This window comes from Macrosteles quadrilineatus, unplaced genomic scaffold (genome assembly GCF_028750875.1).
Source record: "Macrosteles quadrilineatus isolate MER2022 unplaced genomic scaffold, UCM_ALF_1.0 Scaffold_13__1_contigs__length_4303367, whole genome shotgun sequence".
NCBI classification, from domain to species: Eukaryota; Metazoa; Arthropoda; class Insecta; order Hemiptera; family Cicadellidae; genus Macrosteles; species Macrosteles quadrilineatus.
The window spans coordinates 2,561,379-2,705,557 of NW_026542606.1; the positions used below are offsets into that span (position 1 = coordinate 2,561,379).

Below are 144,179 nucleotides of genomic sequence, written 5' to 3' on the forward strand. Positions count from 1 at the left end.
ATCACTGAAAATAGCAAAGGGCCAAGGACTGATCCCTGAGGCACTCCATGGGGTAAAAGGCCTACGCATGACGAGGTCCCCTCCAGTGACACTACTTGTTTCCTATCTTTGAGAAAACTCTTTATTGACTCTAGCACACAACCTCCAACTCCATAATGCCTTAGCTTAGCCACCAGGATGTCGTGGGAAACAACATCAAACGCCTTGCTGAGATCGCAAAGGCTTAGATGTACGGACTCACCATTTTCAAAGGCGTCAGTAATAACATTAGCAAGGTTGGTGAGAGCTGTTGTGGTGGACCGCCCACTCCTGAATCCGTGCTGTGCATTATTTAGTAGCCTATTCATTTCAAGCCACTTGACTAGTTGCCTTTTCATTATCGTCTCAAACACTTTAGAGAATATAGGCAAAATGGAAATCGGTCGGTAGTTAGCGGGGTCAACGGGATCTCCTTTCTTGTACACCGGTATTGTGCGCGCTAACTTTAAGCAATCAGGAAAAACCCCTTTGCTGAGACAGGCATTTACTAATTTAGTTAAAGGGTCATTATCGTGACAATGATTCCCTTTAGTACTGTACATGAAATTCCATGAACGTCCTGGCTACTAGACTCCTTAAACCCATTTACAATTTTAAGGATGTATGAGGTATTCACTCTCTCCCAAACATTGAAGGTGTGTTCCGTTGATATGCCACACAACGCTTCGCAAGGATCTGTGTGACTAGTAGGCAAGTCAGCAACTATCTTGTCCGCTACCTGTACAAAGTAAGTGTTAATCTCATCAGGTGTCGATGATGGTTTCGGCTTTGCTTTAGACCCCTTCCTATGGGCATTAACTAGATCCCAAGCTGCTTTGCAGGTATTCGCTGCCTGACTAATATGCTCTATATTACTAGTCTTTTTTGCTTCTCCGACTTGAATGCTGTAATCTTTTTTAGTTTTGGTATACAGAGCAAAATAATTAGCTTTTTTAATAGGGTCATGTTCGGCCTTGTAGAAGTCATGAAGTAGGATAGACCAAGCGCGCATCCTGGCCAGTTCAGGTGTATACCACTGTTTGCTCCTAGTTATATCCTGTTTGTTTTTAGTTACTAACCCAGGCTTTTTTTTGACAGCTCTAGCAGGGAAGACAGAGTCAAAAATATTTTTAAACTTATCAAAAAAATGAGTAAAAGCTAGCTCAGGATCTGTAACAGATTTTGGCAAAGACCAAGTACTTTTTTCTAATTCTCTACATAGACTAGGCAAATTTTCTCTTCTAACTACACGCTTAAAGCTAGTGTAAGAATCAAGACAAGACTGGTGGTTACTTACTTGCTCAGTTTTCACATTCAAAACCACAGCTCCGTCATGATCGGCAACCAGTGCACTAACCACTTCCGATCTGCAATCCCAGCTGTCGATGTTTGTAGCGATGGTGTCCAGACAGGCTACACCACGGGTCGGCAGTCTTGAAGTGACACGCTATCCACTACACCACAAAGGCTCATGACTTAGTTCCGTATCGTTGCAGTAATGGTTGACGTCACGCCATCGGCACTGAGCGGTGGTGGGGGGTTTTTCGATCTGATCCACGATCCTACCGATCCTAGGAGTTGCACTGGCAGTCTAGATGCTTATGCTTGCTTGGCTGCTAGTGCTAGCTAGCTAGGCTCAGGCTCGGGTCTGACTTAGGGGAGGTACGAATGAGGCATTAGTTCAAAATTCCTCCGTGAACAGCGCTGTAGTAGAGAGCACTTTGGCAATGAAGGTTTAAGTTACTAATCGCAAAAATAGTTCTGTTCATAAAATAAAATTATAAATGCCTCAAATTCAATTTTATTATTTTTTAATTATAAAATTAAACTATCATAACCTAACCGAACTAACCAAACTTGCTGATAATGAAATAATATAACAAAAGTTTATTAATAGAAAAAATAATTCAGTTTATTAAATAAAACTAGAAATTGCTCTACTAAAATTTTATAATGACTTAATAATAAAATTAAACTGTCATAACCGGACCAAACCAACCAAACTTGCTGATAATAAAAAAATCTTTGACAAAAAGTTAATGCTACGAGCGGGATTTGAACCCGGGCATCACTCCGGCACACTAACCATTAGACCACCGAGGCCGATGACCACTATTCGTTTTGTTACGGTAATGGCGTTCCCTCAGCTAATAAGAAGCCCACAGCTGTCATCGTAGCCTCTTCTATATCTCCCCTGAGTAAATACCCTCAGGCTCAGGGCTCCCGGCTCAGGCTCCCATACACGCACTCAAACACACACACAACAGTCGACAATCATCACAACACAACTCACAACACAACACACGAGACCTTACCGACAGACCGCCACCGCCCACCACCGCGACCGCGCCTTGCAGAACCGTGGGGTCCCAGTTTATCGACATCCCAAAAGATCGACACTGAAATAGTCCCATAATGTCGACAACTCAAAATGTCGACAGTGTCGGTAATATGGGATGTCTGTAAAGTGGGATGTCGGTTATGTGGGATGTCTGTTATGTGGGACGGTTGTGTAAATTTTCCCACTTTATCGACACGCAAAATGTCGACAAGCAAAACAGATCGACAAAGAGCGGGAGATTCAAATTGAAGGTGAACAGCTCTTGCTGAACAGCTCGGTTGAGTCCAGAATAAGAGTCGTTCTTTTTTAAACTCCGAACGACTTCTATCCACGGCGCCTCCGCCTGCAGCTGCAGTCTCCTTCAAATTTGTCAATGCTATCTCAACTATTTTGTGTATATCAATTGTGTTCTACCGTTTGAAGGCTTTACAATAATTTTTCATTTTTCACACTTGTATTGTGATTTATTATACTACTGTTTTTTTTCGTGCAAGAAAGTAGTTAAAACTTGCTATCTAGGCCAAACTTTGCTTGAGGATAGTTAGTTATGGTATCCATCCAACGTTTTTTCAATCAGAAATTAATTTGAAATTTATAATGATATACATAGTTTTCATTTAACTTGCTAGCTTAGTGTTACAAACAGATTAACCCAAATAACGATTTTACGTTGTTCATTGTTACACTTTGAAATATTGAATGAGTTGTAGTACATTTGTATCAGCAACTTACACCGGAAATGAGGAATAATGTAAAAACTGCGTTAATTTACCTAAACAAACTGCAGATGCATTGATTCTTTTGTTAACCTTTCCATTGCCAATATGGCGATCCATAAAAAGTAATGACAACATAACATTTTGCAAATTTCTTTCCAAACTATTTTGTAGAGTTAAAAAACAAAATTATTTAGTATTTTGAAACATTATTATGCGCTTACTGGTTACGGATAAAACTCGAACAGTTTAAAATCCCTATGTTTACTCTTATGGAGAATAAGTAAACTGTTGTAGTTAGCTTGTTTATAAACATATTTTGATCAAATTTTGAAAATGCATTTATTTCATACTAAACTACATGTAATAACATTTTTTTAAACCCCTTTTAAACCCTACCTTTTGCAACAGACCTAAGTACTTGTTAAACTAATGCTATATTTAAATTAGGGAATAATTTTGTGATATTTTTAAGGAGATGATGTAAATCCAATCAAGCAAATGGAAATTCGTTTAGTCTGCAGGTTTGCTGCGGAGGGAGGGGGTATTTAAAATAAATCATAGAGTTGTAACAGTATTTTCAAACACACAAACCACTACTTGTAAACTGTAATGGCTGCTTAGGAAACGTAAACACCTTGTCTAAATGCAGTTGGTATAAAGAAATAGTATATATGCCTACTTACTGTATTTGGTTACTAGAGTATTCTAGCCCGGTAAGGTGTTTCACCGAAGGCGTAGCCAAGTGCGGGATTTTCGTGCGAGTACGGTAGCTATAGTACCGGGTGAGTAACACGATACTTTACATCATACTACACAGAAAAATCAGTACATATTTAACTCATTCATAACACAATTTATTTAGGACAGAACATATATTATATTTCAAAAAATAAAATAGGCCGCTAAAATTAGCTGTTTATTTCAACAGCAACAGCTGACTAAGTACACGGGAAAAGTACATTACGTAACTTTTCCGTGTGTAGGCATGGCAAAGGGTAACTTTCCATCCACAGGATGGAAAAGTACCTGTTTCTGTGTGGAATTTTATTACACACAAAGTTAGGTGTTAAAATTAAGTGTTTATTCTTAGATCCATAACAGGCCTAGATTTGTAAACTATACATCCGATTTAACCACGTTCTCTTCCCGTTGCGAAGCTCGGTTACTATAGCAGCTCGTATTTTCTGAAAAATGTCAGATTATTTCCTCGTTAAATAACGTTAATTTCAATGAGTACCTACTCGGGTTTGCTGCTACGGGGAAGGTAATTTCGGTGCGTTTTTGTATTGAGAAGTTGTTGGCTAAGCAGTATGATATAAACAAAGATTACCAAATTTGATTGAAGTAAAATCCGAGAACAACAAAACTAAAACAGTTTTGTTATTATCCTTAAGAATAACTTGGGAATTTCTTATATATCCTTAACCGGTAGACATGCAACAACGCTTCAATAAACTAAACTATTTCTTTTTTTACTCTAAAGTCATAATTCATTTATTTAACCAGATTTACATAAGTTACTAGCATTCGAGATTCAAAGATTCAAGATTCAAATAGGCTTTATTCAATATATAACATATATTAAACATACGTGTATCTGAATAGAGTCAAAATCTACATATAAACCATTGATGCTGATCAAGGTTTTTTACAATATTTTTTAAATAAACCACATTGAGAACTCAGAGCAGTCATTTTTTGGCAGCGGGTATGGTATGGTAAAATCGAAAACTCTAAATTCATTTACATAGCTAATGTGTTTATTAAAATATATCTATTGATATTTAGTGGTATTTCTCATGGCTAAGTATTTTATTTAATAATAATTTAGTGAATCCGTTTGCTCAGAACAGTCTTCAATTTCTCAAAGCTTGCCTCATTGTATTACAAGTTATGAAGTATACAGCTGGCAAAATTGGAAATAGGAAAGATATGCTACAAGCTAAAATGGTACGATTTTATTAATGCTACAAGTTTCATAACTCCATTAACGCTCTATCATAAACACTCGAATTAAATTAGAGATTTGATTGGTTTAACCCATAATAAGCCTAACAAATATTTGTATGAAATATAAGTTTCATAAAAAAATGTTTTAGAAACATAAGAAGTTACTTTAGATTAGAACGTTAACCAATTACGTTAGCCAGAAACGTTAACCAATTCTTGGACATGAAAGTACATACAGTTCATAAGTACATACAAATTCATCTCTGATGTTAGGCCCCATTTGATATGGATCCATATGTTCATTGCTACAAGTGTTGCTAAGTTGTAATACCGGTTGAGCGCATTTTGCTGCATAGTGTTAGGCTATATTTTGTGTAACAACAAATGTTTTTCTTTTTACCACCTAGACTTCGATACTGCATAGTTTTACCATAGATAAAACATACTCCCTTAGTAGATTTCTCATCCTTATGGAACAGCTGAAGACAATTTTATTGTTAGTTCTGTACGGTTTTCTGCAGATGTCGTGTTTTGTTTACAATTTGTTTCCCGTTATTACAGCCATTTAAAACCTCGTTTAACCAAATAATACGATCTAATCATAAACAATAACTTGTCCCCTAGTTATATAACCAAACAGTAAAGCACAAATCAAGAAATTAACCCTAAAATAATATAAACAAAGTTTAGTCAACACTAGCGCCCATGTGTCACGTACATGAACTAGACACGAAAAACGTGCTTCAAAATTTACAATGGGATGAGAAGTCTACTTGTGTTGGTTAGTCTATGGTTTTACCATGTTTTACAGAAAATGTAACGCCAGTCATTTATATATGTGTCAACGATAAAATTATTTAAAGTTATAAATATATGTTATGCCTATATATTGCCCAAATAAACAACAAAATACTAAAATATATGCATATTTTATTTCGTGCAATATGGGTTCACAACATTTGATATATAGTTGTTAAAACGGCAGATAGTTAATGAAAAATGTGGTTCGGATTCCACTATAAACTGTGGGTCCCATAGTTGCCATTGGCTGTATAGGCTATTAATCAACAGCTGTGTCTAAGGAACTACTGTTGTGAGAACAGTTTATTTCATAGCACCTGTTAATTTCTGTTAATTATAATCATATGTTTTTTTTTTGTTATTCTATGTTTTGAAAAAAGGTAAATAAAGTGAGTTGAGTTTGAGTTATGACATGAAACAGTGCATCCACTTAATTCTTATAGTAAAATATGGAGGTTCATAGATTTTTTTAACTTCTATCCCTACAAGTATAGTTAGTTAATCTTCCCCATAATTTGAGCCGGACTTCCAATCATAATCAAAACAGTAGGCTACAATATTAATTAGCGTTTTGTCATCGCGTTGGAAGCCGGGCTCGAACGGGAAATTTCGTTCCAACACACTGACTACATCACTGCATTTGCCTAGCAGTGTAGCCATGCTACGGGAGGAAAGTTGAAATCAGGGGCGTAGTCTCGCTGAATTGAATTAAAAATCATTATTTAGCAGCCAATCCATTACCAACCCTCTACGACCAAACTATACGTGAAATTTGTTGTTCTTCTACATTTACTGAACTTCTTAAAATTTATCTCTAAGGTAGCATGTGTTAAAAGGAAATTGTATTAGTTAAATAATTATTTGTCCAATCAATTTAACTTAAGGTAATTTTAACGTTCCATTGGTACCATTTTATTAAAACGAAAGGTACGTAATTGTTCACAAGTTGTTATTTGAGTGGAAATTAAATCGTAAAAGAAATGCATAATCATATTTATTCTTAGTTAATTTATAAAGATTTGGATGGTTAAAAATATACTGCAATATGCTAACTGGATAATGGTTTTCATGGTCTTGTATTTCTGTAGCAGTCCGTAACTTCCAGTCAGTTAACTGCATTCTTCGTAAAAAATAAAGCATATAACACTGTTATAAATGAAACGTTAAATTTAATGTACTTTTTTCCATAGGACGTTAAATTACAAAATGTAACAACGTCTATATATGAGTTTTGCACGTGTCATAAAAATTAAAACGATGTTTGCGATGGATAGACATCATGTACATTATTTCTCAGAGGCTTTTTGGTCGATACGCCATACTTCCTTAATAATATTCATCAATTTCGAAAATTAAGGCGCCACTTTAAAGTTTTTATTAACTGCTAGGCTGGAAAAATATTAAAAATACTTACATTTAGAACAAAAATGTTATATTATCTAATTCCGCCTTTTTTACTGTTTCCCCTATACAGTACATACAAAGTATGTGGAGTAAGTACTGATGTATTTGTTATTGATGAAGTATGTGAATCTATGGTATGTTTGCCAAAGTTGTCGAGTTTGTGGATTGAATAAAAATATCAATTTTCGGTCTCCCTAACCCAATCTATAATTGCGTAATTCATAGTCATACGCAAGCATGTTTCTTTAAAACTTTGTTTTCAGCTCGTGTGCATCATCGCAGGGAAATTTTAATTTTACGCATACTGTTGAAAATATATTTTCCTGTAGATGTGTAGAATCTTTTTATAAATTAAAATATGCTCAAAATTAAGAACAAAATGGATTTAAAAATTAAACAAATTTGCATATGGGTCATCATGCTGGTGACGAAATATAAACAGAAAATCAAAACAAATGGAAGAAATTCCAATCACATGTTTTATTTACAGTGCGGGGTGGAAATAGAGAACTAGAGAACCTTGTAGATTATTTTGGTCGAGTTTATGGTGACTGGACGACCTCTCTCGTATATGGCATACGTATATGGTAGGGTAGTTGTAAAGTTGAACTAACGTAACACCATCGACTATTTAACACTTTAGTTTCACTCAAATTATATTCATATATTACACGTTTTTCACAAAGGCCATTCAACTATTCAACTTACAGTTCTTGGACCAGAAGAAAAATTAGAAAGAAGCTCTTTTGTGACTTATTCAAAATTCCCTGAAGGCCCACTCAACCAAAAGTACTAGTGATCATTATGAGCAAAATTTTCGGGTAGCCATAGTATGAACTAATATACTAATTTTAATATTAGTTCATCTATGGCTATAGTTCGCTAACGCAGAATTTCCAGACTTGGTATGGACTTGGCTTGGTATGTATTCGGCGAGAAACAATTTAGGTTCTATGTATTTTTCGTGCAATGTATAATCAACCTGGTTTGTTATTTAACAAACAAACAATATTTACCGCGTTAGATCGTTTTAATACCGTACTGAAAAGTTAAAAGTATGCAAACATTAGTATTAACGGGTACCCCAAAAAAGGGCTGTCGGTGCAATCGTAGGGTGGAACTAATCCCTGACCATAGGTGCAATCGGGCAATTACTGTTGAAATTTAGTAATATCTCTAATCATGTTTATAACAGTCTGTGCTTAATATTAATTTATTATTTATTAACAGATGATTTGTTAGTGTTAAAGTTGAATTTGAATAAACAACATCATTGAGGTTTTTGTTAAAATAACTTTTTTATAGTTTTCTGGTTAGTGACTATTTGGTAGATTCTCGGAATATTCAACAATTACAAGAGGAATAGTACACTTACTGTATATTGTTAAACGTTAACTGCATGTTTTATTGATTTGGCGAATAAAACCATCCTGACCATTTTACTGACACAATTCTTTATATGGAGCTTTAATTATATGTTGTATTGCTGTATTTTAAATGTACAATCATTAAGAGGTTTCGAAATTATAGTACTCTTCTTAAATGAAAGCAATATACTGATTACGTTAACTGCATGTTTTATTGATTTGGCGAATAAAACCATCCTGACCATTTTACTGACACAATTCTTTATATGGAGCTTTAATTATATGTTGTATTGCTGTATTTTAAATGTACAATCATTAAGAGGTTTCGAAATTATAGTACTCTTCTTTTCAGTTGGACAAAATATTTCATATTGTAGTGTAATATTAAATTTCCTAAGGTCGTTTAGGCCTAAATTAATATTTCGGTTGGAAAACAATAATTAATTACGTGTTATTAATATGTCTCTGTTTGAAGTAAAGTAAAATATTAAATAATTTTTTATTTGTTATTTATATTTGGTATTATTATTACAGTACAGTATTATTTTAATAACGTGCGAAAGTCCCGCATTGACAATTTGACCTAGACAATTTGAATCATAGGTGTTGACCGCAACTGTGTGTGTAGCCGTTGGGAGCCTCACATCGTTGGACGAGCCTTTTATGATATCAATGGCATTTCCGGCATTTCCGCTCGGGCATTGTATACCGGCTGGAGAGATCAACAATGGAGAACAGTTGAGATAAGACTTGTTTGAGTTGTTTTTGCTTCTTTAATGTAGCTATAAAATGTAAAAATAATCAAAAATATATAAATCTGAGCAATGTACAGACAAAACTCAATAATTGAGATTTGCCTGTATATTCCAACCAGCATGGTAGGTGTGTGTAACTTGTTCAGTTATAGATTTAGGTTAGTTTGACTAGCCTGACAACCGGGCTAACACTAACAATGGCAGGTTTTTGGTTTTTACTTTCCTGACCCTATTTTCACAAGGTCAGTTTGTGTGGTGTATTTTCCAGGGTGGCTCTTTCAGTGACATCCATATATCCATGTTAATCAGACACACGAACAAACACTGAAAGTCTTCAAAAATATTGTTCAAAATGGTTCTTCATGCTGGAAATATGTAAACACCTTACCGTACCTACCTTATCTAAAATGGTATAACTCATTGAGCGGAGCGAGCGAAGCTCTTATACGTCGACTCACGCAATCTTCCTCCTAGACGGCTGAAGTAATCATTTTCAAATTTTGCATGGTGATAAAGACCATATCGGTGAGTGCTAACAACTATATGGCGTTAAAAAAAACTCTCTAAGGAATCCGCCCCACTGGCTCTAAAAATTTCAATGTTATCTTTATGGACGCAGTATTTGACACAAAAACAAAGACATAAGATCAGCTGTTTACTTATTAAGTAAGACTTAACTGAAACGGTTACTTTAAAAACCGTAGGTAAAAGAATTATTGTAACTGTTATCACCGATATTAGAACAGAAACGGCATGGATCATAAACATAAAGTACCCCCGCCGCAGCAAACCTACAGACTAAGCGAATTTCAACTTGTATGATTAAATGTTTAGCAAAATATTTCCATAAATATGACATATTGAGGTGATTCAAAAAAGATTTTTAAGATTTATGTATTTTAAAACATTTGGTCACTATACATTCAACATTTCATACCACCAGCTCTTGATCATGTTTGATATGACTAGTCCCAGTGACAGAAGGAAGTTGGCCACCTTATCTTATCTATCTCCATAAACTGGTGAACAGTGTTCTGGACCATAGTGACTTGCTGGGACAAATCAATTTTCACGTTCCACAACACAATTCACGCATCACGTGGCATCACTCTTGTATTTACCCCTCGTTACTCTCGTACCAATCTTGGATTCAATTCTCCACTAAATATAATGCTCGCACTTGTAATGCCTATCAGTTTGATATATTTTACTTATCACTAAAGATGTTAAATGTCTGTTTGTCAAATGAATTCAAAATTTCTTATCAACGTTAAGTAATAATTTGTCTAAATATTACCTATTTATTTATTATATTATTTTAATTGCATATTTATTATATTATTTTTATTGCATATTTATTATATTTTATTCATGACCATCAGTATTTTATTTAGTAGTACCCGGGGACCGAGCTTTGCTCGGAAAAAATCATTAGTTCACTCTGAAAGCAGTCTTAGTATTGGAGATACATAAATCCATTCCCAAACTCCACACGGCTCGCCTTTACTACGTACTACAACATTTCCTACGTCATCGACCTGTTTCCCTCCATTCCCATAACACTTTAGGATTGTAGATACCTTAATCTAATCGTTATTAACAGTTCCCACACCCCGGACAGCTCGCATTGACTACTTCCTTCACTACTTCCAACTTAGCGGACCTGTTTTCCTCCCTTCCCATAGCATTTTAAGATTGCAGATACCTTAATAGAATCCTCATAGACAGTTCCCACACTCCGGACGACTTGCCTTGACTACTTCCTTCACCACTTCCTACGTCGAAAACCTGTTTCCCTCCTTTCCCATTGCATTAAAGATTGCAGATACCTTAATCCAATCGTCATAAACAGATCCCAGACTTCGCACTGCTACCCTTGACTACAATGTATCGAGCAATCTTCAGTATAATCTTTGCTAGATATTAACAAGTGATGTTTTTACTTTTGTACTGTATTTGTAATTTGCTAGTATACTGTGGGTAGTTGGCTTATTATGAACACATGCTACAACTTCAACTCTGTTGTTTACTTTTTCCTTGTTATTTAATTCAGCCAACATGGTTACCTAGCAACCCATAAGACTAATGTTAAAAAAATGTGATTTTCAGATTCATTTTTCTACGTAATTAGATTTTTGTTGGCAGTTCTAACTGCAGTAAACTCGTTTTTAGGCCAGAAATAAACTATTTACAACATTTGAAGAAAATCGTCGGAGCCGTTTTCGAGATCTTGGTGCAAGCATATATACATACGTACAAGCAAACTTTGCTCGTATTAGAGTATAGGATTTAAATTCTCTTGTTACTGTAGGCCTATATTTAAATTTTATGTTTTCATTCTTATTTATATTTTATATTATTATTTGAGTGAAAGTGTTATATGACTGCCACCATGGAAGACGGACTTTTTCCCTTGCTGTATCTACTGTATACCTCAGAGTAATAAAACTCTGAGTCTATCTATCTATCTATATATTAATAGGCAAGCATGTTTCTTTAAAACCTTTTTTCTCAGCTCGTGTGCATCGTAGGGAAAATCTACGCATACCGTTAGAAAGCTATTTTCCTGTAGGTGTGCAGAATCCCTTTAGAAATTTAAATAGGCTCAAAGATAAGCACAAAAAATGAGTTTAAAGATTTGAAAGAATTAACATGGATCTTATGCGTTGCCATGCTGGTGACGAAATAACAACGAAATATAAACAGGAAATCAAAACAAATGGAAGAAACTCCAATCACATGTTTTATTTACAGTGTGGGGTGAAAATAGAGAAGTGAGTACATTACATTACTTTGGTCGAGTTTCGACCACTGGACATGACTAGTCGTACTTATTTAATACGCAAGCAGGATTTTTGTGACAATTACTCCTCCGAAACTACTGAACCGATTGACAAGGTTTTGGTGTCATTGGAAAGAGCGTAACGTGAAGTTGTGCAGGAAACTTTCTTTTTAGGTAAATAATAAGAGAGTGAGGCCCTGGGGCTCTTTAAAGTTTCGTATATCTCCATAAGATTAACATGGGAAACAAACATTGTTTTGAAACTCCAGCTGTTGTCAGAAATTAAATATTAATAGTTAGTTGGTCTCATGGAAGCAGGAGAAAATTAACAATGTTTACATTTGCTAAACACTTCCAAGGCTTCTGATAATTAAACCCGTGCATCTAAAGACTAGTGTAAATTGTGAGCTCTTATTATAGAAGTAAAAATGTAATCAAACAGTTTAGGTTTGTTAGAAATAGGTAGCATAAGGCAAAACAAATATTGAAAAACTAATTTACCCTAAATTTACATATCATCACTTTTTAATTGCTTGTTTAACATGCATAGAGTGATATTCCCGATTGTTTGATTTGTTTTAGTGTATCAAAACATAAAACAAACCTTAGTACTAGTACTACGTTTCAAGTTCCTAGGTTTAATATGTTTTGATAAGTAGTATTAAACTGTTAAAAATGACGAGCTGCTGTACCAGTGTACCATAGGTACACTACATTTTTCAATGGAAAGTATCGGGGAATATCACTGCTCTAAGTAATAATTTCATATAGTAAGTAGTTCAAATCATTCGGTATACCTGAAAAAAATACTTTATACAAGTTTTAAAATCATTAGCTGTTCATATGAATTTCTCTAACATCTATTATATAATATTAAAAACGAAACTGTGTTTTTTTATTTCACGATTCTGAATCAACCACTCGACGGATTTTCATGATTTTTGTGTTGAAAGAAAGATAATTTTGAGAACTAGGGAATGTCGAAGCCATAATTTTAGTTTAGGATCCCAGTTTTTTAGAAATTAAGTTTTAATTTTTAAAAAGTCTAGCAGCCGACGCTAAGATTCTAAACTAGCTTTTGGCATAAAATAATTTGCTTAACATAACAGCTGTAGACATTCAGCTTTTGTGTCCAAATTCAGCATTTGGATAAAAATGTAAAGACATTAGGGTTGACTTATTTATACTATGTGTAATGCTAATCATTGATACGTTCAATTCTTTTGTAAGATGATGACAGATTAATCAAATATACATAGTAAAATACTAGAATGTTCAAATTATTTTTTAAAGCAATCTTTGTAATCTTCGATTTGTTTTAGAGCAATATAATTTGTTTTTCCTACAGTTACCTAACAATGTACATGTTCTCTCACTGATTTGAGAAAGCAAAGTGGCCAATTCGCTCATCAGTGAGACAATGTTAACATTGTCTCACTCTAATTACTTTGTCTCACTCCAGATTTGCAACGTGAAGGCACGAAATAGTGAGCGCAACATGCAGGCAACGTCGTATGCGCACGAAATACGTTGGCAGCACTGGCTGTAAATCAGCTGCTCAGCTGTTGTACTGTTGTATTTGTCACTTCACATTAAATGTTATATTAAAAGTTCACTTCTGTGTAAAAATAGGTTATGTTTCTTCACCAATTTATTTGTTTTATTGTAACTGTAGGAAAAGTATAATGTGCAACTCGAGTTCAAAGTACAATTGCCTCACTCGAGAAACCATTCCTCACTCGCCTACGGCTCGTGAGTAAGGATTTCTCTCGAGTGAGTCAATTGCTCACTTTTCTCACTAGTTGCACAAATAACTATTAACTAACAGCTGGTTAAATATAAACTATGGAAATATGAGGTTATTTTATTAACTCTTATTATGTCATTGATTATAGAAAATAAGTAAGATTAGTAGAGATAACTAGACCACAGTTTAAAATAGTTTAGACCAAAATTAATTAAACCACAGTACAAATCGAGGCTCTGTACACGAGTCTTAATAAAAAAGGATAAATGCAAATTATTTTACTGCTCCACTTTTCAAGGAAAGATTAGAAAAATTACAATGTTTACATGTTTTAATTGTTCATGGTAGCTTTTTTTACAATTAATGTTTGTCTGCTTTAACTTTGTTTGGATTAGGCCCGGAAATATTGATGTCATAAAAAAAAGATCAAGAATAATCAGGAATCACGATTTTAAATTACCACCACAACCTCAGCCGGGTTTTATACAAAGATAAACAGATGGATGACATAGATTGAACACAACGTCAACATTGACCTAGGATACTGCAATTAGACAAACCATCATTTTATGAAATCGTGTTCAGTTGTGGTTACGTTTGGGGGTGCCTATACCAGCGCCCCCAAACGTGAAAATATCACTTTTATTTCAACTATGAATATATTGTAGTTTAAATTAACTAATATGGGAAATTACGATGTACATTTATTCAATGAGAGTGGGTAATTATAAAGGATAGAACTGATAACGATATGGATAATAAACATTTGTCAATTATGTCATTAGCTTTACTAGCGTGTTTACTTTTTATATTCCTGCTACATGTGACCAGTTATTTTTTTCAAATGAATGTTATTTGAACCAAACAGCTGTTTCAAAACAAACTGTTATTGTTTTTACTTTTCTTTGTTTACACTTATTTATTTAGCAATTATTGATATAAAGGATAGGATAGGTGTGACGATTTCTTTTGATGTTACGACACCAAAGTTAAATTATGTGTACTGTGAATTTTATTGGATATTATCGTTTTATTTGAGGTCGTTTCTATTCAGACCTACTGGAAATTGTGTATAGTAGTTGTATTGTGGTGATAATAATTATGGAAGAGGCAGGTATGCTATGGAAGGTGGTATCGTTGACTAGGTCTATACACTTCTCAATTGACTATTACTCTCTCTACTGTAGGCTACTTATAATCAGTGTGCGTCTGTGCGAATCGGCTGCAAATCTCACTTCAACGCTTTTCACATCGTAAAAATTGCAGGATTGCGGTTTTATTGTAAAATTATCGGATTTAAAATGCATATTGCATATTGTATAGGCCTATGATGGAATAAAAACATATTTGGTCACACAACATTTGTTTACAAGATGATTTTTCACATTAAAACTGCAAGAAACTTTGTCTTTATATGTGTAAACTAGCTGATCTGAATTGTACACGGTTTTAACTGACTACTGAATTCCCGTACGTAGGACGGGCTAACACCTCGTTTAAATTAATTGAGATTTAATCGCAGCTGGTCTTTCATATGTTTTGATTTTAATCCCATGTTATTTAAATGGGCCAAAATCGTACTTTGAGGACTTGCCAAGGGTTTACTGAAAGACGCTCGTAAATAAAGGCATTTTTATTTATTTATTTATGGGTCAACGCACCGACTTGTGACCCTCAAAAGGTACATCTACACGTTAAGGGCTTTCAAACAATATAAAAAACATCAAAATTGAGCCAGTGGTTTTGGCTGTAGGTCCGTCAACATTCAAGGAGAAGGAGGAGAAAGAAAAGGAGAACACGGAAAATTTGTGAATTTTCAAACTAGTTTTTCTTGGCTCAAACACTACCGTTTTTAAAATTCTTTTTTAAATTTTGTTGAGAATGAGTGCCACTATCCAGTAGATGAACAGTTATTTTAATAGCTTTTGTTTCTTCAGAGCTATAGACGAGTAAAAAAGCCACTTTGTCACGTCAGCAGTATATACACTATATATACACTGCAGCAGCTGTGTACCGCTGGGGGACTTGGCGGCCGGAACGCTGCCACGTTCCTTAATAACTAAAGGGTACTAAATGTTTAATTATTTATTTCAATTACTAATATATATAAATATATATTATTCTTGAGGAGAACTTGATAGAGTTTATGATAAATGAAACATTGCAAATTTTCGTTTAGTACAAATGTTTTCAAGCAAATTGAAATTAATGAAAAATGTAAAAATGAACTAAACAAATAAATATGAACTATTTTTTCATAAATATATATACCTATACATGAATTTTAACGGATGGTGTTTTTGGCCTCTAGGGACCTCAAAACAAAAAATTAAATCGGTCCCGGGTCCACGTCTTACCATGAGTAAATGGGAAATTCGCTAACAACATTTCATTTCATATAATTTTATTCATTTCAGTACATCAATACAGGAATAGCGATCTATACTATATAAAGTTGTAAATGATTAATTTACTAAGTATCAAAATATAAGAAGGTTTCAACTGACTTATATGATCCCCGCCCATAGAACAGGCACCCTGCTAGTTAAATATCAAGATGTCTCTTTTTACCCAATACAAGATCAGTTAGTGAAAGTAATCATTTTAACAAACTTAATAAACAGTATTTTTTAACAGGCAGAAGTACAAACAAATATTAAAAATTTAAGAAAACATTTTCATAAAAACAATAAAATTATCTGAATTTAATAATCTAAATGAGAAAAAAATGTAAATAAAAGTAGGCCTATACTGATGTACAAAATAAATATTAAACTAATCAACATAATGAATCTAAACTGATTTGTCTCCACTTCTTCAACCTCCTCTCCCCCAACCTCCATGCCTCCATCGCCATCCACCCTGTCATCAGGCCTGGAATATAACAGAACAAAAATTAATATTAAAAACTGTATTCTGACCAAGTCTAGTCTTTTTATGCATACTTCTATTATTATTTAATGTGATCAGTGGCGTACTGAAGGGGGGGGGGGGGGTTCGCACCAGGCCCCACACCAACATAGGCCTCCAAATATCAGGGCCGTATTGCCCTAATGGCGGACACTGTGATTTCCGAGGGCTTCGGCCTGGGAAGGGGACTCACTTGGGGCCTTAGAAGAATGTTTTTTTCTCATATTAAATTTTCTCACAATTTGTTAGAAATAGGGGGTACAATAATCCAAGTTTAACTTGTATTCTCATGATAGCCAAAAGTGTCTGCAAAGATTGCCTGATCGAAATTTACGACTACCAGCGATCGCGGGATGACGATAATCAGGCCTCGCAACCGCGAAAGATGTTCACGATTGCCCCGAGGATGCCCACGATTTTAACCACTGCCGACCGTGGGAGACAAAGATGATGACCCTGCAAACACGGAAGACGGTGCCTGTCGGAGGGTGGTGGGGACAGGGCCGGATTTAGCATTTTTGCGCCCCTAGGCCCAAATAATTTTCCGCCCCCTAGTCTGGTCATTGTTTAGCCTTAACAAAATGCCGTCTTAAACACTGTTAGCAACTTTATGCTTTTAATAAATGCTCACGTTTGTGGCCGTGGGACTGAAACAAAACAACTCAAACCACCGAGAACTCCTGAAAAAAAAAACATGGCCATTGATTCCAATTCCAAGCCCAAAAACCTGAACTCCATACAGTACGTGATACCAAAGATTAAACATAGGCTACTCCTTTAGTAGATTTGTCATAATTTTGGATTAGCTGAAAACAATACTTCTTGTTATTTAAGGAGTATGTTTTATCTATGTTTAAACCTAGTTTATCCAAAATAAAACAATCTAATCATCAGCAATAGGTCGTCTCCTGTTTATATTATAAGAAATTAAAACACACATCATAGAACTAACCCTAAAAAAAAAAAAAATAGAAACATAATAACGTCAAAACTAACGTCCAGTATCACCAACATGAACTAGACATGAAAAAATTTGGAATTAACAATGTCATAAGAAGTCGACTTGAGTTATATTTAATCTATGGTCGTACTGCATCTAGGTTATATTTCCAAAGCAAAACAGAGCAATACTCCTGCCAACCATACCGATCCTTAGGTCTGAGGAGAAAATGACAGCATTAATGGTGCTTTGGAGGGTATTGAATGTTTTTAAAATCTAATGCAAACTGAGATTAATATTCTTCGTTAAATTTAAACGTAAATTAATCGTTGTTTTAATATTCAACACAACGTATTATATATTTATCTTGATCCTGCAGATTGTTGTAAACTAATCAAAAGATTAGTTAATAACTTTTGTTTTGTGAAGTGAGGGTGGTAACAATGTCTAGCACGCTTGCGCCCCTAATCACTATGATCAGTAGTGCCGAGCCCGAGCCTGAGCCAGCATAGTGGCCCAGTGCGGTGGCAATACGATGCGTACCCCTTGGGCGCTCGTCAACGTCAACATAGGGATGCCTCACAACTATAACAGCCTACTCCCGTATAACCAATGTTCGTTAACAATTTCGTAACGAAATTGATGCGTAATTCTGAAAATTATTTTATATTTCATAACAATAATTTCTTCTTATAAACTTCAGAAGTTTTTTTATCAACTATGACTATTTATTTTATTTTTAGATAGCCTATAAAAAAAATTCCTCTTGGCCGTGCGCCCTCTGGGACCTTGCGCCCATAGGCCCGGGCCTATTGGGAAATCCGGCCCTGGGTGGGGATAGGGGCACTTCAAGGCCTACGTGCGGACATTTTTAGTTGCCATGGAGCTGTGGACAGCTGAGCACCATGAAATTGTAGTGAAAGTGTTTTTTAAGGTGGCAATTCCGGTGTAGTCCCGTAGACGTTTCAACATTGGTCCAAGGGGAAAAGTCTTAACTTGAAACAACATTTTGCTGTGGGTCTGCACGTAGATAAGCTGTAGCTCTGCACATGTCTGGCCACTCAGTAGAAGAATTTTATGATATGACCTGCACTTTTTATTCATACAAAACAGCAATCGTGCAACAGTTGAAACCCAGTGGCTAAGCAAAGTGCATCTCATTTTCAGAACAAGTGATTGATTTGATTAAACGTGACAAAATTGTGTTATGAGCGACGAATCACACTTTCAACCAAAACACATAGTCTTCCTCCCTCACTCTCTTGAAGTTCTCTGGCGTCCGGGCTGACCTGTTGATTTTAGTTTCAATGCTGAACTAGTAGCTCTAAAGTTGCTACCCAAAATGATGTTGCGAGTTGGGACTTTTCTTCTTTGATTCACATTGAAACGTCTACTGAACAGCTACACAGGTATAGCAACTTTTAACACATTCGCTGCGGCCCAACAAACGGCAGGCGTAGCCCCAGAGCGGCGCAGCCCGCAGCGTCGAACAAACCCGATTGCCGGGTGATTGGCTTTCATATTTCGGTATGACGAATATCAAATAACATGTGGTGATGTCCTGTTTTATGACAAGAGTTGACGTAGTTTGCTAAACACCCAAAGATAGCAGCACTGCTTGGAATATAGCCGGTCCCATTGTATTGCCAATAGGAGGGAGAAGGACGGGACACCAAGTTGATTTTTAAGTTTGCCTGACGGGGATTTTATGGGGAAATTTTACCACCAACCTACAACACAACCAAAAGCAAGTCACCCACTACACGCTAACAAAGTACAGGTCTGCCTTCGACCGACGCTAGAGGAAAAACGAAGATATACGAAAGTTATTGCCGAGCGTATCTGATCTGTTACGGCAGCAGCTGAACACAGCTCGGCCCATATCCGATCGGCTACGCCCGCAGTGAACGTGTTAAAAACACTTCCACTTCAAAAATACATGGTGCTTAGCTGTCCACAGCTCCATGGCTACTAAAATTTGTTCGCACATTGGCTTTGTAACACCCCTATTCCCACCACCCTCCGCCACACACTGGATTGACAGGGCGGCAAAGAAAACTGTCAAATAATTTTGTTTGTCAACTGCCCTGAATGACCTTTTTTATTTCTTAAGATAACAAATTGGCTTGTTGGGCAACGTTTTATGTCAAATGATGAGGTCATCACTGAAACAGAAGAGTATTTTGTAGTCTTTTCAAGTTTGTAGGGTAACTTACTATTTATTTGAACAGCATTTGAAGGAGGTTGGAGAAACTTTAAGATAAGTGTATAGAGCTAAATAAAATGAGATTATAACAAAATAAATCAAATTTATCCCAAAACTGTTATTCTATGTTTTTCTAAGGACTTATTGAACCACGCTCGTACTAAATACCTTATTGATCTATCAGAATTGTTCTACTTGTTTCAACTGCTTCTGTTGGCAACGCTTTTCCATTTCTCTTAAAATAATTTTTGTTTCGGTACTTACCAAATGTAAACACTATGACATATTCAGAATTAATTATAATTATGTTGTCAAAAAATATAGCCTACAAAAAAAACATTCCTAAAAAACAAAAGCAAATTTTGGGCACCTCTCCAGTTAAAATGCTCGTTATACTAGGAATTCAGGAGGGTTATGCGACATAGGTTTCAGGACACGGCCCTGGATTTATAAGTATTAAATTTAAGGAAATGGCAAAACTTACCATAAGTTAGTTCTCTTCAATCTTCGTCTTTACTTCGCCCCATCCTCCATCTCCTCTTCCTCTGGCAACTCTCCCCTGTATCCTCCAATGTCGGAGGATATTAATTACAACGCCCCCATTCTACTGGTAGGCTACAGCTCTGTACAGAAATATTGCAAAAAATAAAAAATAGTGTTATACAAATAATTTTAGTCTAACAAAGAGTGTAGACTCCTTTCTAGATTTGCGATATTCAAATAGGTACAGCTAGTAGAAGAAAATTTGTTAGCAATCTGGGTCAAGTTAATATAAATATTAGAATTTTTATCAATAATTTGGTTTGGACAAAATAAATTGCTTCAAACATTAATTCATTGTTATTTCCCAATTTGCAAAAATGCAAGCTATAGCCTAATTAAAACAACATGTTACGAGATGTACGGTATGGTAATCCAAATAAATTTTAAGTAGGGGCCTGGTTTTAAATTGTTATAAAAAACTATAAATTTGCATACAGATTATATATTATCCTCATGTTCCACCAAAAACTATTGTAACTAGTGGGCGAAGTGGCACTTTGCTACACATGAGAGAAATGTTTAAACGCACGAGCCGTAGGCGAGTGTGGAAAGTATCTCGAGTGCAGCAAAGGCAGTTTGCACTTGTGTTACAAACTATATTTTTCTTACAGTTATTATAAAACATATAAATAATTACCTAGTACGTATGTATTATGTGTCTAATAAAACCTTGCTGTTTTGTGTTGTTTGGTTGGAATACTGGAGTGTGGCAAAAAAAAAAGAGTGTGGTAAAAGTAAGTAAATTGCAGCAATTAGCAACTTTCTGTGCTATAATAAGTGCAAGGAAGGCCACTTTGTCAGGTGACAGTTGGAAAAATAATTCACATGCGCTTCATTTTGAAAACTGTGAATGACTGACTTAAACAACCTTTTTATTATTACTGTTATCATGTTAAAATGTGTAATTTTACGCACAGGCTGCCTAGTTATTAGTTTATAACTAATGTGATAACTGTATACACACATTGTTTTTGTCCTATGACGCTACAGGCACTAGTCCGGAATTTTAATTCACATTTCACACTTCAGCCTAGGTCTAGGGCTGTGGTATTCACACAAAAGAAAATAATAAAAATAAATAATAAAATCCATTGGTCATCCGCCAGGATTTGAGCCCGGTACTGAAGTTCTGCTCGCTCCCCTAGGGTAAAGAATTTAGTCAGTTGTAGGCATTAGGCAAGCCTATAAAATATGTAGAGGAAGCTATGACTTAAAGCATTGGAACGCCGATAAATATGATCAGTCATTAATATTAATCGGGGCCAATCCTATGAGCGAAGACAGAATCATATTTAGTAAATAAAGTTGTCACTTCCAATTGCTTGTTGTTGAAAACAATCAGCTGTAGGCTAAAGTTACTTCACCCACCACGGACGTCGCCGCCATAGGGGACATGGGGGACGCGCCCCCCCAATATTTGAAAAGTCAGTTTGGTCCCCCATCCCAAATTTTAAAAGGAATTTAAAAAATCATACAGAATGCGTGTTCACCCGATCGATCGCTTCCAGCAAGCAGGGTGCTCGCTTCGCTGTGTGATTCGGAAGCGTACGACATGATGCGGTGGTGGAGGGGTGTTCTGATTCACGATCCTCGAGTTGCACTATGGATGCCTAGACGCTTGTCTTGAATGTCTTCTCACGTTTCAGTCAGACTTTCAGTCCGTTCCGTCACCGTCAGTCGGCAGTGGTTGATACTACATACATTTATATGTAGGCCTGCGTTAACCCTTTTCTCCTCGTGTGCTGTATCTGTCGGTAGTATCGGTTATAGTTCTTTTAGGTTAGTTGATACTTTTTGGAAGAGTTGATACTTGAACCTTGAACTGTTTATTGTCAAATGAAGCGAGCAGAAGGCCAAAAACAAATTGTTTATAAAAAAAACCTGCTTGTAAAAATGTAAGATTGTGGGTTTAAATATTAGTGTTCAAACGTCATTGAATTCGATACTATACATATTGTGACAGATCTAAGAAATGGAGAAAAAAGTAAGGTTAAAAAAACATATCTACTTGCTTGCATGGCATATAACATGTGAAATGGAAGGTTTTAGGACAATTGGGCACAGTTCACAGTTCTATCCATTAGAAATGGCTTAATAAAGTCACCAATCACCATACGGCTTTTGGGAGATATGGCTTCGTACTCTACAGTAGGCCTATGTTTTGAAATTCATGAATGCAAGTTCGTCATAGTTTGATTTATAAAATGTCTACTTGCTCATGACAAAGACAAATAACAGGTGAAACGGGAGGTTTTTGGACAGTTGGACACAGATATAGACATTAATAATGGCTTTGGAAAGTCAGTAAACAGCTTTTGTGAGGATACGGCCGTAGCCTACAATATTTTTTGAGATTTATGAATGAATGCGATCGTCATAGTTAGTTTTAACAATGTCTAATTATTCATGACAAATAAAGGGGGGAAAGGGAGGTTATGCACACAGTTCTAGACGTTAAAACTGGCTGTATAAAGTCACCAAACGGCTTTTAGGAGGATATGGCCTTAGTCTACAGCGTGTTTTTAAATTCATTAATGCAATCGTCTTTAGTTTAATTTTTAAATTGTCTATTTGCTCATGACAAACAACAGGTGAAATGGGAGTTTATTGGGCACAGTTTTTGGTGTTAAAAATGGCTTTAAAAAGTCACCAAACTGCTTTGAAAATTACCAATTTTTGGAACCCCCTGGCCTTGTTGGGGGGTAAGGAGCACCCCTCAAGCCCCCCCCTTCCTACATTTGCCCCCCTCAATCTTTTGATGCTGACAACGCCAATGTCACCCACAGTTCATTCTACTTGTTAATGTCATCCACCCTACCTTGACTATTCAAACATTTTAAGCGGCGATTTATTCCGTTTCAGTAATATTCATCTGCGGTGAAAAATAGTCGTCTATTTGGATTCAGAACGGTACGTAAAATACTACGCAGAGGATACGGGTCCGGTAACCGGACGTGGATTAGGCATCCGGCAGTTACTGTCATAACCTAACCTAACCAACCAAACTTGCTGATAATGAAAAAAATCGAATGAAGGTTAAATTCTGTCCATAAAATAAATTTATAAACGCAAACAATTCAAACAAAAGATATTGTACAGTTAAGAATAAACCCACGCAAATATGGACATTAGGCCTAGGACATAAAAATGTTCTTTCCATTTATGATAACCCAACCTAACATAACCGCCGCAAAGCGCTGTATATCTGTAGCCTCCGGATAATACTTACCAAAGTACCGATTTGAACTTTGAATAACTTAGTTATCACGGCAGTATGGTAATAGCCTCCAGGGTACACAACTCTGGTCTCTCTATATCTCTCATCTTCAGTGATGTCGATGGCAATGTCGTCCAGAAAGGTTAGTCCTCTTAACTTATTGGTACAAGACAAAACGGTATTTAAACTAGAGACCAATTTGGGCTCAGGTCAAATTACAGCCTTTGCTCCAGGATCGTCTATAAAATTAACATTGAAGTCATCAGCAATGAATGATATAATCCAAGACTAGTCTTACACCAAATACAAACCTCTCTAGAATGTTTTACAGCAATTAAGTTTACGTCCTACACTCATTCCAATTAATATATTTCTTTAATACTTTCTTTCTTATTACTTGGCGACCATACAAAGTAGGTATTTTAAGCCAAGTATGAATGGAGATAAGTGTAGGATGAGTGGCGCGATCTTGTAGTCTTGTTAGTGACTAAAAGACCGACATTCCTTAGACACAGCTGTTAATTAATAAATAGCCCATACAGCTAATGGCAACTAAGGGACCTACAGTTTATAGTGGAATCCGAACCACATTATTGCCTTGGTATAGGCCTAACTTATACCAATTGGTCTAATTATCAGGATAGTACTGCGGAGTCGTAGTAAGTACTCACTCGTGCGGACGTTAATCCACACCAGGGAGTATCGAATCCACAGTGCATGCCTATAAATATCCACAATTCGTGACCTCCTAACTTAGTAGCTGGATTACAGGACGACGCCACACGTCCCAGTCATATTGATTATTTCATTCGATAAACTTAGGCCTAAGCCTATATCAAGTTTGGTTAGTTAGGGTAAAACCTAACCTAACTAAAGGAATGCAATATCCAAAATACTAAAAAATAGCCTATGTATTTGATATCTTTCATTTGAATAAATGTAGGACATAGCCTATACTAAAGTGCAGCCAAATATTTTTACATAAACAAATTCTCAGTTGACACTGGGTCAATGGGGATAAGAGACAATCCTAAAAGCCTAGGGATTTGCCTATTCAAACATTTGCAATAATATTGCTCTATGATCCAGAATTAGCCTACGAACAAGCTGTATGTTCATGTTGGTTGTTGGTATCTTACCTCTTACCTTCTTGTTGGTGAAGTTAGTGTCTAGTAATGTTTTTAAGTTTTTTATCCTATAAAAATTATTTCACATTATTCATTAAAAACTATTGTTTGTAACACTCGAGTCGTCTATTTTCTTTTAAACAAGGAAAGAAATCAAAAAGATAAATATTTACAATATAAAAGTTTTTAGTCAATAAATGGCCAGCTTGAAGATGTCCGTCGGAATTCGGAATCAAATATTGCGACTCGTGAGTTGAGGAACTGAACGATGAATTAGAACAACTCCTTTTCAAGAGTAGCTCCGAAGAACGGGTGCTTGTCGATATACTGGGACTATTTCAGTGTCGACAAAATGAAACTATTTCATTGTCGACAATATGGGATGTCGACAATTTGTGGTGTCGATCATTTGCGACGTCGGTTATTTGGGATGTCGGTTAAGTGGGAATGTTCAAGTGTCGACAAACTGGGAATAATTCAGTTTCGATCAATTTCTACGGTTGTCGATATTATGGAACCCACCCTGCAGAACGCATCATTCCGTGGGGTCGCTGTTTGCTAGGGTATGAAAAGATTACACATACAAATGTTTTCCGAATAAATATTTAAAATATATTAAATTCTTGATTACGATTTAAAATACAGTTTGGAGACTTTTCAAATTTATATTAATTTTATCATTGGATGAAGTTTTTATAGTAGTTTGACTAAGGACTTAACACAATTTATGTACAGGTGAACTAACTGATGACTATGGCTGTTTCGTTTGTAGTTTAAAGGTCTGTGACTTTTAGCGGTTGTTTCCGGTGCTTACTTTTTGCAACCATCTTTAAAAGTGCTCAGCCGAATGCTGCTTTGCTGTTTTAGTTTTAAGGCTAGGTAGGAGTTGGAGTTGGGGAAGCAGTTAATGTAACGAAAAAGTTAGGAAATACCCTTACGGGATTTTTATATAGTTTTACTCTAAATATCGCTTTACTGAGGAATATCGAAGAGATGACTATGGTAGAAGCCTTTAATGTAACTAGATCCGAGAAATCGCTGGGTTTGCTAACAGTTAAATTTGTGTCTCTATTGCAAGCAACGCCTGATGGGGTGTTAGATCTTAAACAGGTGAGTAAATTTTGTTTTTAAGGAGCCTACCTAGCTAAAGATTCATGGAGATAGAATATAACTTATATTTCTTCTTAAGTTATTTAAATTTAAGGCCACAGGGTTTAAGGTTATGTTAACTTAGGGGTAGACTTCCGTATCTGTATTTTCATTCGGTTGTTTGTACCAACATATAAAACGGAAGTTTTATTTAAAGTAGGCCTACTATTATATTTTAAGCAATCCACAGCCAAAACTGGACTGAGAATTGCATGCCTTGTAAAGTTGTTCTGGCAGCAGTCACACTTGGAATTAGCCAGTGCCTTGCATATTTAACTTTCACCCATTTCCTTGCCTGCTTCAGCTGTGCAAAATGCTTGAATTTTCAAACAATAGGCTATGCCTACAGAGGAATTTGTTGTGCGTGAACGTATGTACATGCTAGGGCAGTATACTTGTGATGATTAAGGAATAAGGCCCCGTCTTAGGTGGACGAAGAAAAATCGGTCGGTCGTCCGTGCGAGCGAAACTGTCGCACCAAAATATTTCAAACAAGTGGATAAGTGTGAGAGCGTCCTAGCTGGGCGATCGACGATGCGACCGACGGCGTCGGACGACCGACGGCGTCGGACGACCGACGCGACCAACGAAAGACAAACATGTTTGTCTTTGGTCGTGCGGATCGTCCGACCGACTAGTGCATTGTAGGCCTTGAAGAGTGAACATGTCTGAGTTGAGTGAGTTGTTGATTAGTGAAGTGCAAAAACACCCTAGTTTATGGAACCTAAATCATCCCCAGTATCACAACAGATTAATGAGCGATCGTCTATGGTCTTCAGTAGCTGTTTGTTGTTGTCTTCAAAAAACCGCTGAAAGTTTGTTGTCTTCGGTCCTTCTTCAATTCGGTGACGATGTGGTCAAATGTACATATCCACTAACATTCTAGTGTAGTTTTTGAAAAGTTCAGGGTACAATCTCAACTTCTCATACAAATGATGAAACTCACCAAATTCATACCTATCCTTAAAAATCTCATTTGTAGCACTTCTGTTGTCCGATTTCTTCTTAATTGAATAGATTATAGAAGAACTGTCCAGCAGCACGAGCTTACGTCTTTTCTCAACCGATTACATGGTGGCACTGGTCGAATGAGAGGGAACTGACGTCAGTCGCTGCGACGACTTCACGCCCCACTGTGCGAATCTTGATTCGCTCGCACGGACGACCGACCGATTTTACGACGTCCACCTAGGACGGGGCCTAACATGCTATAACATGCATGGAATAACATGCCGTTAAGGCGAGGGGGGTTTAAGCGACAGTGTTGGACTTAGGTTACTTAGTCGTGACTGCCCTAGGTTATCATCAAGGTACTTTGTACCTAGTGATGTAAGTTAATTGGGTCTATTGTGTTAAGTTTAAATACTTTATAGTCTTTTTGTTCTTTCAGTCTCAACTTAAAGAAGAACCCGGATCCATGGGAATAGGGGGGGGGGGGGCACTTTTAGATCCTGCCAGCTCTTTTCTTTTTATTGTAGGTGTTTGAAAATGCCTTCTGGTGTTTGGTAATGATTCACTGGTTTTTATTTTAACCAGACAAGCATAGATGCAATGGTTGCAGACAGATGAAATTCCTAGTCTTTATTAGATTGGTTGCGCAGTGTTTTCTCTTGGGCTCCTTGTGATGGTGTAGCTTGCAGCTTTATGATGTTTGAGTACTTTAGCCACTTCTGTCATATCACGCCATAGGATATACTTGTACGGTATGTAAAGTCTCGAGCAAGCGGTATGCTAACATGAACAGCGAACAGCATAACTCCACTCTTACTTAGTCAGCTCTTCAGGTGAAAACCTACTAATTTTACTAACAGATGTTCCATGTTTTCGGTGGACTCTTGAGAGGGTGTCACGTAGGGGTCTCAATCCCGGGCCTTCAATCCAATCCCGGGATTTGTCTCAGCCGATCCTGGGATCCCGGGAGTATATAATATTATGATTTTAACTTTTTAGCCATTTTAAATGAGCGAGAAGTCCCCTCGTTGAGTACTTTAATGTTTTAAACTGGCCTTACCAGTGTTACACTGCGGAATTTTGCCGGATCTTTCATCACCCGTCCTTCTTATTTACCTATAAATGTGGATATGTCACTCTAGAATATAATTAATACATAAAAAAAAATCATGGATGGAAGATTTTTTTCTGGGTTGAAGATTGCGACTAGTGGTTTGTGGTCGGTTACGAGGGTGAATTTGCGACCGTAACAATAAGTAAAGAACTTTTTAAGGCCCCAAATAATGCCAGTTGCTTCCTTGTCTATCTGACTATATTTTTGTTCAGGCTTCGTCAACGTTAGAGAGGCAAAAGCAATTGGTTTCTCAGTCCCATCAGGAAAACGGTGTGATATAACAGCGCCTAACCCAACAGGAGATGCGTCTTTTGCCAATACTAGCGGTAGTTCTGGACTGTAGTGGCAAAGAACAGTATCACTGGAGATAACTTTCTTGATATGTTCAAAACTCTGTTCACATTGTTCATTCCAAACGTATTTGTTCCCTTTCTGTAAAAGTTTATGTAATGGTTTCAGTAGAGTAGCTCTAGGTCTTTTATGAATCGGTTGTAATAGTTTACCAAACCTAAAAATGTCCGGAGTTCGCTTACATTCTCAGGTTTTCTTGCCTTTGCTATGGCAGCCACTTTGTCCATACATTTATGAATAATACCCTTTTCATCAATGATGTGGCCCAAATAATGTATTCTTTTCTGGAGAAACTTGCATTTGTCACGATTGAGTCTTAAACCTTTTTCTCTTAGTTTTCCTAAGACATTTTCCAAACGCAGAAGTAGTTCGTCTTCTGAATTTCCCTGAATGACTATATCTTCAAAGAAGCACTGTATTCCCTCTAGGCCTGCCAATGTCTTGTCAATTGTTTTCTGCCAAATGCCAGGAGCAACTTTAATACCAAACATTGATCTATGTACCCTGTACTGTCCCTTATGCGTGCTTAAGGTTTGAATATTTGCACTATCACTGTCCATTTCCAAATGAAGGTAGCCTAAGCGTTTCTTAAATCTAGTGTACAAAATAATTTTCCACCATTCATGTTGACAAATATGTCTTCAATTTTGGGAATAGGGTGGTGTTCATCTTGGATCTGCTTGTTTACTGTCACTTTGTAATCCACGCATATTCTCACATCTCCGTTAGGCTTGGCTACTGGAACGATTGGTGTTCCCCACTCAGATTCTTGAGTTTTCGAAATTATTCCTGCTTCTTCCAAGCGGTCAAGTTCTTGTTCAACTTTCAGTTTTAATGCGTATGGCACAGGCCTAGCCTTCATAAATACTGGACGAGCCCCATCGACAAGTTGTAAGTGTCCAAGTTGTTCTGGAATCTTACCGATACCTGGTTCAAACACATCCTTGAACTTCTCTAAAAGGTTGTCGAGACCACACTTTTGGGTATTGTTGTACTGCCTTTAGTTCAGCCCAGTCTAACTGAACTTCTCGCAACCAATCGTGACCAAATATTGCGTCAAGGTTGTCATCCACGATGTAAAGTTTGCCTGTAAATTCCTGATCTTTGTATGTACAATGCACAAAAACAACTCCTTTTGGTTTGAAAACTTCTCGAGTGTATGTTCATAGCTGCACTTGTGTATACAACATTTTCCTATTAATCTCATGTTTCTTGAATGTAGAGTAAGGCAGAGTACTTATAGCAGAACCTGAATCCAGTTCCATTTGAACTGGTTTACCTTCAACTGATAAACGATCCACGCACGGGCGCTTAGTCTATGTGGACGGGCAAATGCAAGGTTAAAAGAGGCCGCCAACCTCTTTAAAAAAAAAAAAAAAAAAATCAAGCATAATTTTATCACCATTTCTTCTATCTATTTTGAAAATCTCGTGTTGTTCATCTTGACAGTCTTCTTCTTTGGCTTGGTGAATTTTTGTTCTTGTAGATCCTAAACATACTCTGGCTAAGTGTCCCTGTTTCTTGCATTTGTTACATCTTTGAAGCAAATTCACAGTTATTGGTCCTATGGTTTTGAGGACCACATCTGTAAAGACTGTCAAAAAGAGGTGAAGGCTTTTTCTGGTTTGATGTCATGTGCGATTTAGTTGATACATTTTTGTATTTATCCTCAATCTGATGTACTGTACTAGGCCTACTAGTTTTAGTTGCATAGTGTTCAGATAGATCTCTCTCGTGGTTTGCAATTTCCATCGCTGTCGCTGCTTTGACGACATCTTGAAACGATACAAATGAATCATCCTGAAGCAATTTGGCTCTAATATCTTTATTAACTAACCCCCTTATGAACTGCATTCGCAAAAGTGTATTAGCAATTGATTTCTGGCAAGACTCACCGTTAAACTCACAATTAGATGTAAGTTTTTGCAATTCCACTGAATAAATCTTAACTGTTTCATTGGGCTCCTGTACTCTAGACATGAATTTGTGCTGTAAAGCCCAAGTACTTGGCTGTGGATCAACATAATCTGTCAACATTCTCACCAATTCTGTATATGATTTATCCAGAGGTACTTCTGGAGCACATAAATCATAAACCTTCTGATGTAGGCTAGGGGTTAAAGAATGAAGTAATGTGTATACCTTATCTGTAGGATACATTCCTTGTTGATGTAAGCGGTCGCAATTTCTGAGTATCAACACTGTATGGTCTGATCTGCTGTAGTTCTTCTGGTTCGTTGACTCTTTCCAATTCACTTAATCGGAGTTGTAATACATCAACTATTTTTAAATACATACCCTCCATGTCGGTCCTGTATGTGATTTCAGTGTCAAGTTCTTCTTAATCTGTTTTTACTTCAATGTTGTGCTGGATTTGCTCGAATCGTTCCCAATAAGCATGTATCACTGAGAGTCTTGTTCTGATACTATCAACTTTAATACCAGACAATTCTTCCAGCATTCTCTCAGCTCTAGTCAACTGACCTTTAACAACAGCCCTTGCTTTCTTCAGTTCACTCAATGTTTCATTTCCTTGTAAGGAGGCCATAATCAATTATTTGTACTAGTAAAATGTAATAGGCCTAAGTGTAAAATAGAAACGTAGAAATAATTAATTGTCCTCGTCGCCAATTATTAAATACAATTATTAACAAGAACTGTATGAAACTCAATTTAATCATTTCATAATGTTAGCATTGAACTAAACAAAAACATTGAATTAAACAAACATAATAATAATAAATTCTGAACATCTGTGAATCTTAATAACATATGTAACAGTAGGCCTAATTAATTGTTTTTGTCAAAATTTTGGAGTTTGAAGAGTTTTTGGTGGTAATATCTTTTTAGGTTAGGGCCTACCCCTGAACTCAAACATGTGGATTTTGAAGTACTGGTAGGCCTAATGTGTGTATGTGCGCCCGTGTACGTGTGTACCGGTACCTACAGAGCTTCAGACTACACCTGTCCAGTCCATTTTTGATTAAATTCAGTATGGAGTAATCCATGGTAGGTATTCCCACATTTATTTCAATTTGAATTTAATGGTGATTTTGAAAATTAAACCTATATAAATAACAAGAATATTGGATTTTTACAAAAACGGCTCTAACGATTTCAATTTAAATTTATGTAGTATGTTGTTGTCCTTTTAACTCTAGAAACAAAATGGTACAACCCCCAATGCTGTAAAAAGTTACAGTTCAAAACTTAATGGTACCGGTACCATTTATCTTTTTGTTTGTTTCTAAATCTCAAGTTTGGTAGAAATAATATGGACTCGTATATTTTCTCAATTTTGTAAGCCCCTTAGGCTGTGGAAACGTGTTGAAAATTTCAAAGTGCCAAATCCTGTTACATTTAAATAGCCTTAAATTTTTTTGTAATACTAGGTCGGTGTCACTTTTACAAATAATAGTAATGGAAACCATTTATATCCTAATAAAATATTCATTTTAGGCTGCTGATTTATTAGCAGTGAGTCAAAAGAGGCGGATTTATGACATAACAAATGTGCTGGAAGGGATAGGACTTATAGAAAAGAAGAACAAAAATCTCATCCAGTGGAAGTAAGTAGGCCTTTGCTATACGGTACATTAGAATAGTAGATAGAAAACTTGATTCCTTATAGGTTCATGTTTAGTTTTATGACTTTCCCAGATTCAAGAGGATATAAAAGATTTATTGTCCTACCACTGCATGGAAATGTTCACATTGCTATAAATCTAAATACTAGTTGTCAACTACAGCTGCGGAGCTGCGGATCAGCTCATGTTAGTTATAACATAAAGAAATAACATATCCTTTAAAAAATCAAACATAACCTAAATTACATTTTACATACACATTTAAAAAGTTAACCTGTGTGTTATTATAAGCTAAGTACTGGGGGATCGAGCCCCCAGTAGCCTATTTTTTGTAGGCTATAGTTTATTTTGATCGTAAAATAAATATAAAGAACACTTACGTTTTATTTACAACAAATGTAGGCATTTATTATTTAAGTTATTTTCAGTTGAATTTCAATTTATTATGATGGTAATTTTAACCTGGCAATCCAAAACATTAATTTATGTTAATAATACACATTTCTTATGTCGTTGTTATGACTTCTCTAAGACTGTTCAATATTTCATTTTATATCTATTTTTACCATCATATATTTTTTTATTGTTTTAGTTTTGTAAACATTCATGAATTAGAATTTGTGTTGAGTTAAAACATGCGTGCTTTTATTATTTATTTTATAATTAGAGTAATTTTAGTTAGCAAGGAGTGTAAAAAATCAACTAGCCACTGTAAAATTCAACACATTTACTTTTCAAAATTACATTCAACGAAGTGTTAGCCTGTCCTACATACGGGAATTGAGTAGTCAGTTAAAACTGTGCACAATTCAGAATAGCTGGTTTACACGTATAAAGACAAAATATTTTCTTGCAGTTTAAATGGAAACGTGAAAAATCATCTTGTAAACAAATGTTGCGTGACCAAATATGTTTTTATCCCATCATAGGCCTATAGGATATGCATTTTAAGTCTAATAATTTTACAATAAAACAGCAACTGTGACGCTTTTCACACTAACTATTCACACACTAATTATAAGTAGCCTACAGTAGAGAGAGTAATAGTCAATTGAGAAGTGTATAGAACTAGTCAACGACCACCTTCCATCGCATACCTGCCTCTTCCATAATTATTATTACCACCACACAATTACTTATACCAAACACAATTTCCAGTAGGTCTGAAGAGAAACTACCTAAAATAAAACGATAATATCAAATAAAATTCACAGTACAGTATAACTTTGTTGTCCTAACATCATTAAACAAATCGTCCACACCTATCCTTTATATCAATTTCACTACATCAATTGATAAATAAAAAAGTATAAACAAAGACAATTAAAAACAATAACATATAGTTTGTTTTGAAACTGCTGTTTGGTTAATATAATCTTCATTTGAAAAAAAAAATCTGTTCACATTTTGAGGGAATTTAAAAAGTAAACACGGTAGTAAAGCTAGTTTCTTGTAAATATATTATCATTTTTCAAAAGCTTATCTTGTTTTTTAGTGTTTTCTACAAATTTTTCCCACTCATAGCCACATTAGGTTGTCTTTAATAACTACTAGTGGTCGTCCAGTGGTCGAAAACTCAAACAAAAACATGTAATCTTGTATTGACTATTGGATACTGAAGTAGACATCCCATGGACTTTTTTAAAACACATAGTTGTGAGAGCCAGTCACCAAATGTGTGTCTTAAATTCTATTTTCTACCTTATTTTATTCTATTTTTATTATATCTTTATTATATTTATATAAGTTTTACTTGGTAAAAAACATCGTGTATCCGACAGAAATTAGTCATTTAGATTAGTGCAATCTGTTGGTGGCTCACATCAACTACGACGAATTTAATTTTTAAAAAACTGGTGACAACTTTAACATGGGGATGGAATGTAAAGGTACAGGCTTATCTATTTTCACCCCACGCTGTAAATAAAACATGTGATTGTAATTTTTTCCATTTGTTTTGATTTCCTGTTTATATTTTGTTGTAATTTTGTTGCCAACATGGCAACCCATAAAGCCCATGTTAATTTTTTTTTTTTAATTTCAAATCCATTTTTTGTGCTATTATTTGAGCCTATTTTAATTTTTAAAGGGATTCTGCACTTCTACAGGAAACTATCTTTCTAACGGTATGCGTACATTTTTCCTGCGATGCACACTAGCTGGGAAAAAAGGTTTTAAAGAAACGTACTTGCCTATTTATATATAGATAGATTATAAATAAATAAATAAAATACCCCCGCCACAGCAAACCTTGCAGACTTGGATTGGATTTACACTTAAATGTATCCTTAAAAATATCATATTTATTCCCTATTTAAATATAGAATTAGTTTAACAAGTACTTTTTCTGCAAGACGGAGGCAGGCTTTCTCCCTTTCTTCCATTGTAATATTTACGCGAACCCAAATTCAAATACTGTAGTAAATATTTAATTTCAACCAAGTCAGTAAATTTTTGTAGCACACATTTCCTTAGATTGCAACTAAAATATTAGCAGCATTTAAATTATCCAGCGGATCATAATGTAAACAAATATGGTCCTCTTAAGGATAACATGAGAACTTTAAAAGCCACTGAGGCTGAGCCCAAGGGACTTTTTCTAAATTGTAAGGCTAGTTTGCAAATCTACACATCTAGACGAACATTATGGTTTATAATTGTGGGGTTAAATCTTAAAACAAAAAATCCTTATTGTTTTCAAAGTTTCATGTAGCATATTAATAATATGGATTACATTTTTAGATGTAGTTTACTCTGTTTTTTGAATTTTAAGCTTTTTATTATGTTATTTTAGGGGTTCGGAATTCCCACTTCAGGGACCGCTGTGTTCCATTTCAGAAATAAAAAAAGAACTAGCAAAGCTAAGAAAATATGAAGAACTACTAGACACCCATCTGCAGGTTAGAAAAAATAATTTACCATATTGCTTAGTCAGGCTATTGAGCAATTTCTTGTTTACAAAATATAGGCCTACTATTATATCAATCATATTATATTAGATTACCTTTTTGTTATAGCTTTAGTACATGGGTAGGTAGGATGTTTGTGTCACCCTATGCATTTCATCAGCATATGTGGCATCTTAAGGGGTTCTCAACACATTGGCTACATATATCACGGATTCACACCCCGCAAAACTAGCGCCGGACGCGCAACTCGCGGATCTTCCCCTCTACTTTCGACTCCTATTTCATTGCTTCAGTGTGAGCTTAACATTCACTGGTGAGGTTCTTATAACTTGTGCACTTAGAGTCGTTCCCGCCATTTCATTGCGTGGAAAGTATTCCGATCCGTTGACTATTTTAGAATTTGTGATTGTTTCATTGTGTGTATTTGGTATATTTGGAACGAAATTATAACCAGCATTTTCACCAGTCAATGTATTAAGTTATCTTTTTATCATTAACACTATAGTCAATAATGTATATACAAAAAGATTTACATATGGGCGGTCGCTATTATCGCGGTCAGGGGGAGCGAGCTGGTGTAGTAGTTAGAGCACAGGACTTCGGTTCCTGAGGTCCCGGGTTCAAATCCCGCCAAATCACCAATGGATTTTATCCAATTGATAATGCTGCAACCCCTAGGTCTAGCCTGAAGTAATGTGAAAACAATCCCGGGCTCGTGCCTAGCATCCTAGGGGGAAAAAATTGATTGCGGTCGGGTCAATTGGACAACGCGACGACAAACATGAGGGGGAGTCACAGCCACAGAACTACAACAAGTGGAATGCTGACTCAAGCTGTGCTAGGTGCTTGAAAAAGAGCCGGCCCTACTCAGCTCCCCCACCACAATTCAGTGTTGCGGTGCAGAGAGTACTATGTGGCACATGCTTCTAGCCCGTGTTTCATTCAATTAATCACAATTGAAAACTCTTTAATACGATTACATGCCTGTATACTGCGTGGCACACTACTGCAAAAATTATCTTGATATATATATTGCAAACAAAGAAATGATCTGCAAACAAAAGCATGTTTAATTTGAGCAAATGAGCTTCCCAATTCACACACATTTTTTTAAAACAAGGAAGTTAGATTAAAAGCACAAATTTATATAATACGCTAAGCCGATTTTTGTTAACAGAACTCCTCCCTCATTTTTGGACCGATTTTGATGATTAAAGTGTCAAAAAAATTGCCCTGGTCTGTAGTTTTGCAAAGTGTTTTTCGTTTTTTGATATTTTTATTAGTTTGGGCAGGATCTTCCATCAAAGTTGTGTTTCCTCCCATAAGATTAACATGAGTGAATCTAAATATTTAATTGGAAACTTTGTCTCCTCTAATTTGAGAGAACGGCTGGACGTAGAAACTTGGTTGAAGTGTCCAAAGAAAGGTCTTGGTCTGTAGATGAGTTATCAAAAGAAAAACAAAGTAAATTCTCTTAGGGCTCTGCCCCAGAAGCCTTTAAAGATCCCTCCACAGATTTGTTTACATTTTGGTCAGGTGGATAATACTTTTTAATAAAACAGTTGTTAATTTTAAAATTGTATTTTAAACAACACGCATTTATTGGGAGTTACTGAATTGTCCAAAAGAAGTATTTGCAATGTTATTTTCTTATTTTAAAATTGATTTTCTTCCTGTATCATGTCAGGTTTTTGCAATATAAAGTTCTTTAACGAAATCAGTGGAAAATCCTTTTATCACAATAACTCTTACAATTATTTCTTATTGATCATCTTACATCTATTTTACGAGTTGGTGTCTGCCTTTTTAACACCTTATTTTCCCTATATTTTATCATATTATTCTAGACAGATCATCATAGGTTCGTCATACATGCTTTCAATCATTGGAAAAATCTTTGATTGTGTAATACAATACAAAATAATACAAGTGCAGAAGGGAACGGTGCCCATTTGAGCCGTGTCCATATTTTGTTAATTTAATAGTGGTTTAAAGCAACTGGATAAAACATTTTACAATATTTTATGTAGAAATATGTGCATGATTTAGAAAGTCATTAAGCTGAAAAACTGCAATATACTGCAGACTTTTCAGATAGGTTACTTCGATGTATTTATTCAGCTTAGTGAAAAATAATATATATATGTATACAAATTAGAACTTGAACTCTTAGAGAGCCTTTGAATGTTATTAGACTAACGAAAAGGGTTGTGCATGTTTACTAGCGCTCCTCTGCAACAAAAACCATTTAATTGATCTCTAAAATACATAGGCTATTCTTAAAGTACACTGAGCAGCAGCCTAAAAAATCTATGTAACTTACCCATATAATATAGTTACAAAATGCTCAAACTCGCATTGTGTCATTTATAATTCGGCTTATATTTCTCTAACGGAAAATTCATCCTGCAGAATAATTTTATTGTGCTCTTATAACATTGTGTCTAATAACATCCAAGCACAGAAACCTTGCCTAAAATGGTACCTATCTTGACAAACGTATTTACAGTGGCCTATATTACGGACCATGCTATGCTGAGTGCATGGCAACGCTGGTGGCGCTGCCTGCGATTGACAGGCAAAGGTCTCTCAAAACACTTAATGCTTTTTACCATGCGGTTGGCATTCTGGGTTATAGTAGTATGTTTTCTGTGACGTTACCGGTGACAAGAGGAGCTATTGAATGCTTGCAAGTGATTGACAGGGAAATTACTAGTCAATTTAGTTTCGATAGTTTCTACTTGGGTTTTAATGGAAACCAACACTAAACCTTAAAATAATGAGAAAGCTGGTCTATCAATTTTTGCTTCAGCTGTTGATTGTGGTTCATCATCACAAGCTCTTCCTTGGTTGGATTACGAAGGTTTTTCAAAGGTCTACTAAATTAACGAAGAGGAAATTTACCTGATGAGATTTAAGATATGCCTAGATTACATAATTATTGTAACGACAAAGTCTCCATGTGCTGTAACATGAAACTTACATTGAAAAAATAGCATAGTTTGTCAAGGACTATTCCTAGGCTATGCTATTGGATTAATGAATACCAAGTTCAATTAATAGGAATATATCTGTTTAGTCCTTGTAAGAACACACCTACTATAGCCAATTTGTTACTTAGCCAAGTAGGCCTAGGTCTACATGTTATTTTTACTTTACAATTTTCAACATGTTAAATTAAAATGCCGATTTCAGTACCGTATAAGTTGTTGAATACTGTTTTCTGCACCAACGTTTGTTGAAGCACAATTTGCCCTATGCATAATGACAAAATACGGTTTCTTGACATTGAAAAGTGTTATTCATAGAACAAGTATCTTATCACTATGGTTAAAAGTTATAGCAATTTTTTTTAACACTAAAAATTAAGAAAGGTTTATGTAAAATAAACTCCAATTTCAGTAGGCTAAAAAGTATTTTTAAATAATCGTTTACAGTTTTATTGTTTTTAATAGTTCATATAAGGCATTTATAAATGAATGTACATTAAAGAAATAAAATGAAATGAGCTTTTAAAATATAGTTTGGTTGTATGCCCTTTAATGAAATTAACATAAGATGCTTAAAAATAATGCAATATTTAAAAATAAATACTAATATGATGGAACACCCAACTATTTTGGTTGTATTGTCGTAAGGTTGTATGTATTGTAGTCAGGTTTATGATGCCATCTAATTAAATACAATCTAGGAATAAGTTGTTTTCTCGGTAATGTTAGATACAATACCGACATTTTGTTGTTGTAGTGTTTGTTCCATAAAAATGTAGTTGAAATTATTTTTTCATTTACCTAATGTGCATGGAATAAAAGTAACGTCTTGGGAAAGTAGCTAAAATTGTAGCTATAGCTACATTTCATTGTAGCTGTAGTTGTAGCTAGCTACTTTTTTGGAACAGTAGCTATAGCTGTAGCTAAGCTACTTTTTTGGAAATGTAGCAGTAGTTGTAGCTAGCTACATTTTAAAAGTAGCTTCCCCAACACTGGTGCTAGTTTATTGCTGCATTTTAGTGAATTTCCCTACAGGGAAGTAGCTATTACCGTAGGTCTCATGGTAAGACCTAGGCCCGGGCCCGATTTACTTTTTCATTTTGATGTCCCCAGAGGCCAAAAACACCATTCGTTCAAATTTTTAGCGAATTTCCCATATAGGGGATAAGCTATTACCGTAGTACTCATGGTAAGACCTGGACGCGGGACCGATTTTTTTTTCGTTTTGAGGTCCCTAGAGGCCAAAAACACCATCCGTTCAATTTCATATACATATATATGTGTCCGTTAGCGCGATAAATCGAGCAAAAATGATCCGATTTTGATGAAATTTGGTACAAACATGTAAACCTACATTTATTCAATGAGTGATTTAATTTAGCTTGTAAGTCAACAATTTACGCTGATGACACCTCTTTACTTGTTACCCATAGAGATTTAGATTGTATGGGAAATGTTGCCGATTCTGTTTTTAAAGATGCTGAAGAATGGTTTACAGTAAATAAATGGATTGTTTTTAAATTCTCAAAAAATACAGAGACTATTGGTGACCTTGAAAAAGAATCATGAAAACCATCAATTTGTTCATGATTATGAAAATGTTGTAACATTACTTGGTATAAAATTAGACTGTAAGCTGTCATGGTCTGACCATATTAATTTTGTAAATAATAAATTGTCCAGAGTTGTACATTTGTTAATAAATCTAAAAAGACATGTTTCCAGTAAATACTTGAAAATGGCATATTTTGCTTTTTTTGAAAGTGTTATCAGGTATGGTTTGATAATCTGGGGTAACGGAGTTGGAATTGAAAAAATCTTAATCAAACAAAAAAAAGCTGTTAGAGTTTTGACAGACTCAGAAAGGTTAGCCCACTCTAGGTATTGATGTTTGTCAAAATTAATTTAAATATGTTTTCTGTCAGAGAAGAAATACATGATCATGTGACCAGATTTAGGCATAAATTAGATCAACCAAGGTTTAGGTTAAGTAAATCAATGAATTATCATGTTAATTTAGGTGTAACATTTTTCAACAAGTTACCATTGACTTTTCAGAGTTTGCCTCAAAAAGCATTTCATAACAGATTGTATAATTGGTTACAACTGAACCCATTTTATACTCTTGATGAATTTTTAAATATTAAAATAGAGTCTTCAAGCCTAGCCTAATTTTAGATTTTAGGCCTATATGATTTTTCTGTGATGTTAGCTCAATTTAATGTTGCTTGTTTATCAATGTGAATCATATATGACGATGCCTATTGCAAAATTTTGTAATTTTGTCAAATGTCTAATAAATGTCTTATTTGTCTTATTCGAACGAGTTCGCGATCCAGCATAATCGGACCATGGGAACAGGGGTTTATGGGGGGTTTTATGGGGTAAAAATGGGTTTTTCCCATTTTTGACCCTAAAAACATAAAATTTTAGAATTTCTTTCCCAACCATTTTGTAGAGCTTAAAAAAAGAAATAATTTAGTATATTGAAGCATTGTTGTATGCCTAACGGTCACGGAGAAAATTAAAAAAGAATGCAAATTTAAAATTCCAATGTTATTCTTATGGAGAAAATGAAAACTGTTGTAGTTTACTTGTTTATGGATATATGTTGATCAAATTTGGCAAACTTATTTATTTCATCCTATTGTTGTTTGGTCAAAAAACACTGTTTACCTTCCCCGTAGCAGCAAACCTAAGCACTCGTTATATCTAATGTTATTTAAATTGGGAATAAATATGTCTTATTTATGGAAGTATTTTAGTAAATATGTAATCAGACAAGTTGAAATTAGCTTAGTCTGCAGGTTTGCTGCGGCGGGGGTATTATATATCTATATATAGAGATATATATATACAATCGTTTAGATAAAGGGCTACTATTACAGTAGTCGCAGCTAGTCTGGGCGCGCGGCCGGGCTAGGGCGGGGGGTGTAGAGGGGAGTGTTTATTGCTCATTTCCAAAAACATTTGGCCCACATGGCTCTCTGGGGTTGTTCAGCGAGGATGTGGGGGCGAGCGAGCCGTTACTCTCAGCACGGCTAGTACACAAGGGTCCGCGCGCCCAGACTAGCTGCGACTACTGTACTAGGGTGGTCTGCCGTTACACTTTAGACGCATAAATGAGCGAAGCATTATTTAAAGATTGTCAATGGCTAAAGCGATATCTTTTGCGGCCGAGTGAAATCCAATAAGTCTGGTTTTCCATAAGGAAACAGATGAGGAAATTTCATTGGAATATAGCCAACCCTAGTGAATTCGTTTACGGGTGCTGATGTTCTGGTCGGCCACATTAGTCTCTGAACGTGATCCATTTGACGAGACTGCGCAATCATAGGCACCGATGTTTCTTCAACTTGGTCTTCTTCGATTTCATCAGGACTTTCTTGGTTTTCACGTACACACGGTACTCTCATGTGAACAAAATCATTGACTGGTAGTTGGTGTAGCGCTTCATCACTAATGGTTATGTCAAAATAGAATGGGTTATTTGCCTTCAGCCAAATAAGTGCTTGCTGTAGTTTTTCACGTCGAACTTCGAAATCGATATGGCCAAATACGCCTTGACGTTGGACAATGATGACTTTTAAGTTTTCAGGCAGTGTAGGTAAGACAGATGCTATTTCATTAATATCTTGCTCAACATTAATGATGTTACCTTTGTAGTGAAACTGGCCATCCTGATCATTTGCTTGTACTTTGTAAATGCGCATAGCGGGATGTACTCGTGCAATCAACATTTGTTCTACAATCGTCAGGTCAGTTAATTCGTTCGGGACACTTGACACATCCATATATTTAACACCGTGAATTTAGTTGCATTTGAACGACAACGCGAACAAATCGGTGATTGGTTTGAAGCTGTTAGTTGTTGGCGATGACAGTTAGTGCAAGTGTAAAATTTTAGTGCATCTAATTCATGTAGGAATTGATTAGCTAACTGCCTATCATTATCAGCTTCTTCCGCCACTGCTTCATCTGGTTCTTCTTGTTCACGATGCCACTCTTTTACAATATTTGCATTATTGGTGCGACGACCAATATTACAACGTGGCCTTTGAGGCATGCTCAAAACAAATATAGCAAAACTGTTACTTCCATTGATAAACTGTTACATTCCAACTTTAACCTAGGATGAAAGTAAACATTGAAATGTAAACAATACAGTTACAAACAATTAACATATGTTTATCTTATTTAAATGAAACGAGATAAACCCATATGTCATAAACCCAATATAATTTTTCTTTCAACTTACATTAAAATAACAAGCGAAATTGCGTGACCCGTAAAATAAAATCCAGAAGGAAATTTGCAAATATTTTTTACCAAAACATTGTGCTCAGTATTCTTTAGCTATTGGCCAAATTTCATATCAATTGGTCAAGCCATTACATTCTGATGCTCTTACAAAGAAGTTACAAAGTGAGGGAAAGTGAGCTTCGCTCAATAAATATTAAAGAAAGCATACTAACTCAGTACCATGAAATTATTTTTTTATTTATTTCTTATTTTTTAAAACTTTACATGTTTCGACCTTTAGGCCATTTACAAGAGTAACATATTTAACCTCACTTTAAACACAACAAATCTATATAATTAATACGCTACATGAAACTTTGTCGGTTGAACTCCTCCGCCAATTCTTAACCGATTTTATCCATTGACGTCTTATTGGAAAGAGCGTGTCGCGTAGATTTGCAAACTGGCCTTACATTTTTGAAAATGTCCCTTGGGCTCAGCTTCAGTGGCTTTGAAAGTTCCCATGTTATTCTTATGAAGAACATAATTGTTTACATTTTGATCAGCTGTATAATTTAAATACTGTTATTTATTTTTCAATTCAATGAAACGCATTGAGTACATTTATTTACTATTTGAGTTTGTGTAAACATAACCCCTAAGACGGATCGTGTTAGTATGGTTGTATCTTAAATTTGTGCATTTAGCGTTGTTTTGTGTAGCTATAATTTGTTTATTTGTTGTTTTTACTTTTAAATGCCTCCGACGCGACAACGAAACATAGACAGGAGGCGTAATCGTGATAACGACCGCAGCTACAGAACAGTGGCGTGTAATAGGCTTAACTCATCCATCGAAGTATATATATACTTCGATGAACTCTGAGAACTCATCACAGTCAGCACCTGACCCTGGACAATCTCAACTATTAGGTTACAAATGCGCCCTAACACTACCCCAAAACGACTTTTCGTTCTCAATTGGCCCTCTATCAATGACCTGTGTTGCCTGTACAGCGAGGCATTTTGAGAAGGAGAAAACCGGCCGGAATGCTTTAGGTTCATCAATAACGAAGATAAACATGGTCTGTTTAAAATCATTGTAAATATGACTGTTATTCGTTTTGAAATAACTCTTGTAATACTTTGCAATTGCTCGAATTCGAGCAACTTGTACACTAGTTGACTAATAAATAAACATCATGTGATGATCTTGACATATGATTTTTCTTTTTCTTAAAATTTATGGTAGGATAATCTTTGGTCATGAAATTTTGTCATATATATAATTGAATATGGTTTTTTATTTTATCTTTCTCTTGACGTTTATGTTAAATATTCTTTAATTTTAAATTTTTTTCATATATAGGATTTTGTTTCTTTACCTGCATTGTATTGATTATATTCGTTAGATCTTTCTTGTAGCTGCAGTATATATGATATTCTTCTTTTGTATCTAATTTATTTCCTTTTGATCTGTTGTCCAAAACTGTCATATCTGTTTCAATTTTAGTGAATTTATGATTCTCATTAAGCATGTGCTCTGCTACATTACTTTTCATACTAGTTACATTCATTGATTTAAACGCTTGTACATGTTCTTTATATCTGCAGTTAAATGACCTTCCTGTCTGTCCAATGTAGTACTTTTCACAATCTGAACATTTAATTTTGTAGATACCAGAGTTCTCATATTTTGATGTTACATCTTGGTTGTTATCTTTTTTGGCTCTTTTATTAATTATTTCTAATGTGTTGTTTTTGGTTCGGTAACTTACTTTCTTTTGTTTTTCTGTTACAATTTTGTTCTACTTTTTCATTTATTTTTTCTTAATCAGGTTTTCTATCATTCTAGGGTTGTATCCATTTTTAAATGCCAAGTATTTAATTAGATTCTTTTCTTTTATGAAACTAGATTTGTTCATTGGGATATTGATCAACCTATTTGTTAATGCGTGAAATGTAGACATCTTTTGTTCCCACGGGTGGTTTGAGTCTGCTGGTATTATGCAGTCACTTGTAGTTGGTTTTCTATAAATTTCAAAGTTATGAGATCTATTTTCCTTTGAAATCGTCACATCCGATTTTGATAAAATTTGGTTTGAAGGTGTAAGGCGGGATAAACTTGAATGAGTTCGCGAACCAGAATGATCGGACTATAGGAACGGGGGTTTATGGGGGGTTTTATGGGGTAAAAATAGGTTTTTCCCATTTTTGAAAAAACCAATTTTTACCCCGTTAAACACCGTTCCTATGATCTGATCATGCTGGTTCACGAACTCATTCAAGTTTATCCTGCCTTACACCTTTAAACCTAATTTCATCAAAATCGGACCAAAATTACTCAAGTTATTGCGCTCACGGACGAAAAAGCAAATATGTCCTGGGCCTAGGTCTTACCATGCCACTTACGGTAATGACTACTACTAGTGTGCCTGTTGCTTGAAATTGAGCAATTGTCAAGTACCGGTACGATACAGGAGTTATTAAAAAATAACAGTCATCTTATATGAGTGCTCAAAATCGAGCAATTGTCAAGCACCGTTATTATACAGGCGTTATTTAAAACTGCAGTAACAACAGTAATAATTTTTGATGTTGATTAAGTTAAAAAGATATCGAGTTTAAAAGACAAAGCTTATGTAACTATTTAAAATATTCACTCTATTAATAACGGGTTTAAATAATATACTTTTATTGTAAAAATATTTATCATTTTTTAGAAGCCGGCCTTATTGTTATTGTTAGTGTTGTATACAAATGTTTACTGACTTATAGCTGTTACCAGTAAACATTTCTTGCATGTATTCATTTGATCTGACATTAGGTAGGTTTACTTTACCACTGTGACAAGATGATTTGTATATTCTTCATGATTTGTTTACTTGCAAAAGAAGTTGCATAGCAGAACTGGTAAAAATTATTCATCTTTCCATGTGATTGTGTATCTGGATTCCTTACTGTTAGATTAGGCCTCTCTTCTACTCTTCTCATACGAATGAGATTTCCCCTTAACCTCCTCCTGTTTTCAATATTTCATCTTTAAACTCAAGAAATTTTCTGTTCTTCTAACAAAACTGATTTACTGTTTGGATTGGTCTATAACCTTCTGAATAATACATATATATATATTTTTTATATTTATTTATTTATATATATATTTATATTTTATTTATATATATATATATATATATACAGTATATATATATATATGTGTGTCCATTAGCACGATAACTCGAGCAAAACTGATCCGATTTTGATGAAATTTGGTACAAACGTGTAAACCTACGTTTATTCAAACAAGTTCGCGATCCAGCATGATCGGACCATGGGAACAGGGGTTTACGGGGGGTTTTATGGGGTAAAAATAGGTTTTTCCCATTTTTGACCAAAAAACATATAATTTAGCAATTTCTTTCCAAACCATTTTGTAGAGCTTAAAAAACAAATAATTTAGTATATTGAAGCGTTATTATGCGCCTAATGGTTACGGAGAAAATTCCAAAAAATAGTAAATTTAAATTTCCCATGTTATTTTTATGGAGAATAAGTAAACTGTTGTAGTTTGCTTGTTTATGAACATATTTTGATCAAATTTGGAAAATGTTTTTATTTCTTACTAACTATTAACATTTTACAAAAAAAAAAAAAACAGTTTTACCCTCCCTGATGCAGCAAACCTAAGTACTTGTTAAACTAATTCTATTTAAATCGGGAATAAATGTTATATTTTTAAGTAGACATTTCAGTGTAAATCCAATCAGTCAAATGGAAATTCGCTTAGTCTGCAGGTTTGCTGCGGCGGGGGTATTTTGTTTTTAAATGTGTTCAATGTAATTTTTATGGTGAAAACCCGACCTTTGAAATTAAGTGTAGGACCTTTTAAATTCTAAAACGTTAATGCAAAACTATGAATTGGGCCGAATCTTTTGACACCTTAAACGTTGAAATTGATCCACAAATAAGGGAGTAGCAGAGTAAAAAAAAGTCCTCATGTATTGATATAAAAGATATGGAAATTCGCTAAAATGATAATTTTTTTATAAATGATAAATTTTGTAATCACATGTTTAAAGTAAACAAAGCCGACTTTTTTCAATCCCAATGTATAGAAGATATTTTAATTTTTTTATTTTCTGGTAGATTTGGACATAACTAACACATAATAACACATTGTACGTACAACAATTATGTATGGGACGCGTTGCAGAAAGTCAACAGTCCCGGAAGGTCAAATAATTTATACCTGTGCCGCTAGGTCAAAAACTACAATGTTTGCAGTGTCTGTAGATCAAAAATCCCAGTAAGTCAATTGCTTTAACATAGACTACGTTTTTAGCACGGACTGTATTAAGTCAATTGCTTTAACATAGACTACGTTTTTAGCACGGACTGTATTATTTGACTTATTGGGAATTTGACCTAATGCAACAGCAGTTTTAATATAACGAAATAAGATAAAATATAAGTTCAGTTTCGCTGAGTCAACAGTGCCGGAAGGTCAAAAGTATAATCTGTTAAAAACAACGATAGTCCTCTCGACGCATGACTTCAATAATTTCGTGTTTTGGTGCACTTAAAGTTGTGCTAAAATTTTGAAAATTGGCACAGAGCTTCTTGGTTAGTCTTACTCGATGACTATTTTGTTGGAACTTTAAACTATTTACCGATCTAATTAATAAAAATTGATATGTATGGTGAAATAGTTGTAAATCATGATTTCTAACATGAAAAAGTTAGCATGGAGATTTTTTTTTTCTTTTTTTCTTAGAGAGGTTTTGTCTGTAGCAAAGTTGTAGCCAAAAGTGTGATGCGTAAAATATATTTTTTTGAATTTTTTACAATCAGTGGTTCATTAGATAACTTGGGTTGAAGAGGACGGTAATTTTAGCATTTCGCAACGCATGGAAAGAACTACATCGTACGATGCGACTGCTGAGTGGACTTTTAATTTACAGTTCTAAGGACAAGAAAAAGATGAATATACAGATCACCAGTACATTCATATTATTTATAAAACATCTTTCTGTATTACTAGCTTACATTTTTCACTTAAGAATACATCATAAACAGGGTGTTAAAAATAAGCGGGGAGATACTTCACCTAGTAATTCCTTGTGTCAAAATAAACAGAAAATCAAGGATAACATTTTTTCCAAAATCGTTTCGTTAACCAGATATCCACCATTTTGTATTTTTTACATACAAATATTTATATTTGCACTTTTCCAACCGATGTTTATGAAACTTATTATGTATGTTAAGGTAGAAGAGACCCATGTTATAAAAAAATATTCATCTCGATTCACCATAAAATTTCAAAATTTAACACTTAACTATAATTTAATATACTTTACTACACCACAATATTTACGTATCACCATAAATCTTTAACAAAATAAAACGTTAACATTTTTTAAATCCAAAGTAAATCAATATAATCTTTCTTTTTTGAAAAATATATTAAAAAAAGGCGATGGTAAAACAACGACATGCAAGTTTCGATCTGGGGTTTCAGGTTGAATCTAGGAGGATTTAACATTAATTAACATTAATGTTTAATCCTCCTAGGTTTGAACTGATTGAGAGGAATACATGAAACTAAAGGGGGGAGGTAGCAACAAGTGCACTAGTACTTACTAGTGTCCAATTACAATTTGATGGATTTAAACCAAAACCTTTTCTATTTAACTTATTTTCAGCTGTTAAATTTAAAACGATACGTTTTAGCGACATCATTAACGTTATTATCATCATCATCAATTGAGTTTGGGTTTGCGGCAATGTATTTTTATGAATAAAACCTTTAATTTGATACCAAACTTGACCTCTGCTGCTATTAATTGACTGTATGCACTATTAATTAACAGCTGTGTCTAAGGATTATGTCGGCCTTAGTCACAAACAGGACAACAAGATCGCTCCACTCATCCCACACTCATCTCCATTCATACTTGGCTTAAAATGCATGCATTTGTATGGTCGCCATTTCAAAGCAACATGGCTACATTATCGATCATAGATATAATAACCATTATGAATTAGCATTATTCGGTGTAGAGTTTTAGACCATTGTCTTTAAATTTCAAGACAAAAAAATTTTCGTTAATGAATAGTTTAGTTTGTCCACATTTTTCCGTCTACAGCCTAAACGGTACATTTTCGAAAGTTTGAAAATGCCAAAATCGGATTCCTCTCATACTAAAACATACATTTTGACATACGGATCAATGAGGTTTGGGAATGAATTCCTTAATAAAAACAGTATTTTGTAAAAATAGTCACGCTAAACATACTAATTTTTATCGACCTTATGGCTTCATTATCGATCATAGTTGTAATAACTATTATTAATCAGCATTGTTTGGCGGAGGGTTTGAGACCATTGTCTATAAATTTCAACACAAAAAAAGTTTTGTTAATAAATAGTTTAGTTTGTCCGTATTTTTCCGCCTACAGCCTAAACGGTACATTTTCGAAAGTTTCAAAATGCCAAAATCAGATTCCTCACATACTAAAACATACATTTTGACATATGGATCAATGGGGTTTGGGAATCAATTCCTCAATAAAAACAGTATATTCGAAAAATGGTCGCGCACAACATACTTATTTTTATTGACCTTATGGCTACATTTTTGATCATAGTTGTAATAACCATTATGAATCAGCATTATTTGGTGTAGGGTTTGAGACTATTATATTAAAATTTCAACACAAAAAGATTTGTTTAAATAAATTGTTTAGTTTGTCCACATTTCTCTGTCTACAGCCTAAACGGTGCATTATCGGAAGTTTGAAAATGTCAAAATCGGATTCCTCACATACTAATATATACATTTTTATTATGACAATCAGTTCCAAAAATAATCATAATTATTTTTTATTATGACAATCAGTTCCTTAATAAAAAACCTGTATTCTCGGATAATAGTCGCGCTCAACATACTAATTTTTATCGACCTTTTGGCTACATTATTGATCATTGTTGTTATAACCTTTATTAATCAGCATTAATATGGTGCAGGGTTTGAAAATATTATATTTGAATTTTAACAACATTTATTTTGACAAACAAATAGATTTTGACAATCGGTTATTTAGGCTAGTAACAATACTTAATGTAGGCATTAGCTTACGTGATTCTATATTTAAATGTGTTTTTACCGGAAAGCTCGCACTTAGCTCGCACTTAGCCCTCACTGTGCATCCATTGAATTATTAAACCAAATAATTATAAAGAATAAAGAGTTTTGTTAAGATTGTGTTTTTGCATACATAGGGTCTAACAAAGCACAATACTAGTGATTTTTGTATAAAAAATAAAGATAATAAAGCTAGTGAGCCATTGATGAATTTTATTCCTCATAGTTATTGTTTGCTTTAAAGCAAAGATGAATACAACAAAGCTCAAGGCTGTAATAATGACATGATCCAATTATAGTCCGTAAGGTATCTTCATGGATAGGCTTCCATGGTCGTCACTTATACAGGGTGTTTGGTACTCAGTGTGAAAAAAAATTTTTGGTGTAGGTACAAAGTAAATGCAGTATGATGATGCATATAAAATGTCCCAAGTCTAAAAATTAGCTTCCCAAAGAATTATTTTATGTTTTTAAAAAATGACTATGTTTTTAAACTTAATACAGCTATTTCTCAATTACCTGTAAATGGATTTGAGTAGACAATGTCATTTTCGTGTTCTACATTAAATTTTGAATAAGAATAATACAAAATGACAGAGGATCAGTTGTAAAAACTCCATTGTAAATAGATTCAAAGATAAAAATTAAGATGTTTGATAAAAATTAAAAAAACAATGGTCAATTGCATTTGTTCACACCCTGTATACAAGAAAGTGTCGGAATATGTTAAAAACTGCGCCATTTTATAAGCTTTCCAACCATATGCTACACCATTGAGCTTTCTGTCTGCTTATGTACGCTTTCGTGGTTTGAAGACTACAAAGCATGGTGTCTTTAACATTTAAAACATAGAAAGTCGGCATGTATTAAGCAAAAGTTGTATTTTTGTTTCAGCTTGAACAGTAAAAACAGTAAAAAAGTTCCCTGTTTTCTGGCATTCAAACCACTAAAACAAACAAAAAAATATCTAAACTTCAATAGTGTAGCATATGGTTGGAAAGCTTATAAAATGGCGCAGTTTTTAACATATTCCGACACTTTCTTGTATACAGGGTGTGAACAAATGCAATTGACCAATGTTTTTTGCATTTTTATCAAACATCTTAATTTTTATCTTTGAACCTATTTACAATGGAGTTTTTACAACTGATCCTCTGTCATTTTGTATTATTCTTATTCAAAATTTAATGTAGAACACGAAAATGACATTGTCTACTCAAATCCATTTACAGGTAATTGAGAAATAGCTGTATTAAGTTTAAAAACATAGTCATTTTTTAAAATATTTTGGTGCATGGGGTATCAACCAACAATACGAATTTTGAAAGCATGCTCATTGATATTAAAATGAAAAGTTTTGAAACTAGCATTTTAGCCACATATAGACAGCCAATTTGTGATGAAACAGGATTTATTACAGAATTAGATAAAATATTACAGAGTATAAAAGGAAACATAATAGTAATAGGAGATATGAATTTAGATTTAAGAGATTTACATAAGAAAAACGTTCAAGATTACAAAATTATGATGGCAGGGCACGGCTTAGATTCTTACATAAATTGTTATACAAGGGAGCAAGTAAGAGGAGGAAAACTAACACAATTTTAGGTCAGATAAACTCAATTTTAGGTAGGGGCAAAGTGGATAATATTGATGAAAGTATAGTTAAATATCTAGGAAAGCATAAGACAGAACTTGAAATATGTAATGCATTTGCAGATAAATTTACTAGAGGCATATATTCAATAATACATAACTGTCAGCATAAAACACTAGATACCTTAGGACAAAATGAGTGCATAGCATCATTGTATGTTATAATTTCTAATAGACTGCATTTGAATTACCAGCTGATCATATGATCTTTATTCTTTTTGATTACTCTTGTTTATGTTTAGTTTCTATTCTATGTTAATGGAATAATACACTTTTTTATCTGATTTATTTTTTATTATGTTATAAAGAGTTACAACAGTTTTGGCGACGAGGTAAAAGTATAAATTTGTTTATTCATACATTAATGACCAGTTACATTTTTTTTCAATTACCTTTTCTTCAAATAACAATAACTACATCTCAGGCTTAGGAACATTCAAGTTACAACAACAAAATGAACTCAGAACAATTTGACAAATTCATAGAAGGCCAGAAACAACAAATGGATCTTCTATTTCTGTTGTTTGAGAAACTAGAACAAAAAATGAAAGATAACACACCAGATCCAACTGCTCAATTTGAAAGTTACAACTCAGAAAAAGAAAGATTTTCAGCCTATATTGAACGATTTGAAAACTATCTCAGCATGAAGAATGTGTCAAACAAAACTAAAAAAGCTCAAATTCTATGTGCATCAATCGGTTCTATCCATTACAACAACTTAGTTGCATTCAAAGGACCTACAAAGAAAATCAAAGACTTGGAATATGAACAGCTAGTTGAAACCTTTGGCGAAATGCTATCGCCTAAAAAGAATACTGTAGTGTCGCAGCATTACTTTTTCTCCACTTACCAATCAGAAAGTGAAAACATACCTGACTATGTTGCAAGTTTGCAAAAACGACTTGCTGACTGTGAATTTTACATAAAATGTGAATGCAGAGAAAACATTTCAACAGCTCACATTTTCTTAAGGGCTCAATTCATTAGGGGCATTCGTGATAATAGCATTCGAGAACAACTTTTACAAGGAAAGGAAGAGAACTTTGATGAAATAGTCAGGAGAGCTATAGCTCTTGAAGCAGCCCAAATCCAGTGCAAGGAACTTTCAAACATTTCAAAACCTCTGATCCCTAGTTCTTCAGTGCCAGATATAATGAAAATTCAGAAGACCACTAGACACGATCATCCATCCACTCGGACATCATCATCATCATCATCAACATTATCTTTCTGGAAAAAGCCATCATACAAGCATCGATCAAGCCAAAGAATCGATTATGAGTCCTTAGGAATCAACAATCTTTGCTTCAGATGTGGAACATCTAACCACCGATCAAACCAGTGTCGAATAAGGCGTGAAAAACTATTCTGTGAAGCATGTAAGAAGAATGGCCACATTCAAAAAGTTTGCATCAATACCCTGACCAAGAAATATGCTTCAAGTAAACAAGTTAGGCTAACCGATTCTCTGACAATGATATGATCAATGACTCACAATCTGATTGTTCCTACGGGGCATACAACATAATCAGTTCAGTATCCAAAGATCAGAAAATCATCAACCTCTACGAAATTGAACCTGGACATGGAAAGTACATAGTAGAGGTAGCGATAAACCACAAGAAACTGAAGATGGAAGTAGATTCTGGCGCACGGTACACAATTTTACCAGAGGATAAGTTCTTAGCATTGAATTTGGGAATAGATCTTCAACCTTCAAATCTAAATTTTCGAGCTTATTCCAATGATATTGTGCCATGTAAAGGAAAAGAAAAAGTTACATTACAATATAAAGAACGATCTTTAAAAGCAGAAGTGTATGTAGTTTCATCAGGCCACGATCCTATTTTAGGTAGAGATTTGATCCGTGCTTTCGACATTGAACTAAAACAAATCGATCATGACATGAAAACTAATCCAAAAGTCCATTTGGTTGATGGCGACAGAAAGAACTTTCAAGATATTAATAACATTCTGAATGAGTTTGCTTCAATTTTTGAGGAAAAAATTGGTTGTGTTCCTAACATTCAAGTTTCATTAACTTTAAGAGATGACGCAAAACCGGTATTTACAAAAGAACGTGATGTCCCATATGCACTTAGAGAACGTGTTGAAAAGGAGTTGGAATCTTTAGAAAAAGAGGGAATCATCACTCCGATTGCGACAAGTGACTGGGGATCACCTCTCGTCATCATTCCCAAACCAGATGGTGGACTGAGACTTTGTGTGGATTACAAGTGCGGTGTAAACGAGAGGTTAGTCTCGGCTAATTTTCCTATAAGGACGGTTGAAGATGTTCTTAACAGTCTCCGAAATTCCAAATACTTTTGCAAACTTGACCTTTATAAAGCGTACTTACATTTAGCAGTAGACAAAGAAAGTAGTGAAATCCAAACTATGTCAACACATAAGGGAACCTTTCTCATGAACCGTCTCAGTTTTGGCATAAAAACCGCTCCCTCAGAATTCAACAGAATTTTGTCACAAATCCTCAATGGACTTAATAAGTGTGAAGCTTATTTCGATGACATAGTCGTCCATGGAGCAACCCAAGCAGAATGTGCTCACAACCTTCGAATGTGTTTAAGAAGACTAACAGAATACGACTTACATCTAAATCGAAAGAAATGTACATTTTTTGAAACAAAGATTGAATACTTAGGACACCTGATTGAGCAAAATAAAATCAGCAAATCTCCCGAGAAGATAAAGGCAGTGATGGAAATGTCAAGACCGCACGACGCTGATGAGGTCAGAAGATTTCTTGGAATGATTACTTATTACTCACGTTTCATTCCAAATCTATCTACGTTGTCCTGTCCCTTAAGGGAGTTGCTCAAGAAGAAACACCGTTTTCAATGGACGACAGAATGTGAATCATCCTTCCAAAAGCTCAAGCAAGAGATTTGCAGTGACAGAGTCCTGATTCCTTATGATCCAAAATTGCCAGTTGTACTTTCTTGCGATGCAAGCCCTGTTGGCATTGCGGGAATACTTAGCCACATCCAGATCACTAACACCTGCAGAACAAAATTATAATCAACTAGATCGAGAGGCACTTGCTATTATATTTTCTGTTGGAAAGTTTCATAACTACTTGTATGGAAGCCAGTTCACTCTTGTCACAGATAATAAGCCTTTGAGCAGAATCTTTAGTCATGACCACTCTTTGCCGAAAATGACAACAGCTCGATTACTTCGATATGCTTCATTTCTATCTGGATTCAATTATAAGTTGAAAAACAAATCAGGAGATGAAAATGAAAATGCTGATTGTTTATCTCGAGCACCTTTGTCTCAAGACTCAAGATCAACTGATATGAAGATAAATGAAGAAGTTCACCTTCTGTATGCTGAGTCACTTTTCCAAATTTCTTCAACTGCTATCACGAATCAGACCATTGCAAGTGCAACATTAAACGATTCTCATCTCAAATCTCTTATGAAAACTCTACAAACAAGCAACGAAGACACACCCTACACCCTTCTTGATGGAATTCTCTTTTGGCAAGATCGAGTTGTCATTCCACAGAGCCTTAAAAATTCAATTTTGAGAGAACTTCACACAACACATATCGGTATAACAAAAATGAAACAACTTGCAAGGCGGTATGTGTACTGGGAAGGGATGAACCATGACATAGAAGACCTAGTTAGATCTTGTGAAATCTGTGCTAAGCTCCGTAACAACCCCCCGAAGGTGATAGTACACCCGTGGGATCAGCCTCACTCCAATTGGGAACGTCTACATATAGACTATGCAGGTCCTTTCGAGGGTCATCATTTTCTAGTTGCCATTGATGCCAAGTCAAAATGGGCAGAGGTCCGAGTCATGAGACATTCTCCTACAACTGAAACAACAATACACACACTTCAAGAAATATTTTCATTCCATGGCTACCCCAATTCATTGGTAATGGTATAATAAACAATTTTCACAAGCGATGTATTCAAAGCCTTCTGTATTGATCATGGTATTACCCAAAAATTTATTGCCCCAGGCCATCCAGCTACAAATGGATTAGCCGAAAGAAATGTTCAAACTGTGAAGAAACGTTTAAAATCAATGGCAAGTGAAAAGGGCACCATGCCAGAAAAGGTCAGGAAAATGCTTCTACGCTACAGAGCCACACCACTTGCATGTGGGAAAAGCCCAGCAGAGCTTTATTTGCACAGAAGATTAAGAATAGAGCTGGATGCCATATTTCCTATTCCAAAGAAGATAAATAAAGAAAAAGAAGTTAGGCAGACAAAACATGTAAGATCGATGAGAGTAGGAGATGAGCCCAAGTTCGCCTTTACTCTGGAAATGCCGAAATCTGGGAATTTGGAACCATCCAATCCAAACTGGGCTATCGTCATTACATGGTAAAGCTTGACTCTGGACGCTTAATCAAAAGGCACATCAATCAACTCATAAGAACAAGAGTACCGCCTAAAACGACAATTCAACGGGAAGAAGATAATCAAAGACGCTCCACTAACCAACAGTCAGAAGATATTCAAAGACGTACTGTTAGGTTCAATATTCCAGGGATACCAGCATTACAACGCTCTCCAAACAGTGGTTCAACCATTGTCGGTCGTACGCTACAACGGCGTTCCACGACTGGTCAAATACCAGTAGTGGAGGCTCAACATCCTGAATGTGGCATCCATTTTCCTGATGAAGTCAGAATTCAAGATAAATCACCTCGACGTTCCACGACTGGCCAAATACCGGTAGTGGAGGCTCAGCATCCTCAATGTGACATCCAGATTCCTGATGAAGTTGAGTCACCTCAATTACGTAGGTCAACACGTGTTCGACAACCGCCAAGTTACCTTGAGGCTTATGTGTGAGCTCAAAACTTATGTGGGGAAGATTGTTATAATTTCTAATAGACTGCATTTGAATTACCAGCTGATCATATGATCTTTATTCTTTTTGATTACTATTGTTTATGTTTAGTTTCTATTCTATGTTATAGTCGGGGGGCAAACTGTATTCCGTGGGATTTTTTGTGAAGGGAATGTGTGACTATGTGGAATCTCTTTATTATATGTCACATAATGGTGTAGTACCGGGTGTTTACCCTCAAATTGCGGGGTTTGGTTTTTATGACGTCGTAAATCCAAGATGGCCGCCATGTGTGACATCTATTCATTAAATTAATAATAACTCTTTTCAGAGTAAAATAATCGAATTTTAATTTACACCATTGAATTCAGCTCAAAAAATCTAACAATTTGATGTTTTGAATCATTGCTCTATGACCACTGGTTATCGAGATATTGAAGGCGGAAAACACAGAACATTGTACCCATGTTATCCTAATGGGGAAAAAATAAAATTGTATATCTAGCTTATTTCTCAGCATATCTTAATAATAATTGGTATGTGGCTTCATTTAGTAGAGATCTACTTGATTATGGCCTAAAATCCCCCATTTTTACATTTCCGTGGCAGCAAACCTGCATACTAACTTCCAATGTTATTCTTATGGACAATTTTTTGCATGCTTGTTCACTGAACATACTTTGAGAAATGATGATGTGTGGCTCCATTTTAATTATTTATTGAAGCATTTGTAATTCGTTGAGTATACAGGTCTGCTGCTACGAGTAGGTCTGCTATAAACAAATTACAGTTATTAGAAAATAAAATAAATTAGACTATAGTTGTGAGGCATATGTAATTTTGTAGGATTTTGAATTAAGCAATTGTATGATTGTTGGCGATTGATAGGTAATGACATGTAGAACCGTGTACTACCGAGTATTTTGTCTGAAAGTGTGGCCAAGCTGGTGTTTTCGGCCGCCATCTTGGATCCACCATATTGGATGTTAATAACTTTTTTATACAATGCTAGTGTTGTGACACATCATTATGAACTAAATTTTCACGCTGATTTCAATGCTGAAATATGTTTTTAAATCTATTTTTTCGTTTGGAAGATATATTCAAATAAAAACTCTCCCCCATACATTTCTTACGGACGTTTCGTACTTTGAACATTTTTAAGATTATTTTTCTTATATCTCCAGTTCCTATTAACGCTTGCAGTTCGTTCTAGTCTTAAGATATTCAGTGATGTATGAGCTTTCATTTGAGCTATTGATCTTTAAATTCGGTTGAGTTAGAGCGTTAGAGTCGAGCTACGAACCCTAACACAATATTAAATTTAACTTATTACAAATCAGTTTATTTTATTTATTTATTTGTTAACGGTTGCACCATTTTTACATGAATAATACAATAATCTTACATACGGAAGAAGCAGAAAAAAATCACAGGCCAGTACAAAAGTAGTGAAAAAAAACTGGAAAACAAGACTTCAATACAAGACATAAAAAGATAAATAACAACTATAAATAACAAACTATAAATAACAAACTATGCATAACAAACTATAAGTAACAACTATAAATAACAAACTATCTGAACAAGTTGACAAAACGAGATATTCGAAAAACAAAACCAGTATAGGAACAATAACAATGATGCAATGCAGTAGCCGAGTGAAACTTCAGTAAACAGGCAGAACAAACGAAAAACAGATAAAACTTTCAGAAAAATAACAATATGATAAACTCTGTACAAGAACAAGATATAACAATGCAATAACAATAGGATAGACTATATTAACAAAAATAAATAGCAATGCAATAAATAGAAAGTTTGGAAATATGCAAAGATTGATGCAGGAGTTCAGCAAAAAAAGAAAAAAAGTTCTGTTGTTATTAAAAGATGTATATCTCGGGTTAGTAGTACGTCACTAAGTTCTTCCTGGTCTCAAATTACTTGGTTAATGTTTGATTTTACATTTTATTAATCACTAAATGAAATCTGACTAAGTTATTTTAAAATGAGTCATGAACCACCATTTAACATTAAATTATTTTGATGTCCAAAACTTTCTTTGGTTAAAGACATACAGGGCTAGTCATCAGTGTTACAATTTTTAGACGTGGAACCTTTTAGTCTTATATGCCTCATCACACATCATTTACTTTGTACTTACACGAAACAAATGTTGTAACCCTGATGACCAGCCCTGTATGTCTTTAATTGCTTTAACCAAAGAAAAATTTCTAAATAAAAATAATTATTAATGTTAAATAAAGGCCCATGACTCATTTTCAATTAGTCAGATTTCATTTAGTGATTAATAACATTTTAAACCAGACATTTACTGAGTAATTTAAGACTAGAATGAACCTTTTGCCGTATTAACAAACCGAGATATAAATCTTTTAATAAAACTGATTTGGAAAAAGTTAAATTTAATATTGTGTTGTGGTTCATAGCTCAACTCTAACTCGTCCGATTTTAATGATCGATAGCTTAAATAAAAGCCCTTACATCACTGAATACTTTAAGACTATAACGAATTGCAAGCGATAATAAGAACTGGATATATGAGAAAAATAATCAAAGTGCGAAACGTTCGTAAAAGATGTATGGGGGGGGGGGGAGTTTTCATTTCAATATAACTTCGAAACGAAAGACGATATTTACAAACGGTTTTCGGAATTAAAATTAGCGTAAACATCTATAGTTTATAATGATGAGTCACAACACCAGCATTACATTAAAAAAATTATATTAATATCCAATATGGTGGATCCAAGACGGCGGCCGAAAACACCAGCTTGGCCACACTTTCAGACAAAACACCCGGTAGTACACGATTCTATATGTCACCTATCTATCACCACCAATCATACAATCACACGAAATTACATATGACCCAGAACTATAGTCTATTTTATTTTATTTTATACCAATAATTTGTGATATTTTTATAGCTACAATACCCCCGTAGCAGCTGACCTGTATACTCAACAAATTGCAAATGCTTCAATAAATAATTAAAATGGAGCCACACATCATCATTTCTCAAAGTATGTTCATAAACAAGCATGCAAAAAATTGTCCATAAGAATAACATTGGAAGTTAGTATGCAGGTTTGCTGCCACGGAAATGTAAAAATGGGGGATTTTAGGCCATAATCAAGTAGATCTCTACTAAATGAAGCCACATACCAATTATTATTAAGATATGCTGAGAAATAAGCTAGATATACAATTTTATTTTTTCCCCATAAGGATAACATGGGGACAATGTTCTGTGTTTTCCGCCTTCAATATCTCGGTAACCAGTGGTCATAGAGCAATGATTCAAAACATCAAATTGTTAGATTTTTTGAGCTGAATTCAATGGTGTAAATTAAAATTCGATTATTTTACTTTGAAAAGAGTTATTATTAATTTAATGAATAGATGTCACACATGGCGGCCATCTTGGATTTACGACGTCATAAAAACCAAACCCCGCAATTTGAGGGTAAACACCCGGTACTACACCATTATGTGACATATAATAAAGAGATTCCACATAGTCACACATTCCCTTCACAAAAAATCCCACGGAAGCTGGATATGTGCAGTTTGCTCCTGGACTAGTTAATGGAATAATACACTTTTTTATCTGATTTATTTTTTATTATGTTATAAAGAGTTACAACATTGTATATACCTAAAATTAAGAGAAATGAAGTTGTGAGTTTACTGCAGAGAATGAGAAAAAAAGGACCCGGCCACGATAATATTAGAATGATTGACATACAAAATAATTCGGATGTTTTAATTGATTCTATTGTTTTATTGATAAATACTTCCATTAGAAATTCAAACTTTCCAGACATGCTTAAGATTGCAGTTATAAGACCAATCTATAAATCAAAGAGACATGATGACTATTCAAATTATCGTCCTATATCGATCCTCCCCTCCCTTGGTAAGATATTAGAAAGGTATGTTGCAAATAAACTAATAAAACATCTAGAAGATAATGGAGTGATACATGAAAGTCAATATGCATATCAAAGAAAACGAGGGACAAATGAGCTGTTGTTAGAATTTTCAGACTATGTAAACAGTCAATTGGGCCAGGGAAAGCAAGTATTGGTGATTTTTATTGATTTTAGTAAAGCTTTTGATACCCTAGAACACAAAAAAATTGCAGTGGCTTTAGAAAAAGCAGGAATTAGAGGTCCATGTAAAGACTGGTTTATAAACTATTTGAAAAACAGAAAAATTAAAGTAAGATTAAACGATAAATTTAGTGAAGAAAAAGAACTAGAATACGGTGTACCGCAAGGAAGTATATTAGGGCCTTTGATGTACCTAATTTATGTAAATGAGATGCCAGATGCTATACAATTCTGTAGAACCTTTATGTATGCAGATGATACAGCCCTAGCCATATCCGATAAAAATATAAACGTGGCAAAAACTAAGATTGAAGCAGATTTTTTGAAGCTGACAATGTGGTGCCATGACAATGGATTGATTATAAATGGCAGTAAATCAAAGATTATGCATATTCATTCACCTTCGTACCAATGCACAGAGCTAGCAGTAAAATTTCATTCACACGATTGTCTGCATCGTAAGAGCTATGAAAATATGTGTCAGTGTATGAATTTGGAGTATGTTTTAAGTTATAAATATCTGGGAATCATAATTGACCATAACATGAAATGGGACTTGCACTTGAAACAACTAACTGATAAATTAAGATTATGCTTATTTAAGTTTTACCATATAAGACAATACCTGCCACTATAAACAATGAAATTGATTTACTCAAGTATGTGTGAATCATTGCTTAGATATGGTGTAAGGTCATGGGGAGCAGCATCAAACACAGCCATAATGCAACTAAAAACCGTGCAAAGCAGGATAATCAAAACAATGACTAAGCTTGATTCTGCTGATCTGGTTGAAAATCCCATGCTAGGTTATCAATTGGTCAACGTTTTGCCAGTTGATGGGCTGTTTAAGTTTTTAATTACAACAGATTATTATTTTTCAGATGAGTTCAAAAACCTTAATGTTCATAGTTACAACTCAAGGCAAATGTTCTTTATTGTGCCTGGAACAACAAATGAATATTCTAAAAGAACAAGGGAATATTTAGTTCCATTCTTGTTAAACAGTTTACCAGTACAGCTGAGGAATATATGTTACTGTAGAGAGAAGAAGTTAAAGAATTTATATCTAGATCTGAGTTAAAGATAACTGTGTTTCATATTTTATCATTGTTGTTCACTGTTCCAAATGTTTATTTTTGTTACTTTTTTAATAGATTATTCACTGTTCACTGTTCCAAATGTTTATTATTGTTACTTTTTTAATAGTTTTAAATCCGGTTATTACTGTTACTTTTTTCATTGTTTATTAATAATTGTTAAAATCTGACTACTTAAATTCTATGATTGGTTTGGTATATTATTGAGTTCTTACAGAAAAACAAGGGAAACGAAAGACTGATTGAATAACAAAGACTGATTGAAAAAAAAAAGCACTGTGAAATAACAAAATTAGAATAATTGCTGCAGACAAGCCATATTGGCTTTTGTGGCTTGGAATTGTATGTGTTTTGTAAATTTGTATTTTTTGGAAATAAATAATAATAATAATAATAAAAACATAAAATAATTCTTTGAGAAGCTAATTTTTAGACTTGGGACATTTCATATGCATCATCATACTGCATTTACTTTGTACTTACACCAACATTTTTTGTTCACACTGAGTACCAAACACCCTGTATATATACAGTCTTGGTCTTCGGGGTTCGACCGCTTCCTTTGGTTATGTACACTATGTACAGAAACTACCGACGTTTCGGCCACATAACAGTCAGCCATCTTCAGGGCGAGGAGCACTATCACCGTAGTCAACAGAACTCAACTCTCTCCGTAAGGTAGGCGATGGACTTAATTGATTAGCGCCCCTTTCACCAACGCACGTGCACTCGCCAGCAGGGCCCTACGGTGTCCGGAAAGATGGGGACAAGGAATCTTAGGGACACGGAAACGGAGGCTGACTAAGCTATGAGATCGACTCATTAAATCGACTCGTTCTCTTTGTATCTCACCATCAATTTGTCACCTTATTTAAATGCACTTTTGTAGAGCGTAGGGACAACAGAACATATTTAGAACATTGAAGTGTTTTTGTGGGGTTATTTTATTAGTCACGGAGTAAACTCAAATAATAATTGTAAATGATTATTCAAGCATACATTTATTTAATCAAAATGCATTTGAATACTGTATTTCCAAACAATAGCTTCAACTTCGTGTGGATTTCATAGCCTCCGATTTATGACCGTGAATATGGGCGAATTTCTCTCGTATGTATTAGAACAATAACACAATATACCTTTTTGTTAATTCAGGAACAACCCTTGACTAGCTATTTACTGAGAAAGATTAAAGAAACGCCTGTTGTCAAATTTAATCGAAGGCATATTGTACAAAGTATTCCACCTATTGTTTAATCCAAGCAAACCCATAAACGTTCAGTACTTGGAAAGGTAAAGGAAATGAGGGAATAGAATACAGCGATGTCCCGTTAATCTCCTTGCATGTTTCTCCTAATGGACTTCATTTGCAATCTCTTGGATTTTCCTTTCAAACTGGCCGGTTATTGGGATGTCGGGTCACTCGGGTCAATTCACTTTTGTGTAGTTGCGAGTTTGTGATTGACCTACAATTTCCAACCAAAATATTGTTTTGGGTTTTACGTGTTAATCGCAAAAGAGGAACTCTAAGGTTCAGCCGTTGATAAAACTATTTTTCTAAATTCTTAAAAGTGGTGGTAATTTAGGCCTAATTTTTTCGTCCCCAGTTAATACTTACTGACATATTTTTATACAAAACTATCCAAAACACTGTTTTGTATGATATTGGACACGTTTTCTTAAATTCTTTACTGCAAACATCACACCAATTACCAACAATGTTACGAGACAACATTTCGTCTGAAAACAAATGCTGATCTGTTTAGAAATGTGTTCTTCTTACAAACTTTTACTTGTATCTTTAAGTTGTAAGTTATTTACAATAAGTGACGTGTTTTGGAATCACATCCAGTACAATTAATTTAGTGAAAAACTTTACACATTCGATATCGGTACAGGTTTTTGAAAAAAAAAAATATTCTCGGTTCAAAGTACCAGTACAAGCGGTACATAACTAAACAAAAACAAAATACAAAAGTAACCAAATACACCTATAATCCGACACAATGTGCAAACAAAATACTTTAATGTCATAAAGAATCATATCGAATTTCAGCCTCCTAGGTAAATGGGAAGTGGGAGAATTATTGATGATGAGTGAGTGAGAGTGAGTGTGACAGTGAGGGCTTTGCCTTTTATAAGTATACATAGCACATTCAACCAGCTGTTAGTTAAAACAAATTATATTGGACTAAAACAAATCGATGATTACAAAGAATACTTTAAAAATAATTTGAACATCAAATACTACTGTATTTTACTATGCATATTTAATTAATCTGCCATCCTCGTACCGAAGAATTAAATGTATCAATGGTCGGCATTACACATAGTATAAGTCAACCATAAGTATGTATTTGAATTTTCTTCCAAATGCTGAATTTGTGTCACAAATGCTGAATGAAAGTTTTATTCTAAGATTTGGTCAGTTTTTCTCATATCAGCCAACACAAGATTTAAAATTAATCAAAACCAAAATGGTGGTATCCACTACATACCAGATTTAAAAGTCATAACTTAAACGTTTCTATTATGGCTATAAAAGTTGAATATTGTTTCTAAAAGCGTTGACAGATGTGTAACTATTATATGCAACATGCAACAGATGTAAAGATTAAAATGTTTCTATTTTCAAATCAAATCAAATCAAATCAAATCATCTTTATTCCATAGACACAAATTGTGAAAAGTACAATAGTGTATAGGCTGCGTCAACAATATAATACAACTTAAAACTAATCTAAGGTTGAGGCAAAATAATCTTCTATTTTATAAAAACAGTTTTTTAGAAGAATTCTCTTGATGGCTACTTTAAAAACATTTAATGGTAACTTTTTAACTTTAACTGGTAACTTGTTGTACAATTTGGTAGCGGTATATTTGAAGCTAGCTTGAGTGGTGGCATAAAGGCACTGATCTATTCTTAAATTATTACAATTCCTTGTGGCATACTTGTGCACATCCTTATTAAAAAGTAAAATATCACAGTTGTTTTTAACATATAACAGACATTGAAAAATATAAATACAGGTTAAGGGCATCACAGACAATTTCTTAAATATAGGCTTACAATGACTACGTGGGGGAGCATTACTTAACAGTCTAATGGCTCTTTTTTGTAAAACAAACAAGATGTTGGCATGGCTACAATTAGCCCAGAGAATGGCACTATATACTAAATGACAATGAACATAACTAAAATACACAGTTAACAATACATCTGGAGAAACAATTGATTTTAAATTTCTTAAAATAAAAATTCCTTTGGAGAGTTTTGGAGCGATAAAATCAATATGGGAAAACCATTTTAGGTTGCTCTGTATCATCACACCTAAGAATTTGACTGGAGTTTGAGAATTCTTAGAGTTACCATAGGTCATTTCCAGATTTTGAGTTTTGTTTACGTTAAGAGACAGCTTATTGGCCTTACACCAGTCGGACATTGTTTTAACAGACTCAGAAATTACACTGTCCTGCATACACTTAGTAGACTTGATATTCAAACACACGTCGTCTGCATACATAAAACATGAAACATCATTACTTTGGACATTAAAAGGTAAGTCATTAACATAAATAATGAAGAGTAGGGGGCCTAAAATGGACCCTTGTGGCACTCCGTGGGGAGTGTGTTTAAGCTCTGACAGTGAATCCTGGAAATAAACAGCCTGGAATCTGTTGCTCAGATATGACTCAATCAAAGACACGGCATTATCACAAAAACCAAATGACTTTAGTTTGCCTAGCAAAACACTGTGAGACACAGTGTCGAAGGCCCTTGAGAGATCAAAAAATTTTGAGCAAACACCTTGTTTTCTTTCCATGGCTTCTAGAGTGTCCTGAATGTAATTTAAGACCGCCTCCGTAGTGGATCGGTGCTTGCGGAAACCAAATTGCGCACACGAAAGCAAACCGTTTGAATCCAGAAAGTTAACTATTTGCCATGAAAGCACTCTCTCAATGACCTTCGACAGAGTGGGCACCAAGGCCACAGGCCTATAATTGCTAACATCCAATCTATTACCTTTTTTAAATATTGGAACTATCTTAGAAATTTTAAGTTTGTCTGGGAAAGTTTTTCCCGTAATACAGGAGTTAATGATGTGTGCAATGACTTCACATAAATAATCACTACCATACTTTAGAATCTGAGAACTTAAACCAAAAATATCAAGACTGCTGCTGCTGCTTAAAGACAAAATAGCTTTATGTACACATTCTACTGATACCTCACAAAATTCAAATTTAACATTACACAAAGGAACACTAGACATATACTCATTGGCACTGGTTAAACTAACAGGAATGTTATCAACAATATCATCAATACTACTTACAAAAAAAGAGTTAAAATTTTCTGAGTTTAAAGGTGAATCAACATCTGGTAATATAACAACTGGGCGCTCATTTGTTGTGTCCTTCTTCCCGTTGCAAAGCACGGGTACAACAGCTAGTATTGTACTAAAAGCTAGCTAGAAGCATTGACTATTGGAGATGGTTAGCATCGGCTGCTAGACTTTTTAAAAACTAAAACTTAATTTATAAAAAACTGGGACACTAATTTTAAATTATGGCTTTGAAATTCCCTAGTTCTCAAAATTGTCTTTCTTTCAACACAAAACTAATGAAAATCCATCGACTGGTTGATTCAGAATCGTGAAAAACCCCCATTTACGTTTTAATAATATATATGATAGTTTGGACAGGTTTCAACCCTTCCGAGGCGTAATACATTTACACACATAATAACATAATAACAACAAATTAAAATGTAAATAAAAGCTATGCTGGCAAAAGGCCTCAAAAAATGAGTAAAATATTGGTGAAGTTGTATTTTAAAATTGATTGAAACCAATGTTAACCAAGTTAACAGTTCTTCTTGAAGATATAACAATAGTTAAAAAATGGTGATGGATATTTGGTTGTACAATCCTCAGTTGTGGCTCATCATCAGACTTAATGGGTAAACTGTAACTGTAATCAAACCATTTTAACTGCAATTTAATTAGCAACCTTAAGAATTTTATCAGTTTAAAATTTCTTCAAGACTGACACAGGACTGTAAAGATGTAATTTTTAAACACATTTCAGTGGTGCAATCAAAGTGTGAACAATATAATGGATGATGAAGAGAATAAGAGAAAAGCGTATGTTCTGGACTCTGATGTCAACTTCTGTTTTGAAGACAATGTTTTTTTGGCCATCAAAGCACCCCCTGGAACTCTCTTAGAAGTTCCTGTTGTGGATCATAAAGTGAGTAGCCTTTTATCATTCACAGTTAGTTAGTCTTTCAGGGTCCCAATAGAACACTTAATAATAGTCATCTTATAGTATGGTCCAATGAAAAAAAATCCTTCATCAAATAAAGAACTTTTAATATTTAATTTTTTTAAGGATTTGTTTAATAGGCTTATTGATTTTCCAGAGCTGTATTGGAAATTTATGATTTTCTCTAAATTCTAAGGTTGAGTGGGTATCAAAAGTAGAACCTAACCGAAACCTGGTTTAACCAAAATGGTTCTATAAAATAATATAGGGCTGTAAAATGCTTTAATAACTTAAGTTGTCTGGCTTAGAGTATTTTCTATCAGTAAGTAACATTTTTTTAGCTGAAATAAAACACTGTCTTTAATTCATTTTTCCTACACACTGTGGTAATACATTGGCTATTTTTAGCACATGATGGGTTAACCAAAAAATTTGTTATCCAAAACGGCTCCCCCCCCCTTTATTTTGGTTAACCGATATTCTACTGTACAATCACTCTGGAGTTTGAAAAAATATTTTTAGATGGTTACAAACTCTTAAGCGGGTGTTTGAAATTAACGAAATTAACATTGCTCTTATGGCGGGTAAATCCAAGATGGCCGTTAGCTTCCATGGACTCCCTTGGTTGGAGAACGATTCAAAACTACAATAGTAGTTTTCATTACTAATCTCGAAAGTGACTTATTGTAGAAATCTTTTATCCTGGAAACTTTGATATAATTAGCATTTCTGAATCCTGGCTTAAGCCGGGTATTCATTCAAATGTGTTGTCTCTCCCTGGATATGTGCTGCAGTGAAATGATAAAATTGGTAGACAGGGCGGTGGCATTGCGGTGTATATACGGGAGGATTTAAAGTTCAAAACTATCTTTTCTTCACCATCGGAGTACTCGGCTGGGCCAGAATGCCTATTAATTGAGATTAGTTTATCTGGAGCAGATGCGCTGTTACTAGGAGTGTGCTACTGCCCACCAAGATCAGGGCATCTGCTCAATCCCACACTCGATCCCACACATCATGTTGCCAATTCTGATACCCTCTTAGATCTAATCGTAGTGTCCAATAATCAAGATATTATTCACCATGGGCAGCTTCCAGTCCCTTCAATATCCAAACATGACCTCATTTTCTGTGTGTACTCAATCTAATCTCCTAAACCCAAAGCAAAGCTTATGAAATATCGGGATCTTAAAAATATTATTGTGGCACAATTCATGTTAGACGTTCAACAAACTCCGTGGCACTTCATTCAAAATTTAAATTCCGTCGATGAAATGGTTCAGGAGCCATATTAAATCCATATTCAATCCATATTAAATCCATATTAAATCTCTTTGACAAACATGCTCCCATCCTAACAAAGCGCGTGACAAAACGAAGACCTGTTCCATGGATGACCCCTGAAATCAAAAGTTTGATGGCTAAATAGGTAGAAGAGCTAGGCACTCCAACAATATTGAACTAAAACATCAATATTTTAATCTTCGTAATCGAGTTAAACAGCTTTAGCGAAATTCCAAACTCAGATACATTCATTCACTTTTTGAAAATCAAAAACAGCCATCGAGAGTTTTATGGCGTAAAGCTAAAAGTTTTGGGCTTGGGAAACAATTTGATTCTCAACCAGTACACATCGCTCTAAATGAGTTAAACGTTTACTTTTCTTCTAGCAGTCAAAATACCAATCAGCATAAAGTCAATAGTTACTTGAATGAATTAGTCAACTCTCCAAACCCCGCACCTGGGATATCCCGAGTTTAACTTCAAACCAGTTATTCAGTCTGATGTTTTGATGGCTATTCGCAGAATCTTAAGCAATGCTGTCGGTTCTGGTGGGATACCCATCCGCTTTATCAAAGACATCCTCTACGCAATCCTTCCTACTATCACGTTTATTTTTAATGCATCTTTGAGGCACTGTTCTTTCCCTTCATTTTGGAAGTCTGCCATTGTCCGTCCCCTAAAAAATATCACTGAAAATAACATTCTATCTGACTATCAATCTGGTTTCAGATCAGCGCACAGTACAGAAACAGCACTCCTTCGAGTGACTGAAGACATTAGACTTGCTATGGAGCGTCGACAAGGAACGATTCTAACTCTGTTTGATTTTTCCAAAGCATTTGACTGTGTTAATCATGACTTGCTGGTGCAGAAATTAAGGGCAATAGGGTTTTCCAAGAATTCTCTTAAATGGCTGAGATCTTATCTGTCAGATAGGCAGGTTAGTGACACAAGATCAGACTGGATGACTGTTACATGCGGTGTGCCCCAAGGATCAATCCTTGGACCACTGCTCTTTGTACTGTACATCAACGACATAAACTCGACCTTGACCAACTGTAAACACCACATGTACGCTGACGACTTGCAAATTTATGTTTGTATACCGTCTATGTTTGTAAAATCCATTTTACTGCAAACAACGAAAATGACTGTGTCAGAAGGATCAATGAAGATGTGAACCGAATAGTTACTTGGACTGAGAATCATGGACTGAGACTAAATCAAGAAAAGACAAAACCAATTGTAATCTGCCACCCTCGACTTCGCCCTTCAATTGACTTAGACTCAATAAACCCAATCACGGTGAGTGGCAAAGCACTTCCCTTGGCATATCTTTCAACTCTTCACTTACTTGGGACACAGCAGTTAGGGACACACAAAAAAAGGTTTTTGCCTCCATACATTCACTGAAAAGATTGCAGAACTTTTTGCCACAACACAAAACTTCATTTGATCAAATCACTTGTACTGCCCCACTTCAGTTACTGCAACTCAGTGATCAATGACATGACTGTGATTCAGGCGGGTATGCTCTAACGGTCTCAGAATTACGCTTTGAGATTTGTCTATGGTCTGCGGCGTGAGGAGCATATCACGCCATACTACCTTGAGGCAAACATCTTGAAATTAAATTATCAAAGATCCATCAAAATTATGTCATTGGTCTTTTTAATTTTGAAATCAGGCTCCCCAAAATATTTTACATCAGATTTTAAATTTGTGTCTCAAGGTAGTTCACGAATTTCTCGTTCTTCTTCAATCACATTGTGTATTCCTCATCATGTGACCACCGCTTATGACAGGACTCTTGTTGTTACCTCTTGCCGTCTTTGGAACACCCTACCCCTACACATTAAATCCCTTGATAAACAAGTAAGATAGAAACAATATATAAGAGTTAAAAAAGTTTAAACTTGAGCTTGTCTGTTCATGTTTTCTCCTCTTGGTCGTGTTGGCCAAAGAACGTTTTAATCACACAGTGAAGTATATACAAACACTCACACAACATATTTATCAGTAATAGCACGCCAATTTATCAAATAAAGTTAAACCGACCAATTTTACCAATATTTAACGCCAACAACAAGACAACATAACCTCAAGACTGGTGTTTGTTGACAGACGAGGGACGAAAACTAGGCCGGCTTAACAGGTAAATATCTGATCAGCTGTTGTCTAGTAGTACATAAGTTCGTTGCTAGAGCGCGTAAGCCTCGACCGGACTGGAATGAGGGATTTTCCATCAAGACAGAATTATTCCTTCGTACTTTGTCGTCGAAGTAACCTTGTTGTTACCTACGCACGCTTACACGATCGTTGATAGTTCGTTTACCGAAGGTTAGCCATATTAGTTAATTACCACGATTTATGTTTAATTTTCGTTTAACACTCGCATTCCCTTTTCCAAATTTGATTTTAAATCTTAAATTTAATAGCTTAGAATTTGCAGGCCCACTTTTATAAACGGGCAGACAGGGTAAATGCCCAGGGGCGCCGAAGGTTTGGGCGCCTCAACCACTGCCCGCACAAGGCAAAAATGGGGGCACTGCTTTTGGGTTTGCCCAGGGCTCCACTGACCCTTAACGCGGCCCTGAGAATTTGCCGACTTACTTCATACCTGCCAGTGACTAGCGGTGGCCGTAAGTTGGCTTGGTTTAATTTAATTGGTTCGAAATTACAACAGTCCCCGTTTGTTTATTAACTTTATCTTTTTGTTTCATCATTTAAATTGATTTGAGTTATTTCGTCGTTTTAATACCCCGAGACTTGTCGTCTGAGTTCTGAACCCCATCATTGGCGGGTGATAGAACCAAGTCTTGGGAGAGTTTAATTTGAACAGTGAATTACAAGTATTGTTATTGAATTTATTTTATCCGTATCAAGCTAAATCTTTCGTTCGTATATTAATTAGGCTCCGTAGGCTCTGTAGGAGTTTCTCACATTGTATTATATTTTATATTATTTACCAACATCTTTAGCCAAACAGTAAAGTCTAAGGGTGTTTGGTCAAAAATTTTCATGTCTGATTTTTTGTTGTTGTTCAATTGTACTAAATATTAGAGATACAAATATATAAGAATTTTTTTATTTATTTTGAATACTAAGCAAGATATGGAACTTGAAAGTAGTGAATTTTTCATCTTTGGTACCAATTCACAGGGAGAATGGGTAATGCGATTCTTACCAAAATTGGCATTCAGGTGTGGAAAAATAAGATAATAATCACTAACTATTTAAAATGGGTGAGGTTCATTTGTCCAAGTTTTCAACTGTCCGAGTTTGTTAAAAATTACAAAATATTTGAAAAATCAGTTGTCCAAGTTTCATTTGTCCGAGTTTCATTTGTCAGAGTTTTGATAAATAATTAATAATATTTAGTAAAATCAACTGTCCGAGTTTTCATTTGTCCGAGTTTATTAAATTATTAAAAAAAATATCGAAATATCAAGTGTCCGAGTAGAGTCAACATCAAAAATGTGACACCGCGCGCCTAGACTGGCGTCTCAGGCGCCTGGTCAGAAGCCGATGTAAGCCTCTTCTGCGAAGAAATCCGGCATTGTGCGAGAGCGCCTCACGTCGCCTTAAGAAAAATTATGGACATTTTTTTATCATAGGACTAATTTTAGAATTTTTAATTATAAAATTAAACTGTCATCACCTAACACAACCAACCAAACTTACTGATAATATAAAATACCCCTGCCGCAGCAAACCTGCAGACTAAGCGAATTTCCCGTAACCTGATTTGATTTACACTAAAATGGATTAACACTAATTTTTTGATTACAAGAAACATATCCGATGCCGACATGCATTGCCAGATCACTGAAGACTACAGCCCTCATGCAGTGAGTGAGGGTAAAGTACAGAAATGGGTTATATAGTGTAACAATGGCCGTGAAATAAATTAATTTTTCTTTGTGGTCTTCTGTGAGAAGTCTGGGTACCCACCAAATACACGATTCCTTCCAAATTGAACATTTTTACGGCCAATTTTAACTTCCTAGCCTATTTCTTCACCTTACCTTCACTCATTCATTAAGGCCATACCCTTCAGTCATCTGGCGATGAATTTCTGCATCAGATATGTTTTTTTTAATAACTTACCACTGACCTTATCTCGTACGTGGTGGGAGATTCAATGGTTAAACAAATTTTTAAAACATACAGGGAAGCGTATATTTTAGCTACAGAGCTGCAAATTGCGCCATTCTGTTAAAAATGTATGCCAGTAAGTGGCAAGGAGCCTTGTTACGGCGTACAAGCAAACTACAGATTTATACGCTAAAACGGCTCTTATTTAAAAAACCGCCCTCTATGTTAAAAAGTTAAAAAACTCAAAAATTACCGATAAGGCTGCTATTTTTTTCCACAAAACTATTTTTTTGTAATATATACCGGGTGTCCACAAATTCTTGGTCTGATTTAATAGCTTTACAGTACGAAAACCATTAGAGCCACACATAACTTTTATGCCTTGTTTTAAAGGGAATATAATCAAGTTTTATTTAATGAAATTGGTGACACCTAAACACAGCTGATTGACAACAATACACTTATGATTCAATATTAAAACAATCAGAAATGGAGAGTTTACAAGAGAAATCACAGTTTGTTTTGTTGTTTCACGAAACCCAATCCCCTATAGCAGTTCAACGACTATCCATTCAAGTGGGAAGGTTAACAGACACAATAATTGAAGAATTTTTGGGAATTTAAATCTCAGGACCGTGATTGAAAATCAAAGGGCCAGTCCAAATTAAATCTTTGGTGTGGTGTAATACATAATGGAATCATTGGATAATTTTGCTTTGCAGAAGAAAATGTAAATGGGTTTGTTTACTTGGTTATGTTGGAGTTGTGTGTAGTCCCTCAATTATAAGAACTGCAACTTATGATAATTTTTCAGCTAGATGGTGCCCTGCCTCATTGGGCTAAATGAAAACAAAATCCTGCAATTGACGTCCTTGTCCTACTTGACATTCCTTTTTAGTCACTTGAAAACTCCAATAAATACTCCACCAGCATTTCTTCACGAATCACTTTAGTTTTTAGACAATTCTCAGCTTTGGTTCAAGCAAATCTATGGGGTGACTTTGAAATACCTAAAACTTCAATTAAAATAACCCCCCCCCCCAAAAAAAAAAGAGGAGCCAACGTTAAGCTTTCAACAACAAAAGCTTCCTGGGAAATCTACTCGCACTCTTTCAACATTTGCTGGTGTACAAAGAGTTTTGCTGTATACCCACCAATTATTTTTAGGGGTTATGTCCTATTCCGCCCGAGTTTTATTTCGCCCGTAGCCTAATTAGTCCCAGTTCGCCCACGGTCCCAGATTAACCCCTATAATCCTCAGCTCTACCTGCGTCAGGAGTCCTATTCCATCCACAGAGGCAAAGCCTCGCCTCTTAGGACCCCACCCACCCCCAACTATGTAACAGCCCTCCCCTACCCATCACCCGGTTATCCACCTTAGACTATATCCACCTTAGACTACACGGTTATTTAAGCTTAAAATATTTGTTTGACAAACCAGACAAACCAAGCGAATTTCCTTTATATTATTAATGTAAAGTTTAGACACAAAGATATCAGCATTAAAATATAAAGTGGCATGTGCCCTTATTGATGTAGCCACTATAAAGATGTCAAATCATTATAATGTGGAACTTTCCTTTGGGTTGAAACGCTTCAACAGTAATCTATATTGATAAATGGTTACGACATAACAGATTAATAAAATTTACTGTCCATGTACTGTTAGTTACTGTATGTTTGTCTCCCTATCAAAAATGTGCAAATAAGCAATTTAATTATTTATAATATTGCGTTTAACGGCAAACAGAAACATATGATAACACTGCAATCCAAGTCCAAGACTTGACCAAACAAAGGCCACTAGTTAGCTGCTTCTAGTGTTAAATACCCAACTGCACACCTTTGAGTTTTCTTTATTATACAATGTAAATAATTCACCTATTGGGTTTGATGATGATTGGAGTGTCGAATCGAACTCGATCACCATTTGCCTTCTTTTATGTATATTTATCGTCTGGTGAGATAAATAAGAGCACAAATATATGTTTTGAGTATTATTAGACTATCTTTTTTTACTTTTTGTATACAATGTAATGTAGTAGTTTACGCACGGAATGCGTTAAGATAGTGTCGTTTACTCTATTTACGCGAGTTGCGTACACTACTTTACCTACGACAACATTTTCTCATGAATAGCCAGACAGGACGTGGATGAAGCGCGAGGGATGTTGACTTGGAAAGTCCAAGCGTTGTCCGTGCGAAACAACAGGGGAGAAATAGCAGAGTTTAGCATTTTTCCAGAGAGGGTGGTCATTAAGGATTCGTCATCGGCATGCTTCTTTTTTGGAAGACGAGAGCTAAATTTCAGTGCCTTTGACTGTTACACATCGCGATGACAACTACTAATAGAGATGCGCTTAGTCTTATTTACAACGACTATGGATATTATAAAAACGCGAGAATAATCTGGTGAAGTGATCTGGTGGTATAGTTTTATTATTTTATTATTTATTTATTATTTATTTATATATTTTACGCCGCACTACATTATTTTAACGAACTTCCCAAGCAAGGATTTAGTCCAGAAAACAGCTGTTAGCCACCAGCTTATTCAAATGGTGTTTCATTGCGTACCACCTTACTGTAATGAGTTTTACCGGACACCAATCAGCTGATTATACTGTATTTAGGTGGCAATAAATGTTTATAAACAAAAACATAACCTCTCTTAGAAGTTATGACTACGGATTTTTAGTCCTTTAGTTTGTGGAAATTTATAAGGATATGTACAGATTTAGTAGTATGGCGTTAAATATTGTACGTAACTTGTCCAAAATATGTGTACCAGACTCGTATGGCAATCCCTTGCGTCTCGCACGGGAACAACCACACTCGTCCGGTAAACACTTATTTTCAGGACTAGTAACGTAATATATATACTATTTCGCTTCACTACTGTGAAATCGCCTGTTATCGTTACATGTATCGTACCTGCAAAAACTCTGCATTACATTGTTTACTACTGCATAAGAATGTTTACTATGTGAAAGTACATATTAACTTTTTATTCAAGGCATAACCAACAAACTGGTGTTGTAATGAAGAAAATAATTATTCTTTGTGGTGCTCAATAAATCCCAAACTTCAAACATGGTCTCAAATATGTTATGACTTACTTTCTACTCCTTGTTATAAAATTACAACAATTACTACGATACTATAAACTAATACCTACGACTGTTTTTAAGCTAGCCATTTCAGTGCAATTCTTAGAATTAAAAAGATTCCCTTAACAGCATTGTTTATTTACAAAGCAGCATTGGTACAATGGTTCGTCGCATCACTGTCAGTGGGAATGAGATTTTATAAATTAAACGAAAACATAACATCTCTTAGGAGTTATGAATAGTGATATAAGTAATTAAAATACTGTCGTAGGTAAAGTAGTGGACGCAACTTGCGTAAATAGAGTAAACGACACTATCTTAACGTATTCCTTGCGTAAACTACTATATTACATTGTATACGAAAAGTAAAAAAAAGTCTAATAACACTTAAAACATATATTTGTGCTCTTATACTGTTATCGCACCAGACGATAAATATACATAAAAGATGGCAAATGGTGATCGAGTTTATTCGACACTCCAATCATCATCAGACCCAATAGGCGAATTTTTACATTGTATAATAAAGAAAACTCAAAGGTGTGCAGTTGGGTATTTAACACTAGAAGCAGCTAACTAGTGGCCTTTGTTTGGCCATGTCTTGGATTGCAGTGTTATCATATGTTTATGTTTGCCGTACAGAAACATACAGTTACCGTGCAGTAACTAACAGTTCATGGACAGCCAATTTAATAATCTGTTATGTCGTAAGCATTTATCAATATAGATTACTGTTAGGCGGGGCTTCGCCGCCGTGGATGGAATAGGACTCCTGACGCAGGTAGAGCTGAGGATTATAGGGGTTAATCTGGGACTGTGGGCGAACTGGGACTAATTAGGTTACGGGCGAAATAAAACTCGGGCGGAATAGGACTACACGATTTTTAGGTTCAAGTCTCTTATCTTATCTTATCTTACTAATTATTATAAATGTGAAAGTATGTGTGTTTGTTTGTTTGTTTGAAGTTCAATCACGCATTAACTACTGGACGGATTGGGCTGAAATTTGGCATGATGATAGCTCACATTCCCGATTAACATATAGGCATATTCTTATCTCAAAAATCGTTTTGGGGTTCGCCCCAGTGGCTCTGTAGTTCCCCATGTTAACCTTATGAGTATTCATATTTAAAAAGAATTAAAGTATTTAGTCAGCTGTTTCAACTGAAAAAGTTGGTTCTATGATAAACAAAAGCATTAACAAGTTATAAGATTTACCAACAGGTTGCAGCACTATTATTTTTTTTTGCATTTATGAAAACAGCTAATTTGAACTAAGCAGCAGCAAAAAACTGTGATAAGCAATGAGAACTGTCAAAGTAGGATTGTTTACAGTTATGTTTATTTTTTATTTCATGAATAATTTGTGATATTTACCAAATTTTTTATAATTTTTTTTATCTATTGTTTAGGTGAAGTGGTAGAACATTATGACTATTGTAGAAGTGCCATACTATAGTATACTGTAAATTTAAAGAAACAAATTTATCAAACTGTGTCCTCCCCCATTGCAAACGCAAAGCTTGAATATAACTGGAATAATATTTTACACTTATATGCCAACCCCCGTACGAAGGACGGGTATGACTGCTAGTCCTAAATAATTTTACACAATTCACCATTTTTTTAAATCCGGAACAGCGCCATGTTGGCCAAGGATGGAATGGGGTCCAAAAAATCTCATAGGGTTTTTGCACAAGAATCACTACCTATTTTAAAAATAGGTTTCCACATCAAAATCTCAGTGTTAGCCTGAGGCATAATATTTACTAAAATGGCATAGTTTAATTGATGTTATAAGCACAGCTGTTGTCATTCATTGTTGCTTTATTTATAGTATGACAACGAAATAAAATTGGGGTGCTCTCACTGCCTCACCATGTATATAGTGAATTGAAAATTGCTGCATAAATTGATAATAAAAATACCTGTTTTGAGGGAAAATATTTTTTTATATTATGTTAAGTTTCTAAACGGCGGCTATCCAAAATTGTAAAACTAAAATAATAGATAAATAGTTTTTTATAGGCCTACAAAAATTAAGGTTGATTAGACCGTAATTTACAAAGGTTATTTTTTATCATTTTAATCGAGTGCGTATCTGTTTCAGGCTGAAAACTCTAATTCCAAATACATGATTCATCTCAAGTCCAAGTCTGATCCTATTCATGTGTATTATCTCCAACAGGGCTCAAAACTAAAAGATGTTAAAAATCTTAGTAAATTAAAATCTGAGGTAAGTTGCCATACACAGTTTGGAGGGTGGCTTTTAAGTAAGGGCCAGTTTTGATTATAAATCTGTAATTCACTTGTATGCCGCAACGAGACTCATCAACAGTTACTCGTTACTGGCATCATTTGTGAACAGAATGACACAAATTTCAGCTCTGTAGCTGTCATCTACGCTTTGCTGTGTGTTTGTAAAATTGTTTAAACAATTAAATCTCCTGCCGCGTCCGAGTTAAGGTCAGTGAAAAAGTTGTTTGATTACAAGAAGCATATCTGATGTGTACATTCATCGCCGAATCCTGGAGATTATGGCCCTGATGCAAAGATAGTGTGGAAATTGGCTAGGGAGTTACAAAATGGCAGTGAAAATTCTCATTTCGGAAGGAGTCCCATTTTCACGTGTTTTGGTGGGGTTAAGGCAATGGAACTAGTAAAAAAATCAATCACACATAGGCCTGATATTCCAATTTTTAACTTTAGTTTAGTTACACCTCAGCAAGTTATCAAAATAGTCAAGTCACTAAGTGATAAAAAAAACGGCTGGTTGGGATGGGATTTCAACTACTATGATAAAAAAAGTAATTAAGTTTGTTGCTGAGCCATTGTCCATAATCATCAATCAGACTTTAACCAATAGCACTTTCCCTAATCATTTGAAGTATGCAGAGGTGAAGCCATTATTCAAAAAAGGTTCTAAGAGTAATTCAGATAACTACCGACCTGTTTCTGTCCTGCCTTCTTTTTCAAAGATATTTGAAAAAATTGCATTCAATCAACTGTCCTATTTTCTGGAATCTAATAACTTATTAGCTGATGAACAGTTTGGTTTTAGGAAAAATCGAAGTACCACTTCCACTGTGGCTCATTTTGTAAATTCAATAACACAGAGCTTGGATGGGTCACAGAGCACTATTGGCGTGTTCTGTGATCTATCCAAAGCCTTTGATAGTGTACACCATCAAATTCTTCTTGATAAATTATCCTCCTATAGATTCTCTCAGAATCAGTTATTTTGTGGTTGAAATCATATTTAAACGATCGCTTTCAAAGAACAGTTATTATTAAAGAAAACATTAAGTATGCTTCTGAATGGGAAGAGATTGTTATTGCCTCAGGGCTCTATATTAGGACCGTTATTGTTTTTGATGTACATAAATGATCTACCTAAGAATGTTAAACCTAGTTTTTTGTTATATGCTGACGATACGACAGCCATCATTAAATCAAAAGACAGTCATGAACTAAGTTTAGCCTTGAATCAAGCTCTTCAAGATCTGTCAAAATGGTTTAAAGTAAACGGTTTAAAAATGAACCACATTAAAACACAAATAGTAAAATTTCAAACTGCACAGTGTAGGGACGATCTTGAAGGCTTTGTTTATTTTGATAATGAAAAAATAAATCTTAGCAACACAGCTAAATTTTTAGGAATTGATGTAGATAGTTTATTGAATTGGAAGAATCACATTCATAACACCTCTAAAAAGTTAAATTCAGTATGTTTTCAAATGTTGGTCTTAAGAAATGTTGTTGATTTAAAGATTTGTGATTTATCTACATAAATTATTATAGTAAAGTTTTCTAAATCATGGTAACTTATTCTCCACTAAGTTTTACTACTCCCAGCATTAAAATAAAGTAGTAAGATCCATTATGGGTCAACTTTAAGGTACACAATCCTTGATTCAAATATCAAATATGACTTACTTTCTACTCCTTGTTATAAAATTACAACAATTACTACGATACTATAAACTAATACCTACGACTGTTTTTAAGCTAGCCATTTCAGTGCAATTCTTAGAATTAAAAAGATTCCCTTAACAGCATTGTTTATTTACAAAGCAGCATTGGTACTACAAATCTATAATAGGATTAGTATCTTTTAAAGAAAAAATTTTTGAATTTTTATTGGAAAAGAATTATTATAGTATTGGTTTCTTGAAGATAAATCAATGTGAATTGTTTGTTTTGTTACCTACTATGTATTTATTTTTACCAATATAAGCTAGTTTATTTTAGTATAGTTTGACAATGTCACCTGTTTTGTCTGGCTGTGCCAGAGCATAAAAAAAACGTTTTGTGACAATAAAGATGACTTTGACTTTGACCCAGACTTCTCAAAGAAGACCACTATGAAAAAAGGATTTCACGGCCATTTTTACATCCCATAACCCATTTCCGCTCTTTATCCACACTCATTGCATTAGGGACATCACTTCAGTCATTTGGTGATGAATGTCAGCATCGGATATTTTTCTTGTAAACCAAAAAACATATCATTCATCTTACCTCGGACACGGCGGGAGATTTGATTGTTTAACCAATTTTAAAAACACACAGCGAAGCAGCCATGACAGCTACAGAGCTGAAATGTGTGTCATTCTGTTCACAAATGATGTCAGTAAATGGTGATGAGCCTTTTTGTAGAGTACAAGCGAACTAAAGTCTTAGATAAGTGAATCGACTCTCTTGGGTTGAGAAAGAAATAGGAATTTGTGTAGTGTTACATGTCATTCATTCACCATTAAATATTAATTTCCCTATAATTTTATATGCTGTCCCTTATAATGTTTGTTAATGTCCCTAATAATGTATTAATAGTTTTTTGAAATGTTTCTCCTTGTTAATATGTGTTATTTTATCAAATTTGTTCAACCTATCTATATATCTATTCTATTACTTATTTAATACGCAAGCAGGATTTTTGTGACAATTACTCCTCCGAAACTACTGAACCGATTGACATGTTTTTGGTGTCATTGGAAAGAGGGTAACGTGAAGTTGTGCAGGAAACTTTCTTTTTAGGGAAATAATGAGAGATTGATGGCCTGGACCTGGAGCCCTTTAAAGTTTCGTTTTTCTCCATAAGGATAACATGGGAGATAATTTGTATTTACAGAAACATTGTTTGTTACTTGAAAATACTCAAAGTCTACTACATAATAATTGCTGTGTATTATGACTTTTAATGTATACCTACTACATTTGAATCAAGGATTGTGTACCTTAAAGTTGACCCATAATGGATCTTACTACTTTATTTTAATGCTGGGAGTAGTAAAATTTAGTGGAGAATAAGTTACCATGATTTAGAAAACTTTACTATAATAATTTATGTAGATAAATCACAAATCTTTGACATTATTAATTCATTTGAAATAGGGATGGACGAGATTGGATTTTTAGTTCGAGACGAGACGAGACGAGATTTTTTATTTCTCATAAAATTTCGAGACGAGATCGAGACGGGATTTCCCTTCTCATACACAACGGGAAATGCACGTTCAAAATGTTTACCTGATTTTGTAACATTGTTAGATGACTGTTTAAATACAAAAATAATGATAATAGGCAAGAATATTTACAATCTTTTATTAAAAAACATCAGCATAACATTTTTTTTTTAATCACGCCTAACTTATTAAAAATGCCTACGATTAGGAAACATAGTGATATCATTTAGGATAGAGTTCAACTTATCCTAAAATAAAATAAATCATAAAATAGAAGCAATATTAATTTTTATAAAATAGTTAGGTACTTGTTTTGACTTTTTATAGTAATAAAACATTCCTCACACTGCTTACACTTAACAAAACTTCTAAAATGTTATTAAAGTAATATTATTAAAATAATTAAAGTAATATTTACATTTAAAGAGTTAATTAATAAGAACGCCTTCGCAAAGGAAACGCAACTACAACACGCTCCTGTATTGCGGGTATTGCATTGACTTTCTGCAGGCGTTTTTAATTTTTTTTTTTTTTTTTTTTTTTTTTTTTTTTTTTTATTCTCGTCTCGATAAAAATCTCGGCCAAAAAAAAATCTCGTCTCGTGTAACGAGATTTAAAATTTCCCGAAAATTTCCCAAAACTTCGAGACTTGACCATCCCTAATTTGAAACTTAAACAGCTGATCGACAAATCAAACAAATCATCTACTTCATGTGAATAATGTTATTACACAAACTTTTAACCAATATCTAGATTCTTTTTTTACTTGTGGGTGTATTTTGAGTTTGCAGTTATGAAAGCACCAAGCCAAGTAACTTTTATCAAATTTTCTTTATAAACTAACAGTATTAATGAATTACTACATGAACTTGACAAGTCAGGTCAGGAATTGTCAGTTTGCCAAGGGGAAGAAGAGTGGGTCCTTGAAAACAGACGAAGGCGGAGACACCCATCTAGAAAATCCAACTGAGTTTTTAAATATAGAGGTCAGTGGATTGCTAAGACACAGATTAGACTAATAAAAGGGGGCAGTGGTTTTATTGATGAGGAATATTAATACATCAAAAAGGGCCTCATTAATGGCACAAGGCTTCATGTGATCAGAATGGTTAACAACTTAATACAATGTTAAGTCTTCTGGAACAAGTGAGTGGGGCATATTTTGATTTTTGAGGATAAAAATTTACCCGTCTTAAACAAACTTACCTTTTAACCTTCCAAGTGTCCATAGTTTAGGCCTTAATGTCCACCTATTTTTGGCGCATTTGCAAGGTTTTATTAAAACGGATCTGAGAAGCTTAAAACAATGTTAATTCTAATGTTCTATATACCATGTCTAATGTTTGGAAAATCATGGGCTTGAATATCATACATAAAACATAAGGAATATTTGTTTCAAAAAATTTTTTTAGGTAAAAAAAAATTATTTTGGAAAAATTGAAAAAAAAAAATAAGTTTGCGCTCAATGAAATTGTATAAATTATAGGCCTATAAATATTTGAAAATAGCCACTTTGTTCTAAATTTTATGAGGATTACAAATATATAATAATATAAGGAAGTAGATTTGCAAATAAATAAGTTATGGGCAAAAAACAGATTTCAGTACATAGCGTTTAGCTAAGAATGCATAGCTAGGAATCTGGCTGATAATTTACATCAATATCACTACCTACTTCTTCAGGATCATCAACCAGCACTTCAAAACCACTTAAATCTTCTTATAATGCACCACGTATATCACTACTTTTGATTTTTAACACTAAAACAATGATAAACGTAATAAAACACATCAGTCATCGGTCCGAGGGTAACCTAGCTGTTTACAAATACACGCACGTCAGCTGTCTGCTACAATTACGATCGGCTCGGAGAACATACAGCGCTGAGACAGACCTCTGGAGAAAGCTTAGAATATAACGGAAAGAACGATACCTAACTCGATCCAGTTCAATCCGATTCAGTCAGTCATAGAGCCTTCGCCGTAAACGATGTCTGCGTGTCGAAAAATCGACAAGTAACACTACACAAAGTGTGCTGCTTGTCGAATTTTCGTCAAGTAACACTGGGAGGGTTAAAATGGAAAGATGGTAATTTCTGTTACCTTTGGCATTTGCAGCGCTGTTCTTACCCAGACCAATTTCAGTCATAAGGAACTATATTATTTGTTGTTTTAAGTAAGGCTACATCTTTTAATAGGATAAGCATATTCGTTACGGAAAACTCTGACCAGGGTAATCGTCCTGAAGGTAACTTTAAGGCTAAAATCGTAGTATTCATGGAAGTGCTTTTGTGATAAAAAATATTGTTTTTTTAGTGTTTATTTTTATAAGTGTTTTTTCTTCAAGCAGCATTTTTATGACCCTCAAAATATGCTACATAGGCCTACTGGTTTGATATGATAAAATGTTTTGTAAAATGTTTTATAAAAATCTTTAAAACATAACTACCCTATAACCTTGCTCGCTGCCTATAACATACTTGAAGTTGAACACTTATTAATTTACTAAATATAATACACATACAGCTAGAAAATGGCTGGACTGCTTCCCTTCCAAGGCTTCATTATTACTGTATTTAATTTTCGACGTCGAGTCAATATATAATACGATGAATTTGTTTTCTAAATTCATATGTTATTTTGCGGGGCATTGAGCCGCATAGGTTCACTAGTATATATATAATACGCTAAGCCGATTTTTGTGAACAGAACTCCTCCCTCATTTTTGGACAGATTTTGATGATTAAAATGTCATAAAAATAGCCCTGATCTGTAGTTTTGCAATTATTAGTTTGGACAGGATCTTCCATCGAAGTTAGGTTTTCTCCCATAAGATTAACATGGGGGAATCTAAATATTTAATTGGAAACTTTGTCACCACTAATTTGAGAGAACGGATTGATGCAGAAACTTGGTAGAGGTCTCCAAAGAAAGGCCTTGGTCTGTAGATGAGTTATCAAAAGAAACAAAAAGTAAAGTCCCTTAGGGCTCTGCCCCAGAAGCCTTTAAAGATCCCTCGACAGATTTGTTTACATTTTGGCCACGTGAATAATACTTTTTAACCGACTTCCCTACGGACGCGTTGCAGAAAGTCAACAGTCCCGGAAGGTCAAATAATTTATACCTGTGCCGCTAGGTCAAAAACTACAATGTTTGCAGTGTCTGTAGATCGGGTCGCCGGATTTTTACCCCCGTGGTCAGCTCTGCCGCGTATCGGCCAATATTCATTGTTGTAATTGATTTTATAAATTTCTTTACCTTCTTATATCCAGTAGTAAACATGCGATATGTCGATGCTGTTTTAACATTATCCATATTTGTTATTCAATAAGTTGTAACAGTCCTTTTCAACCCGACCTACTTCACTGATTTTTACGATCGAGATGTCTTTTAAAAGCTTAAGATCTAGCGCAGCACAAAATGGTAATTGAAAGGTTATTTCGATTAGGGCTTCAAAAGGTTGACCCCTAAAGCCTTTGATTTATTCCTAGAAGGTGCTTCCAATGGTTGACCAACTTTTACACATACAGTAACAGTTTAAAAGTGAAATGTGAGTAGTACTCATCACATCAATTTTTAAGTCAGGTTGTGAAAACATGAATAGATCGTCTGCAACTGCAATTATTATGAGATGAAAAAGTTATGAAAATAATATAATATTGCGTACTTTTCACATGGTCAAGTGTTACATCGTACTGAACCATTGTTTTTACACACATTTCTTAAAGGATAAAGTGAATAAACTGTGGTGAACTTCCAGTTTATTCAATGTAGGCCTAGTAGTAATAATTGTTTGGTAAACCAAAACTCAGTTGTAAACTGTTAAATTGAGAAAGAGGATCAATAAAAGTCAGGTGAATAATGGTAAATTTTGCATATCACCTAGTAGGTAGTAAAAAAAATTGTTTCTAAGATTTTAGATGCGTACTAAGAAACGATTTTAAGTATTTTCTCTTAAATACCTAAAATAAGACAATTGAGTTGTAAACTGTTAAATTGAGAAAGAGGATCAATAAAAGTCAGGTGTATAATGGTAAATTTTTCACATCACCTAGTAGTAAAAAAATAGTTTCTAAGATTTTAGATGCGTACTAAGAAAGGATTTTAAAGTATTTTCTCTTAAAGACCTAAAATAAGACAATTATTAAAATTCAAAATAATGGCCACATTCAATTTTTTAAGCATAGCCTAATATCTTTTAATATATATATACGCCTAAATACCCCCATTGCAGCACATTCGCATATTCAGAGAATGTATAAAGTCTTATTGGAAAATCCTGCCTTAAAACAAAACTTGTCAACTTATGTCAATAAATAAGTGTTCAAAAGATTCATTCATAAGAATACCATCTGGAAGTGAATAAGCAGGTTTCCTGTCAGTAATGTGTTAAAATGAGGCATTTTAAGGTAGTATACAGAACAGAATTAGGCGAAACCCGTCAACATTGACGGTTAGGTACTTTCAAGGCTTATGCTAATTCATATAACTGCGACAAATAGATTGAAGTAATAAAAATTTTGAGCATTTAGCTAGCTCTTTAGCTTTTTTGATGAGTAATAAGTGTAAAAGCAATAATGACTATTGCATAAGTTACAAAATATGGTTGATCATTCAATGAATAAAATATTTCCCATACCGTACGTCATAAGAGTTATTATTACAATGTTAACTGGTTTCTCTTCTTTTGGAAGAACCTTTAAATAGTATTAAAACCGTATTGGTCAATCTTTTGTGATAAACACTTCCGATCCGCGCTCATGCATGCGCCGTTAGCTGTTACCATTGACTTTATATCTCTACACGTGTAGAGAAATAAAGTCAATGCTGTTACTGTAGGCCTATGTGAAAGTTGGTCAACCATTTAAATCACTGTCTTGAAATGAATCAAATCCTTAAGGGTCTTACTTTTGAAGCCCTTTATCAACATGTAGTTTTAAATACCATTTTGCGTTGAGCTGGATCATAAGATTTAAAATTACACCTTAATCATAAATATCAGTGAAGTAGTTTGAGTGAAAAAGGGCTGTTACAGCTTATTTTATTAGGAAGATAGATAATGTTAAACAAGGCAATGACATATCACATGCTTAATACTAGATAATAGAGGGTAATGATTAACCAAAGAGCCGTTGATTTACATAAAGCAATTTATAAAATCAATTACAACAATGAATATTGGCCGATACGCGGCAGAGCTGACCACGTGGGGTAGATGTCTGGGGGTAAATGTCCGGGGGTAGATGTCCGGGGGTAGATGTCTGGGGGTAGATGTCCGGGGGTAGATGTCCGGGGGTAGATTTCCAGTCGCGGGCTGTTTCTCGAACGTGTATAAGCCCCGCCCCTCGTGACGTCAAAATGACGTAGGCGTTTTTTCATGGGGGTAAATATCCGGGGGTAGAAATCCGCTACCCCTGTAGATAAAAAATCCCAGTAAGTCAAATAGTACAGTCCGAGCTAAAAACATGGTCTATGTTAAAGCAATTGACTTATTGGGAATTTGACCTAATGCAACAGCAGTTTTAATATAACGAAATAAGATAAAATATTAGTTCAGTTTCGCTGAGTCAAAAATGCCGGAAGGTCAAAAGTATAATCTGTTAAATTGCTGTGACTCGGAACAAACCCATAGCATTTTAGAAATTGTGTATTTAGAAATTCCCATAGCATTTTAGGATTGCCCATACCCTTATCCAATCATCATAAACAGTTCCCCCGGACAGCTCGCCTTGACTACTTCCTTAACACCTTCCTTCGTCACAGACCTGTTTCCCTCCCTTCCCATAGCATTTTAGGATTGCCCATACCCTTATCTAATCGTCATGAACAGTTCCCACGCTCCGGACTACTCGCCTTGACTACTTCCTTCACCACTTCCTACGTCACGGACCTGTTTCCCTCCCTTCCCATAGCATTTTAGGATTGCCCATACCCTTATCTAATCGTCATAAACAGATCCCAGACTTCTCACTGCTACCCTTGACTACAATATATCGAGTAATCTTCAGTATAATCTTGCTAAATGATGTTTTTCCTCTTGTACTGTATTTGTAATTTGCTAGTATACTGTGGGTAGTTGGCTTATTATGAACACATGCTACAACTTCAAGTCTTTTGTTTACTTTTTCCTTGTTATTTAATTCAGCCAACAAGGTTACCTAGCAACCCATAAGACTAATGTTAAAAAAATGTGATTTTTAGTTTCATTTTTCTATGTAATTAGATTTTTGTTGGCAGTTCTAACTGCAGTAAACTCGTTTTTAGGCCAGAATTAAGCTATTTACAACATTTGAAGAAAATCGTCGGAACCGTTTTCGAGATCTTTGTGCAAGCAAGCATACATACATACATACATACATACATACAAGCAAACATTGCTCGTATTAGAGTATAGGTTAACATTCCTACAGCTGTTAGTTACAACCATTTAAATGAAGCTACCTAGACAGTTTCTTCATGAAACAGATGCTTCATATTGACAAACGAGTACCAAGGTTTGCTGCTACAAGGAAACTAATTAAGCGTGTTTTTAGTAAAATATTAACTGTTTAGTATAAAATAAATAAATCTGCAAAGTTTTATCAAAATATATCCATAAACAAGGAAACTACAACTTTTTACCATATTCTCCATAAGAATAACTTGGGGATTTTAAATTTCCAATTTTTTGAATTTTCCCCGTTACCAATAATCGTACAAAACCCCTTTGATATACTTAACTATTTGTTTTTTAAGCTCTTTAAAAAGGTCTAGAAGGGAAATTTTACGTTTTAAGGGTCAAAAATGGAAAAAAAAAATTTTAAACGTATAAAATCTATACAATATATAAAATCAAATGTATGTTTGTATATTTGTATGTTTGTCCTTTATGGACTCCAAAACCGCTCGACAGATTGTAATGACACTTTCAGGCATTATTAAGCATTATTCAAGGATGGTTTGTGTGAAGTTTGGTGCAGATCCGTCAAAAGGGCTCCGCCCCAGTGGCTCTGGAGTTCCCCATGTTAACCTTATGAGTAATTATATTTAAATGGAATTAAAGAATCTTAACAGCTGGTTCAACTAAACAATTTGATTCTGTGATTGAACAGCATTAAAAAGTTAAGAGGTTTGCCAACAGGGTGCAGCACTATTATTTTTTTTTTATTTATGACAGCTAATTTGCAACCAAAAAGTGAGTGAGCGTAGCGAACGAACTTCAACCAGGACGTGATTGAGCCATGCGAACGAGCTCATCTTGAAAAAGAACGAGGATTTGACATAAAACCACATTAGGACAGGACGACGTCTGTCGGGCCAGCTAGTAATTTATAAATAAAAAAACTTTTCAAATGCCACGTTTTTAAACGCACCTTTTTTCGCCTGTAGTGCATCACTGTTAACAGTATATTTTAAATTCAACCATTATATTCTTTTCCAGCATGAAATGTTTCCAGCATGAAATGTTCTATAATTTGATACCAAACCAGATTTTTTTACAATAATTTAAAATTTTACACTTTTTTTAAATGGCGGCCAAAAAACCGTATTTCGCGTACAGTACAAATGCATATTTTTAGTATGTTTTTTATAAGTGTTTTACCTACCATTTCTAACTGGAATAATTTATGTTGCAATTAGTTCCACCTCAAACCCTATTTTTACTGCACTAAAAGCACTATAAAGGAATTTGAATTTTGATACACATTGTAAATTACATGATCATATGGTAATGTAACGGATAACTGCCCTGTGAAACTCTTTATTATGAACCAGACTTAGTTAATAGATTGAAACAAAATATAATACAATATAATAAACAAATATAATATAATGTAAACAAAATATAATAAAATATACTGGAAGTTTTAAGTCCTGCAGTCCGCGGTTAACCTTAAAAATATTTAAAACTACGTACATATGTTATTTGTAAACAAAAGAAAATGAGTTTGATCTAATGTCAACAGATAGCGCCGCCTTCCAAACTTTAGCCCTTAAGTGTACTTAAAGTGGTGCCCTTTCTTAATATTCTCAGACGTATTTGCACATCTACGTGAAAATACCTTTGATTTGACACCTCAAACTTTAAAATCCATCAAGCCGTTATTGAGTTATGACTGTGAAAAGAAAACTGCTTGCGTATTAATATATAGATAAACTATTTCTTGCCATGGAGCCTAAAAGTTACATTGAAAAAATGCATTTTGTTTTGGTTCCTATAAAAAAGGTTTTTAAACTTTTGACCTGATTTGTGTATGATTGTTTTGAGTATTGAATGTTCTGACTTATAAAAACATAGTGAATAGCTGTATGATATTGACAATTTAAGGTGTATTGTGAAAACCAAAGCATTCGTAAAAGAGGTCCAAATATAAATTAGATGCAATTATTCCTTAAACGACATAAGAGGTGTGAGATTGCATAATCGTCAATCGTCTTAAAAGTGTTAAATATTTAAATTACTAAACATGCATTTGAAGATGTGGAATGTTTATTAATATTCTTCACTGTCAATAATATGCCTGGTTCGGAAATGGGAAGCTGATTTGAAATTTTGATTACATCTTGAGCAAACAAAACCACCTACCCCTTACACCACTTTTAGCTGAACCAATCTTTCATATAGGGCCTACGTATTTTTCAAAGGTAATATACGTGATAACAACCGATTTTCTACTTTTAAGAGATCTTTTAGTGCTGGTGGCTGAGGAATAACTTTCTTATTGTTCCAAAAGGCTTGAGACCTTACTGTATTTAGTTTTATAATGTAGAAGTACACCAATTTCAGGAAACGATAATGTCTGACATTTCAATGTCTCTAGGAAAGACATTTAGTTTTTCATTAGGCCTAATGTAATGGACAACTCTTTGTTTTTTTTTGGTTTTTTTTTTTAAGGAAAATCCAAAAATGTAAATTTTTATACCCATTGATTATTTAACCTGAACAGGTGACTCAAGCAGTTTATAAATAATGATTGTTCTGTGGCACTTTTGATTGTTTCAAACAGTTTTGTTTATCAAAAAAACTTCCAGTAATTAATATATAACAAATTATACAGTCACTAAAAATCATGAAATAATTAATTTTTGTAAAAAAATACAACCGACTTCAAATACTCTAAAAAGAATGAAAAAATTTCAATAAAGTAAACTTTTGTATTAGTCAAGCTCACGTATTTCAAGTCGGCTCTAACTGCAAATACGAATAAAATAAAAGATATTGAGAGTGTATTTTGAAAATCAATAAATTGTAGCAGGATAACATAAATAAATATATAAAAAAACATACTGAACTGTTTGTTTATATAATGAAAGGAAGTATTTTCTTGTATTTTATGTTTACTTCAGAATGAATGCATAGTGAAAATAGCACACACAAATGTTCTATATGGAAGATATTCGTTAATACCACTATACGATTATAATTACCTTTAGTTATAGATAGTCACCTGCAATGTGGACATCCTCTTTAAATTTTGTATAAAAAATCATCCTAATGCCGACTTAAAATACGTGAGCTTGACTAATACAAAAGTTTACTTTATTGAAATTATTTCATTCTTTTTAGAGCATTTGAAGTCGGTTGTATTTTTTTACAAAAATAAATTATTAATGAAACAGCTGTTAATTTTTAAATTGTGTTTTAAACAACACACATTTATTGGGAGTTACTGAGTTGTCCAAAAGAAGTATTTGCAATGTTATTTTCTGATTTTAAAATTCATTTTCTTCTGTATCATGTCATATTTTGCAATATAACGTTCCATTACAAAATCAGTGGAAATTCCTTTTATCACAGAACTCTTACAATAATTTCTTATGGAATTATCTAATATCTGTTGTACGGGTTGTTGTCTGCCTTTTTCACCACTTTTGTCTATATTTTATCATATTATTCTACAGATCATCATAGGTTCATGAGATTATTGTCACACATGTTTTCAATCATAAAAAAAAATCTTTGATTATGTAATACATTACAAAATAATACAAGTAGTGCAGAAGGGCACGTTGCCCATTTGAGCCGTGTCCATATTTTGTTAAATTAGTAGTAATTTACAGCAACTGGATAAAACATTTTACAATATTTATATAGTAATACTAGCAACAGTGCCCGTTGTGGTTAAATACAACGGTCTCTAGTAAAATAATGGTTATGAAATCCATACACCACTTTACTCACTAATATTAACGAGGTGTTAGCCCGTCCTACGTACGGAAATTCAGTATATAGTCAGTTAAAACCGTGTACAATTCACATCAGCTAGTTTACACAAATAAAGGCAAAGTTTCTTGCAGTTTTAATGTGAAAAATCATCTTGTAAACAAATGTTGTGTGACCAAATATGTTTTTATTCCATCATAGGCCTATACGATATGCATTTTAAATCCGATAATTTTACAATAAAACAGCAATCCTGCAATTTTTACGATGTGAAAAGCGTTGAAGTGAGATTTGCAGCCAATTCGCACAGACACACTCTGATTATAAGTAGCCTACGGTATAGAGAAATAGTCAATTGAGAAGTGGATAGACCTAGTCAACGATACCACCTTCCATAGCATACCTGCCTCTTCCATAATTATTATCACTACAATACAACTACTATACACAATTTCCAGTAGATCTGAATAGAAACGGCCAAAAATAAAACGATAATATCCAATAAAATTCACAGTACACATAAATCGTCACACCTATCCTTTTATATCAATTTCACTGCATTAATTGCTAAATAAATAAGTGTAAACAAAGAAAAGTAAAAACAATAACAGTTTGTTTTGAAACAGCTGTTTGGTTCAAATAACATTCATTTGAAAAAAATAAGTGGTCACATGTAGCAGGAATATAATAAGTAAACACGCTAGTAAAGCTAATGACGTAATTGTCAATGTTTATTATCCACACCGTTATCAGTTCTATCCTTGATAATTACCCACCCTCATTGAATAAACGTACATCGTAATTTCCCATATTAGTTAATTTAAACTACAATATATTCATAGTTGAAATAAAAGTGATATTTTCACGTTTGGGGGCGCTGATATAGGTGCCCCTAAACGTAACCACAACTGAACACGATTTCATAAAAGGATGGTTTGTCTAATTGCAGTATCCTAGGCCAGTTGACGTAGTGTTCAATCTATGTCATCCATCTGTTTATCTTTGTATAAAACCCAGCTGAGGTTGTGGTGGTAATTTAAAATCGTGATTCCTGATTATTCTTGATCTTCTTTTTATGACATCAATATTTCCCGGCCTAATCCAAACAAAGTTAAAGCAGACAAACATTAATTGTAAACAAAAAGCTACCATTAAGAATTAAGACATGTAAACATTGTTATTTTTCTAATCTTTCCTTGAAAATTGGAGCAGTAAAATAATTTGCATTTATCCTTTTTTATTAAGACTCGTGTACAGAGCCTCGATTTGTAACTGTGGTATAATTAATTTTGGTTAAAACTATGGTTTAAACTGATGTCTAATTATCCCTACTAATCTTACTTATTTTCTATAATCAATGACAAAATAAGAGTAAATAAAATAACCTCATAGTTCCATAGTTTATATTTAACCAGCTGTTAGTTAAAACAAATTATATTGCTCTAAAACAAATCGAAGATTACAAAGATTGATTTAAAAAATAATTTGAACATCCTAGTATTTTACTATGTATATTTAATTAATCTGTCATCCTCTTACAGAAGAACTGAACGTACCAATGATTAGCATTACACATAGTATAAATAGTACACCCTAAGTATGTCTTTACATTTTTATCCAAATGCTGAATTTGTGACACAAAAGCTGAATGTTTACAGCTGTTATGTTAAGCAAATTATTTTATGCCAAAAGCTAGTTTAGAATCTTAGCGTCGGCTGCTGGACTTAAAAAAAATTAAAACTTAATTTAAAAAAAACTGGGACCTTAAACTAAAATTATGGCTTCGACATTCCCTAGTTCTCAAAATTATCTTTCTCGCAACACAAAAATCATGAAAATCCGTCGAGTGGTTGATTCAGAATCGTGAAATAAAAAAACAATATTATAGATGGTACAGTTTAAGCACATAACATTAGAATCACACATTAAACATAAGGAACACACTTTAAACATAAATGCAAATTGTTAACAACAACATTTAATCAAAGAAAAATTAATTAGATAACAATATAACAATAAGCTGTTTAATTATTAACACATGTTTCGTATGATTAGATTATGCATTTATAAAATGTATTTGCATGAAATATTTTCTGGCTGAATAAAGTTCTTATTCTTATTCTTATTCTTATTCATACTGGTAAACCAATTATTGCCATCTATAAAAATAATTGGTTTTTATTTTCCGAGTCGGGTTAGCTTTTCTACCCGACCGATTTTCATAATTTTGGCCTTAAACTAAAGGCGGCGTGCGGTGTGGACGTACCGCAGATTTGCCATCAAGCATCGGCATTCATTTTGACGTATATTTTGAGTTATGCACAAACTGCCTCCCTGTACAAAGTGTACATTTCTTATGGGAGTTAAATTTAGTTTTTTTCAAGTTCAATGTTTCGCAGGCAGGCGATGGTTTAGGCTACAGGAGGGCTCTTCTACCTGCCCGATTTTCATAATTTTTGTCTTAAAATAAAGCTATGCAAGCACATATTTGTCATCAAGCATCATCATTAATTTATCTAATGTATTACTCAACTAAATATTTTTTTCTCTTCAATTAAAGATGTATTCCAGCAGTTCTAATTACATTATACATTTTGGTGTAAAAAACTTAGTGAAATACCAGCTTTCATTTGAGCTATTGATTATTAAGATCGGACTACCTAAAGCACACTGCTGAATTACGAATCAACAATAAATAATATCGTTTCAGTACCTATCTGCAATCAATGATACATAACTCTATTTTTATTTAAGTTATTTTATATGTCTTGGTCTTAAAATACTTCAAAGGCTTTCACTTGAGATATTGATAGTTTTAATCAGTTAAGTTCAAGATACTGTATCGCTCAATCAGAAAATATAAATTTGATTATATCTTGGATATGGAATTTAGTTTTAGATATATTTACTTAATTCTAATTACGTTATTCTATTTGTTTTGACCTAAGAACCTTCATTGAAATATCAGCTTCCATTTCATTAAAGCACGCAGATAAATCACAACCAACACAAATTGTTCAAAAAATGGAGTTATTTATCATCGATTTATAGCCAAACGATCTTGCTTGCAACCTCAACAGTACTTTCATAATTATTTGCAAATCTTCACAAATTAGGCTATCCAATGACCTATTAATTAATAAAATCGGTTCAGTAGAACTGTAGATTTAATTGTACAAAGTTTAACAACAACATCTTTAATTCAGTATTTTCCACTACTATAAACCTGGAGGTTGCTTAACGTTTTTGCAAATAGCTTTGAAACGGTGAGGAAATCGACCAAAGTGGAAGGTGATATTCTGAAAGAGAATTAAATTTCCTACTAATTACTATCATGAATTTCTTGAATATACTCAATAAAGGCAGCCTAAAGTTGGCTACAAATATAAAATTGAAAATATAAACCTGGAATAAAAGGAGTTTTAAATGTATTATCGATGTGTTTCACAAGCTAGGGCTCAACCCGGCTTGGTACTTCGAAGACACTTTCTACACTTAGTAAACCCGCAGATCATGGCCTTAGGCCAATAATCCGTCTCAAAGACGTGAGGAAATGCGGTGTGAGTAATATAAACCGACAACTTGAGGTTAAAACTCATTGTCGTGTGAAACAAACACAACATAACCTACAGTCAACACAACAACAACAAGTTTGAGTGTATGACTATGACTATTTAGCAGCTGCAGACAACGGCGGCCGGCTAGTTTTTTTTTGGGTTGGCAAACGCCAGTCTAGGCGCGCGGTGTCACTTTTTAGATGTTGACTCTACTCGGACAGTTGAAAACTCAGACACTTGATATTTTGATACTTTTTTAATAATTAAATAAACTCGGACAAATGAAAACTCGGACAGTTGATTTATTTAAATATTATTAGTTATTTATCAAAACTCGGACAACAGATTTTTCTAATATTTTGTAATTTTTAACAAACTCGGACAGTTGAAAACTCGGACAAATGATGTGATCCCTTTGATGCGTATAAAATTTACTAGAGCGGAAGAATGTGGTGATATTCTAAGTACTGTAAAAAATGTCAGCTGACATTCTCAATGTTTTAGTCAGATTTGTTTATTTATTCTGTTTAATTCTTGTATTCAGTTTTGCTTTATAAAACCTAAGTTTTATTCTCTAAAGGTTTATTACAGTATGGTCGCCCTTTCATTGAAAAGTATTAAAGTAAAGTATTAAAATGTATTGTTTTGCCTTTCTGGTGTTTTTATTCTGGTCATAAAAGTCATAAAGGAATAAAAGTGATAAAACTTAAATGATATAAACTACTGACTCAACGAGTTCTTGGAAGTACTTCACTTGCCCACAAAAATTATTGTCGTAGTAAAATATTAATTGTTTTGGGGCTGACCCCTAGTAAATTTTGATGATTTGACGTGTTGCAAGCTGTGACGATGTTGCATTGCAAAGAAACATATCAGCTTTGAAATTTGAATGAATAATTGATGTTAGACACAAATTTGGACTACTCCTGCATTCGCTCAATACCTTGTCGATTTTAATCACTCAATGAGTGGTATTAGGACCGGCTGTTGGAAATTCTACATTATTGCTGGAAAAGTAACAAATTGGACACACTGGAGGAGTATGAAATATATAAAATGAACAAAGACAAAGAAATAGTAGTCCAGGGGCTTAATAATCTATGTTCTTCTAGACTATGTACACTACAACCATGTGTAGTGTTATAGATAAAACACACTCCCTAGTAGATTTCTCATCCTTATGGAACAGCTGAAGACAATTTTATTGTTAGTTCTGTACGGTGTACTGTAGCGGTTGTGTTTTGTTTACAATTTGTTTCTTGTTATTTCAGTCATTTGAAACCGCGTTTAACCAAATAATACGATCCAGTCATAAACAATAACTCGTCCCCTAGTTATAAAACCAAACAGTAAAGCACAAATCAAGAAATTAACCCTAAAATAATAGAAACTAAATTTCATAACACTAGCGCCCAGTGTCACAGTTCACAGCACATGAACTAGTCACAAGAAACAAGCTTCAAAATTTACATTGTGTTGAGAAGTCTACTTGTGTTGGTTAGTCTATGGTAGTGTTTGCCAAAAATTCTGGACAACTTCCTAGTTGTCCAGCTGATCAAATTCCTTTACTAAAATCCAGACATTAGTTATTGATAATTAATAGGCATTGAATTAATTAGGCATTTGTTGTAAATTAATTGAATCCTTGACTTATTACTCTTTGTGATCAGGATACAAATGAAACAGAATCAGTCTTGAATCACTCTCCTCCTGAAAAAGTAGAAGTGAGGCCCAAAAACAGTAAAAACAAAATGTTGACAGAAGAAATGATAGAAGCTTCAGTCATCTTAGGAGATCTCAAAGGTAAAGTATGATTAAAATACACGTTTTTGCAAGGAAATTCACTTTCAATTTTGCCACTTTTTACATTGTAGCTTTCAGCTTTGTCATATACAGGGTGTTCAAAAAAGGTGGGGACATATTTTACCTAGTGATTCCTTGGGTCAAAATAAAGAGAAAATGAAGAATAACATTTTTTCCAAAATCGCTTCTGTCCTGAGGTCTACATTAATAGTTTGTTTATTTGCTTGTCATCTGGTTTGATATATTATTGTTTCATGTTTACTTTAAGTTTTGGATTTTGTTATTAAATACAATGAAAGAAGTGGCTCTAACTAAATGGGTTTTAATTTAATATATTTAAGGGCACAACATGGTGGCAGCGGTAAAGACCCAATAAATTGAGTAACAGGGTGTCTAATATATATGCTGCATTACAATGTCAGACTCAGAAAACTCAGATATAACAGTAAGAAGACAAACATCTAAAATGACACAACATTCAGCAACATTGGGCTTCATTGATAAATACTCCTTTAAACCAGAAGATTGGGGCCCATGGTTAAAAAAGTTCAATAGGTACAGAAATGCTACCAATTTAGATCAAATAGATGGAGAAAAGCAAGTAAATTTCCTTATAATATCCATGGGTGATAATGCAGAAAATGTATTAATAGCAGCAGGAGTAACAGAAGAAGATGAAAAGACTTATGATAAAGTGGTGGAAAAACTTAATAAGTATTTTACACCAAGGGTGAATTTGACCTATGAGAGAGCGAAATTCAATCAACGAGTACAAAAGCAAAATGAACCGATATCCGATTTTATAACAGATGTACATCAATTAGCTTCTTCATGTGATTACAAAGACATGAAAGACAGCCTTATTAGGGATAAACTCATTGTTGGAATAACAGATTCAAAGTTATCTAAGGAACTTCAACTGATGGCTGACCTAACCTTGCATGAAACAATAAATAGATTGAAACAAAGTGAAATTATAAAGAACCAACAAATTACTGTTAACAGATCAAGAGAACAAGATTTTGCAGAAATAGACCAAGTGAAAAAACATCCGAACTTGAAACAAAACATAAGACAATATACTTCTAATTGTTTTTACTGTGGAGGACAGAGGCATCCTAAGGAGGAATGTCCTGCTCAGAATATTGAATGCTACTACTGTGGATTGCAAGGACACTTCAGCCGATGTTGTAAAAAGAGACAGAATAATAAATACAGAAATCAGAACAATAAATACAGAAACCCAACCCTGAATCAAATTCAGGAAAATACCGAGAACAGATTGGAACAGGATAATAGAAGCGAGGACGGGTATTACATTAACAGAGCTGAAGTTAAGAAAATAAGAGCGACAACAAGGAACTACAATAAACAGAATGAATTTGAAATTGATGTAAAACTTGATGGGAAATTGGAACATTTCAAGATTGACAGTGGAGCCGACGTGACGATTGTGCCTCCAAGAATGGCTAGAAACAAATTATTGACTAAATCAAACATTGTTTTAAAAACACCTGGGGGGAAGTATTTAACAGTTTTAGGTAAATTTGAAGGTGTAATTCAGTATAAGAATAAAACAACTCGTCAAACAATATATGTGATCAATGGTCAAGAGGAAGCATTGATTGGGAAACCATGCATCTCAGCCCTAGGGTTCTTAAGGGTCATCAGAGGAGTTAAAAATGACATTCAGTCAAGTGAATATTGTAGCAACCAGAATATCAACACAGACCTACAGAAGATCAAGAATAAATATCCAAGTTTATTTAATGGGATTGGTAAGATGAAGAAAGGAGCTCAACTTAAACTGAAACAAAATGCGGTACCGATGGAGTTAAAAACTCCTAGAAACATACCTATTCCATTAAGAGAAAAAGTGAAAAATGAACTTAAAAGAATGGTTGAAGCGGGAATCATTGAAGAAGTTTGCGGACCTACGGAGTGGTGTCATCCAATGGTGGTAAGACCTAAACCTAATGGCAGTGTAAGAATATGCATTGATCCTTCAGCTTTAAACAACCATTTACAGAGAGAAAATAACGTTTTTAATACTGTTGAGGACTTACTTGGATGTCTAGGGAATTCCAAATGGTATTCAAAATTAGATGCTAATTCGGGGTTTTGGCAAATACCGCTAGATGAGGGTTCCTCAAAATTGACAACATTTATAACACCATTTGGTAGATTTTGTTTTAAAAGACTTCCCTTCGGAATTTCAACAGCCCCGGAAATATTTTGTAACAGGATGAAAAGTATTATTGGAGACATCCCAGGAATTTTGTGTTATATGGATGATATTTTAATTACCGGCGAAAGTAAACCCGAGCATGACAGCAGACTAGACCGAGTGTTACAAGAATTGGAAAAAGAAGGAGTTACCTTAAATGACAAGTGTGAAATAGGAAAAACAAAGATTTCATTCTTAGGTCACATTATTTCTTCTGGTATGATTCAAGCAGATCCCAAACACTTACAAGCAATAATCGATTTCCCCACACCCAGTGATGTGGGAAGTGTTAGGAGATTTCTAGGGATGTTGAATCATGTCGGAAAATTCATAGAAAACCTTGCTGATATCGTTCAACCACTGAGGGAACTACTAAAAAAAGATAGGGCTTTTGTTTGGGGTCCTAGTCAAGAACAATCATTTAAAACAGCCTTAAAGAGTTTACAAACAACTCCTGCCTTAATACCATTCAATTTGAAAAGGAGAACTATAATTTCGGCCGATTCATCAGCTTATGGTTTGGGTGCAACACTTTTGCAAGAACATCAAGGACATTTAAAACCTGTGGCCTACGCATCAAAGAGCTTAACACCGACTCAACAGAAATATGCACAAATTGAAAAGGAGGCTTATGCAATAGTATGGGCATGTGAACGTTTCAAAAATTGTATAACAGGATTGAAGTTTCAAATTCAAACTGATCATAAACCTCTGATTCCTCTTTTAAGTAGTAAGGGTTTGGATGAACTGCCGCTAAGAGTTCAGAGATTTAAAATGAGATTAATGAGATATTCGTACGACATATTGTGGGTACCAGGAAAACAATTAACAACTGCCGACACGTTATCAAGAGCGCCAATCAACAAAACTGAAGAGGAAGATATTGAGAAACTTGCAGAAGAAGCAGAAGCATGTGTAAGAACAGTAGTTCAATCAATCCCAGTATCATCTAATAAATTAGATGTAATAATAAAAAATCAAAGAGAAGAATTACAGGAATTGTTAGATATTACAATTCAAGGATGGCCTAAAAATAAGAACCTATTAAATGAAAGATTAAAAGAATACTGGGATCATCAAGCAGAATTGTCGATCAATGAAGATATACTTATGAGAAATAATCAAATAGTGATTCCTCCATCCTTGAGAAAAGAAATGTTAGATAATATTCATCAAGGTCATCAAGGTATTAAAAGATGTAAAGAAAGGGCTAAAATGTCAGTATGGTGGCCCAAAATTAATCATCACATCGAACAAAAAGTAACCTATTGCCCGCAATGCATTGCTGACAGAGTGCCTCCTCGCCATCCTATGATTCCTACAGAGGTTCCTGAAAGACCCTGGCAGAAAATCGGAGTAGATTTTTGTGAATTCAACAATGATAAATACATAATTCTCATGGATTATTATTCCAAATACATCGATGTATATAAGGTATCTAACTGTTCAACGGCAATATTGATTAAATCAATGAAGACATCGTTTGAAAAGCATGGCATCCCCGAGTCAATTAGATCAGACTCAGGTGTGCAATTTCTATCAGAAGAATGGGAACTATTCAAATCAGAATACGACTTCACAGTGGAAACTAGTTCACCATACCATCATCAGTGCAATGGTCAAGCTGAAAGTGGTGTGAAAATCTTCAAAAACATATTAAAGAAGTGTAAGGATAGACATCTGGGCTTATTGGCATACAATACGACGCCAAAGGAATGTGGTTATAGCCCATCACAACTATTAATGGGACGGATTTTAAGAACAAATCTACCAGTGAATAAAGCAACTCTACTTCCAGCCACTCCAAATCACAATAGATATAGACTTAGACAAAGGGAAGAAAAGAGGAAACAGGAACAACAGTTCAATAAAAGACATAGAGTGACCCAGGTCAAGGATTACCCAGAAAACGCTAAAGTTTGGGTATCGGACCGAAGAGAAGAAGGGGTAATCAAGGAGAAGTTAGAGAACAGGAAATATAACGTTGAAACAAAAAAGGGAGGAAGATATATCAGGAATGCAAAATTCTTATTCCCTATGTTCTCCTCTGGAGAAAGAGAAAATCCTGATAAAGAAAACCCCCATACACAGACACTTCCTCCAAGACAGACACATACACCAAGATCCAACCTACATAATCATTCTTCAACCATACACAGACCTACCAGAATTGTTAAACCTGCCAAGAGGTTCATAGAAGAACTTTAAGAGGGAGATGTCCTGAGGTCTACATTAATAGTTTGTTTATTTGCTTGTCATCTGGTTTGATATATTATTGTTTCATGTTTACTTTAAGTTTTGGATTTTGTTATTAAATACAATGAAAGAAGTGGCTCTAACTAAATGGGTTTTAATTTAATATATTTAAGGGCACAACAGCTTCGTTAACCAGATATCCGCCATTTTGTATTTTTTACATAAACATTTTCCCCTTTTAATATTTTCAACCGATCTTTATGAAACTTTGTATGTATGTTAAGGTAGACGAGACCCGTGTCATAAAAAAAGTTCATCTTGATTCATTTTAAAATTTCAAAATGGCGGCCATTTAAAACTTGTAAACTCAAATTACTCGAAAATGACTGGTTTTATGAAAAAATGCCACATATGATTTTATTTAGCATTTTTAATCACCTATCAAACGGTACCAAGTTCAAAAAGATCGAATAAGAAATAGCTGAAATATTACGATTTTTAGTTGTAAAATGGAGTAAACCTGACTAGCTTCTGCCATATCCTACCCCATTTTACAACTAAAAATCGTAATATTTCAGCTATTTCTTATTCGACCTTTTTGAACTTGGTATAGTTTGATAGGGAATCAAAACTGCTAAATAAAAGTGTTCTTGACATTTTTCAGGGTGACCACTCAACCGGGAAATCGGGAAAACCGGGATTTAGCCGGGAATTTTAGTGATCGGGAAAAAACCGGGAATTAGCCGGGAATCCAGAGTAAAAACCTGGAAATATTTAATTTAATATTTAATCAGTATTTTTCTTCGACAATTAAACAAGAAATGTACCCCAAATGCTACGATGAACAAGCAAACACGCAGTTGCAGCACAATAACACATTAGCGACGTGTCTGACACGGTTGCTATGCAAGATTTGCGACCTTGATTTACTCTTCACTCTTCAATATTAGGAATGATCATCGATAGTCGATGTTTTCGAGACATCGATGTTTTGTCCAAGTATTGAGATATCGATGTACACTGGAACCCTCCAGTGTACATGGGATAAGCATCGATAGGTTTACCATCGAATATCGATAACACCATCTTTAACATCGTTGCAAAAACATGGTTATCGATGTTTTTCCGGTTTTTATCTGGTGTTTGTACTCATAAACAGCAGATGAAAAACTGGAAAAACATCGATGTTTTTGCAACGATGTTACCGATGGTGTTATCGATATTCGATGGTAAACATCGATGGTTGACCTATCGATGCTCATCCCTATTCAACATGTACATCTGCCTCCAGTTACCAACTACTGAGTACTGATCGCCTATATTTTGGCGTGTGACGTGCGGTCGGTTGTTCCCGCCTGCCCTGTCCCCTCCCCCGCCTCCTAGTGTAGTGAGCGTGAGCGACAGTCTGTGTGAGTGAGACAGAGACATTTGTTGTTATGCTGGAGTCTTGACCTTCACCCCCTAACCTAAACCTCACAAGTAACAACGTGCAGTGCCAGTGCGAGTGCGGGCGCCGGGCGGTCGGTCATCGACTTCCTGATTCTGTGATTTACGACATGCGTGTCTGTAGTACTAGTTCTTACATAGTTTCAAGTTTCGTTTTTGCCGTGTTTAGCTACCAAAGGTAAGTGGTACTCATTGATGTATTTTTATTAGTAGGCCTATACATTACTTTAGATTTAGACACTGTTGTGTTGTGAAGCAAAATAATGCTAAGACACTGTTGTGTTGTGAAGCAAAAATAAAATGCTAAGAGAACTACAAATTATTGTCCATCCTATTATCCTATTATTATTTACTGAGTTTAGAAGTCTCAAGTCTTAACTCTATATTTAAAATAAAGAAGTGCTTATTGGAGTCTCATTCAACAACTCAACATTAGATTGCATTTAAGCTGCATGCTGTTATTATTTTTTTAGCGTTAGGTATTTCAATGCTGGTGTTGGTTTTAAAAACTTGTTTTCTCGCTGTCTTACTTATTTTAGATAACGAATTAAAAATTCTTCAATGCACACATTTTTTATTTTTATTAGCCTTTAGATACAAGAGTAATAAATTAATTGTAATACCTAAACAAATTAGTTTTTTACTATTGTTTATGAAATCGAATCCGTGAACCACTATTGCCTATACACAAAATAAGACTTTCCATGTAATGTTCAAATTTGAAGCAAAATTATGTGGTGCAATCTGTTGATAAGGATAGTCAATGGTTTCACTGTTTGAAGTCTACTCGACACATGTTAACATAGACGTAAAGAGTAAAAGCAGGGAACCGCTCCAGTTCTTGCCGACACGAAAATATCGTACCCTCCCGGATTTTATTGTACCCGCCCCTCTATAACTAAATAGAAGCAGGGAACCGTTCTTGTTCATTACGCCACGAAATAATCGTGCTCTTTAAATGCTGTTTGAATTCTTTCTGATTACAGTATTTATTCGCGGTTCTGTTATTTGAGAAAGATATGTCACTGTAGTAGAAGATGTAAAATTTTATTTTCATTAAAAATATTATACTCTGATGTAGAATGGTGGCCTCAATATATAGTCGATTTTTAACTGAAAGCCGCTGGAGCTCGGCCCTACCTGCGAGTGAGCCGACCCACGCACACACACACACCATCACCCAAATCGCCTAAAAGCCCCGATCCCCTCCACTACCTAGAAATATAACATATGTTGTATGATACCTCAAAGTAGCAAATCATTTTAGATATACTGTAAAATGCTTAGTGTTAGTAAATTTGTTGTTTAATTCCATGTAAAATGAGTCCAAATACGAAATTATTACAAAATGAAATAGTAGAAAAATATTCGTAACTTCTACATTTTGCAAGCAAAAAATATATTGTTTGGTATCATTTTACTTAACATTTTGAGCTGAAGCCAAAAGCATTAACCGATTCTATCAACGATAGTAAAATTAAAGAAAAATGATAGATAATTTCTTTTAGCCAGTGATGAGTCACACGACAGGTGTCTGTTCCGTCCTAATCCCTTGCGTGTGTGTGTGTGAGAGAGAGGCCTGCGTGTGTGTGAGTAGGGTCGACGACCCTTCAGCCAGCCGCGTTCCCTGAACAATCATACTACATATAAATTTGTATTCATTTTTGTAACCAACTTCAATTATTGGAGATGCATGGAACGCAATATGGTATCTCGTTACGTAATGAACTGCTTATCGCGAGCTTTAGGGGAATCCAAGTTTTTAATACCAAGTGGCTAAATAATTTTAGATACGTATTTGACGCGATTTTCTTTTTATTTCAGATAACCATGTCTCTATCAAAGCCGAGTACAACAACTTTTCGATCCTCATATATTTTGGACTTTCCCTGGGTAAAGGAAGATCCACGTTCAAATACTTCCGCATTATGTACTTGGTGCAAAACTACCATTAACATTGCTAGCATGGGAAAAACCGCCCTGAAAAGCCATTCTAAGTCAGCAAAACATTGTTTGAACGAGAAAAACCGGGAAAAATGTTTGAAAATTGGGATGTTTTTTGAAATTCTGATGATAAACGTAATGAAGCCAGCACCTCTTCTCTCCATACGGATACAGCCACTGTTAGTGACCAAGTTACTGATCCTGGCCCTTCTACACAATCCACTGCCTTGCCACAGACCTCGCCCCACAGTACACCAGAAGATCAGCTAGCTCGAAGAAATACTCCTGCCCTAAAACATTTCTTGTTCTCAGAATCCGTTACAAAATCCGAGATATTTTGGTCTATGCAGATAGTTCTCAATCATATATCTTTCAGAACTGCAGCCAAACTAGCCGCTGGGTTTAGTAAGCAATTTCCAGATAGCGAAATAGCTGGGAAAATCAAGCTACAGAGAACTAAAATAGGGTACACCATTGTGTTTGGACTTGCACCGTACTTCCGGCGGCAGCTGGAGTCGTCATTGAAAGATGCGTCATACATTGTTGTTTGTTTTGATGAAGCGCTGAATAAAGTGTCCCAAAAACAACAAATGGACAAACACCTTAGATTTTCCAAAAAATCCCAGATTGAAACGCACTACTTTTCCTCTGTTTTCTTAGGAAATTCGAAAGCCTCTGACTTGTTGGATGCCTTGACTGGCATATTACCGAAAGATTATCTAAAAAAAGTCATTCAAGTATCAATGGATGGTCCTAACGTGAATTTGAAAATGCTAACAGAATTAGAGACCTATCTAAAAGAAATACCGGACAGTCACTTATTGCTAAACATAGGAACTTGTGGCCTTCACACATTGCACAATGCATTTAAAGTTGGAATAAATAGCACAGGATGGGAAATAATCACTTTTTTACGTGCTTTGTATAATCTATTTAAAAACTCACCTGCCAGAAGGTCTGAATATGTACGGCTATCAGGATCTAAATTGTTTCCTCTTCAATTTTGTGCAGTAAGATGGGTTGAAAGTGGACCTGTAGCAGAAAGGGCATTGAAAATCTTGCCCAACGTAATTAAGTACGTAACAGAAACGACTAAAGAACCCAATTCCTACAGCTTCAAGGTTGTGAAGGAAAAGATTAAAGATAAAATGTTGATGCCTAAACTCGCATTCTTTTCATCTATGGCCTCAATGATAGAGCCGTTTCTTCGTGAATTCCAAGGAGACCAGCCGATGGCACCTTTTTTGTACCAAGAATTAAATTCACTAGTGTTATCGTTTATGGAAAGAATTGTAAAGGAAGATGTTTTGAAAAGTGCTAAAAACAGAGCAGAAAAAATCCAGCTTACTAATGACAATCTGAAACCTGCCAAAACTATAGATATAGGCTTTGCTACACGTGATGCCCTCAGAAACTCAGGCGAAAAAACACAATTGGATGTATTAACCTTCTGAAATGAATGTAGAACGGCTATTGTAGCCATGACGAAGAAACTCATGGAAAAATCTCCACTGCATTATAGTTTGACAAAATACATTTCTTGTTTGGACCCAGGAACAATTGGTTTCGATAGAGCACTTGCTGAGGTTAGATTGACAAACTGCTTGGAGTCTTTTGTTTCAAAAAATCTAATTTCTGGAATAAAAGCCGACTGTATTAAGAAGCAATATAGAGAAGTATTCCTCTCTGAAGAAACTATGCAACTGTGCAAGAAGTACAAAAGAAACCAGGTCCGATTGGACAAGTTTTTGTTTGAGATTATTTCCAATAACGGAGGGACAGAACAGTACAAACATCTGACTGAATTTTGTTCAATTATTTTGACACTGTCTCACGGAAACTCCACCGTGGAGCGAGGTTTTTCTATCAACTCCGAATGCATTGTAGAAAACCTGAAAGAGGAGAGTCTGGTCGCTTTGCGCCAAGTTTATGATGGGATAAACACAGCTGGTGTCCCGGTAGAGCAATTTGAAATTACTAAGGAGCTCGTGCATTGTGCAAGAAACGCTCACTCACTTTATACAGAACATTTAAGAAAAAAGGAAGAAGAAGTCGGTGAAGAGGAAAAAGCAAAAAAACTTAAAAGGAAAGCTGAACTGGAAAAAAAAGAACTGGAAGAGAAGAAAGCAAGAATCATAGAAGATGCAAGAAAACAGGCAGCTCTACTAGACGAAAAAATTGCCAATTTGAATAAATAAGTTTAGGATTGTATATTTTGTGGATTCTATATTGTGTACATATTAAGTTTTTTAAAATCGTGTTCTAATAACGTTACTCTAGGACAAATGAGTAAATCATTGACAGCTTACATTTTTTTATAAGTTGCGTTTATTTTTCAATTAAGTGTGATTTAAGTGTTTTATATAAACTATTTAAAAGTCTTAAACATCTTTTCCTCTGCCACAAACGTGGAATCAACTACATCATACTTGTAAGTATAATTTGTATGTTTATTTTGCATGTTCTTTTTCTACTGGTACATATAATTGTTTTTTTAGAACTTTTAATAACTCACTAATTAACAGTTATTATTTTATATTTTAGTATTTTTTGTTCATGTAAAGTACCATGTCTTGAATTATTAACTATCATACTATACACACGTTATTAATTTACTATCGTATGTATATTAGCACATCAGTATTCATTTCAATATTTATTTGCATGAATTGTTACGGGGTGGGAGCTATTTGACAGACGCAACATTCTTACTACGTTTTACTCAGATAATTGGGGTCGGTGCTCGATGTGGCGGGAGGAGGGTGCGAGGAGGGAGGGTAATTGACCTTGACAGCCGGCAGTATCCGGGCGGGCGGGCGTCGGGCAATACGATCAGAAACTGTACAATGTACAACATAACCACTATGTCCGCGTCAGTTCCGTGCTGAATTGTGCGAATGAGTTGGTAGTTTTTTTTTATTTCAGCTCTTATTAAAATGCGTCTTTACGAAATTAGTAAATTTAGCAGTATATTTTCATCTGTTGGTATGAAAATAGGACTTCAATACGCCCTGGAATTCCTTGAAAAATACCCGGGAAAACCGGGAAAAAACCGGGAATAAAAAAATCTGTTTTGAGTGGCCACCCTGTTTTTTCATAACGGTATGAAACATGCTCAGACATGCAGTTTTTGAGTAATTTAAGTTAAACAAATTCAAATGGCCGCCATTTTGAAATTTTAAATTGAATCAAGATGAATTTTGAAGAAATGAACATGAATCAAGAAATGAACATTGGTCTTTTCTAGCTTAACCTATATACCAAGTTTTATAAAGATCGGTTGAAAACGTCAAAAATAAAAAAGTTTATGAAAAAATACAAAATGGCAGATATCTGGTTAACAAAGCGATTTTGGAAAAAATGTTATTCTTGATTTTCTCTTTATTTTGACCCAAGGAATCACTAGGTAAAATATGTCCCCACCTTTTTTGAACACCCTGTATATCATTAAAACACAAATCAAATCAAAACTTCTTTATTTAATAAGAATTTAAACTTCTTTATTAAAACGTACTTATTACATTAAATAGTGTCAAATAATGCTTGAGCCTATTTTCAAATTATGATACAGATTATTGGATCAATGTAATGTATTACAGAAAATAATAATACAGTAGACCCTCTCTAATCTGGCACTGCACCACCCCGGCACTCCAGTAATCTGGTGTCTTTTGACGGGTGAGGGCTTCCGAGATCCTGGCAAAATTCTGACTATCTCCGGCGGCCATATAGACATCATCATCTACTCCCGCGGTCACGGAAACGTCATCATCGTCTTTCGCGATAGCGGCAAAATCATGAACATCTTCTGCGGCCGTTTAGTCTTCATAATCTACTCCCGGGGTCATTGAAACATCATTGTCGTCTTGCACGATCACGGCAAAATCATGAACATCTCCCGCGGTCATCTAGACATTATCGTTGTCTTCCGCGGCCATGTAAACATCCTTATTCACTCCCGCAGTCAAGAAACGTCATTGTGGTCTTGTACGATTGTGGCAAAATCATGAACATCTCCCGTGGACGTCTAGACGTTATCACAACTCTCGTGGTCACGGAAACGTCCTTGTCGTCATGCCCGTTCAATAGCGGTTTGAGATAACGTGATCTTTTGGAGACATGCTTTAAGTTCATTTTAAAAGTTTTTATTGATACACTCCAGTAATCCGTCCGGCATTTTCACTAATCCATTTTTAGTTTCCACTTATCACGGTCCTATATCTGCCGGATTACTGAAAATCTACTGTCATAACAATTCAAAGACTGCTACTTTTAAATTGTTTAACTAGGCCCTAAGTTATTTTTGCACTTATTCATCTAAGGAGTAAAAAAATTAATTTATAAAAAATTCTTAACTTTTATTTTTATTTTCTTAAGATTCCTTCCTAATGTTTGTTGGTAGTGGAAATAAAAATGTAGTGCCCATGAAACTAGCCTTCTTTAGAAAAAAAAAAACAAGATTGTGTGGCTCAACTGGTTTACCTTTTACCCCCACGGGCCGATTAGATCGGACTTACCTGATGTCGTGAAAACCGCCACGGACCGATCTCATCGGCTCGCAAATTTGACGCGAAGACCGCCGCGGGCCGATATGATCGTCGCTGCAGTTCAGTGCGAGAAACGCCACAGGCCGATTAGATTGTATTTTTATTACTGCGCGGTTATTTATAGACCGATTTCCATTAATTTCATGTCTTGTAAAAGGCTTGGAATCATTATAAATGGCTGTTCTTTTTGTTTTTATTGTTAAAGGTAGTTTTTACAATATACTAACGTGTAAAGTCGTTTCGATCAAGTAGGCCGTGGCCTCGCGCCAAATGTCTTGGTGCCACGCTGTCTACGCCACCTGACGTTGGCGGCATTTCTGTCATTGTCTTACTGTTTACTGCTGTATGTGGTCAGTGATGTTGTGATTTCGCCTTTTGTTAGTTATAACAAAGTTTTATGGTAATTTTTATATTGTGCTAGTGTTAGAAATGAGTAACAAAAGGTGCCCCGCTTTGCCCTTAAGTGAAAATACACTTGTGAACCAGATAGTTGCGAGTGGATACGAGGTACTTAGTGACAATGAAGACCGTGATTCCCTTCTTGACGATATATCGTCTTCCGACTCTGAAGACATTGTGGATGATACAGATGAAGATCCGACGTATGATCCGGATCCGCAACAAACTCGTTTAGAATCCCTGTTATCTCTGAACATGGATCGTGGGCGTAGGCCTATAGGTTTCGATATAAATTTACCTGGACCTTCAGGCGGTTTAGTGTCCCAACGATCTGAGGAAAATCAAACCATGGCATTAGATAGGCTTCCAGATGTTGCAACGCATAGCAGTTCAGATGAGGACGACCCAGGCATTCTAGAGAATATGCAACGCATTGAAAATCGGTCGATCGTTCGAGGAAGAGGACAAGGTTCTAGCATTGGACGTGGACGTGGTCGAGTACGAGTACGTGTACGTGGACGTGGACGTAATCAAAATGGACCTACAGGACCCAGAGTACCAGCACAAACTTCTGATTGTGAAAGTAGTGAGTGGGAGGAAATAGAAGATGGTCAAGATCCTGGATATCCTGAAATGTTTCCTTTTTCGGAAATGGCCGGACCCAGACATTGTCCCCCCGAAACTCCAGCCCAATAGCTTACTTCTATTTATTTTAGCGAATTTCCCATATAGGGAATAAGCTATTACCGTAGGTCTCATGGTAAGACCTAGACCCGGGACCGATTTACTTTTTCGTTTTGAGGTCCCCAGAGGCCAAAAACACCATCCGTTCAAATTCATATATAAATATATTCATATATTCATATATAAATTATATATATGTGTCCGTTAGCGCGATAACTCGAGCAAAATTGATCCGATATTGATGAAATTTGGTACAAACGTGTAAACCTACATTTATTCGAACGAGTTCGCGAACCAGCATAATTGGACCATGGGATCAGGGGTTTATGGGAGGTTTTATGGGGTAAAAATGGGTTTTTCTCATTTTTGACCCTAAAAACTTTAAATTTCTAAATTTCTCTCTAGACCATTTTGAAGAGCTTAAAAAAACAAATAATTTAGTATATTGAAGTGTTTTTGAATGTTCATTGACTACGGAGAAAATTAAAAAAAATTGTAAATTTAAAATTCTCATGTTATTCTTATGGAGAATAAATTAACTGTTCTAGTTTGCTTGTTTATTTGGTTTATTTCATACTAAGCTATCAATATTTCAATTGAAAAAACACACCTCAACATCTTCCCCGTAGCAGCAAACCTAACTACTCACTAAAATTAATGTTATTTAAAAATGGAAATAAATCTGAAAATTTATAGGGAATATTTTAGTAGAAATCAAGCCGGGTAAATGGAAATTCGCTTAGTATGCAGGTTTGCTGCGACGGGGGTATTTTACCAATGTGCTGTTGAACACATTTGCAGTAGAAACTAACAAAAATGCACTAGGGTATTTGAGTTCTCGTGAGGGCAATAAAAGCCCCAGAAGCCAACTGCGATCTTGGGTAAACACAAGCGTGGAAGAAATGAAAGGTTTCATTTCTGTAATCCTAAACATGGGAATCATTAAAAAACCGACTGTCAAGAGTTACTGGTTTACCAGTTCTTCCCAATCTAACTCCTGGTTTAGCAAGTTATTCAGTTGAAACAGATTCAAAATTTTATTGAAGTTTTTTCATCTGGTTGACCCAAACACCCTCCCAAATCAGAATGAGCCGAACTACGACCCATGTGGGCGTTTTCAACCGCTAATTGACCATTGCAACCGTCTTTTTCGCCTTTACTATATCCCTTATGAAAAATTGTCAGTGGATGAATCCTTGGTGGGGACAAAAAAACGGATCGCCATGACACAGTATATCCCCAAAAAGAAGCACCATCGGTGGGGCATAAAACTTTGGGTCCTGTGCGATGCTCTAACCAAATATTGCTCACAGTTTTACTGCTACAAGGGTGCTAGGTTCGAAACCGACCGTGCAAGGATAGATAAATATGGATTAGGGGCGACAGTCGTGGTAAAACTACTCGAGATGGCAAATCTTCTGAACAATGGCTATCATTTGTATTTAGACAATTTTTTTGTTACAAAAAAACTTGCCAGATATTTGTACAGCAAATCTACATACCTAACCGGAACACAAAGGTTGGATCGCAAGGGTATTCCTCGCCAACTCAAAGAAAAGTACCCAGTTGGTAAAAAGGTTTATGTGAGGAAGGGAGCGGTTTTTCAGATGGCATTCCGGGAGAAAGCTACTAACAAATCTCAATTTATTCTACTGTCAACAAAATCTGTGGCAAGGAACGTAAGATATGCAATACGAAGATCTGGCAGGGTTGTGATCAAAAATAAACATCGTCTACCAATATAATAATGAAATAGGGGGAATAGACGGGACGGATCAAATGTTGTATACGCATTTGGATGAAAGGAGATGTATGAAACATTGGAAGAAGGTTATTTTTAATATATTTGGCCGAATGATACTTAATGCCTACGTGTTATACAAACAAAACACTGACAAGCCTGTTTCCCGACTACAATTTCAAATCTCCATAATCGAGGCCATGGCAGATGAATGGCTGACAGCCAAAAACGCCGCAAATGTTCATGGTGGTGATGGCGGCGGGGATGGTCCCAGAAACAAGGTTTTGGGGTGGAAAAACTCGAAGGACACAAGGAAAAAATATGCTGTGTATGTAGTGGCAAAAATAACCCAGAAGGCAAGAGAAGACGCAGCAGAACCGTATGTGTCAAAGGCCGGTTGCCATTTGGATTGTCTGCCCCGTCATAAGGGTCAACAATGTAAATATTAATCAAATTTGTTCATTTTACTCTTTAAAAACTGGTTGTGTGTTCCTTTAATTTGTGTGTGTGTCATTTAACTCCCTGGACATAGAAACATAGAAACTTCAACTCCAGGAATATTTTGGTGAGTTTCAGCAAAATAGTTTTCAAAACTATTTAGAATTATAATTTAATTTTATAGTTCTATGAGGAAGCTTGTTTTTAACTTGAAAATATTTCTAGATGTAATAATTTCACGTAAAAAACTGCAATGGCTTAATTGTTACAGAGCAATAAATTGTACCTAGCAAATATTCCAAAAATGCCTTTTTGTGAAAAATACACCTTTTGTTATTTTTTAATAGTATATCTTTATTTATGAATATATCTTCTTAGAACTGTTGTGGTCTCATAAGATAATTATGTTTCCAAAAATGTATAGTTTATGCATAAAAAAGTTATATATATACACGTTTTAAAATTTTAAAATTGAAATTTTATATTAAATTTACAATTTTTTTAAAACTTGCTCATATTAATTAAACTAAAAAGTGGTATAAGCTTTCCAAACTATATATGTACATGTAGAACAGTTAAAGACAAACAAAAAAAAAAAATTAAAGGTCTAGCTATTATTTACGCGGAGTTATGATCGTTTCAATAGATGTCGGCAAATTAGTGGATTTCGCTGCGGCGATTCTCAGTCGTGTCGCCAGCTGTTGGGTTGGCAACCTTCAGACAGTCAGCTGACATAGCGCTCGGTGGTCTTCGCGCGCAATGTTGCATATGTCCGTGGCGGTAAAAGGGTTAATCTAGTGTTGTGTTTATGATTTTTTTAAGGCATTATGTGATTTGCTTTAGTGTACATCAGGGTTTCAAAAATATACACATCATATACTATTAAAATACCCAATTTGGAAAAACATTCTTTAACAGACTGTTATGGGTTTGAATTAAAAATTATCTTGATTGCTTTTTCCTTTTTGAAAAAAAAATTCTGATCGGAATCTTTGTTTGAGGTAGCTATATATATTGCAATACAGTATGACAAGTTTATAAGGGAGTTTATAAGAGCCAAGTATGGTAAAATATCCATATTGCAAACTCGGCTCATCTGTTGCAATGTATAGCACTCAGACGACATCTTGTCAACATGGTTGACACAACAAACAATGTGTTTATTCCATGTTAGATGCTGGTCTAATATTAGCCCAAGAAAAAATGTATTGCCATCAATCTGATTTAGTTTTGTATAATTTAAGAATAAATTTTAGCGAAATTTCCCCTATAGGTAATAAGCTATTACCGTAGTACTCATGGTAAGACTTGGATCCGGGACCGGTTTACTTTTTCATTTTGAGGTCCCTAGAGGCCAAAAACACCATCCGTTCAAATTCACACACATATATATATATATATATTTACATACGTGTCAGTTAGCCCGATAACTCGAGCAAAAATCATCTAATTTTTATGAAATTTGGTACAAACGTGTAAACCTAAGTTTATTCCAACGAGTTCGCGAAACAGCATGATCAGACTATGGGAACAGTGGTTCATGGGGAGTTTTATGGGGTAAAAATTGGTACTTAAACTTAAAATTTAGCATTTTCTTTTCAAACCATTTTGTAGAGCTTAAAAAAAAAATTATCTAAATATATAAAAGGCAAAGCCCTCACTGACTGACTGACTGACTCACTCACTCATCACTAATTCTCACACTTCCCATTTACCTAGGAGGCTGAAATTCGGTACACCGATTCTTTGGGCATTGAATAGGAAAACTAAGTAGTTTGTATTCTGATCGGGCTTTCGGGCTCCGCCCCAGTGGCTCTGGAGTTTCCCATGTTAACCTTATGATTTTTCATATTTAAAAGGAATTTCTTAATAGCTGTTTCAATTAAACAAGTTGGTTCTGTTCTATGATGTTCAATAGCATTAAAGTTACAAGGATTACCAACAGGGTGCAGCACTATTATTTTTTTTAATTTATGACTACAGCCAATTTGCAACCAAAAGGTGAGTGAGCGTAGCGAACAAACTTCAACCAGGACGTGATTGAGCCATGCGAACGAGCTCACTTATGAAGTAAAAAGGGGCAAAGCCCGCGGATACAGCTAGTTAAATATATAGATGTCACCTATCACTTCCGTCGTCTTCATATGTGAGCAGACGTAAATAACTCTGAGCGCAGGGCTGCCACTCTCACAATCTATATTTCTTCCTCTTCAAAATGACATATTATATCACTAGTAATAATAACTTACAGTGTATGTAATTCGTATTTTCCACATCGTCACCTGACGACCATTGGCCATTTGTTAAAAATTTCGAAAACAGCTGTTTTCATAAAATCGTACCGGTTGTGCAATCAATATTTCGTTCTAAATATTACTACCACAATGAAGATAAAATCAATGGCTATCCAGTGGTACCACCCGCAACATCCCACGACGAAAATTATCCGAGCAGGGTAATGCCAAACAAGACGTGTTTTGCCAGTTCCCAAGTGTCTGCTGCAAAAGTCGTGCCGCGCCAAAAATTCATATGATTTCTAATCGTCGTGACATTGTTATATACCTGCTACAGGGTTTGTTTATGTAATAAAATGAAAGTTCAGAATGTGATCTTTCGAATGGTAAATATATTATTCTCATCTGAGTAGATTGTTAGTGTTTTTTTTACCGCTAAAAAAATTTCGGCCCAGATCGTCACCAGACGACTTTGGCCATTCTAAGCATCAACGCCAGATCGTCACCAGACGACAATCGGCCACTGCTAGGGTTAAAGTTTGAAAAGTTGGTTGTATACTACGTTTTCTATTATAAAAAAAAAAAAAACTGAAAACAATAAAATTGGTCTATAGCTTGAGGGGGTCCATTGGACATTAAATTGTTATCATTTAGTAATAAGTCAAATCTTTCATGGTTGGCTTAAGCCATTTCCATAATTTCCTGTTAGTTTATGGAACTAGATTTTGAATATGTCATTATTAGGAGAAAACATAATGACAATACACGATGACAATTTTAACACATAATGATAATTTTAAAAATTACAAAAAAAAATAGGCCTTTCAATAATGACAGTGTAATATTGAGTTTTAAATTTCCTTAACATACCAATTACACAAAATGGATGGTTCTGTTTCAGATTTTTTAGTTACCAATACTGATATGGATGTATCACCAGCACCAGATCCTTATGAAAGTGATGGTGAGTTTAAAACAACTAAGGAGCAGAAAAATTATTCAGCTGTTTCAAATATTAGTCTAAATTCAAACTGTAAACAAACATTTTCTCCCTAAGAATAATATAGGAACTTTGAAGGCCACTGATATAGAGCCCTGATGGAATGTTAAAGATTTTTCGGTTTATAGCAAATCTGCAGGCCACGACCTATCCAATTACACCTTAAACATGGTCATCAGATGCTTGGCAGCTTCAAAACAATTTACCACAAAATTCATGTTGGCCTATTAATTATGTAGAAGATTAGGGGAATTAGTAGCAACTATTTTTACTGACACAAGATTTGTTCTGATGCTTAAAAACATAATTTTTTTCATGCAACACAGCTTGTGTCATTTAGTCAGGAAGAAAAATTCTATTACCAGTAGCTAAAAACTTAAATTTTAAAAAGGAGTTTGTAAGTATTATAAACTGTTAAAATTCTTGTATTTAATTCATATGTTTGACACCAACAACAGTGTAATTTAATTTTTTCTCATTATTATTGATCTAAAAAATACAAAAATATATACGTCTCCCGTCTAATAACACTTGCAATAAGATATTTACACTTAAAAAGCTGGCTGAATAAAGTTTCTGATTTCAATTTTTATACTTCTGTGTGTAGATCAATTATGATAGAATACATAGTTTTGTTTCAAGTTTTGTCTGTTGGTAACGCACTGCATAATTTATCGTGAATTAATAATTTTAACTAAGGAATAAATAATTGCAATCGTGATGCTTAGAACTATTACGATTAAGTACTTTGTTACCTCTTTATTACTTGAAAGAGTATTACTGAGGACAAGCATTAACAAAAGTTAAACTATGCATAAGCAGTAAGCACAGAGAAGTGAGGTACAGAGGAAACAAGCTTATGGGAAGACTGTGCACTTTCAGATCTGGTATGTTGTGCCGTTAATATACTTGTGACGACCAAGGAAGAGACTAGGCAGCGAGCACTCTGGATTTTTCTCCGCTGTGGTATATGAGAGCGAGAGGGACTTTGCTCTAGACACCAGTGACTAGTGCGAGACACCATTAAGTGTTCCATTGAATGTTTCCTCTTTACCCTTTTTATCTGTATCATAGGCTATATCTTGTTATCTACAGGTCTTCCCATATAAAATCAGGCTGATTTCATGAGCTTTAAAATAGTTGAATTGACTAAAAGACCAGTAGAATCCCGCCGTTCCTAACCCTAATATTTCAATTATCTGCCTATTTCAAACTATAGTTTGTAAATTATTTAATTTTTGTAGTAGATAGTACAATCTTAACTACTTTACCGTGTACATCATTGAAACTAGCGATGTCCTTGCAAATGTCGGAAAAGCTCACAATGTCGTCACAAACATCAAAAGAGCTAGCAATATCACCATAAACTTCCCCGAAGTTAGCAGTATCACACAAGTCAGCAATGTCTATTCCATGAGCCACTGGCAATAACACTATAAACTTTAAAGATTCAAGCGATGATTTCGCAATCTTCAGCAAGGTTGTCAATGTGACACGAATGTTGAAGATGTCAGTGATGTTGCTTGATATTTCCTAAAATAAAGTGATGGTATTTCCTATAGAAAAAATACTATCAAAATCTCCTTGACCGGTAGAATTTAGTGATACCACAAATGTTGGTTGGCCTAATTTGCAATGTTGCCACAAACGTGAACAGTGGAGAATCTGGCGATGATATGACAACAGTGAACATTGCTGATGTTAGTTATGTCCTTGTGAAGCTTTTAATACACTTAAATGCTAGGGCAGCATCATCATCATCTCTCCTGATAGCAGCCATTACACCCACACATTTTGCGCTGGTAGCTACATAAACATCAACTGTAATTTTGCCCTAGATATGTTAATATTATTTCAGAAATCTAGTTATTACAAACAGGTTTATGTTCCAGTAAGTTCAGAATAACAGGACTCTACGATATTATTGAATGAAAACTAAAGCCATATCTATTTGTGGTGCAGGGTTAACATGGTTTCTTTTGGACAGTGATTGTATTCTTTTAGAAAGTGGTTTAAAAACCAATATTATGCATTTTATCAATTTTGGAACAATTTCAGCAAATTCACCATTTTTAAGGCTGAGCCCTCCTCTCAACAGTTTGGACTACAGCTTCAATCTGGCTGACAACGAAGGTGTCTCTGACCTATTTGATGTTCCAACAGTGAAGAAATAGCCAAACGCATTCCTAACCATCAACTATGTGATATACGAACAGTCAATTACCTATTTTTTATGTGTCATATTGAAGTGTTAACATTGAATTGACAATAGGTGTTTGTAACCTGAGTAATGAACCCAAGGACCAACATTTTTTTTAAATGTAACTGTGTAAGTCTGGAAAAATTACATTATAAAATCTATTACCATATGTAAGTAAACTATGTCTGCCTGTACATAAATGAGTGTGCCAGTGAATGTCCGTTTCATATAAAACACAGATATTTGTTTTGTCTAGTCAATAACAAACGTTCTTAACATCTTCAATGCTGAATAATAAAAATGATTTATGTGCGATCACTTGTATTTTTCAACACTGTTTGAACATGAGATATTAAGCTTTATTATTAGGAATTTCAGGAGAATACGGACAAGACATTTAAACCATTCTTTACATTGTAGCTTAATTGTCTATTTTCTCATGCCAGATACAAGTGGAAACTAAAGCTTAAACGGTTATTCACTGGTGCTCTCACTATATTTAGTGACTAAAGTAGTTCTTTTAATCCCTCGAGAGACAAGAATATTAGCTGGATTATTGTTATTGGAATTTATTTGTGTTCATCCTAGTGTTACATTTTAACTTCACTTTAATAGATATCCCGTTATCGATATTTAAGAATAGTTATAATAAAAAAATGTTTTAGCAATTTTAACTGATAAGTAACTTTTTTAACCTGATGCACATAACTTTTTTAAACTATCACCTGATGTAAAACAGTATGTGTAATTAGCTGGGTTAGCCTTCTTTTACACCAGTGCGGTCCAGGCCTGTCCCGTATCGAACGAAACTGTTTTGACTATGGAATCTTATGGGAACTTTCACACTATCGTGCGGTTCCTGGACGAGCCTAAAATTCAATGCGGGCTCTCAGAGGATGGTTAGTATTTAGTACATTAGCTCTTACCTATGCTTTTACACTTATGCTTTCCGGGCTGATTTGCCTAGGATGTAAATCAGTACTTAAGTTTTGCTACTCTGTCCATCAATGGCTAAGTGCAGTTGGTTTTTCAGTTTTTTTTTTTGAATTTCCCATAAAGGTAATAAGCTATTACCGTAGGTCTCATAATAAGACCATTAAGACCTTATCATGATTATGGAACTGGGATCACTTTAATTTTTCGTGTTGAGGTCCCCAGAGGTGAAAAACAATCAGTTCAAATTCATATATATATATATCCTTATATATAGAGAAAAGAATTTATTTATAAAAATAAATACCTCTGCCTTAAACAATAAGGTTGCCAATGACACAGAAAAATAGTACACATAAAATATCTAAGGATTATACAGCTATAAGACTGATTAATTTTGATGTTTGCCATATAGATGATTTCTCATTATAGTCAATGAACCTCTTAATGTTTCATGAATAATAATTTTCAAAAAGGATCTGTCCAAATCATATTGTTTCCAAAAGTTCACAAAAAATTTTGATAATGTTACTCTAGAACCAATAAACAATCCAATCACCTCAATTTTTGAAATTTTAAAATTTTGCTTGAAATATTCAAAGGTAGAATCATAATTTTTTTTCTTTTCTTCATTTACTTTGTTAGCTTGATTTATGTTTGTTTCAAATCGAATTGTAGGATCGAGAATTATGCCTTTGTTAGTATCTCTCTCAATCAATAAAATATCTACACTTCTGGTGCTTCCGTTAGAAGAAAGACAGTGTACTTCTTCTTGCACTTCCCATGTATTATACCTTTTTCGGAAGGTATTTGCTATGATACTTCTTATTTTGTGGTGCCTTGTGTTTCTTAGAAGTTCACCAAACGGACAGAAGCCAAGGGCATGTGCAAGGGTTTCAATCTCACCACAGGCATGCCTGCAGCGGTTATTGCCCTGACTTCTGCCGTGGAGAACACACACTGGCACCACATTTGCAATCATTTTTATACTGTCTTCCCACTCAGATTCTGACAAGCCTTCTTTATTAATAATACTTTTATTTCCCGGAGTATAGTCCTTGAAAAGTTCAACACCTTTACCCTTCTGTTTTAAGCTTTTCCAATTTTCAAACTCTTGTTCTCTTTAGTCATTTCTTAATTTTTGGGTATTTATTGTTTGATTACGATCAATTTCTTCTAGGTGTAATTTTTTTAAACAAATTGTTTCTATCCGTTTAAATTTGTCTTCATTTATTGTATAACAATTTTAACCCGTCTGAGTATTTGTATAGAATTAAGTTGCTGAATATATGCTTCCCATTGAGCCTTGATTAATCCAAGTCCTTTATATTTTTTTGGGCTATATAACATAAAATCTGGAGTGTCAGTTGGTAAGCTTAATATTTCTTTAACACTACTTTTAACCAGTTTGTCTAAGTCAGTTAAAAATGCTACTGGTAATTTATGGAGTGGAGCATTTTGAAATGGATATATTAACGTTGGCCATATACATTGATTAATTATATTAAACTTTTGGCTTGACAAAAGTAATGTAGTCGATGTTAGTCTTTCTAATTGGGATTTGAATTGTTTAATTATTCTCTCCTTATTAAAAACGATCCCTTGGGAAAAGTTAACACCTAAATACTTTATGTTTTCACTATCTGAAATACTTTTTATGAACAAGTTTTCATCTAACCAGATATTACTTTCAACTAGAAGCCCTTTTTCAATCACGATAGACTGACATTGGTTGGGGTTTATTTCTAGTCCGATCGAATTAAGTAAATTAATGGCCATTGAAGTAAGGGTTGCAACACTTTGTTTGTCTTTACCAATAATAACTAAATCATCAGCAAATCCCATTATGGTTAGTCTATCTAAATCCGGCAGAAGTTCGTATCCGTACGCCATTTGAACTTCTTTTTCACTTAGTTCATTTAAAATGAAATCTGTGCACAAATTATACAGCATAGGGGATAAAGGTGCTCCTTGTAGTAACCCTCGTTTGAAGGGAATCGCTTTTGTTTTACTTCCACCAGTTTCAATAATAGTTTGGTTGTCTAACTGAAGATTTGCTATCAAAGTTTTTAACTTCCTAGGAATGTTATGTGATTCTAGCGTTTTAACTAGGTGTTCGTGCCCAACACAATCATAAGCTTTGTTAATATCTAGAAAAACCAATGAAACTTCTTTTTCCTCTGTCTTAGCTTTTGTTAAAATTGAGTTCACTATTTCTACATTGATTGTTGTTCCTGGTGTACTAGTAAAACCTCTTTGGTTTGGGTTAAAACGTATATGACCTCTCAGTCTTTTGTCTAGAACTCTTTCAACACTTCTTCGTAAGACAGAGCAAGTTTTTAGCATCTTTAACGTCACCTCCTTTGTAAATTAAAACTGTTCTTGCAAGTTTAAAACAATCAGGGACCCAACCTTTTAGCATCATGATTGTACATATCTTTGCCAAAATAACCGACACTTTCTTACATTTTATGACTCTCATTAACACTTTGTCTACACCAGGAGAAGTGTCAACAGTAATTGATTTCATAGCATTCATCATTTCTTCAGCAGTGACAATTATTTCTTCAAAGTCTTCTTCTTCATTAAAAGTAGTGGAATGTGTGTTTTCGTAGTGATCTCTAACTGATGTATTTTGCTTAGCAAAACGATTGTCGAACTCCTTGTACAAATCATTTGTAGATATCTTACAAGATACATCGCCAGATCCCATAACCATCCTGCAAGCTTTTCGCCTTTGATTATAATACAGATATTGTGCTTTTTCGTACAAATATTTTTCTTTTCTTTTAGACTTTTCTCTTTTTGAAGCTCGCATTGGATTGCTTGAGGTTTTATAGGTTTTACCATTATTCAAACTTAGGTTTGATTTTCTTAAGTTGTAATACTTCATTTCAGGGTGTTTAGGTCCAGGCAAATAGTTTACAGCTGAAGCTAAAAATGTTGTAAACTCGTTCATTTTTTTATTCAACTGTTCAATGTTATCTAGATCTGTTACTTTATCGAATTTTTCTTCCCAATCACACAACATTTTTTGAAAGTTAGTGTCTTTTGATTGGGTTTCAACTTTGTGGGTAACCTTTTCTTGCAAGTCATCAACGTATTTTTCAATTATTTTATCTCTATGTACTGTTGCATGGGCTCTGCTTATGTGAACAACTAGACTTTTTACCGATTTTCCACAATGGGGGCATGTTATACTTTTCTTTTTACTTGGAGCAATGACAGTATTTTGTGCAAAGTTTTCAATGCTTTTCATGCCATTTATATTATTTGTATTGTTAAGGTTATCAGTCAATTGGTTATTAGGTTTGAGTGATGTGTGAAAATCTGACTCTGAGTCACTATCATTATCATTGTAATATTTCAAACAAGGTCTGGTGTACTTAGGATCACGCGAAGGAGGTATCACTACAGCAAATTCGTTTGTAGATGAAGGGCCAGGTTCTTGACTGTAACTGTAAGTGACTTTTTGTATAGACCCATTTTGCAAAGATACATTTGATTTGTCAGTTGATGCTTGGTCCTTATGTGAGGCTTTAATGTGTGAGTCTAATCTAGTAAATGATTTAAGACAGAAAGGACATTGTTCTTTTGTAATATTTTCTCCTGTAGGACCTGGATTTTGGTGTATATCACCACATAAAAGCATAAGAAGCACAATTGTGTTGACTAAGTGTATTGCTTCAAATGATTCGTTCTTAAGCAGCAATGTCCAGTACTTTTTATTTGTTTTGTACTTAAGTTTACTTAGCTGAATTTTAGTTTTTGATTTTGTGTGTGTATAGATAAAAGAAAGATAGTTAAACGTTACTCTATCCATTTCAAAGATATGATGATCCATTGCTTGCTTTTTCAGAAATTTTCCTCTTGTTTGACAAACCAGGGTCATTTTTAGCAATAAAAACATTAATAATATTGGAATGATACTTTTTTGTTTCATTTTATTAAGGAACGCGGCAGCGGCGGGGGACCCCGCCAAGTCCCCCAGCGGTACACAGCTGCTGCAGTGTATATATACATGACGTGACAAAGTGGCTTTTTCACTCGTCTATAGCTCTGAAGAAACAAAAGCTATTAAAATAATTGTCCATCTATTGGATAGGGGCACTCATTCTCAACAAAATTAAAAAAAATTTTAAAAAACGGTTGTGTTTGAGCCAAGAAAAACTAGTTTGAAAATTCACAAATTTTCCGTGTTCTCCTTCTTCTCCTTGAATGTTAACGGACCTACAGCCCAAACCACTGGCTCAATTTTAATGTTCATTATGTTGTTTGAAAGCCCTTAACGTGTAGATGTGCCTTTTGAGGGTCTCAAGTCGGTGAGTTGACCCATAAACCCTTGGCAAGCCCTCAAAGTACGATTTTGGCCCATTTAAATAACATGGGATTAAAATCAAAACAAAAGAAGGACCAGCTGCGATTAAATCTCAATTAATTTCAATGTTAGAGAAATTCATAGGAACAGCTGAAAAATTATTTGAAAACTTTAATAAAGTATTTTTTTCAGGTATACCGAATGATTTGAACTACTTACTATATAAAATTACTTAAAGCAGTGATATTCCCCGATACTTTCCATTGAAAAATGCAGTGTACCGATGGTACACTGGTACAGCAGCTCGTCATTTTTAACAGTTTAATACTACTTATCAAAACATATGAAACCTAGGAACTTGAAACTTTTTTTTTAAGTAGTACTAGGACTTAGGTTTGTTTTATGTTTTGATACACTAAAACAAATAAAACAATTGGGAAATTCACTCTACGTATGTTAAACAAGCAATTAAAAAGTGATATGTAAATTTAGGATAAATGAGTTTTTCAATATTTGATTGTCTTATGCTATTTCTAACAATCCTAATCTGTTTGATTACATTTTTACTTCTCTAATAAGGGCTCAATTTACACTAGTCTTTAGATATACGGGTTTAATTATCAGAACACTTATGTAACACCAACACATTTTATGTTGTTCAAGATGACCATTGATGAAATTTGAAACTGATATTTTAACTGTTAACTTTCTACAAAAATAAATAAAATCTAACAAAAAACCACAAAGTGGTAACACTTTCCCCCCCAAGTCAGCAATCCAAAAAAGATAATAAATCATTACTTTTTCCGCCAAGAAAAACAATGTAATGTATGTAAGTTTGGCAACTTGGCGGCAGACTTTTGCTCGATCACTTTTAAAAAATACCATAAAAATAGTTTCATTGAGCAAGTATCTCTCCCATTAGTACATTGCTAGGTGAGAGCTTATTTTACAAAAATTGACCTTATTTGTGCCACATTTCATAAAATCATAATAGTGATGGTTTTATATTTACTGATTACCTCGAAATTATTATACTTAGTTGGACTCATTAATTAGAGAAATTGATTTGTGAAATTATCCACGAACGTAACTTCAATGAAAAAAACCAAGCAAAAGTCTGCCGCCAAGTTGCCAAACTTACATACATTACATTGTTTTTCTTGGCGGAAAAGTAATGATTTATTATCTTTTTCGGATTGCTGACTTGGGGGGGAAAGTGTTACCACTTTGTGGTTTTTGTTAGATATTTGATTTCAAATTACTATTAATTTTGTATCCTCTTGATTATAACCCTTTTCATAAGAACCATATGTTTTGGTATTAAAACCAAACAAAACAAAGGAAACAAAATACTATTCACAAAAAAGTTTGGTTGATGTACCTTGAACAATCTTCAAACTTTGAAATCTATTAATTTACTGAGAGTTGCAAACTTACTATGGGTAAATTGAGTTCCTCATCTATGTCTTCAGTTCATATATTACAAAAATAAACTATTTAAACACTTTTATCGTGAATAACTTGTAAAATTTTAAGAGCATAAATGTTTAACAAATTACTGTTAACTGAACCAACAGCTGTTACTGTTGTATATGTGTCTGTTAGCGCAAAACTCAAGCAAACAAATCCGATTTTGATTAAATTTGCTACAAACCTATAAACTAGTGATGGGTTGGTACCACTTTTTGAAAGTCGGTAGCGGTACCTGTTCCGAGCCAGAATCGATTTTCGGTTCCGGTACTATCGGTACCTTATTTAAATTTTTTAGGATAGGCTACTTATTTTTTTTATTTTTTAAACAAAATAACCATACAGTATTTCAATTTTACAGTATTTTGCATTAGTATTGGGTTGGTACAAAACTTCAGAAATTAAGGAAATAAAAATTATTTATGCAAAAAAAACACACTTAAATAGCCAAACACATTCAAATCAAAATAATATATAATGTAGCAGAAGTGTTAAAAATATTTGATGAATTGGTGATGTGTCGATTCGATACCAAAATTTATAGATTCTCGACCGATACCTTAAAAAACCATAAAATAATACTAATAACATTTTTTTAATAGTTTTACCAAGTTATCTGAATGGATTTGTTATACTTCAACAGCCCCTGTCTTCATGTTTTTCTATTACATATTTTTGAGATAGGCTATTTGGGTGTTTTTCAATTAAAAATATGTATGCAGCAATGAAACATTCTAACAAGCCAATTTCCAAGTGTAAACCCTTCTTGTCATATCAAATAACTACCATATTTAAGGTAAAAGGCCTAAGAGGTGTGCCAGCCTGATATTTTTTCAGTCAGGCCAAACTCAAAGTTATAACCGTCGTATTCTGAGATCACTGCAAAATCCGAAATATCTTTCTCTATTACTGCAACATCCACACTGTTTGCCATGGTCGCGGCAAGATCATGAACATCTTCCGCAGCCGTGTAGACATCATAATAATTGTTCTACGGATGGTGGCAAGATCAAAAAAATCTCCCGCGGCTGTGTAGACATCCTCATCATCTTCCACGAACGGCAAAATCATGAACATCTCCCGCGGCCGTGTAGAAAACATCATGAACTCCCACAATCGCAGAAACATCTTCATAGTCGTCTGAGATCGCAGCAAAATCATGAACATCTCTTGCGGCCATGTAGATGTCATCGTCGCCATCCCCGATTGCGGCAAAATAACCTTCCGTGGCCGTGTAAATATCATCATTGACCCCCGTAGTCACGGAAACGTCATCGTGTAGATGTCATCATCGTCTCCCACGATCAAGGCAAAATCATGGATATCTCCAAATAATTTCAATAAAGTAAACTTTTGTATTAGTCAAGCTCACATATTTTAAGTCGGCGTGGCTCTACGATGATTTTTGATACAAAATTTAAAGAGGATGTCCACATTGCAGATGACTATCTATAACTAAAGGTGATTATAATCTTATAGTGGTATTAATGAGTATCTTTAAAAAGATTATAATGTATTTACATATTTCTAACTTGGAAAAGTAACATTTTACTTTTAAACTAGCTTCTTTTCCCTATCATAATATAAAAATAAATAAATTTCCTATTCATATTGATGTGTCTTTTCTAACATACTGTATGTTTAAAAAAATACCATATGTTATGTTTAATAAGTTAACTTTGTTTTTGTTTACAATCATTGTTATTTAGGATTCATTTCAGAATACACCTATTTTATTTTACACATCTTTTATTTAATATGTAACAGTTTGGCGACGCGGAAAACCAGTTTTAATTTTTTTTACCTTCTATTTATTACAATTTATTTTTTAATATGAGTGACCTAAGTAACACTGAAAGTTTAACTGATTTAAAGAAGATTAGAGTAGTAGTGAAGGGTCAGTTGTCTAAGGCTGAAAGATGGCTAGCAAACCTACAAAACATGTCAAAAGAAGTAATCAAAACCAGGATAACAACAATTGAAGAGTATTGGGAAAGATTTAATTCTGTACAACAATTAATAGAAGAAAAACTGAAGAAGTTGAAATTGAGAAAGAAATAGATTACAGAGTAGAAATGGAGGACAAATATTACAAGGTAATGGATGAGTTACAAAAATGTATGGGACAGCTTGCAGAACTACAAGTGAACAATATTGTGCCTAGTACATCAAATTTGTCTTCTCCACAACGTCGATCCACTACTTCCTCAATGATTTTCACACCATATCAGGAAAATGAATCATTCAAGAACTTCATTCGTCGATTTGAGATATTTCTATATCTACATAGCTAAGAATTGGAACCAAAGGATCAAGTGTATACAATGCTACATGCCTTAACGCCACATTTACATCAGAAGCTGTATGATTTGTGCGCTCCTGAAAGTCCTTTGGATAAAACATATGCTGAATTAGTAAGTCTTTTGGCTGACTATGTTGACCCTAAACCTAGTACTTGGGCCTTACAACACAAATTTATGACAAGAACACAAGAATCTGAAGAAACCGTAAAAATATATTCCGTTGAGCTTCAAAAGTTATCTTCAGACTGTGACTTCAACTGTAATAATTGTGGGAAATCAATTGCAAACACATTACTACGCATGCAGTTTATAAGAGGTATTAGCAATTCAGACATAAGAACAAAATTACAAGAAAGATCTGCTTCATCGTTTCAAGATGCAGTGAAACTTGCCTCCATCATGGAATTGGCAAAGAACGAAAGCCATATAGTAGGAGAAAACATTCATTCAATTGAGAAAATCAACAAGATAGCAGGTAGGCCTACAGAAACAAAACCACCCCATTTCTCTACTACTTGGAACAAAAAGTTAAAGTCTTCATTTGAACTCCTCAAAGGTAAATGCTATCGTTGTGGATCACCTAGACACAGGGCACATCAGTGTAAATTTATCGGAGAAATATGTAAGAAATGCAACAAACAAGGGCATATTGCTAGCGTATGTTTAGGCACAAAACAAACAGAAATTTATTGTACCGAAACTGACAATACTATAGACTATTATAAGGAAGAGAAACAAGAGGTTTTTATGATACACAACCAGAGTGCCGGTAATGACAAGTTTATGGTCGAGATACTTATTGAAGGTAAACCTGTGCGGATGGAGTTAGATACTGGAGCAGCAATAAGTATTCACAAAGATCCTACTACCAAGGAAATAATAAGTCCCGAATCTTATTTTAGTAGAGTAACCATACTCTACCTTCAAAAGTCTCAACATAAATAAAAAGATTTTCCACACAAACATAGAACTAAGGACATACTCAAGCGAAATAATCAAACCCCGGGGTGTCGTCTTTGCACTTACAATGATCAGGTGTTTGTTGGTAAACTCTACATAGTGAACCAAAATTTCGATGCAATTTTCGGAAGAGAATGGATTAGAGAGATCAAACTGGATTGGGCAGAACTTAAAACAGTTAGTAGCAATACTACATCTACTGCACTCGAAGATCTTTTGGATGAATTCAAAGAATTATTTGAACCAGGAGTAGGACTCATACTTCACAAAAAAGCACACTTACAGCTTGAAGGGGCAAGACCTATTTTTGTGAAAGCTCGTCCAGTCCCATATGCACTAACTGAAAAAGTAGAACTCGAGTTGAATCGTCTGGAAGAAGCTGGAATAATTTCCAAAACGGACAAGTCCGATTGGGGTACTCCAATTGTACCTGTAGTGAAGCCTAATGGTAACATACGAATATGTGCTGATTACAAGGTTACAGTAAATAAACAAATCAAAGAAGAACATCATCCAATACCTCGGATCGAAGACATTTTTGCTCAAATGAATGGAGGACAGTTGTTCTGTACTATCAAATTATCAAATTAATCAGCCTTGACACCTTTAATATGCTATTATAGATAATAATCTACTTACGTATCACGTATGCCAGTAGGTGTCAATTATTAATACTTGAATTATGCTGTACATGTTTCAAGCCTAAATTGTTCTGTACTTTGGATTTAAGTAACGCTTATCTCCACTTGGAAATGGATGCTGAGAGTGCAGAAATTCAAACTTTGAGCACTCATAAAGGACAATACACAGTTAACAGACTGATGTTTGGTGTAAAAGTTGCTCCAGGGGTTTGGCAAAAGGTGATGGATGGAATCCTTCAAGACCTTCAAGGTGTTCAGTGCTTCTTCGACGATATAATAATTCAAGGAAGGTCATCAAAAGAACTACTAGAAAGACTAAAGCAAGTGTTTGAGCGTTTAAGGAGTCAAAATTTGAAGTTGAACCGTGACAAGTGCAAATTTTTTCAAAAGAAAATTGAATACCTAGGACTTATTATTGACGCCACTGGAATCCACAAAAGTAAGGATAAAATCACTGCAATTACAAATGCATGAAGGCCTCAAAACATACAAGAACTCCGATCTTTTCTAGGGCTTGTTAATTACTACAACCGGTTTGTAAAGAATTTGTCCACTGTTTTAAATCCTTTACATAGACTTCTAAAAAAAGGGCAGTCATTCATATGGGACAGTAAGTGTGAAGAAGGTTTCCAAAACATCTAGAAAAGAATAACAAGTGACACAGTTCTTTGTCACTTTAACCCAGACCTGCCATTGATCCTTGCAACTGACGCTTCACCTGTGGGACTTGGAGCAGTGATATCACATCGTTTCCCAGATGGAAGTGAAAAGCCTATAGCTTTTGCTTCAAGATCATTGACCAATGCTGAAAAACATTACAGCCAAATCGATAAAGAAGCCACAGGTATATAGTGGGGGTTGAAGAAATTTTTTTCTTATTGCTATGGACGTCATTTTACACTCATCACGGACCATAAACCATTAGTGTCAATCTTCAATCCCGACAAGAGCCTACCATCAATGTCAGCTACGCGACTATTCAACTACTCCCATTTTTTATCAGGATTTAACTACACAATTGAATTCAAGAGAACTGGTGACCATGGCAATGCAGACCATATCATGTTCAACAGACAAGTAAGAACATACCTCAGTGTTATGATACCTTCTAGAATCGAGGACTCAAAAGACAAACCTATAGGTATAACACGCATATTTAAGGTCGGGGACCGTGTTCAAGTGAGAAACTACTACAAGGGTCAGAGAAAATGGAGTTTCGGAAAAGTTACATCCAGAGATGGAAATCTACATTACAACGTTGAACTGGAGAACGGAGTAACATGCAGACGATATGTAGATCAAATGCTGCGGTTAAGACTTTAAAGGGGGAAAATTGATGTGTCTTCTTTGTCTTTTCTAACATACTGTATGTTTAAAAAAATACCATATGTTATGTTTAATAAGTTAACTTTGTTTTTGTTTACAATCATTGTTATTTAGGATTCATTTCAGAATACACCTATTTTATTTTACCTAACCCGCCATGTTAAACTTCCCTATCCCAAGCGTGATGTATACAACTTCCTTACTTCTCGAGTGATGTAAAGTTGAAAAAAAACTCACTCGGTGATGTAATGAAACCCATTTAAATAACATTGAGTGGATAACTTAAAAAATATACCTCTATGGAGCCAATGACGTTCAACGCTAGAAATCAGCTGTGTGTTTGAATTTTATTGTTATGCTTTGAAGAATTTTCCTAACCTAGCTTTTGTTTGTAAATGAACGTTACTGTTAGAAGATGAGTGAAATTGATAATGAAGTATATTGCTCGTAACCTCCTGAATATTGTCGGGTCAGGTAAAATCTTGTACGTTACACGTTACGCAAGAGCGTGTTTACATCACTTCGGTGAATTATGCAACTCGCCTTCGCTCGTTGCACAACATTCACCTGCGTGATGTAAAAACGCTCTTACTACACTTGTAATGTAAATAGCTATTACACATCTTTTATTTAATATGTAACACATATAGAACATTTGTGTGTGTTATTTTCATTATGCAATCATTCTGAAGTAAACATAAAATACTTCCTTTGATATATAAACAAAACAGTTCAGTATGTTTTTTTATATATTTATGTTATCCAGCGATAATTTATTGATTTTCAAAATACTTTCTCAATATCTTTTATTTTATTCATATTTTTGCAGTTAGAGCCAAAAATACTCTTATAAAATACAAATACAACTCTTATAATACTCTTATAAAATACAAAAATACGCACTTCCATTGACTTGAAATACGTGAGCTTGACAAATAAATACAAAATTTTACTTTATTGAAATTATTTCATTACTTTTAGAGCATTTAAAGTCGGTTGGATTTTTTTGCAAAAATAAATTATTTTATGATTTTTAGTGACTGTTTAATTTGTTATGTATTAATTACTTGAAGTTTTTTGATAAGCAAAACTGTTTGAAACAATCAAAAGTGCCACAGAACAATCATTATTTTAAAACTGCTTGAGTCACCTGTTCAGGTTACATAATCAATGGGTATTAAAAATTTACATTTTTGGATTTTCAAAAAAAAACAATGAGTTGTCCATTACATTAGGCCTAATGAAAAACTAAATGTCTTTCCTAGAGACATTGAAATACCAGACATCATCGTTTCCTGCAATTGGTGTACTTCTACATTATAAAACGAAATACAGTAAGGTCCCAAGCCTTTTTGGAACCTAAAATTCAAACCCCACAATAATTCAACTAATAAATAATAAATATATAATAAATATAAGAAAGTTATTCCTCAGCCACCAGCACTAAAAATCTCTTAAAAGTAGAAAATTTTTTGTTATCACGTACAGTATAATACCTTTGAAAAATATGTATATGATTGGTTCAGCTAAAAGTGGTGTAAGGGGTAGGTGGTTTTGTTTGCTCAAGATGTAGTCAAAATTGCAAATCAGCTTCGCATTTCCGAAGCAGGCATAATATTATTGACAGTGAAGAATATTAATAAACATTCCACATCTTCAAATGCATGTTTAGTAATTAAAATATATAACACTTTTAAGACGATTGACGATTACGCAATCTCACACCTCTTATTGCGTTTAAGGAATAATTACATCTAATTTATATTTGGACCTATTTTATGAATGCTTTGGTTTTCACAATACACCTTAAATTGTCAATATCATACAGCTATTCACTATGTTTTTATAAGTCAGAACATTCATTACTCAAAACAGAATCATACACAAATCAGGTAAAATGTTGAAATACCTTTTTTATGGTAACCAAAACAAAATACATTTTTTCAATATAATTTATTTAGGCTCCATGGCAAGAAATAGTTTATTAATCAATATGAAGCAACTGTTTGTTATGAAAAGAAATGTTTAGAAACCAAATTTATATGGTTTTATTCAACTTAATAGTCAGCTACATTTTACATGAGAGAATTGCACAGAACTGTAAACATTACATACATAAACAAAACAGTCTTAAATAAAACAGCTGAATAAATATTTGACAGTACAAAAGGAATCATATTACATAACACTGTTGCATGAAGAAACTGTCTGTAGCTTCATTTAAATGGTTTTAACTAACAGCTGTAGGGATGTTATTATTATTTATTGCCTTCTCTTCAAAAATATAAACAAAATAAATGTTGAATATTTGAGGTTTTCAGCATTTTTCACCAAACAAATATTTTTCTTAAACATAATGCTATATATGGTACCAAATAGAAACTCTCCTGGTTATTTTGGTGGTGGAACCACGCTTATCGGTAAAAGAATCACTCACAGAGAAATTGGTGAACATACATAGAAAAAAAAAACATCGCCACAGACAAATTGAGAACCTCCTCCTTTTGTTGGTAGTGGGGAAGTCGGTTAAAAAAGGCGTCCCTGATTAAAATATAGGAAATTGTCTTTGTCAAATATGAAAAGGCAAATAACGGTGTGTTGAGATAACCTTAGTTCTTGGTCAAAACCACTAAATTAGCATCTCGACCCAGTTAGTTATTATTTCTAAGTTTATGCTCCTTTTGTAAAGGCTTGACAAAATTAGTGTAAATTAAAGTCATCCCATTCACCAAACTTAACCCTAGATTTCTTTCTGATCAACATTAAAAAACTACTATTAGCCTAGTGTAAGTTTATGTGGTAATCCACCTAAAAGTGCTATTGACTTGACATATTTTATCAAAAAACAGTCTAATCAACGCCTGATTACTAACTATTTTGCGACTTGTTACGGTTCCTAGTGACCGATTGGTTACGGGACCTAGTTATCGAAACCAATTACGAAATCACTTTTCATCAGCATCTTCGACATGCATATTTTTGGTTAGTTTTGGTTAGAAACGTAATGAAACGGAAACTACCTCTAGGTTTTACTGTTATATATGGATACTCCCTTTACTACCGTGCATGCTATGCTATATTATTTTAACCTTTTTCGCTTGGAGCAACAGGCAGTACCTGAATCTCCTCCAAACAACTTTGTTTTTCCGCCCATTGGAACTTGTCATAGTACTTAACTAACAAAAATACGTGTACGGACCTATTTCATCTTTATTCCCAAATTGCTCTCTAAGAGTGGCTGTTGAGGTTATTCCACTTCATACAAAATATCGATTTAATACTTCAATAAATCTCAAATAATAAAGCAGAAAATTTCCATTTAATCTTCAAATTAGAAGATTGAATTAATTAATTAGAAGAAAATACTTCATTATTTTTTTCAGCTATTCTAAATTCAATTCATTTGATATGAGCCATCTCCTATGATTGTACTACTTATCATACGCTTAACTAATTTACTAATACACAAGTTTGCAAATTTCAGAAAAACAATTAATAAATTGATTTCAACTTTTGTGCCGTGCGCGTCACTTTTATACATACATACTCAGCGCGCGAGCAATAACTTATTGGCCGAAGCGTATCAGCTGTCAACGGCAATAGAGGTAAAAACGACGAGGATACGTAAAATCTCTCTCGTTCGCCTTTTCCCCTCTTCTCGGACTTGACGTCGCCGACCCAGAAACCTCGCTGAAAACTCAAAACTAAACATAAGTATTAGTATCTAAGTATTGCATAAATTATCAGGGAATCCCAATTCAATCATGAGATAGTTTAAGTTCAGTTAGGGGTTGCCGGGGAGAAATCAGGGGGCTTTAGGATGTAGGTTTTCTAACTTAAAATGTCGGTCTTCTCCTTAAGGAAGCCGACATCAGCTTGTCGAAACAAAATCTAAATTCACATGGTTCTAATTGTTCAATAATTAAACTTATGTCCTGTCAATTCGATTAATTCATTGCTAGATTGCCTTACTTCTATCAGTTTCCATTTTACAGTGTTAGTGCATTAATTATTAATTATTAATGTTGTAAATGCAATTCTTTCATAGTCAGGTAGTGGGTTAGTTATAAGGTTTACTTGTCATAAATTACTAAGGTCACAGCTCATCAAAAGCTGGCTTAAGGTGTTAACGGCAATGGGCACGATCAACCTCAGGGTAAAATCCTTTAAAATACAGTTAACAGTCCTTAATTTCTCAACCTCATAGATATTGTTAATAAGTTTATATATTTCCTTGTCACAATCCTCATGCATCCATACCTCTCTTCCATTATCTTAGTCCACAGTCATCCTGAACCAATTTCAAGTAGTATCACCCAGTCACCAGATTCTTTACAGTAAATGTTACACTTTCTAAGATGTAACTAAAAAGTCTTGATTATTATAGGTAGGGGAGGGTGGGCCACAATGGAACAAAAATTACAAAACAATTTTTGGTTTTTTACCTGTTTGGTTAACAGCTTCAGAAGATAAATGTACTTATAGAACAACCTTTCCTGCATACATTACATATATTTTTAAATTTATAATGAAATGGAAACTAGTTTTTATGGATTGTTCAAAAGGACGTTCTTGACTAAGGAGTCGTCCTCTTTTCTCTTTCCTTAGTAAATGGCCGGCCCATCTCATTCCACAAATATTACACATGTAAATACCCCCGCCGCAGCCAACCTGCAGACTAAGCGAATTTCAACCTGTCTGATTACATTTTTACTAAAACATTTCTATAAATAAGACATATTTATTCCCAATTTAAATAACATTAGATTTAACAAGTGCTTAGGTTTGCTGCTACGGGGAAGGTAAAAAGTGTTTTTGGCCATATGTCAATAGTATAGGATGAAATAAATAAATTTGCCAAATTTTATCAGTATATCCCTAAACAAGTAAACTACAACAGTTTTCATTTTCTCCATAAGAATAACATGGGAATTTTAAATTACACTTTTTTAAAATTTTCTCCGTGACCGTTAGGCATACAACAGCGCTTCAATATACTAAATTATTTCTTTTTTTAAGCTCTACAAAATGGTTGAGAAAGAAATTGCAAAATTTTTTGTTTTTAGGGTAAAAAATGGGAAAAACCCATTTTTACCCCATTAAACCGATAAACCCCTGTTCCCATGGTCCGATTATGCTGGTTCGCGATCTCGTTCGAATAAATGTAGGTTTACACGTTTGTACCAAATTTCATCAAAATCGGATAATTTTTGCTCGAGTTATCGCGCTAACGGACACATATATAAATATATACATATATATATGAATTTGAACGGATGGTGTTTTTGGTCTCTGGGGACCTCAAAACAAAAAAGTAAATCGGTCCCGGGTCTAGGTCTTACCATGAGACCTACGGTAATAGTTTATTCCCTGTATGGGAAATTCGCTAAAACTAATATTTTCAAATGCTTCTACTCGTAATTAGTTCACAGTGTGCAAGTCAAAATTCACTTTCTTCCTCTTAACATATTGATGTCTAAAAAACAGCCAGTCAAGACTTTGCCTATTGATAAATTTCCAAAAAAGGATATTTTGATGGAAAAACACCATAGTTGGGTTTCAAACTAATAAATTAATACCATATAATAGGTAATTTTTTTTTTTTTGCACAATGAAACACATGCTGTTGGGTCACAGCGGAACAGTTCCATTGTGGCCCAGCATCAACTGTTTCATTGTGGCCTATGTCTGTTTGATAAGAAAAACTAACCCTTATTCCACTTCAGAACTTTGTACAAATATGCTAACTAGTCTAAAAGTTTTAGAAAGAGTTGTTCTTTATACTGGTATGGGACACTTATCTCTAATAACTTCAAATAAAAGTTAAAGTTGTGAAGAAACAATCTGTAAAAGTTACTTCAAGATGTCAAAAACAAAATATGAATAATATTTCTTCCTTACATTGAGACAGCCATTTGCACCAATGAACTATGGGTGAACAAACAATTTTGGAGTTCACTCACAGAGTGCAGCAGTTGGCAGACTAGCCAAATACAAAAAAATATAGTTGTTCCACTGTGGCCCACGTTCCATTGTGACCCACCCTCCCCTAACGTTATCCCTGATTATATAGTATACATTACATTGCAGATTTGACTGACAAATGAGTTATCCAAATGTAATATTGCCTAGCTTAATGATAAATCTGGCTGTATTGAAGTAAACAAAAATCAGCAGTAAATGGCTTCTAATGCTATTCTTATGAAGAACATTTTACGTTATATCTAATTTTGTGTTAACATTTTGGGAATTTCACTATTTTTCCCGCCGCCACGGTATTCGAGACCTTTAATTTCAGCCCTCTCCCGTCATTCTACAACATCCCAGTCGCCCAAAATTTTCACCCAAGGTTGTTGGTTTACGTAATTAATATTAGGGTTAATGAGTGTTTGCTTCTATATGAAAGGTAATGAAGTATTGTTTTGGCTAAAACCTCATAAGTTTATACATACAATTGACCAAACATTTACACAACTATACATAAGTGCACATCTGTGTATATTCAATATACATACATAAATTATATCAAGATTTGAACTGCAGTATTACTATTTTTCCTCTCTGGTGCCAACTAAACAAAACAATTCGGTACCAGGTCTAGATGTAATTTTGCCACACTGGTGTGAAAGAAGGCTTACAGTTGCAGTATATAGTCCAAACATACCTCTGACATTCATTTGTTAAGATATTAAATTTTAGCACAAGGTTATCCAATTCCCAGGTTAGCTTGTTTAGTGTTCTAAAAGTGGCGTCACTTATTTAGTGGTAACCCTAAGTTAAAAACTGTAAAAATTATGAATGAATTGCTATTAGCTAGTTTTGATACAGAAAACATTGAGTGCCTTGAATGGTAGTGGTTGCATTAATTAACCTTTGACCTATTTGTGAGTGGACAACTCATCCTATGTGTTGCTTGAAGTAAAATCAAATTAAATTTCCAATAATTTTAATGTTGACAACATAACTAATGAACACGTTATAATAACGTGTTCATTAGTTACATTGTCAACATTAAATTTAGAGGAAATTTAATTATTTCTGTTTGTTTTTTAAACAAATTGAGTAGTTCTAGGTGCGAGTTTTAGGTAAATTTGTATTTTTAAGCTCAAAATGATTTAAACATAACAATTAATTACTTACCATAAGAGAAGGGTCTTTGAACTTTTTTTTAAATTTGGTTTTTGCAAAAAGTTTTTTTGTTTTTAGATTTTTAAAGTAGACTATCAAGTCAGTTAGTTTTTTCCTCTTTCGTTAAATCAATTATTAATTTTTATAGAACCCTTCAAATATGTTTTTACAATGCTTCATTTCTGAGTAACCTTTTTATTTTATGGCCTCATGTCATTAAACTTTATGTGTTCTTTGGTAGAGAAGAAACCACCTTCTAACAATGCAAATGTATATTACACTATAAATTTATATTTGTTATTCTAAAGCATTGTTAAATTGTTTTATTCAACCTTAAATTATTGTAGAAAATAATTATTGGTATACACCAATACCACACTATGCTACGCTCACACTATTCTGGTAATATTTGTATAAAATCACTAAAAGGAGAGATGTACCTATGCAAGTTACTTACCTAAACGAAATAACATTTTTTTATCATTCACTAGAGTACTGTACTACTAAATAACAGTGGTGTTGTTCTGTAATCCAGCTACTAGGAGGTCACGAATTGTGGATATTTATAGGCATGCACTGTGGATGCGATACTTCCTGGTGTGGATTAACGTCCGTACGAGTGAGTACTACAACTATCTCCATTCATACTTGACTTAAAATACCTACTTTGTATGGCCACCATTTCATTGAAAAGTATTAAAGTAAAGTATCTTGTTTCTGCAAGCATATTCTGTGTATTTCAAATGTTACCTGAAAGTATTTTATTTTAAGATTTTCATTATTGTTATGGGTTGTTATTAATCAAATTGTTCATAACTGTAAATTTATTACTAAGGTTATATTTGTACAGATTACCTTCATGCATAAAGTTCTTTAGGTTATTCACATACTAATTAACTAACTCAGGAAATAAAAATATTCAATTTTATACTGTACTAGCTGTACCCGCGGGCTTTGCCCCGTTTATAAGTGAGCTCGTTCGCATGGCTCAATCACGTCCTGGTTGAAGTTCGTTCGCTACGCTCACTCACTTTTAGGTTGGAGCTCGTTCGCTGCGCTTTTATACTGTATTAGCCACCATACCCCCTTCTATGTTCTATGTATGTTCACCAATTTCTCTGTGATTCTTTTACCGATCAGCGTGGTTCCACCACCAAAATAACCAGGAGAGTTCCTATTTGGTACCATATATAGCATTATGTTTAAGAAAAATATTTGTTTGGTGAAAAATGCTGAAAACCTCAAATATTCAACATTTATTTTGTTATTTTCTTTATATTTTTGCAGAGAAGGCAATAAATAATAATAACATTCCTACAGCTGTTAGTTAAAACCATGAAACTACAGACAGTTTCTTCATGAAACAGTTGCTTCATATTGATTAATAAACTATTTCTTGCCATGGAGCCTAAATAAATTACATTGAAAAATGCATTTTGTTTTGGTTACTATAAAAAAGGTATTTCAACGTTTGACCTGATTTGTGTATCTGTTTTTGAGTATTGAATGTTCCGACTTATAAAAACATAGTGAATAGCAGTATGATATTGACAATTTAAGGTGTATTGTGAAAACCAAAGCATTCGTAAAAGAGGTCCAAATATGAATTAGATGCAATTATTTCTTAAACGACATAAGAGGTGAAAAGTTGCATAATCGTCAATCGTCTTAAAAGTGTTAAATATTTTAATTACTTAACAGGAATGTTTATTAATATTCTTCACTGTCAATAATATTATGCCTGCTTCGGAAATGGGAAGCTGATTTGCAATTTCGACTACATCTTGAGCAAACAAAACCACCTACCCTTTATACCACTTTTAGCTAACCAATCATATATGTATTTTTCAAAGGTAATATACTGTACGTGATAACAACCAATTTTCTACTTTTAAGAGATTTTTTAATGCTGGTGGCTGATGAATAACTTTCTTATTGTTCCAAAAGGCTTAGGATCTTACTGTATTTCGTTTTATAATGTAGAAAAGTACACCAATTGCAGGAAACGATGATGTCTGGCATTTCAATGTCTCTAGGAAAGACATTTAGTTTTTCATTAGGCCTAATGTAATGGACAACTCATTGTTTTTTTTTTTTTTTTGGAAAATCCAAAAATGTTAATTTTTAATACCCATTGATTTTGTAACCTGAACAGGTGACTCAAGCAGTTTAAAAATAACGATTGTTCTGTGGCACTTTTGATTGTTTCAAACAGTTTTGCTTATCAAAAAACTTCAAGTAATTAATACATAACAAATTAAAAAGTCACTAAAAATCATGAAATAATTTATTTTTGTAAAAAAAATACAACCGACTTCAAATGCTCTAAAAAGAATGAAATAATTTCAATAAAGTAAACTTTTGTATTAGTCAAGCTCACGTATTTCAAGTCGGCGCGGCTCTAACTGCAAAAATATGAATAAAATAAAAGATATTGAGAGAGTATTTTGAAAATCAATAAATTATCGCTGGATAACATAAATATATAAAAAAACATACTGAACTGTTTTGTTTATATATCAAAGGAAGTATTTTCTTGTACTTTATGTTTACTTCAGAATGATTGCATAATGAAAATAACACACACAAATGTACTATATGAATAGGAAAATTATTTATTTTGATATTATGATATTGAAAAGAAGCTAGTTTAAAATTAAAACGTTACTTTTCCAAGTTAGAAATATGTAAATACATTATAATCTTTTTAAAGATACTCGTTAATACCACTATAAGATTATAATCACCTTTAGTTATAGATAGTCATCTGCAATGTGGACATCCTCTTTAAATTTTGTATCAAAAATCATAGAGCCGCGCCGACTTAAAATACGTGAGCTTGACTAATACAAAAGTTTACTTTATTGAAATTATTTCATTCTTTTTAGAGCATTTGAAGTCGGTTGTATTTTTTACAAAAATAAATTATGTAACCTTTTAATGCTATTGATCATCACAGAAACAAATTATTTGGTTGAAACAGCTGTTAAGATTCCTTAATTCCATTTAAATATGAGTACTCATAAGGTTAACATGGGACCATAAATATATTATATGACCATAAATATATTATAAGAACGAGAACGGGGACGGAAGTGGATGCTAGGCAGTTTCCTAATCTTTTAGCAAATTTCCCATACAGTAGACTCCCTCTTATCCGGACTCCTCGGGACCGAGGCCAGTCCGGATAACGGTTTTCCGGTTTTTGTACACTATGAGAAAACTTTAGAATTAGTCCAAACTCACCTGACTTCTAACTCAAATATGTTACCAGAGGCAATCAGTGAATTTTTAGCCCTTTAAAAGAAGTACTACAGCAGAATTATTTTAAGTTTGAGGGAAAATACTACTCGCAATCCGAGGGCCTAGCAATGGGCTCCCCTCTATCTTGTATACTTGCCGACATTTACTTGAATTATATTGAAAATGAATTCATACTATCAGATCGCAACAAACAGAGATCAAAAGTATTGCAGTACCACCAATACGTAGATGACACTATTCTTTTGTTTAATGGTAATGTCCGACAATTTGAATTATTACACAAATATTTGAACAGCATTTCCCCAAATTTGAAATTCACCATGGAAATAGAGGAATCTAACAAAATAAATTTTCTAGACTTATGATAGAAAAATCTGATAATAAATTAGAGTTCAGCATTTATCGTAAGCCAACCACATCAAACCAAACTATCCAAAACACATCTTACCATCCTCCATCACAGAAGTACGCCGCGTATAATAGCATGTTATATAGACTGTTAAATGTTCCCATGTCAGACGAAAATTATAATAAAGAACTAAATATTATCAAGCACATAGCATCATCAAATGGTTACGACAAAAATATGATTGACAGATTATTAAGTAAGAAAACAAATAATAATGATAAAAAATCTGGAGATGTTCAACAACAAAAGAAGAAGTATGTGTGTGTAGAATACTCACACTCAATTCAGTATACACTTACAAAAGAGTTGAAGAAACATGGTATTGAATTAGCGTTTAAGACAAACAACAAGACAATTAACAAATTAAATGTGTCGGATAGTATAATTGACAAAAGTGAGAAGTCAGGTGTGTACAAAATTAAATGTGCAAGTTGCCCAAGCTTTTACATAGGAAAAAATTCGGAACTAGATACAGAGAACATCATCCATGCCCAAGAACCGACAAACAAAAATCCTCCTTTGCACAACACCTGGTTGACGAAAATCATGACATGTATGATCTGAACAATGGCCTAGAGATACTCCACTCAAGCAAGAAAGGAAATAAACTGGATACACTGGAAGAATATGAAATTTACAGAGCTTTTAAAGAAAATAGTTTAGATGGTACAATTTTAAATGAGAAACTGCAATATAAATCACACTTCATATTCAACAGCATTTTAAACCAGGACAGTAATAGACCAAAGGAAGGAGTACAAAGGTCAGCTGATAACACCGCCACACCAACAACGATGCAGGATTAACCTCCAGTCGGCATCTAGCTCTGATCATGTCAACCGGTAACGTGTGTGCGACAGGCCTGTTAGTTTTATTTTCGTGTATTTGTATTCGTAAAATGTGTTCGTGTTCGTGTTATATGTTTCTACTGTGACGACGCTGCTTCAGCCGAAGACGTCTGATGATGGCATGTTAATGCCGAAACGGCCGTAACGGAAGTTACAACTGATTGAGCTGTAGACAAAAGGTAAAAACAATTTTTTAGTCGAAAACTGTGTTTTTCACACTTTTTGTTTATGTGCAACTTTTGGCTGCCTTTTTTGAGTATACCTATTTACAAGAAGTGCATGGTATAAATTTGTAGGAAATTTTATTCTCTTTCAGAATATCAACTTCCACTTTGGTCGATTACCTCACCATTAAAAAGTTATTTGCAAAAAAGCTAAGCAACCCCCAAAATTATAGTAATAAGAAAATACTGAGTTAGGGGCATTTTTGTTAAACTTTGTACAACTAAATCTAGACTTCTACTTGACCCATTTTGTTAATTAATGGGTCATCGGAAACCCTAATTTATGTAGATTTGCAAATAATTATGAAAGTGTGATTTTATTAAATATTTGTGGTAAAAAAGTAAAAATAACAAAAACACTAAAAACTGCTTTTTCAAGTTTCTGTTTTCAAGTTTCTATTTGTAACCAGCTTTTGTCTGCCTTTATTTAGTATTTTCAAGAAATGCATAGTAGTTATTTGTAGTAAATTGTATTCTCTTTCAGAATATCACATCCACTTTGGTCGATTTCTCCTCCATTTAAAAGTTATTTGTAATAAGCTAAGTGATCTCCAAATTTATAGTAGTGAGAAAATACTAAATTAGATATATTTTTGTTAAACTTTGTACACCTAAATCTAGACTTCTACCAGACCGAGTTTGTTACTTAATGGGTCGTTGGAAAGCATAATTCGTGTAGATTTGCAAAAAATTATGAAAAATTGATTTTATTACATGTTTGAGGTGAAAAATAACAATAATACATTTAAAACGCCTTTTTCCCCCAAGTTTATATTTAATGTTTGTAGCCAACTTTAGGCTGCCTTTATTGAATCTTCAAGAAATACATAATAGTAGTTTGTAGGAAATTTATTCTCTATCAGAATATCACCTTCCACTTTGGGCGATTTCCTCACCATTTCAAAGTTATTTGCCAAAACGTTAAGCAACCTCCCTATTTATAGTGGTGAGAAAATACTGAATTTAATATGTTGTTGTTAAACTTTTTACAATTAAATCTACAGTCCTACTGAACCGATTTTAATAATTAATGAGCTGTTGGCCCGTCCTACGTACGGGAATCGAGCGGTCCATTAAAACTTTATATATTTATATCAATATGTCTATTCGTAATTCAAGCTTAGTTTAAGCAGTTCAATATATATGTAAATAAAAAGCTGCCAAGATGAATTAAAACGTTGTTACTTTCCTAACCTTTCCTCAAAAAGTCGAGTAGTAAAATCATTTTCATAAGCTTTCTTTTGAAGACTCGCGATCTTCGATTCGTATACAGCAATGGTTATAGAATCTTGCTTAGTTCCTATAATCAACGACAAAATCACAGAGTAAATAAACTAACCTCATAGTTCTATAGAATATTTTTATATTCAGCCAGCTGTTAGTTTTAACAAATTATATTGCACTAAAACAAACTAAAGATTTTTAAGACTGCTCAAAAAATTTTTTCTATTATCTTTCTTCAACACAAAAATCAAGAAAATCCGTCAAGTGGTTGATTCAGAATCGTGAAATAAAAGGACCCTGTCACGTTTAAATACCTATTATAGATATCCACCATAAGAAAATCAAGGGGACTCAAAAACGTCTGCATTCTAATCAGCTGTTACATATTTATTTGCAATGTTTACATTTATTCCGAAAAGTCAATGTTGTTAAAAAAGTTTTAAAATGAAATGTACTAATTTAATTTTTTTTTGTTCCGTTTTTATAATGAGTAAAGTAACTAGTCAGTGTAGGGGAAGACCTGCAAGACGTGGAAGAGTATCCAGGAATTCAACTGACACAAGAAATGCTAAAAGAGAACGTCATGTAAGACCTAACTATGAAAGAAATCCACAGCTGGTTTAAAACCTGCCTTCAGAAGAATGCTGGAAAAGTGTGTATGGAGTGTTGTTTCTCTCAATCTAGGTCCTCTTAACAGCACTTGCATGCATTGTGGCACATTTCACTTCGCAGAGGAGGTCTTCATAACCACAACATTTCACAACCATCGATGTATAAGCCACAAGTAAATGACGAACTAAAAGAACTGTTTTTACATGATTCTAACTTCATAAAAAACATAAGGCAATACAAATGGCTTTTGCGTCGCTTTCCGCTATACAAAAGGAGATTCTGGGAATGGGCCTTACTGTTTTAAAATTCAGGGACAAATGCTTAGATATATTTCTGGCTTACTACCGCGAAATGGGGAGTTGCCTTCATATGGAAAATTTTATTTCATTGACACATCAGAAGCAACTAATATACGATTCCATATGAAGGGAAACCAAGATATAAAACAAGAAAAACTGTTAATTTTAAGTAACATAAAATTGATAATTCAAAAAAACATTTTTCAAGTATTTGTCTTTTTATACATAGCCTAGTTTTTTTTTTATTGTAGTCTAAATTAGGGGCTATGGCCCCTACAGGCCACTAGTAAAATATAAATAGAATGATAACATAGAGTTTTGCATTTATTTTCAGTTCTATTCTAACAACACAATTAAGCAATTCAATATACACCAGATTTCCAAAATAAGTAATTGCAAATAGAGTACAGTAATTTCTTAATCTGCAATAATACATTAATGTCCTTCAAGTTCTAAATTGAAATTTGTCACAGATAGGTTCCATCGTAGTGCTAAGCAATAACATATTACTGCTTGAGAGTTTGTGCTTGAAACTGAATCAGTATTACTAAGTAGGTTGTTACAGCACCTGCAATCTATAAAAAAATACAATATAGTATAGCATTTAGACAGAACAAATGTGCAAAATACAAAAAGATCAGATCTTCTGAAAACAGCACCTAATTTAAGCCTTGTTCACACGGGAAGAGTTTACAAGCTACTCGCCAGCGTGTAAGAAGCCGGCGAGGTGGCAAGTGCGCTAGTATTCGTTCACACAGAGCTTGTCCACTCGCTCAGTAGCTGGCTTAAACCAAATCCTCCGACATCTTTGAATAATATGCGCACAAGCACAAGCAACTGTGTTCACACTGGGCTACTTTACATGCCTACCCGTTCAAAAGCTGGCGAGTTGGCGTGTAAAGTAGCCGCAGAGTCAAATTTTCCAAAGCATTTTTACAAGCAGCTTTTGAGTGAGTACATCGTTCACACTGAGCTATTTTACTAGCTTTGGTAATAAAGACGGCGTATAGCTTGAAACTCGCCCCATGTGAATGGGGCTTTAGCTGTTTGTGCCCAACAGAGAGTTATGTTAATCAGTAAGGGCACAGTCACATAGTTAAGCTCAGCTCCTTATTGCAATGAACATAAATTTATAAGATGCTAGAACATGACTGGATTCATCTAGACAGCTGATTTCCCAGTCATATAGCATCCTCGCTTGATATTTTGCATTATTTAATACTTCAGTATTACAATTTAACATGTTCGCTGCTACGGATGTTCCGGAACGTCAAACGAGCCACGGCGCCAGGAGATAGGAACGTTCCGGAACGTCGCCGTTCATCGATGTTTAATGTACGGAATACAGAGGGGGGGGATCCGGGGGAAATTTTGCAGTTTTGAAACAAAAAAGAGGGGTTTAAGCTTATTTTAATTGTCAAAAGCAC

The 144,179-nt window shown here is 34.4% G+C and overlaps 1 protein-coding gene and 1 long non-coding RNA gene across 5 annotated transcripts; one reads left to right on the forward strand and one right to left on the reverse strand.

Moving 5' to 3' along the window:
* Nucleotides 1–16,289: 16,289 nt before the first annotated feature.
* On the reverse strand, nucleotides 16,290–25,243 carry LOC129004946 (uncharacterized). Of its 2 annotated transcripts, none has more exons than XR_008491785.1 (4): nucleotides 24,847–25,243; nucleotides 23,713–23,939; nucleotides 20,425–20,563; nucleotides 16,290–16,758 (listed from the first exon to the last, which is right to left on the reverse strand). It is a non-coding gene; the product is annotated as an uncharacterized LOC129004946 (long non-coding RNA). The 2 variants fall into 2 exon arrangements; XR_008491784.1 differs by having other exon boundaries at nucleotides 24,840–25,243.
* Nucleotides 25,244–25,713: 470 nt separating this feature from the next.
* LOC129004922 (transcription factor E2F4-like) lies at nucleotides 25,714–117,019 on the forward strand. 3 transcript variants are annotated; one of them, XM_054433631.1, is made up of 10 exons: nucleotides 25,864–25,937; nucleotides 31,243–31,401; nucleotides 31,852–31,961; nucleotides 34,774–34,879; nucleotides 66,097–66,258; nucleotides 76,876–77,001; nucleotides 81,112–81,216; nucleotides 95,602–95,734; nucleotides 114,492–114,554; nucleotides 116,649–117,019. In XM_054433631.1, the coding sequence occupies exons 2-10, from the start codon at nucleotides 31,399–31,401 to the stop codon at nucleotides 116,762–116,764; spliced, it is 924 nt and encodes a 307-aa protein (XP_054289606.1). In that variant the 5' UTR covers nucleotides 25,864–25,937; nucleotides 31,243–31,398; the 3' UTR covers nucleotides 116,765–117,019. The 3 variants fall into 3 exon arrangements, with proteins under 3 accessions (XP_054289604.1, XP_054289605.1, XP_054289606.1); XM_054433629.1 differs by lacking the exon at nucleotides 31,243–31,401 and having other exon boundaries at nucleotides 25,714–25,937; XM_054433630.1 differs by lacking the exons at nucleotides 31,243–31,401; nucleotides 81,112–81,216 and having other exon boundaries at nucleotides 25,714–25,937.
* Nucleotides 117,020–144,179: the final 27,160 nt, after the last annotated feature.

What these genes read in the sequence shown, in the direction of transcription:
- LOC129004922 (XM_054433629.1), top strand. Translation starts at nt 25,821, where the DNA reads ATGACTATGGTAGAAGCCTTTAATGTAACTAGATCCGAGAAATCGCTG. An exon ending in GGGTGTTAGATCTTAAACAG is followed by an intron (nt 25,938 to 31,851) that starts GTGAGTAAATTT and finishes TATTCATTTTAG; the next exon opens with GCTGCTGATTTATTAGCAGT. An exon ending in TTAGTAAATTAAAATCTGAG is followed by an intron (nt 77,002 to 81,111) that starts GTAAGTTGCCAT and finishes TTGACAAGTCAG; the next exon opens with GTCAGGAATTGTCAGTTTGC.